At 40.2% G+C, this 121,896-nt stretch overlaps 2 protein-coding genes across 2 annotated transcripts; both read left to right on the plus strand.

The window, feature by feature from the left end:
• Nucleotides 1-47,937: 47,937 nt before the first annotated feature.
• Nucleotides 47,938-92,966, plus strand: FGF3 (fibroblast growth factor 3; the record flags this gene model as incomplete). The annotated part of the gene is made up of 5 exons (XM_081945190.1): nt 47,938-48,274; nt 54,053-54,156; nt 71,955-72,088; nt 72,173-72,283; nt 92,783-92,966. Exons 1-5 carry the CDS (start codon nt 48,007-48,009, stop codon nt 92,964-92,966), a joined length of 801 nt encoding a protein of 266 aa, XP_081801316.1. The 5' UTR covers nt 47,938-48,006.
• Nucleotides 92,967-111,047: 18,081 nt separating this feature from the next.
• Nucleotides 111,048-121,658, plus strand: FGF4 (fibroblast growth factor 4; the record flags this gene model as incomplete). The annotated part of the gene is made up of 3 exons (XM_081938455.1): nt 111,048-111,357; nt 115,149-115,252; nt 121,482-121,658. 3 exons carry the CDS (start codon nt 111,048-111,050, stop codon nt 121,656-121,658), a joined length of 591 nt encoding a protein of 196 aa, XP_081794581.1.
• Between the last annotated feature and the right edge of the window lie 238 nt (nt 121,659-121,896).

Below are 121,896 nucleotides of genomic sequence, written 5' to 3' on the forward strand. Positions count from 1 at the left end.
CCACTTTTATTGCACAAAGTCAGCAATGTTAGAGAACCACGTCAACTTGTTTCCTGGTCAGCCGTGACTCAATCAAAATGGCAACAAAACTATGGATTTCCTTTTGCAAAATTGCAAAAGGCTGACGGCAACTTCTACCTCACAATTCTTGTGTTTTGGCTGCCATAGTGAAAAATTTGTGGGCTTCGCAAGTCAAGCTTTCTGACTCAGGGGTAGGGGGAACCAAACAAATGCTTGTAATATTACTTGAGGAGAGGTCTGAACTAACCCTTCTATTTCCCTCTTTGGTCAAGTGGTAGAAAACCCTCTGTTTTATTAATAAATAAATAAATAAATAAATAAATAAATTTTTATTTGTTAGCCGCACCCTCTCCCGAAGGACTCGAGGCGGCGTACAATAAAAACACATAAAATATACAAGTGAACAATACATATACAGATAAAAATAAACACATACACATACGTACACATATACATATACATATACATGGAGGAGGTATCAAATATATAAAATAGAATTTAAAATTGACAATTTAAAACACCCTCAATTAAATTACAAGATTTAAAAAACCCGTCAGGAGCGATAAGGTAAAACTATGGTTGAGCCAGGCCAGCTAATTGGAAGAGGTGGGTCTTGAGCTTTGCACGGAAGGAGCGGAGGTCAGAGGTAGTCCTGATATCAGGGGGGAGGTCATTCCACAGGGCTGGGCCCGTCACAGAGAAGGCTCTGCTCCTAGGCGTCGCCCCCCGACACTGTTTGGTGGACAGCACCTGGAGAAGTCCCTCTCTGTGCGAGCGAATTGGTCGTAGGGATGTATGGGGCAGGATGCGATCCCGCAGGTAGCTAGGTCCTAATTTCAAGATGTGTGAAAACTGGTATAAAGCAGCCTTGTTGACATCCTATGTTCCTTGTTCTAGTATCTTGCAGTTGATGGTGATGAGGATAATTATGGATAAGTGTTTGGCTGAAGGATAAAATGGTTTCAGTGAAGAAGGGATGAGGAACAGCTGCTTCTCCCAACTATGAATATCCTATGAATAAACTATCTAACACCCAGGACCCATAAAGACAAGAGAAGTAGAGGGAGGGGACTAGATCGTTTTTATGGCCTCCTCAAACCTGATGTTTATTTAGATTTCACACTTAATAGCCTGTGTGCCTCAAAGAGGACAATTTAATCAATAAATTAAACATTAACATTCTATTAATTTAAGTTTAAATTTTTTAAAATGATAAAACATTACAAAAATCTCAAAATATGAAGCATTCCAAAATGAAGGATTAGCAGTTAATACAGGCGGTGGTGTGTGTGTGTGTCTCATGGGGTCAGCTAGTCACACAGAAGACCAAATGCCGTATTTTTTGGAGTATAAGATGCACCTTTTTCCTTCAAAAAGAGGCTGAAAATCTGGGTGCGTCTTATACACTGAATTTTTAACCTCCTGAAATGCCGAATCCTTCACCAAAATGGCCATGCAGAGCCTTTAGGGCTGATTTTGCTCAATTTTGGCCCCAGGTTCCAGGAGCACTCTATAAGCCTTCTAAAGGCTTTGCATACCATTTTTTTTTGACAAAGAACGGGCCGTTTTTGCTTGTTTTTTGGGGGGGGCACCCCGCAGCAGCACTCTACAAGCCTCCTAAAGGCTATTCATGCCCTTTTTTGAAAAGAAACAGGCCCATTTCTGTGAAAAACTGGCCGTTTTGGGGAGGTCTGTAGAGTGCAAAAACTTTTTTTAAAGATTTGCCTCTTCAAAATCTTGGTGCGTCTTATACTCCAGTGCATCTTATACTCCGAAAAATACAGTAGTCAAGTTTTGACCCCTTTGCAGAAGGCCAACAGACTGGGGACTTTCCTCAGTTCTGAGGGCAAGATATTCTACAATACAGGGGCAGCAGCAGAAAAGGCCCTCTTTCTAGACCCCACCAGTCAAAGTTCTTTGACTGACGTGGTCTGCAGCATGCCTTCCCTGCCTGAATGGAATGGTCTCATGCCATGAGGTGAACCCAGTTCTGTAGGTGTTCTGGCCCTCTGCCACGTAGGACTTTATAAGTAACAACCAACACCATGAAGTGGATCTGGAGGCAAACTGGCATCCAGGGCAGTTCATGGAGCAGAGGTGTTATATGTGCCCTTCTTTGGGCACTCATTATGGCTTGTGCAGCCACATTCTGCACCCATTGAAGCAGTTGATGTTACTTTGATTCCTTTGTGTTTTACTTTATACCTCATTCTGCAACTTGTTGTGCTTTAAAAAAATAATTTACCAAGCAAGTTTATATTGTAGCTATGTTGTACGAAACTGATAGTTGTGGCACCTTTAAAACAAAGACCTTCTGGCATTTCCATTGACTATTCCATGTCAAACACTGCCCATAATATTACCCTGAGATACAATACAGAGATGGAATATACTGTAAATCCACACACACACAAACACAGACTTGCACATGTACACAAAGTCAGTTGAGAAAGGTGGAAATAGTAAATGCAGACAGAACATATACAGGTAGTCCTTGACTTAAAGCCACTCATTTAGCAAAAGTTACAAAGGCACTGGAAAGAGTGACTTACAACAGGTTTATGACCGTCAGCATCTCCATGGTCACATGATCAAAATGCAAGCACTTGGCAACTGGCATGCACTTATGATGGTTGCAATTGGGTTCGTGTGATTCTGGGGTCAAATGATCACTACTTGTGACTTTCCCGGCAGGTTTCTGATTAGCAAAGTCAATGGGGGAAACTGGATTCGTTTAACAAGTGTGGCAAAAAAAGGTCAACTGCAATAATTCCTTTATTGAGAACACCAATCAGACAATAATTGCTACAGATTCTTGCATTAGGGAGCTAACTAATATGTGCACTGTGCTAAGAAGCCGAGTTTAATCTCTTGAACTTTTTAAAGAATATATAAAGGTATAATTCCCACACCTGGATGAATGCTTTAAAGGATCAAGCAAATAATCTAGTTGTCCACTGCGATGATACTTTGCAAAGAGATATAATTGTAATTTCTATGACTATGGTATTTATTTTGGCACATATATTGTTGTTATTCTTTGAATTTTAAACTACATTTCACAAGGTTCACATTTCTTGACTTGAAAAGGTCAATTGCAGTATAATTTTCCAGCTCAACAATAAAAAATTCTAGAATTCAAAGTAATGTAGAACATTATTGTAGAGCCTTAACTCTACAAGAATGATGAGAAATACTTGTAAGGAATAATAGTTTACAAGAGAAAACCCAGTTAAATTCCTTCAGCATTTAAAACTCAACTATCAAAGAATATCTAACTTACTTAAAGAATGTAATGAATATAAAACCCATGCATTTCACATGTATCGCAAAGATTTCTATTTGCAATATAAGAAAATCATGAAGGAACAATCATGAAAATAATATGTCTTTTCTGGATCCAGGGTCTAGGTATCTGCCAGGTACAAAAGTCGCAGCAGAGTTGTTTTTTTGCTGGCAATATCAGAGAGGGGGGTGGGATTTGAATGTATTCTTCCTTGGGAGAAGAATGGGGAACTGGATCAAAGCCTAGATTTTCATTTAGCATTTCACAAGCATCCTCCAGAAATGTTGCTATGGCAGCTCCCAGAATCTTCAGCCAAGATGGGGAGATAACACTTGAAGACAAACAAGAGACAAACAATCTTTCCCTTTACTGACCATCAAATAACTGAAAGCATTGTTACAAAGCCTGGAATAAAAAAGCAAGAAGAAATGAAAGAAGAAAAGGACGACAGTATTTGTTTCTCTAAAGAATTGATCATAGTGACTGCTGGCAACCTTCTCACATTTTTTATTTATTTATTCATTTACTCATTTTTCTAATGCTATGATCTGAAGACTCTGAGCACGAATGAGAAACCAACTAGTTCATACCGTTGCTACTCTTGCTCCCATATTAATGTTCCTCATAAATAAAACAATTTTTCAGCCAGGCTTTCAAGACTCTTTGAAAACTTTCTAGATCGGAGGACAGTCTGACTATCCAAAGGAGGCTGTTCCAGAGGAAGGGGGAAGTTCTTGAGAAGGTTCAATATTTAGGCCCCTGAAGATGATATTATCTCAGTGGCAGGACCCTTGATTCTCCCTGATCTCCCTAGATTCCACTAAACAGGGGTGGGCTTCAAAAATGCCAGCAACAGGTTCTCTGTTAGTTGCTGGGTGGCTGTGGCCTAGTCAGCCTCCTGCACCACAGCAGGGGGGTGTTTTTGCCTTCCCCAGGCTCTGGAGGCTTTCCTCGAGCTTCTGGAAGGATGAAAATATCCTCCATCAGGCTCCGGAGGCCTTCCAGGAGACCTGTTTTCCCCTTCCCGAGATTCCGCATGGACCCTGCACTTACCTTGCATCCACGTGGGGCCACGTGGAGACTCCTGAGAGGGGCGGGGAGGGGTGAGAGGGGCAGGGCAGGGTGGGTAGGGCCAGCCAGTGGTGGGGTTTGAAGGTTCTCCGAACTGGCCATAATGTTAGTTACGGGTTCTCCCAAACCCAGGTGAAACCGTAGCAGCCCACCCCTGGCTCTTTTTGTTTTGTAACCCAGGTATTATTTTTTATTTAATTATTTTACTTATTATGTAGATTCTCAGTCATCCAAGTCAGAGCTGAAGAAGCTTCTTGGATGAGAAGTGAAAGGTCTTCAAAGAAAACCCAGATAGTCCAGTTGTCTCTTGAAAAAAAGCACCTTAGGGACTATTTTATTTATTATTTATTTAAATTTATTGCAGCCACCCAATCCCAGAGGCTATGGGATTGAGCCACTATGGAAAGTGGCTCTAATAAACTTAAATAAACAATACCTTGGTTGCTGCATATAAAATCAGTTGCAGCTCCCAAGGGCAGCCCCATGTAGAGTGAGTTACAATCATTCAGGTGAAGATGTCAAGGCATGAGTGACTATAGCAAAGCCTTCTGTTCCACAAATGCTCTGCACAGGATTGAATTGTGCAAAAAGTCACTTAGCCATGGCTTTCACCTGTTATTTTAGCAGTGTTTCCAGATGGTGAGGGATTGCAACCATGCACAGAGCTAAAGAAAGACTTAGCTCTGCAGTCAGCTTTCATTATTTTCTCTTCCAGGGATATAAAGCTTGTTTTGCTTCATCCAGATCCTGGCATTGAGTTCTATATACTTCTGAGGCTAGAGATGTATAGCTGTATATTTATTTAATTTATTTATTTAGTTTGTCACTCATATACAAGGTAACAGGCATAAGAATAAACATGAATAAGAACACAGGGTACAAATAAATGGGGACAGTGGGACAGGGACGTTAGGCATGCTGGTGTGTTTATCCACGCCCCTATTGAGGAGACCTCATTGTACAACAATGGATAGTTTCTTTCTTTTGGGTGTAGAGGCTAACAGTAGAAAGGAAAAAGCCCAAACCTGCATCACTCTGCAGCCGGAGTACTCCATCTCATCTCTCCTCTCCTTGACTGTTTCTGGCCATTCTGGAAAGTGGAGACTCCCCTTCCTCAAACAGGCGAAGGTCAGCAGTATTGAAGAAATCCAACAAGGCCAGGTGTAGCAAACTTTTATCTCAATCCCACCAAAGATTATCCTATTACAAGGATGGGATATTCTGGTGTCCTTTGTTAATCCAGTTCTATCACCTGGGCATCTTTAACTTCGCCTTATGCTCAGAATGACCTCTTACCTTATCTAACCTTATATCGAGAAATGAGCCCTCGACACCCACTTTTTTTGGAAGGGAGGAGAGAGTATTGGAATCCCACACCTAATTCTCGGTTATGATACCATATACTGCATTGCTATAGGTCAAAGTCAAACATTTAATAAAATATAGTTGTCTATTACCACCATGAAGGGATGCGGTGGCTCAGTGGCTAAGATGCTGAGCTTGTGGATCTGAAAAGTCGGCAGTTCGGCAGTTCGAATTCCTAGCGCCACATAACAGAGTGAGCTCCCGTTACTTGTCCCAGCTTCTGCTAACCTAGCAGTTCGAAAGCATGTAAAAATGCAAGTAGAAAAATAGGAACCACCTATGGTGGGAACGTAACAGTGCTCTGTGCACCTTCGGCATTTAGTCATGCCAGCCACATGACCATGGAGATGTCTTTGGACAGCACTGGCTCTTAGGCTTTGAAACGGAGATGAACACCACCCCCTAGAGTCAGGAATGACTAGCACATATGTGCGAGAGGAACCTTTACCTTTTATTATCCCCATGCCTTCATTTCCCACTTCCCCGTGACTTCCTGTATTTGCTTTTGGCTATGAATTTGTGCAGGGGTGAGAATTGTCATGCCAGTTGATGAATGATGTCACATAATGAAATCACAAACTTCCCAGAGTCACTGAAGTGAGACAGGCAGTGTAGACATTGAATAAAGAAATGAAACATATTCCATTTGGAGACCAATCTCACAGAGACGATTTGATCTGTTACATGATAATTTTAGGGCATGAACAGCCCAGTCTGTTAAGAGGGGAAATTGTAACAGAATGGCAAAAGAGCTCCTGCCAAAGTACCTAATTCAAGACTAGACAGATGAAGATTTTGAGATTACAGGCAGCATCGGTGAACATGGCATTTCCACATCCGATTCATCAGCCATACGGAAGTTGCCATCAGACTAATCTTTCACTCAATTGTGAGGCTGGCTGGGAAAAAGGGGGTAAGATCACACCCTGTACTTCAGATCTTAAAACGAATACCATCTATCTTGTTATATATACACATGGATATTTAAGTGGGAAGGCTGGTTCTCTGCCTTTAATCATGTCTAAATTGCTGTTGTTGCCACCAGATTGCATATGTTCCCAAACTGGTGTTGCTGCCCGGCCATTAATTCTGGTTAAGCAAAGTTAATAAATGGCTAAATAAAGAATGTTGATTGGTCCACTCTAAGTACTAGGTTGTTCCTTATATTTCCTAAAATAAGTCATCTTATTTCCTCTATTACTTAGCTAGCATTTAAGCACTTTGAAGGATTAAAGCACATTAGAACCTACACAAGGGGTGTATTCCGATAGGAAATGTTTGTAGTGGTCATATAAATTACCCACAGTTATCCAGAATAATTAAGAACAGCTTGTGAGGTTAAGCTGAGTCTCACAATGCACAGTTTCCACAGTTAGCTCAAGTACTGGACTTGCTTGCCAATTGAACTTTCATATAATGTTTACTGAATAAATGGATCAGATTTTATTTAGTTTGTTAATAGGTGCAGCATTAATTTCATGGCAAGAAAAATGTCAGTCACGTCTTTATCCATATCTAATGTTAGCTGGTTGCATCTCTGCAGTTAATTGGAAAAAGCATCACCATACAATTAAATTCATCCACATATTGTACAAGGAGGCTATTCAGGTTCTGAGCTATAAGAAAACCATAGGGTTGGAAGGACCTTGAATCCAGGGATACTCAGACCATCCCAAACAAATGAATCTCCAACCTTTGCTTGAAAATCTCCATTGATGGATCATCCATAAATCCAGGAGATTGTTCCACTACTTAATAGAGCTCATAATCAAAAATCCTCCTTATTTTAAGTTGGATCTTTATAAAACTTCCACGCATTGGTTCATGTTATATCCTGGAGCACTACAGACAATAAATCAACGATCTCCTCCATGTGACAGATCTGTATTAAAGGTGGCTATCATGTCTCTCCTTATTGTTATCTTCTTTATCTATCTATCTATATAAAAGCCAAGTACCACTCACTCATCACAAAATCTCCAGAACCTACAAGCCTACAAACTTGAAATTCGGCACGTATGTTCCTCTTGGCTTCTAGGTGCTCTCTAAGAAAAGATTTTTTCAAAATGACCATCATATCATTAGTATTTTAATACAGTTATTAACACACTGATGCTAAGGAGTTAGACATTCTACTCTCCCTCCCCACCTAAAAAAGAACTCTGTTCCAACTGCCAGTTGCCTCACATTCCATTACCTCAGTTCAGTTCAAACTGGCAGACATTTCACTCCTTCACTCAGGAGTGCCTGGGGCTCCTTACAGTACTAAACATCGGTACCTCACCAAAATGTCTATGCCTTCCACTTATGGAACTTCTTCCGGATTCAAGTTTGCAGGAGCATATATTCCCTTATGTGTTTCAATCACTGACCACCACTGAGTCAAACAAGGGTATCCAGCTAGTGTTAAATATGTCCAGTTTCTTTAATCATTCTTCATAGAATGTAGCCTCTAGACCCCCTGAGAGTATCTATTGTTCTTATCAGGACTTTTCTCAGTTTATGAGTATTATTCCTGAATTGAGATGTCCAAAGCTGGACATGGTATAACAAGAGTCTAGTGTAGCAAAGAGTAGCACTTTCACTTCCTGTGACCTCAACCTTATACTTCAAATTAGGCTTACATTAATTACTTCAACTCTTTTGGTGGCTGCAGCATACAGCAGGATCATGTTTAATCTGTGATTTATCAAGACATTTGGATACTTCTTGAAAGTACTACTGCCAACTCACAATGTCAGCGTTGTGAGTTGGCAGTAGTAGGAAATTATAAGAAAGTGTAGCAGGCCAAAGATTCTTAAAGGAACCTCTGCAGGCCTGACACACAAATTAATTTGTACTTGGGATCTCTTTCTCCCCCACCCCCCATGCTTATGCGTGAAGCCTTGCTATTCAATAGCATTTTGTTGGATAGACCACCTTGTTTAAGTTCAGATCCATTTGAATCTTAAGCCTACTTTGGAGTTAACAATCCCCTTCAGTTTTGTATCATCCACTTGATGAGCATCTCTTCTATCTACTTGTTGAAGGTATTTATAAAAATATCAAAAAACACCAGACCCGGGAGAGATTCTGAGGTACCTCATTGCATTCTTCCCTTAGTTTATTGCAATCTATTTTCTTGAAATCAAGAATGATAATGTGAAGAAGGAGGTGATGTCGCGACGATATGGACATGTGATCTCGGAGCTCTGAGATCGCAGCCGATACTTTTACCGCTGGGTGGTCCATCTGGACCTAAACCGTCCCGAAGAGAAGGTGAAAGGGAAGAGTATGTCTTGCTTATCTCAGGGACATCGCAAAGTCCCTGGTTTATCCAAGAGAATCTCTTCTAGCCGGCGATAGAAGCACAGCCCCAAGCTGCTGAAGTCAGGACAGCTCTGCAACCAGAGGAAAGCAGAAAGAGAAAGTATGTCCATCTGGTGAGGACATTTTATTTTTACAAAAGAGACTGCCCCAAAAAAGATTAAAATCAAATTAAACTTGTAAATAAAATAAAATAAAATAAGCGGCAAATTTAAACTATTTTGGACAGTGTGTTATCCTTTTTAAAAAATGGTCTTCTATGAATGGAAGTTTTGCAAACACTTCCTACTTTTTAAAGTGAAAGTATCGGCTTTTCTTCTTCTACTTTTTTTTTAACCTATGGATTAAAGCTTTTTTTTATTTTCACAATATTGGCTTGGATGGGTTTTTTTTTCTTTTTATTTTGTTCCATTTAAGAGCCTTGTTTCTTTTAAGATTGGAATATAAAGAGGATATAAAAGGAATATAAAGAGAGCAGTAACATCAGAGGGAAAAGAAGTTACACTGCCACTTGGAGGTTATAGGCTGTGTTCTGGAAATATTTTTCTCTCTCTTTTCTTTGATCATTTTGACCTTGCACTTCAAAGGTTTTAGCTTGCAAAGAGATAGGATGGGTTGTTTATGCAGGTGTCCTTTGGATGTCTCTTTGGCAGCGAGAGAAAAGTGAAAAACAAAGCTTTGTTTTCCAACTAGAGTGGCAGTGTTTATAAATTGGAAAATGACACAATACCAAGAAGAAACTATAACATTACAACAGATTATGTTTGAAATTCAAAAATTATTAGAAACATCAGAGAGAATTGAGAAGAAATTTGAAAATATAGATGGTAATATAGCAAAATTTGATGAAATTGAAGATAGCCAGCTAATGGAAAAAGTGGAGGTTAGAGTCTCAAAACCCAAGGGAAAAATGAACAAAGAGGCAAGATAACTGTGGATATTGACAGTGATCAGAGCGTTGTTAGAAATGGAAAGAATGGAACATGGAAAGGGAAGAGAGATGGAAAGGAGCTCTATCCCAGATTTCAAGGTATAGAAGAAGAAAAAAGAGAAGAATTGATGAATTTAAGAAAAAGAACTTTGACAAAAGCACTACTAATAACCAAAGATAAGCTGATTAAAGAAGCTGATGGAGGGTTTCGAGAATTTATAAGACATGCAACAAGGTGTGAAGAGAAGTCCACACAAAGTTGATTAAGAAAATAACCAGAAGATTAATCCCACATAAGGCAAAATAAATAAGACTGTACTACTACTGGAAAGACACAGGTTGAGATATGAAAACTATTAACAAAATACTAGCTAAATAGTTAAAATTAGAGCATTATGTTAAAAATGAAGTGATAATGGATATAGCTAGATAGATTGATAATGATATAATGTATACATATGTATTGGTTTGACAAGAGAAAATTTGGTATAAATTTTTAAATGGTGACCATGAAAGGAAGTTTTGAAACTTAGTTATGTATGAAAGCCTATAATATTGAAATTGGATTGATCATGGATATAGTTAGATAAATAATTGATAATGATATAATGTATACATATATATTGGTTCAACAAGAAGAAATTTGGTATAAATTTTAAATGGTGACCATGAAAGGAAGTTTTGAAACTTAGTTATGTATGAAAGCCTATAATGTTGAAATTGGCTATAAATTGTAAACAGTGATTAAGAAAGGAGGTTTAGAAACTTTGTTATCAAACATAATTAATTTTTATTTAGAACGTTTCACAAACATAGAATGTTGTTGGATGATATTGAAAATAGACAATGGAATGCCATTATGTGGTTTTGCTTTCCTTTTTGGAATATTTGTTATAAAGGGATGTTAAAACAACTATAGTCATATGAAGGATGAGGTATGATGATAGTAATATATATAAATATATTTGATGTAAAATATATAATTTGATATGGATTATAGGTGATGACTATGGAAGGGATGCACGAAAGTTCTTTGTAACCAATTGACACACTTTTTAAAATTTGTAATGGAATATGTTTTTATGGTGTTTGTTGTGTCTTATTTGTTTGTGTCTATTCAAAAATAAAAAATCTATATAAAAAAAGAATGATAATCTGACTACCTAGAGCAGGGGTGTCAACTCTCTGTGTCACAGCGGTGTCATGCGACATATCTGAACCCCCCCTTTGCTAAACTGGGCGTGGGCATGACCAGTGCATGATGCATCTGGCCCATGGGCTGTGAGTTTGACAGCCCTGACCTCAAGTTCTTTTTGCTTGAAATATGATGAATTCTAGAATTCCATGGACATTCCCTGTCAAGATTCCTACAATTTTCACTTTTTCAACCATATTTTCTCTGTTAAATGACATCAGAATCCTTTCCAAATATGAATAATGCCGCGTATACTGCACTGAGTAACCCAAGAGCAGTCCAGATATCAGAAAACCAGTCCACTTGTCTAGGAATGAATAAATGAATTCCCAACAGATGTTTTATTATTCTTTTAAATCTAAGATTGCATTAGGGGTCTTATTATAACTTGGAAAGGATCAAAATAAACAGATCCACCTAAAGACTCTGAAGTTCAGCACCATACCATCTTGATACACTTGGCTAAATATAGGTAACTGGATACCAAGTAAATTTTATTAAAGCAAATGGATGTAAAGATGGTCTTTTAAGCAAACACTTTATCATTATTTCCTTTGTTGGCAAGACATTCATTCTACAAAAGAGAATTCTTGATCATATAGATAATAACTGGCAGTACTGAAGTCTTTATAGACATTAGCCTAGCCTAGGTATCTAACTGGAAATGGTGACATAAACACACCCAAAATATTTGTTGTGGTGGTGGTGACTGATGGTACTCCCACCCTAAAATTCTCTCAAAATCACTATTTCTTGGGCCAGTTTGGGACCATTTTGACACCTTTTCCCAGGATTTAAAGGGCAAGAATGAGAACAGGAAGACTCAACTGCACCAATGCCCATGTTGAATTCCTTAAATGAGATACTAAAAGAGGAAGATGCTTCTGCTTCCAACACACCCTTTTGCAGTCGTTGCACATAGTTCCAGCCAGACCCTCATGCAAACTATTTCCTCTAAATAATTCTAACTTGGAAGTTGGATAGAGATGACCTCAAGAGCTATTTCACATTTTCACCCTTGAGAGGTTCAGAAGTCCTTCCAACAGTCCTCTCCCACCAAACGCTAAGGAATAGGCAAGCCTTTGCGCCTGCCATTCTCCTAAGCAGGGTGATATGTCTGTATCATAAAGCATTGTTTCTGTGGTTTAATGCTCAATTTAATCTGTACTTTACAGTGGCTTGTTTATATTAAGGTGTCATGACATGATGTTGAAGTCATATGACAAACATGCATGTCTCCATATGCCTGGAAAAGTAATAGTGTATTTTGGGAATGTTTTATTACCCTTCAGGCTGTAGTGCATAAGATGGTATTTATGCATAATGAGTAGAGTAGAATAGAATAGAATAGAATAACATAGAATTATATAGAATTACATAGAATAACAGAGAAGACCTTGAAGGTCTTCTAGTCTAACACCCTGCTTAGGCAGGAAACGCTACACCATTTCAGACAAATGATGTTCCAACCTCCAATGAGTAATAGGTTCAGACATTGTGGGGGGGAAACTGGAGGAAGACCACTGTGTACACTTTCTTGGTTTTCTGAAGAAAGGCAGAATATGAATAAAGTAAATATAAATAGCATGCCATATATCTCAAAAAGAACTATTCCAAAGAGTCATGGATGGAAAAATCACTGCAACAATAGACAGTTCTTATAGACAGCTCTCTTCAAACCCTATTTGATCCTAATAGCTTGACTTACCTGTGAACAGTGGAGTTCACTTCCATGGGTCACTGCTAAAAAAAGGAAGGCTTAGTAGTGACTACTAAAAAGATCTAACTTTGGGGTTTCTCATGAAAAAAAGAGCAAATGGCAAGGTTAAGAGATTGGTTACTTGTATCTGAACAGTTTGAAGGCACTAGGTCGTGACCCAAATTGGACATTCGTTAGTTGAGCTGATAGGCGCCCTGACAAAAGTCAAATTCAGAGCAGTAAGAATTGTATAGCAAGTCTGGAAGACAGTCTGAATAGCAGTCACTACAAAGGAGGTCACTAAGATTTTTTGATTCCTGACATGCTTTGGTAGGTATATAGACTGTGCCACTTTAGTCTTCCCCTTAGAAAAGAGAGGCCTTTGAACAAGCCGAAAATGCTTGCCTTTTTTCTCTGGCTCTCTGTGAGTTCAGAACCCGAGCCCTGGCACTCACGTCACTGGTGCATGACCAAAGCAAGGGAAGCTACACTTTAGCAACACACTCGATTCTTTGCTTTCGTCTTTGTCTCAGAAGCCGGCCAGTGTTCTTGGCCATCATGGAAAAAAAAATACAATAAAGGTGTTGTTGAAGCCTGAGGATGAAGCTGGCATTACGAAATTGCAATGGTGCAGAACTAATCTGCGTCCAGACTCTTCCTGTGTGATAACCCACCCCACCCCCATCCTCAAACCAAAGTAACCTAATCTGGGATGGGAAATTTATCGCAAAGGTTACCCAGCATTTATGGATGGCCTGAATTTTTTCACAGCTATTTGAAGGTTTCCACTAGGCCATTTTTGGTCATTTGATGTGGCAATTAGCATGTGTGTGTATGTGTGTGTGTTTGTGGGGGGCAGTTACTTTTGTGCCCTGGGAGACAAAACAAGACTGTTTCAATAATGATGTGGATGCCTTGAACAGAAACAAAGTGAGACCTGCAAACATCAAATCGCTTGATGCTACTTGTCCTTTACTGTGTTTAAAGCAAAGTTGTGATTTTTCCCATGAGAAAATGAAAAGGTGCAATGCCCATTCATTGAAATCAATTAGTAAAGTACCCCTTGATTTTAAAAGAGTAGATTGAACTCCCAGGACAGTAAAGTAATATAATTCATTTTGATTTTCTTTTATCTTGCATCCCTCTTTAATGGGGAGACATATGTTGATGACTGAACTCATTACCATTATAGAATATTAACAAGTACTGACTACAAGTATCCCACAATTATATGCAGTTGCCCTTGTTCTGACATCAAAAGAAAGTTAAAAATACTGTAGCTAGAATAATTGCAAAACCCAAATATAAGAGATAATTAAGTGATGTCCTGTGTGGAAAAGATCTTTCTTTGTTTTTAAATGTGGTAATCCATTACATAACAAATCAGTAACCATAACTTCGAATGATTTCAAATATTTTAATGGTGGTTATTTACAGAAGAAAATCTCAAGGAAGGGCATTATGTAAATTTATAATGATGTTAAGTAGCATTCATATATAGGGTGCATTTAATTTTTTAAATTCAGTAATGGCCCATAGAAAGAAAGCTTTTTTCCCCTTTTAATTGTTGTCAATTCATTTTGTGAAGAAGCAAAGCATAGCTTTTATCATCTAGGAAAGGATAATGTAGGTCTTAGAAGCGATAGAAAAATATTGCGAGGAAAGCCAACAGGTTGGTGTTGCTGTTATAATCTGAGAACAAATTGTCATGTTTGAACTCCTTTATCTCAAACCCTTCGTGAATCTTGATCTGCAGGAGCTAAACTCTTCTCTGTTTCTTATCCCCTCTCTTTTATATTTCTCTGTAAAGTAGTTGTTTTGTTTCTAGCATATGAGTGTCTTCGTTTATTATTATTATTTTTCAGTACTGCTGCTCCAAATTGGGATACTATTAGAAAATATTTTTCTTATATGGAGAATCAAAGTGGCCCAGACATTGTCTTTTTCCAATGGAAATTAATAAACTTAATCACTGGGCCTTGGCTCAGATTATTTCCCCCTTGGTCTTGCCCCATTAACTTTGAGTGATGATTTTCAATCCAAATGGGAACTGACAAGGGCAACTAAAATCTCACCCATAGGCTTCTTTCCAGGTCTTCTACTCTGTATGAGTGATGGTCAGTCCACGCATTTAACTATGTGTAGTAGCCACAGAGTGTCAATGGGATCTAGCCAGGACCTCAACTTTTATTCCCAGAGAATCCAACAGGTACTCTGCCTCCCCTATGGGATACTAAACTGAACTCAAAGTATCTAAACACCAGAAGGCCTTTACTCTGGTATGACGTCATGCTCTCCTTCCAGCTCTTCTTGAAGGCCAACACAGGAAGATTCCTTACCCAGAGAGACAATGTCCCTATGACTCTGGACACTGTGCGACAACAGAACATGTGTTTCTCCAGTGCCTGTAGAGTAGAACGTCTCCAGTAGAGATATTCATTCTAGTCAGGAGTGGGTTTCAAATATTTCAGCAATGGGTTCTCTGCTGGATGGACGTGGGCATGGCCATGGTGGGCGTGGCCTAGTCGCCTTCCTGCACCATGATGGGGGCCCCATTTTCACCTTCCTCAGGCTCTGGAGGCTTTCCTTGAGCCTCTGGGAGAGTGGAAACTGCTTTCCTCAGGCTCCGGAACTTCTGGAACTACCAGGAGATCTGTTTTCCCCTCTCTGAGCCTCTGCATGGGTCCTGCACTTACCTCGCATCCAAAATGGGCTGTGTGAAAACTCCTGAGAGGGAAGGGGTGGACAAGGTGGGCGGGACCAGCCAGGGGTGGGATTTGGAATTTTCCGAACCAGCCATAACGTTAGCTACGGGTTCTCCCATACCTGAGCAAACCCGTAGCAGCCAACCCCTGGTTCTAGTCTCATCTCACCATTACTGCATAAATACCCAGGGCACACAGGACATTTCTACACTTCCGGTCAGACACCAGCCCTGTAACAATATGTAATGTTGACATGTTCTACACAGCAGCACTTAAAAATCATTGGATGAATGATCTGTGCAACAGGGAGCATCTATTCTTTGCATTCAAGTGCTTTGTAATTTGATACAGTTTTCCACATCCTAATGTTTATGCTCCCTGAAACACATCTCACCCTTCTACCGCACTTTTTAGGTCCTTTCAAATTGTTCTTTATACAAACATATTTTTTGACATTGCCTAGCTTATCATATTTTTAGTCTTTTATGCATTTTTTGTGCTTTTAAGTTGACTGTGCCCCATTCTCCTTACGCTGCTCAATGACTATAATAAAGATTTCATTTAACTCTGCAACATTCCTGCAAATAAATGTGTAAGTTAGAATGTATCTAGGAATGGAAGGAGAAAAGGTTCTTGAATAAAGTTGTGGCAAATTTACTGAAAAATACATATATGCCTAGAAATAGATCACATTATGTGCCAGCTACATGTGTAAGAAAGAGGGAAGGGGGGAGGGAGGGAGAGAGAGAGAGAGAGAAAGAGAACTCTTGAGATGATAGCAATCAAGACCAAGATTGCTGTCACTAAACAATATGTTATAAAGTAAGATGTCAAAGTCTGCATTAACTTAGCTACAAAATCCAGGCAGGCCTACTTGCCATCATAACCAAGATATCTGAGTCATGAAGGAAAGAAGGAAAGAAGGAAGGAAGGAAGGAAGGAAGGAAGGAAGGAAGGAAGGAAGGAAGGAAAAGTCTGTTTAATAAAATTTAACAATTTCTCCAGTTTACTTTAGTTAGGATGGACTTCTTTAAAAAAGGTATGTTGCAAATGTGGATGGGAGGTCGTGCATTGCACGAGAATGAAGCAGTGATATTTTGAGTTTGCCATTCCACTTCATGTAGTAATAACTACCTTGTGGGTTTTAAAACTTCTAAAGTGTTATCTTTCAGTGCAACTAAGTACGAAACTCCCTCCCCTCCTTTCTGCTTAGCTACCTTTAGATGAATGCAATTCTAATAATAAAGTATTTTCTCTGTAAACCGGGCTTTGGTTTTTATTTCATTCAAAGATGGAAGAGGGCACCCTCGCCGCCATTGGTATCTTGGTGACTTTTGCAAAAACAGGGGTTTCCTTTCAGAGATTCTAAGTGTCATCTTGTTGAATAAACATTTTGTCATGCATATTAGAGTTTCTTTTGAAAGAAACTTGGAATCAGCCAAGAGGTCACAATTTAACAATCATAACAGTTGGCAGAAATGGTAAGACTCCATTCTCATCCATCACATTGAGAATGAAGTGGCAAATTGCCTTCGTACTGGAAAGCTACAAAGGCAATTACTTCAGTGGTTGTCAGTAGAAATGTCACAGGATTTCCCCAGGGGAAAAATGTTTTTTGCTTGGTTTTGTTACTTTGAATACCAATTCTTTTATCGATCATCAAAGAATTCCACTAAGCTTCCTCTTCTTCCTTATAATCCCAAATGAAAGATTCATAAAAACAGTGCTTCCGATAAATGTTGTCCACACTTAAAATATCAAAACAAAATGCCATCAGATTGAGTAGAGATATTCCCAGCCCCTTATTGACAAAGTTCCTAGGATTTATCTCATTCTTTGATTTTTATTGATCCTGCTAAAACAGCATGAATTTAATTTGGGACAAACTATGAAAAATTGATGATTAATGCCATGAGTTGTGAGGGTGGTGGTGGAAGATAAAATTTATTAATATAAAGTTTTTAAGGATTTTTTGCTCCATTTTAGGAAGTGTTTCTCATCAATTATTACACGCATGAATATTTTTGACCATAACAAGATTTAAAATACATTTTAAAGATAGCTGGAGAGAGATAAATGGAACCAAACACTCTGTAGACTTTTTAAAATTTGTTTGAAGACTTCACATTTCAGGAAAACACAACAAAGCTCCAGAGCACAACTCCACATCAGTAGGAAGAAAGAAAATTGCCAAAATGCAATTAAATACCCACTGTCCAAAAGACCATTAGAAAGACTGCAATATGCAGAGTTTATCCATATAACTCCTTAAGCAAGAAGGGACATCTTCAGATGGAAAAGGGGCTGGAGGCAGAGATAAAAAGAAAGAAAAGGAAGAAAACACACAATATTCCAATCAGGACCTCATAGATCCTGAGCTATTGTACATATGCTTATTCAGTAGTCAGATTCTTTCTCCCTCTTGTTTTCAATTGGACTTTGCTGTAAATTAGAGTGGAAAACCTGTCCTCAGGACAGCTATTGACAAAGACACTGGGAGTTATAATCAGCAATATCTAAAGGGCAACAGGTTCTTTAATATAAATGAACCACAGAAGAAACCATACATAATTCATAGCACTTGAATGGACAGGGAGTTAATATGAATTGCTGTAATATGCATTCTATCTCCCCAGTACAGGTAGTCCTTTACTTACAACCAGGGGTGAAATGCTACTGGTTTGGACTGGTTCACCTGAACCAGTAGTAAAACAATGCTACTGGTTCGGGTAAACTTGTATTTCTGATGATCAGCTGTGACACGCGATTTATATTAGCTAGAATTGTCGGATTTCCCACTTTCTACCTAATCTAAATTGCGTGGCACAGTGGATTCCCCCCTCACTGTTCTACCTACCTTTGCAGATGTGGAAGGCTTCAAAATGTTCCTCTTTTAGCACTGCACAGGCGTGCCTCAGGGGCACATGTGTGCAAACCGTGCGCTCGGTAGTAGACTCACCGAACCGATAGCAGACTTCAGAGGATTACACTGCTGCTTACAACCATTTCGTTAGTGATTGTTTGAAGTTAAAAAGGCACTAGGAAAAGGTGACTTGTGACTGTTTCTCACCGTTATGACCGTTGCAGCCTCTGCAGAGTCATGTGATCAAAATCCAGATGCTTGACAACTGGTTCATGTTTATGATGATTGCATGTGGTCATGCGATCACTTTTTGCCCCTTTCTGACAAGCAAAATCTATGGGAAAGCGGGATTCACTTTAGAACTGTGTTATTTAAATATGAGCCAGCAGTGTGCAGCAGCTGCCAAAAAAGCCAACATAGTTCTAGGCTGCATCAACAGAGGGATAGAATCAAGATCACGTGAAGTGTTAATACCACTTTATAATGCCTTGGTAAGGCCACACTTGGAATACTGCATTCAGTTCTGGTCGCCACGATGTAAAAAAGATGTAGAGACTCTAGAAAGAGTGCAGAGAAGAGCAACAAAGATGATTAGGGGACTGGAGACTAAAACATATGAAGAACGGTTGCAGGAACTAGGTATGTCTAGCTTAAGAGAAAGAAGGACCAGGGGAGACATGATAGCAGTGTTCCAATATCTCAGGGGTTGCCACAAAGAAGAGGGAGTCAAGCTATTCTCCAAGGCACCTGTGGACAGAACAAGAAGCAATGGGTGGAAACTAATCAAGGAGAGAAGCAACTTAGAACTGAGGAGAAACTTCCTGACAGTTAGAACAATTAATCAGTGGAACAGCTTGCCTCCAGAAGTTGTGAATGCCCCAACACTGGAAGTCTTTAAGAAGATGTTGGATAGTCATTTGTCTGAAACGGTATAGGGTTTCCTGCCTAGGCAGGGGGTTGGACTAGAAGACCTCCAAGGTCCCTATCAACTCTACTATTGTATTATTGTATTATTGTATTATTGATTTAACAACCACAGTGATTCACTTAACAACCGTGGCAAGAAAGATTGTAAAATGAAGCAAAGAGTCACTTAATAACTGTCATGTTTAGCAACAGAAAGTTTGGGCTCCATTGTGGTCATAAATCAAAGACTACCTCTAACATGGAGAGGGCAAGATACAAATATAGGGTTTCTTTCCTAGTAGCAACTACAGGTGGTTCTCCCTTAACTATGAATCAATACAATACAATAGCAGAGTTGGAAGGGACCTTGGAGGTCTTCTAGTCCAACCCCCTGCCTAGGCAGGAAACCTTATACCGTTTCAGACAAATGGCTATCCAACATCTTCTTAAAGACTTCCAGTGTTGGGGCATTCACAACTTCTGGAGGCAAACTGTTCCACTGATTAATTGTTCTAACTGTCAGGAAATTTCTCCTCAGTTCTAAGTTGCTTCTCTCCTTGATTAGTTTCCACCCATTGCTTCTTGTTCTACCCTCAGATCTACCCTCAATCACTTAGCAACCATTCAAAGTTATGATGGATTTCCCCAGTGCTACTTACTTTCATGAATTTGTGACAATCACACACACAAGCATACACATCACAGTCATGTGATTGCATTTTGGATGCTTGGCAACCAGCTATTATAACAATGAGGATTGTAGACTTGGTGACACACAGTTGTTTAGAGGACAATCTTCTGCTACTCAGAACATGTGAAAAAGGATTAGCAGGTTGTATGTTGAATAACTGCTCGCTTTGCCCTATAATAAGCCAGTCTGAGAAGCAAAGATGATCAGGGCATCCTTCAGTATATTGATTCTAATATCATTCAAGTGGTTGTTTCAGAAATAATTGCATTTGTATGTATTGTTAAATGTCAACCTTATTTTTGCTAAATAGATTACAAAGCAGTGTAATCTATATAGGCTATGTCAATAAATAGACTGTGTAATTTATGCATGACACCACTCATTCCCTCACTTATTTTAGTTCAGACTATGTATTAATTGAAAGGCTTGCAATTGTGACTTTTTCCTGTTTTTTTTAATGCAAAAATTGGTGCTTTCACTGCTGTGGAAAATAGTAGGATTTGGGCTATTTGCAATGGATCATCCTTTGGCAACAAGAAGTACTGTGTGAGTGGGAGAAACTGTCGTGGGAGTAAAATGACACATTATGATGTACTAATTCTTGATATTAGTTTATTTCCTGCAGTTACTCTTGGGTTAAAAAGGACTTATTGAAAGCTATGCCTATATGATTTGAACCTAGGAATTTAAATTTTCTGAAGCAGGGCATAGGGAAACAAGTAGGAAGCTCCAGAAGCTCACAGTAGTTTAATACAGCTGAATTAAAGTTTTACCAAGCTTTTCCCCAAATAATAATAATGAACTGGGAGGCACGCAGGGGTGGAATCAATTTACCTTCGTTATCGGTTCGCAAACATGAGCGTGCGTCTCCACACATGTGCAGGACCAACGGTCAAAAATGGGACATTATGACATCCGGGTGGGTGGGCAGAGCCTCCCGCCACCGCCGGTTCACCTGGACTGGATAGAACCAGCTGAAGTGCACTACTGGAGGCACAGTATCTCAGTGGTTAAGATGCTAGGCTTGTCAGCTGGAAAGCTGGCAACCCAGGTTTGAGACTAGAGTGCCATGTGATGGGGTGAGTTCTGTCCTCACCCCAGCTTCTAACAACCTAGAAGTTCAAAGTAGATCAATAGATTTCTTTATGGTGGGAAAGTAACAACACTCCATGATGTCATGCTAGCCACATGACCATGGAAACATCTTCGGACAGTGCTGGCTCAATGGCCTTGAAACAGAACTGAGTGCTAGTCGGCAATGACAAGCAGAGTCAAATCTGCAGGGATTCTTTTACATTTTTTACAATGGGCTAAGACAAAATAATGTACCGTATTTTTCAGAGTATAAGATGCACTAGAGTATAAGACGCACAAAAGTTTTGAAGAGGCAATTTTTTTTAAAAAAATTGCACTCTACAAACCTTCCAAAAATGGCCCATTTTTCGCAAAAACGGGCCCGTTTCCCCCCCAAAAAAGGCATGAATAGCCTTTAGGGCAGTGGTTCTCAATCTGTGGGTCGAGACCCCTTTGGGGGTCGAACAACCCTTTCACAGGGGTCGCCTAAGACCATCAGAAAACACATATTTTTGATGGTCTTAGGAACCGAGAGACCAATTTTATGTTTGGGGGTCACCACAACATGAGGACCTGTATTAAAGTGTCGTGGCATTGGGAAGGTTGAGAACCACTGCTTTAGGGGGCTTGCAGAGTGCTCCTGGGGGATGCCCCCCCCCCAAATGAGCACAAAATGGCACGTTTTTTGTAAAAAAAATTCCATGCATAGCCTTTAGGAGGCTTATAGAGCACTCCTGGGGGTTGGGTGGGCAAAATTGAGAAAAAAAATGGCCTGTTTTTCACTCATTTCTGCCTTCCCCATCCCCCAGGAGCTCTCTGAAAGCCTTCTACAGCCTCTGCACGGCCATCTTTGGTGAAGGGGGCAGGGTTTCAGGAGGTCAAAATGCTGTATTTAGTGTATAAGACGCACCCAGATTTTCAGCCTCTTTCTGGAGGGAAAAAGGTGCATCTTATACTCTGAAAAATATGGTAAATATGAATAACTGGAATGTGTGAATTGGTATTAAATATGGTAACCACAGATCTAACCTAAACCTTCTTTAATAAACTTCATGTAAAAAAAACACCAGATATGAAATAGCACTAGGACATATCACCGTTGACCTGTAGATTGCTAAGCGTAGAGAAAAATCTAGCTCAACCTTTCCCAACCTGGCAGTTTCCAAATTTATTGAACTATACTTGCAATGACCCTTAGCTAGCACGTGCACTGGCGCTGCCTGGAGTCAACTGGGTCTGTGGTCCAAAACAGACAGAGGGCAGCAGATGAGGAATTATCAACTTAAATGCATCTGAGGATGTTTAATTGTTATCAATGTCTTAGCAAAGAGGAAGGCATGAACAATGTGCCATCTCAGAACTGATGGACTTTTCCCAAAGCATTGAAGATGGGGAGGAGGGGGAAATGGGGATCATTTTCTTTGGTGCACTGACGTTGCTGGAATAGCACTGTTATTCTCCCATGCAGTTTGACTAAATCAAGCATCTTGTTAGACAAGACTGATGACAAGGCAGAGCTGGACGGACAATGGTGAGGTTTTACTAATACAAAAAGGAAGAATCTGCTGATCAGTTAGGAAAAGGGAGGACATGGCTTCTCTTGTGAGCCATTTTTTGGGGTGGGGGGAGAGGACTCTTCCTTTGTTCTGTCTCTTTCATCTAGGTGAAAACAATCCTTGCTGATAACATTTCGTTTGTATCTTGAAAAGGGCCAAGAAAGTGATTGACACAACTACTGTGCAGTTTGGTTCCAGTGAATACATGGTATGTAGGCCTTTCTTTCTAGAAGGATAAGAAGGAATGAAATATTCACAATTGCCTTTGGAAATGCCATGAGCTCTTGCTCTCTAAGCAGTTTTCAAGAGCATTTCCTTGACCAGAATGATGAATGGTATCCGGTCCCTGAAGAGTTGTAGTGGGTGGGTGTTTTCAGGTGGTAGCTTTAATTTTCTGGAAAACTTGATAAACTCTGACAAACTTGTGGCAAGAAAGTGTGAGCTTCTGAATTATAAAAAAACTTTTCAATGAACAAGAAGCACAATATAGCTACACTATTTCCACATGAAAATTTCCTAATATTGCCATTCAGAAGAAGGTGTGCTGTGATTCCCTTAATGGTTTGCGTTGTATAAAGAAAAGAAGTATGGGATGGATGGAGGTTATTTTTTGTCTAGACCCTCTACATAATTCAATAAACAAAGTGGGTAAAAGTTCGATATAAAAACTAATCTGAAAGGGTCCCTGGTTCTTAGTTAGAGCTGCCTTGAGAATCCAAATACAAAAATGTCTTTTAGCAATGAATCTATTTTTATCACAAGTCTAGCCAGATCTTGACTAATGGTAAAAAAAAGCTGAGCATAACTGGACCTAAATAGTATTTTTGTAAAAAAAAACAAAAAACCTATAACTATGAGCTAAAACTGAGAAATTAAAAAGCAACCTGGGAGAGAATGGCAGACCATATAGGTATTATTGCTATGAAAACTACATGAATATATTCATCCCAATAGCAATTATACTTATTTTTTGGGGAAACACTAAGTGATCAAAGTGATCAAGTCACTAAGAAATTGTTTTTCCAGATGTAACAAAACTATATTTTTAATTCAAAAACATAACTTCTGACAACTGATTGTATGGAAATGTCAAATACCATGCAGTAACTCTATGACTTTTAAAGCACCTAAAAAGCAATTTAAATTAGAGAAATGGAAATTGTGGTGATCTTTTTTTCAAATTTATTCATTTTCTGACAACAGGAATGAAGAAAGGAGGTTTGTTCTCCTTTCCCCTCTTTGACGTCAAGGGTTGGAAAGTGACTATATCAGCTCAAGTCCCATGTACATAGTTTGAGAAAAAATTGTTTAAGGTTCTTCTGGATTCAAGAGAACTCTTGACACTTCTAGAATACCTTTTTAGGCTACTGCTATCAGAGAAAATATTAATGGCCAAAACATGTGGGGTCCTAGGTGGTCTCTGAGCTTGGTTCACATCACTGCTGGCACTGATGATGTTACCTAGTTAGGTAATGCAACACCTGCAAGAAAGCCATCATGCTCGGAGAGCACCAAGGACCTCTCATTTCAACTCTGAGCTACAAATGTTCTCTTCTATGGGCCAAATGTGCTTTGCAATGCCACACATAAGCATTTATCTAATGATCCCTCAGTTGGTTTTCAGTAGCAGTTTGGATTACCGAAGTTAAATTCGATTAAATGGCTAATTAAACACGATATTTACAACCTTCAATCAATGATTAGCACTGATTCATTATTTCATTATTAAACAGACCTAATTCAGTAACTGCAGAATGTAAATGTGCATTCTGTAATGATGTAATTAATATTGGATTTATTGTCATCATCTATCTCTGTCCTTATAAAATACTATGGAAAATAATCTCTTTCTTTTGCCTGTTCTTTTCAGTTAATGGCCTAAAAAAGTGGAAGTCATTTAAGAAGTAATCACATTCCTTGGAGTGATTTCTTTCTAGTAGTCACAAATCCCTCTCTCTAGCTTCTGACATAGTTTAGCAGGAGGTTTCTGCAACAGGTTTGTGATTTAATGGACAACAGCTGTAGCAGAAAGGATTTTGACTCTCCTTCTAGTGGCATGCACTCAGGGAGATGTTCCAAAGATGTTTTATATCATGTTACATAGCAACAAAATATAGAAAGCCCCGTCCTTCTCTTTTGGGACTTGGGCAGTTGAGAGACAATAATAATTAGAATTACTAACAAGGAACTAACAACTAAGAAGGAAGGGCAACACCTGATACTAAATGATGAAAATTATATCAATTTGATTGGAAGTGCATTAAGGATATGTTTAGTTAAAGGTAGGAAGTGGTTCAGAGCTCAATTCTCCACCTTCCATTCCCACTGAAACAGAGAAAATAGCTAACAGTTAACCTACTACTTCTAAGCAGATTCTCTTTATCAGCGCTTTTGGGACAAATCATATCCTTTGGGAGAGACAGAAATTAAGAACGTTCTACCCACCAGCATGAATTTACACCGATGTAGAGCAGAGATGGCATTCAGCCAGTTCTGACAGGTTCTGGTGAACTGGTAACGGAAATTTTGAGAAGTTTGGAGAACCAGCAAATAGGCTGCCCCCACCCCCACTGCCTCCCAGCTGATCTTCTTTTGTTGACCTCAACGGGAGAATGTAGTTGGAAAGCAGGTTAATAGGGTGGGGAGGGAATAGGGAAGTTGCAGTATCCTTCCCTGCCACGCCCACCATGCTACACCCACAGAACCGGTAGTAAAAAAAAATTGAATCCCACCACTGATGTAGAGTTATCCAACTTTTTTTTCTTTTTGAAGAAGCAGTTTCTTTCCCTGGTAGAAACATCCCTGCTGAGTTGGACAAGAGAATGGCCAGCTGGACCCCAAAGAGTTTCCCAGAGAACCATTCTCTGTCCTTTAAATCATCCTGGGCAGGATAGAACCAGTACAAGATAGCTCATCTCTTTGCTGTTCTAGGTTTCATTCCCATGGTTCAGTTGATTACCTGATTTGTAGACTCAACTAGGCAGAGTAATAAACCTTGGCTTCCTTAAAAAATATTCTCAAGTATACTAGATCAAGGATCAGTATTTCAGTCTGTTACTCAAGGGCAAGAAATCCTGGAAGTAACATAGTTTAGGCAATATAAAGCTATATTGTATTCCTAAAAGTAACATTCAAATCCAAGTACCTACGTAAGTTAATGAAAGTAGGGTCTGAGAGAGGCTGCTGTCCATCCAATTTTCAGTTAGGCTTTTACTCTGGATAACTGAAATCTTTAACTCCATTATAAACCTCTAACTTTCCATTATAGTAAGGAAATAGGTTTTGCAACTATTTCTATAATACAGTTCCAATTCTGGTTAAATCACAAAGCAGAGTAGTTAGTATGGAGACACAAGATGGCGCTCCTGTGGTAAAAAAAAAATCACAATGCTTTATTCAGTTTTCAGGTTTCTTATGATTTGAAGGGCTGAATATACTTGCACAGAGAACAAGAGTTATATGATTCAGTTTCACAATCAGGATTGTCTTAGTGTGCTGGTTCTGGGTTGTGTACTTATGATAATGTGGCAAAGAAAGAAAGTCTTTGATGTGCACACTGCATTAAAGACATGACATAATCATTTTGTTCAGAAATGAAACATAGGATTACGTCAAATTTCCACAAGTGAATGCACACAGATTTAGCGCTATACCTTTTGCTTTTTGAAGAACCAGTTTCTTACTCTAGTACTAATTTCCATAAGATAATGGCCAGCCTGAACCTATGACACGTGAACAGATGCATCTATAAAGCCAGAAGGAAGAGGGGATCCTAAATTCTGGTCGCTGGAAAAGAATAGTAAGTCCTAAAGAGAAATGTCTGCAAGTTAAGGAGGCCATATCAGGGCCAATTGTACATAACTGAATATGTGAATAAATCAATAAAACCATGTGCAATTGGTAGGTGGAGAATCATAGAAATCAAAAACAAAATTAGGTTATGCTTGAATAAATCCAGCCTACTCGTAGGCAGAATGAGATGATTGGCCAAGAAGCAACTTCGAGATTTTCTTCATTGTCGTGCAAAGGAGTAAGTCTGTTGTTATTATATTTTTATGGCTAGTATGGAAAGAAAGCACTTGTGAAATGTCAGAATTCATTTGAGTGGCTTTGGATGCTATTCGTCTTGATTGAGGGGGTGGAAATCATTGTTGCTTTGCCTCAGGCAACAAAATCTTGGATTTTGGGGGTAAAAGAAGAATAAGTAGCTTGGATGTAGTAATGACCTAAAGCTTAAATGATTTGGGATATTATAGGAAGTGTCATTAAGATATATGACTTGATGTGACCAATTGTAATTTAGAAGGCTAGTAGATAAAGTCAAATATCCCGTAGAACATAAGAGGAAATTTAAAATACATTTAAGGTCACATAGTTTTGTCCAATGACTTCTGATATTAGGATTCAGTATATTGTTTGGGATTATATGAAACACTGTACATATTTTATATATTTAGTTTGAAAGAGTGTATAATAGCAGTTACGTTTGGAACCTGTATAAATAATCCAGCCTTTTATTTCTTTGTTTTAAAAATTAAACACAAATGTAAGAATTCTGCAATCTAAGAGCTCACGTGAGCCAGTATTCTGTTTCCAAAGCAACCAAGAAGCCAGCTTGCTAGAAGTCCCTCAATATTAGACTTTCCTTTATGTTCCTCGGTAACTGCACATTGTTAGTAGCTTTTAATAACTTCCCTGAATTTCTGTAATCTCCTTTCAGTGAAGGCTTTGACCCATCATTATAGAAATGAATTTCATTATTTTTAGCTGAAGAAAATATAAGCTATTGTATGTGTGTTTTTTTAAAAAAAAGATCTTTGCAATAAGTTCAGAATGGAATGTTTGTTTCATTTGCAATTATTCATAAAGACTCATAGAACATAGAATAATAGAATTGCAAGGTACCTTGGAGGTCTTCTAGTCCAACCCTCTGCTCAAATAGGAGACCTTATGGCATTTCAGACAAATGGTGGTCCAGTTTCTTTTTGAAAGGTTCCAGTGATGGAACATCTACTACTTCGGAAGGCAAGCTATTCCATTGGTTGATTGGTTTCACTGTTAGGATTTTTTTCCTTAAATTTCAAGAGTTCCAGAGATTCAAGTGTTCTTACATTTGTGCCAAAAATTTATAATCCAAAGATCACTTCCTCTGATTTCCTAAACTTCCTCCAAATATAAAGAAGCTGAATCTTATAATAATAATAATAATAATAATAATAATAATAATAATAATAATAATAATAATAATAATAATAATAATAATAATATTTATTTCTTAGCCGCACCCTCTCCCGAAGGACTCGGGGCGGCGTACAATAAAACATTGGAAATAAATATATAGACAAACATACATATAACAAAAACATATACCAAGACATATACATATACATACATATACAAGGAGGAGGTGAGCTGATGAATAAAAACAATTAAAACACAATGTTTAAAACCCCTAAATAATTGAATACAATTAAAATACCCCAAATAAAAAACCCGTCAGGAGCGATATAGTTGGATCAAAGTTGAGCCAGGCCAGCTACTTGAAATAGGTGGGTCTTGAGCTTTACACGAACGGAGCGGAGGTCAGAGGTATTCCTAATATGTTATTTTCAAGTGACCTGCTTATAATCTTGGTGTACCTACATGCATTTGGTTTCTGGATGAAAGAATGATATTATTCCTCTACTCCTGAAGACCAAGAATGATGGCTACAGCTGATTTTATTTCAAGAAACGATTCTTTAATTGATTTAGAATAAAATGAGTCAGAGATGGTGAGCCCAATCTTCAAATTATTTCATTTATCTAAACAGCCAATACTGTACTTTAAATGGAGTGTTATTCATTGCAAGGCCATTTTTTTTTGCAGTACAAATTACTTACCTTGCATATTCCTCAAAGTAATATGTAAGAAGAGAATATTGTTTCCATTTTAATATGGTGCTGCAGATCCACTAATTAAGCCCACAATAACTTCTCAGTGCTGCCTAGTGAATTTGGTATAATGTTGCTATTTAAGCCTAGTTCTTCCAAGTCCACATTTTTTTTGGATGTATTGCTTCACCTATGCAAGAGCAATGAATAGCAAAACTTCAAGGGATTTGTTTCACTGATTGTACAATGAGCTTCTATTGATGCTGTTCATTTAATAAAGTTTTCAGAACTTTGAATAAACAACAGATATGCCCACATCAAAGAGAACAAAACCATGGTCTCTTAAAAGCAATTGACAAAGCAGGATGCTAGGCATTTGAAAACTGCATCACTTGCCTTTACATGTAGACATAAAGCCTTAACCCCGAAATGAAAATGGAAGACTTATATTGAACGTTCACCTGATAAAATGATTTGCGGGACAAAATAAATTAAAGTATTTATTTGAAAGTATATTCAGTTATTTTGTTGCTGTAACTTTTATACTGTTTTTCAATTTCTAGAATAGGCTACCCAAATAACAAAATGTTAGCACTCTCAAAGAATGTCTTCATCAAACTAAAAAATTGTCTGGGCATCAGCTGGAAGAGTAACAGAGTTAAAAGTCACCTTGAAGGTCATCTAGTCCAATCCCCTGGTAACACAGGAAACTTCTCCTGTTTTTGACAAATGGCTGTCCAGTCTCTTCTTGAAAGCCTCCAGTGATGGTGCACCCACAACCTCTGATGACAATTTGTTCCACTGGTCAATTTTTCTCACTGTTAGGAATCTTCTTCTAGATCAGGGGTGTCAAACTCGCGAACTGCATGCATCATGTGCTGGTCGTGCCCCCCACCCCCGGTTTAGCAAAGAGGAAAAAAGTCACGATATGTCACATGATGCTGTGACACAGCAAGTTTGACACCCCTGTTCTAGGTTGCTTTTTTCCTTGATTAATTTCCAACCATTGTTTCTTGTCTGCCTTCAGGTGCTTTGGTGAATAAATTGGCCTCCTCTTCTTTGTGTCAGCCCTTCAAGTATTGGAAGACTGTTGTCATGTCACTCCTGGTCCTTCTTTTCACTAGACTAGATATACCCAGTTCATGCAATTGTTCTTCATATGCTGTGGCATCTTCTCTGAACTCTTTCCAAAATCTCAGCATCTTTTTTGTATTGGGCTGACTAAAACAGGATGCAGTATCCTAAATATGGTCTTTCTAGAGAGTTTCAACCAGTCGATTCGGTTGGTAGCATCTTTTTCTCCAATAATATCATTTCCTGTCAACTGAACATTGATATCTTCCTCAAAATTGTATTTCTGTGATATTTCAGTAATCAAATGGGTTGAAACTGGGTGCCTATTCTATCCACTGCACTTAATACTATCTTAATTCACGCAAGAATCGCAGGAATAAAATGTCTGGGGAATCTTCTAGTTATCTTATAATAGTTCAGTTTATAAGGGAATTTAAAGCTGCTATTTTCAGTGGGCAAGCATTTGTAGGTATTTTAAGAACTGTAGCTTTTAAACAAGAAATCTAAACAGACTTTCGCACTGTGAGCAAAAGCCAGGGATGAGAATTATTCAGAGAGCTTTAAATTACACCAAGTTGTGACAGGCTACATCTAAGTTACATGATTCAAAATACTTTTTCTATTCTGCCTTTTGTTTGGACTCTTTGATTTATTAACATAGGCTTCTTTTTGATCTGGCCATCGCTTGTCAGTCACTGATGTCCCACCCATGGAAGTTTGATTTCTTTTTCATCTCATGACATTGGCAGAGGACTCTTTAAAAGATAGAGGGAAGGGTTGGGGCTGTCATATAAAACCGGCATTGCTCAGCTTTCAATATCTCATTGAGCCTCTCACAGCTTTGATATTTTAAGTAGGTATCAAAATAAAGGGACAACAAGTGACTGGAAAGGTAATGCAGCATATTAGGCCTGCTAATGGCTCAGAATGTCCGAGGCAAACCTGTTGAAAGCAGGGCCCCTTCCCATGAGTGCTATTTAATTTCGGTGTAAGGATTCCACCGGTGAGTTGAACCTCTTGGTGTCTCTCCTCTTGGTTTAGCTTCTTTTGTTCTTGCTCAGTAAGTAAAAATTCATTTATAACTTCAGTCACAGGCTGATTTTTTTTCTTTTTTCATTTGCATCACTAGAGGGTACTATGTATGCATATCGCCTCCCCGTACCTCAGTGCTGTGCTCCCTCCTCTGCCTTCATAAGGTGCAAGTGAAATTAAGATAAGGAAGAATGACATATTGTCTTGCACAGCTTCTGCGCCCTGATTGTAAGGCCGCTCTTCATCTGTTGTCTCTTTGGTAATGATATACTAAGCAGGGAAAATCATTTAAAAAGCTAATTTCCTCATTGTAACTTGAAACATATTCCACAGCCTGGGCTTCCTATGCAGAACAGGCAAGATCAGGCAATTGCTAGCCTCTACATTCAGCCAAGGGGCCAATTCACCACGATTGTACATTTTTCACTTTATATACAGTATCAAAAAATCTCAAAGAAAAAAAGAGAAGCTTCTCAGCTTGAATGCAGGGCTTCAAGTGCATCAACACTCACCTACTGAATATTTTTTTTTGAAAAGCTCTTCAAATCCCTGCATTCAACACTGACCACATTTTTCAACAATTTGCCTGTATCATTCAGACTCTTAAACATACCATGGTGTCCATCTCTTAATAAAATGATGTCCACCATCGATGATTACATTTTTTCCCCTCCAGGGTGATATGGGGCATTTGGAGGGGATAAGAGGAGGTAAAAGTCCCATTTGTTGGTTTGGGGAAGATGTAGCCATACTTGGGTAGTGCTGGATGTTACTCAGATTTAGGTACAAACAGCAATTGCTTTAAAAAAATCAATTCTCTTTAGTCAATCATAAACCGAATGATTAAGGCATCTGCTAAATTATTGTAAAAATCCAATAACACAGAAAAAACATCCAAAATGCACGCCTACTGTGGTTCACTTAGAATCATAGGGCTGGAGGTCTTCTACTCCAAAACTCTGCTGAAGCAGGAGCCCCTACACAATCCCAAACAAATAATTGTCCTCTCTATTTTTCAAAACCTCCAGTGATGGAGCACTCACATCTCCAAGAGGCAAGTTATTCCACGGATTAATTCTTCTCACTATCAAAAAAAAGTCTCCTTAGGTAAATGTAAAGGTTCCCCTCACACATATGTGCTAGTCATTCCTAACTCTAGGGGGCGGTGCTCATCTCTGTTTCAAAGCCAAGGAGCCAGAGCTGTCTGAAGATGTCTCCGTGGCCAGCATGACGAAATGCCGAAGGCGCAGAGAACTGTTATCTTCCCACCAAAGGTGGTCCCTCTTTTTCTACTTGCATTTTTACATGCTCTCCAACTTCTAGGTTGGCAGAAGCTGGGACAAGTAACAGGAGCTCACTCTGTTATGTGGTGCTAGGGATTCAAACCGCTGAACTGCCTTTCTGATTGACAAGCTCAGCATCTTAGCCACTGAGCCACCACATCCCTTCTCTCGTTACTTAGTAGGAGTAATTATTTTTGACTGTCCTCTGGCCACATGGGTGAAAATAGGATATCTGGTTTACTGTGGTGTGGGGAGAGTTTAGGTAGGTGGATAGTGGAGCATCCATGTAGGTTTTCACTGAGAGTGCTGAATACTAGGCAGAAAAACCCCAGCAGTTAAGACCTGACAACTTGTTCAGTATGCTGTGGTCCTTTGATTCAAGTAGGGAGGTGGGGTTGGGGACATTGTATTGGAGGGAAGGGCAAGAGGTAACGTCCTGTTGATAATAGAAAAAGAAAGAGGAAGCCAGTTCTTGTGTTTTGTACCAATGTACATTCCAGCACACTGTGCTGTATGCACCTCAGTCTTCAGAGCTCCAGAGATCCTCTTTTCCGGCTTCTGAATGTATTGTAGCTGCTAACAAAGCTTTTCTTACCCATGATTTAATTAGCCTTTAAGAAGGCTAATTTTCTTTAATGCTGAAATCTTGTTGGAATTGGAGTGGGTTACCCCTTTCAGAAATGTGGTCATCAGAGTTCAGTGTGTGGCAATAGCCACGCATCCAGTGTAGGGGTGGTGGTGTGGTCAATTGTCATTTGAGATACTCCACTGACTTCTGGTGATGCTGCTTTGCAAGTCTGCAAAGCAAAGTGAAGATAAAATAAGATCATAAGCACGATCATACCTCTCCACTTATCAACCAAATTGCCATTCCCAATTGAGGTCACTATTTTGAATCAAGAAAGTTCACAAAAACACTTTCATGTAGGTTAAATGCTTTCTGTAACATCTTCCTACACCAGTCCTAATTGAAAAAACATAGAAGAAAGTGTATGAAATTGTACAAGGGAGTGTTTTTGGGGGGCTGTTGTGAGGACTGTTCTAGGAATCTATTGTGTAAAGCCACTCAGATTTGCTTTTGAGTTTGATTCTGGATGTTGAATTCCTATGGAAGTGACTGAGTCATGGACTTGGTTGGTTATCTGGAAAAGGGTTGAACCTATTAGTCCTGATGAAGTGGACAGAATATTTGGGGTTGTGATTCTGATCGCTCACTGTTTATACACATGTCCCTCTTGGCTTATCTAGTCCTCTGTAGTGATGCATGCTTCTTTGAGGAAGAAGATGGTTTCATTGGCTTTGAAAGAGATGCATTCTGATATCTGCCCAAGAAGCCATCACTAGATGGATGAGAAGATTGTTGCAACCAGTGGTGGGATTGTTTTTTTTTTACTACTGGTTCTGGTGGGCATGGCATGGCTTGGTGGGTGTGGCTTGGTGGGCATGATAGGGAATAATATTGCAAAATTCCCATTCCCTCCCCACCCCACTAACCTGCTTTCCAGCTTTGGTCTCCTGTGCAGGGCAACAAAAGAAGACCCAGCCAATCAGCTGGGACTTGAGAGGCAGATAATAGATGTGGGCAGGGCCAGTCAGAGGTGGTATCTACCAGTTCTCCGAACTACTCAAAATTTCCGCTACCGGTTCTCCAGAACTGGTCAGAACTGGCTGAATACTACCTCTGCTTGCAACTGTACAGAGAATAGGAGGAAACAGAACATCTGTTATCCTTTTCAGACCGGATTATAGTACTGGAATAGGATACTCTTGTCAATGATTATAATGGCACAGGAGGTTTTGGGCTCACCACTGCACTTCATTGAAACATTTTTTTCTCAGTGTAATCCTTCTCAGTTAGGATTATTGTAATATGCTGTTTCCATGGTGGCTCTTATATAATAGTTTTTAAAAATAATCTGGAAATCTGCTGATGCTAGTATTAGTCTCCTTTATTGGTAAAAATGATATATATTTCAAAGGGAAACAGAAACAACTCATTGATCATTTTAAGAGATTTTAAAAAAATATTCCTTATGGTTACCAAGAAAAGTACGTAAATGCCAACTATGAGCTTACAGAAATCATCATGATTTTATCAGTAGTTATCTTCATTTCCATTTCCCATCTGTAAAAGAATATTATCACAAGAGCTTGGTAAATTTATAAACAAGTACCGTGACATGAACATTGTTTTTTTTTTACTAAAGTCAAATCGTGTACTGTCTAATTATGTCTAAGGAGTAATGGCAGTAGAGTAATATCAAAATGATGGCTAGTGATCATCATAATTAATAACTGCTAGTAAGCATGTTCTTAATTCTCTAGGAAATTTACTTGTTGAATAAGAGCAAAAATAATTAGCTGTCAGTTTTCAGATGTACAGTTTGCAAACAAAACAGTATTGCTATCTCTCTTGCTCACCACTTGGTAATTCACTTTCTTTTTATAATCTATTATAGTCTACACATTTATTTATTATCATGTATATTAACTGTATCACACTAATAAAACATTTACAGGAATTTATTCTAATTGTGCAAATCATTAGCATGTTCAGTTTTATAGAAATCCAATGGGGAAGATTCAAATGCTCTTATAAGAAATACAAAACAATTCCCAAAATATTTATTGTGTTCTTCAGCTATTATCCAAATTAAGAAGCTGGAGATAACTATAGCAACATTAAACAACCCTAAAAAAATATTCAATGTCCCGAACAATCTCTTAATAATCATGCAAAATGTAATTTGCATTTGAGAATGCTGATATTATAATCTAGTTAAATGCCAATATGATTAACTTTGGATCAAGTGTGGAAAGTTACAGACCAGATGCTTATATATTATTTTATAGTGTATTAGTTCATGATAGTCCAGAGTAGACCCTATTAAGTTTAATGAGGCATATTCACATAATACTATTGAATTATCTAAGATCTTTTTTCCCTTTTTCTTAATTCTGAATGTGGCCATACAAATAGGTTTAAAAGTCATATTCTTTTCTGCTTTAAACTTTATAAAACTATATGAAAAGAGAGGGAAAAACAGTTAGTTTTTCTCCATTAGTTGCCTCAGTGGCTAAATCAAGATTAATTCTTTGCTATATTTGCCTCTGGTTTGTGAGAGAATTCTGCAGTCTTCACAAATCAATTATCTTCAAAGCTCCAAAATGAAAAGGAATGAACAGGGCAGTCTCAAGAGCATCCTCTGCGTTCTGGAGTTAACATTAGTTAAGTACTTTAAATGATCACTAATTAGAGCCTTCAGCAGGCACTTTAAGGACCACCCGTCTAAAACATCTGATTGTGAAAATAACTTATTGGGTGAAATAGCCCAAATTAACTCTTTGATATGGAGTACTCAAATCCACATTTTTCTTTCTGCCTATGAGGCCTTTTAAAAAATCATTAATTATGGTTGTATTCTTTTGTGATATCCAAGGCAAGCGGGACTCTGAAAACAACCAATTATTGAATAGCATTTGTATTTAGAGTTCAGAAAAAAATGCATGTATAGTATTTGTTCTGTCAGGATACATTTGTGTAAACATAGGAGAATAAGTGGGTTTTTTAAGACAATATTTTCATTTTTCTTCATACATTATTTTGATAGTTCATCTCTTTATAGAAGCATTTCAATTGCAATCCAAGGCTATAGGTTATTTTTCCCCATTCATCAAGTGCATTTAAAGAATTAGTCATAGTCCCTTCCTACACTTATGTAAGATACACAAATTAGGATAAACACAGAATTCACACAACTCCTTTTTCTGTATTGTTTTTCCAGTTGATCCTTGGCCACAGATGCATAACGGTATTACTGGTTGTTTATTTTCAGTGGAAGATTCAAGTTTACTCTCCATACACAATACACATCTATTCTGTTCCCTGTAGCTACCTGTGATTATGAAAGTTGGACTTTTAAAAAGCAAGGCAGGAAGAAAATTGACTTGTGTGAGCTGTAGTGTTGGAGAAGACTCCTGCATATTCCTCGGACATATGACTAACTAGCAAGTACTGCGGGGAGCATAACGCCAGACATGTCACCGGAAGGCAAAATCATGAAACTGTGTCTTATTTATTTTGGCCATGTCCTGCAGGGAATTCACTAGAAAAAGCAATTATGTTTAGAAGTGGTAAAAGGAAAGTAGGCTGCCAAAGAATATGGTGGCTGGACACCATCAAAGCTGACACCAACCAGAACAACTCAAACAAGCAGTGCAAGATCTGAAGATGTGGAGAGACCTGGCCCATAGAATCGCCAAGAGTCGCACATGACTGAATGGATGTCATCATTATCATCATCATCATCATCGTACACATCATGCTCTGGGTCAAAAACCATGAAGGTTTAAGCCTCTGGAGAAGAGAGGAATGGATAAATGCATAAAACAGGGGTGTTCATTGCTAAAAGTAATATGAAGCAGAGCAAGAAAAGCAAGTTAAAAAGAGGTTCCACTGAACCATACATTGACCATATCTTTCTACTTTGCAAGTTGTATGTCTACTGATATTCTCAAAAGAATGTATTTATTTGTTAAATTTATTTGTTGACTATCTTGCCGTGGGGCTACTCTAGGCAGTTTACAATAATAGAAATGAAAACAAAAATTAAAGGAGTGTAAACACCCAGGGGTGTTCAAACTTGACAGCTTTAAGACTTGTGGACTTCAACTCCCAGAATTCCTCCTCTCGCTCTTCATCTTGATGATGTGCTGATGGGCGGGGGGAGGGAGCTGGAACCGGTTCTAAATGGCACTGTAGATTTGTGGAACCTCTTCTATAGAAGAGGTTAGAACTGGCAGGAACCCACCCCTGATACAGGTGGTCTTTGACTTACAACCATTCATTTAAGTGACCTTTCAAAGTTACAACAGCCCTGAAAACAGTCACTACAGCAGCATCCTCAAGGTAATGTGATCAAAATTCAGACACTGGGCAACTGGCATGTATTTATAATGGTTGCAGTGTCCTAGGGTCATGTGATCAGCTTTTGGAACTTTCTGTCAAGCAAAGTCAATGGGGAAGCCAGATTCACTAACAACCTTGTTGCTATCTTAACAACTGCAGGGATGCACTTAACAACTGTGGCAAGAAAGGTCATAAAAAGGGGCAAAATTCACGTAACAACTGCCTTGCTTAACAATGGAAATTTTGGGCTCGATTGTGGTTGTACGTTGAGGACTACCTGCATGCAAAGCAGGTCATCTAATACACACATATACAAAAAAAAGTGCTTACCTTCCCCAAGGACTTTATTTCAGTGCACAGTGATGGTTTATGATCTAAGCAGAATCTGTGTCTTTTGGGAAAGAATTAACACCTTAATCTTAAACTTATTTACAAAATACAGAAGACCAAATTCCCACTTAAGTAGCTGAAAATATCTTGGGAAGAAAATCTTCTCTCCACAAGTGAACTTTTTGTACTTTAGAACAGAAACAATTACAGTGGTATTTTACTTTTCCCAATGGGACAGAGCATCACTCACATTTCTCTCAATTAAACATAAGGAAAATTGTGGGGGGGGGAGGGAAGGAGGACAGAAGGAGAAAAACGTCAATGGTTCCATGATCAAGGTTGAATCTTGGAATGAATTCAGCTGTGATACTAAATCCACCAATGATTATTTACAATGCAATTAATTTCATTCACGTTGAAAAATACCTATTATGTTTCAGTGGTTTATGCTCAATTACCTAGTCGCCCAATTAGAAGGAATTTATTTTCTGCTGTGCTTGCAGCTCCATCAAGTGCCAAAATAGTTTTAATATTTTGCGTTTCTTTGAATTGTCTATAAGTAGATTTCACCCTTTTTCTCTGCCAAAGGAAGCCTTGATTAATGTCCTTGTTTTAGCACCCATGTTGCTTTCTGACACTCTGGGTCAAGGAAGGGGTTAACAATTTCTATCTCGATCTTGATCTTTGCTGAAATGGTGTGTATGGGAATGAAATGGTTGCCAATTTGTTTGTAATGCATTCTGACTGTACGGGAGTTCTTTTTTCTCCTGACAGGCAGGTGAGATCAAAGTGGGACAGGACAAAAGGGGCTCAGCAGTGATTTGTCAGGGGACGAAAGGCAGTCTTGTCTGGGAAAGTGGCTGTAGCCCAGAACGAACCTTCAGATCAGTAACACACCAAAGAAATCGTGGCATGAGAAAAAGTACAGCAGAAAAGGTTCAAAGGTCAGTTTTATTTGGTTTAGATGGTTGATGCCTCCTTTTAAACCACGGACCAAGAGGGGAAAAGAACAGGCTAATAATCGTTGTTATTGTCCACGGCGGAGGGTGGGGGAAAGCCCTCCCTCTCTTTTGCACATGCTGTTCAGAGATTGTCTATAATTAAAATGCTGTTGTTCAACCAGAGGTCTCCTTCTCTAAATCTTTGTTCCTTTTAATACTACACAATATTGTTAGTTCTTCAGTGGCATAGCTTACACAACTCAGAATTATTTTCAGGCCTCAGATTTGCTGCTCAGTACATGTGCATTTCATACGGAAAATTGCTCCTCTTAGTTTATAGAAATTATTAGGGAAACAACATAGTTCTTTGGGAAATATGCCTTTGAAAGGCTATTAATGAAATAACTTGGCAAAAGTGGGGAGAACTTCACTAGAAGTTCTTGTACAATCTCTACAGCAGCTTCCAAGTCCTGAGCAGCAGAAAATTAAATCAATGTGAAACCAACGGTCTCTGTTGTGAGTTCTTATCCTGATTTTTTTGCTTGTGTTCTTTCTCCCAGATGATAACCTGATTCCTTCCAAGGCAAAAATAACAGATTGTAGATCCCCGAGGTTATCTGTGGGGGAAATATTACTTCATACGACTTGAAGACTGGTTCAGTTAAGGACAGCAGAAGCCTGCCTCACTTATAGGATCATAGGATCTTCATAAGTTGATACAAACAAACAAACAAACAAACAAACAAACAAGCATGTTGCCGGGACATGTTTGTGCCCTGCTTAATGGTAATGGGGAAAGGCCCTGCATAAGGCATTTGAAGTCATAACCATCCGTTTGACTGGGCCATATTGCTAACAAGAAACCTGTTGAAACTTCTGATCCAATTTTAAAACCCAGCCAGGATGTGTTATGCCAATCTAATTGGGAAATTACCAGTGCAAGGTTTATGTCATGGGGAAAAAATCTCTGGCAAACAGTGGAAATAGTATAAGTTGCTCCTGGTTCCTGCTGAAAATTAAAACCTCCTCAATAAAAAGGAGTCCAGGAGTCACCCACATTGCAAGTATTGAAATGTGTAGCTATTCCATGAAGCACTGACTGATGAACTGACCTTTCATTTTTATACTCCATTAAGATCACAGAGTATTATCCTAGAAAAGGAAGTACCCATTCGCAAGTCACTGAAAAAGAAGGTAGAATCAGGGGTGAAATTCAGATTCTGGAGAACCAGTAGCGGAAATTTTGAGTAGTTTGGAGAACTGGCAAATGCCACCTCTGGCTGGCCCCAAAGTTGGGTAGGAATGGAGATTTTGCAATATCCTTCCTTCAGGAGTGGAGAGGGAATGGGGATTTTGCAATATCCTTCCCTCAGGAGTGGGGTAAGATTGGAGATTTTGCAGTATCCTTCCCCTGCCATATCCACCAAAGCCACGCACACAGAACTGGTAGTAAAAAAGTTTGCATTTCACCGCTGGGTAAAATGTAATGCTACCAGCATAATGACAATATGACACTCAGTACATACTCTGGCCCCAGAGTGGGGTAGGAATGGAGATTTTGCAATATCCTTCCCTCAGGAGTGGGGTAGGAATGGAGATTTTGCAATATCCTTCCCTCAGGAGTGGGAAGGGAATGGGGATTTTGCAATATCCTTCCCTCAGGAGTGGGGTAGGAATGGAGATTTTGCAGTATCCTTTCCTCAGGAGTGGAGAGGGAATGGGGATTTTGCAATATCCTTCCCTCAGGAGTGGGGTGGGAATGGAGATTTTGCAATATCCTTCCCCCAGGAGTGGGGTGGGAATGGAGATTTTGCAATATCCTTCCCTCAGGAGTGGGGTAGGAATGGAGATTTTGCAATATCCTTCCCCCAGGAGTGGGGTGGGAATGGGGATTTTGCAATATCCTTTCCTCAGGAGTGGAGAGGGAATGGGGATTTTGCAATATCCTTCCCTCAGGAGTAGGAAGGGAATGGGGATTTTGCAATATCCTTCCCTCAGGAGTGGGGAGGGAATGGAGATTTTGCAGTATCCTTTCCTCAGGAGTGGAGAGGGAATGGGGATTTTGCAATATCCTTCCCTCAGGAGTGGGGTGGGAATGGAGATTTTGCAATATCCTTCCCTCAGGAGTGGGGTGGGAATGGAGATTTTGCAATATCCTTCCCCCAGGAGTGGGGTGGGAATGGAGATTTTGCAATATCCTTCCCTCAGGAGTGGGGTAGAAATGGAGATTTTGCAATATCCTTCCCTCAGGAGTGGGGTGGGAATGGGGATTTTGCAATATTCTTCCCTCAGGAGTGGGGAGGGAATAGAGATTTTGCAATATCCTTCCCTCAGGAGTGGGGTGGGAATGGAGATCTTGCAATATTCTTCCCTCAGGAGTGGGGAGGGAATGGAGATCTTGCAATATTCTTCCCTCAGGAGTGGGGAGGGAATGGAGATTTTGCAATATCCTTCCCTCAGGAGTGGGGTAGGAATGGAGATTTTGCAGTATCCTTCCCCTGCCATACCCACCAAGCCACACCTACAGAACCGGTAGTAAAAAAGTTTGCATTTCACTGCTGGGTAAAATGTAATGCTAGCAGCATAATGACAATATGACACTCAGTACAAACTCTTTCAGATGATTGTGTAAAGTAGGGAAAACATCCAAGCATCTTTACCCCGAATAGCAGTGTGAGTGTTTGCATTTTCTTCTGTGCAAAAGTGTAATGTATGGCATCTGCATGCTGATTGTCCCTGATTTATGACCACAACTGAACCCAAAGGTTTTGTTGCTAAGTGAAATATTTAAGTGACTTTTGCTCCATTTTACGACTTTTTGTGCCGCAGTTGTTAAGTTAATGACTGTAGTTGTTAAGTTAGTAACACTGCTGTTCAATGAATCTGTCTCCCCCATTAACTTTCCTTGTAAGAAGGTTACAAAAGGTGATCATATGACCCTGGGACACTGCAACCGTCATAAATATGAGTCAGTTGCCAAGCATCATAATTTTGATCACATAACTAAGGGGATGTTGCAATGGTCATAAGTGTGAAAAATGGTCATGCCACTTTTTTCAGTGCCATTGTAACTTTGAATGGTCACCAAATAAACCATTTTAAGTTGGGGACTACCTGTATCTGCATTCCAGCCATCCCTATATTGTGTCTATATGTTCCTGGGTATGTGAGTAGCGGGAAGCATAGACATAATAGTCCTCCCAGCATACCAATAAGCTCTGTTTTGAAGAGGTTGAAGGTCCTCTGGAGGCTGAATTTGTGAAGCAAAAAATAAAAGCTTTACTGGGTGAGTGTGATTGCAATTATACCTTTACATTTCATTTAATTACCATTACAATCTGCCTTCAGTTGAAATGTGAATATTTTAAAAGAAATGTGACGAAAGAGATGATCGCAGAACTGTGCCATACAGGTACTCCCATATCTCCAGAAGGATTTGATGATCCAAATGGCATTAAAAGCCTTTGGTCTTGGGTGTCCCAAAGGTGCTTTTTCAAGAGGCAACTGGACTTTCTGGTTTTTCTTTGTAGACCTCTCACTCCTCATCCCAAAAGCTTCTTCAGCTCTGAGAGGTGAAGAAGCTTCTTGGATGACAAGCAAAACATCTTCAAAGCAGAAGGTCCAGTTGCCTCTTGAAAAAGCACCTTTGGGACAACCATGACCTGATGACTGAGAACCTCCATAGACATTTGATCTTGTTTGTATGCCAGTGGAGCAGTGTATGCAGCAGAGTCAGACAGTGAGGAGGTTGAGGAGGAACATGGGCCAGTCCTGGGGGCTGAGGAAAGCTCAGACAAGGGCTCTGTATTGGAGGCAGAGAGGGAGCTAGAAAGCAGTGATGCAGAAGAACAGCTGGAGCCTGTTCCCAGTGTGCATATGCGCAGAGCTGCCAGAAGACAAGAATAACTAAGAAAGCTGGGTCTACTTGGGAGTAAAGCCACACCTTGGAGGTGATTGGCCCCTCCCATAGGAAACAAAAGAGGAGCGAAAGGGGAGTGGGCTTTTACAGGAAACAATTTGTTCCTTCAGTCATTTCAAGAGTGGAAAGTGATGTTTGTGACTATAAGAGACTCTGTGCCACGTGTTGCCTTCCTCTGTCTTTGGAAACTAGTTATTTGGCAGCTCTCCAAGCAAGCTAAGGTTTGTGTTGATAAATATTCTTCTGAAAGACTGTTTGTCAAGCCTTGCTGACTGTGAATGAAAGGAATTCACAGTCATGTAAATAAAAGAGGTTTTGCTGGGACCAAGATTCTGCTTCATGCCTTTTAAGGAAGCCTAGGTGCCAGTTCTTTTGATCATATGAAGTGACGAATCTGTGGGATAAGAAGATTGATGGCAGAGGACCCATGGATCTGTTGGGGCCAGTGACTGGTACATTAGAAGGCATCCCCCATCAAGCTCTTCTCCTTCGCCTGGGTTCTCAGTGCAAACTGAACTATTGTTTCCAACAGCCTGGCACATTTTTATCCCGATTCCCTTATTGGATAGCAACATTTTAGTGTGACCATGCACACTCCCAAACTTGCTCCAGATAGCCCTACCCCAAACAATAGGATCTGCCCAGTTGAAATCCAACATAGGAGGGCAAGATGTTTAGTTTCCCACCCACAAATATTTTGATAATTGTGCACAATGTTCTCTAGGGCTGTGAACATTTCCAAGATGCTTTAAAATAAATTCCTCAGCCCTGGACAGAGCACATCATAGCAGCCCAACTCTCTACGACGCCATACAAGCCTATCCTAGCATTCAAACACTTGCACAGGGGAAGGATGGATAATTTTTCAAAGTCGGTTTTTATGCGATTGCCAGGAATGCAAAGCTGCCCTTTCAAGGAAGTGGGAGATGACAAAAGTCGCTGGGTGTAGTAGTTGTATCAAGAACCTCCTAACTTTTAGGAAGCAGGTGAGCCCTACTCGGCAGGAAGGGAGGTTTTAGAAGGGAGGGGCACCAGCTGTGCTCGCGAATGGGACACCTTTAAGCCATGCCTTTCTCGCGCGCTTTCTTTTCCACGAGACGTGTCGAATTAATTGCGCGCGTTAAATGGCGACTGCGGATCGGTCTATTCCCCCCCCCTCCCCCGGCTCCGGAAAACCGCGAAGGTTTTAAAGCACACCCGCTCGCCGCTGCTTCCGTTGTGCGTTCCTTGTAAAGTGTTCGTGAAGACGGTTTTTGTGGGCGCGCCGTAGCCACAGGCCGTGAACAGAGCCACGACCCACGAAACGACGAGCCCACGAAAGTCCTTTGTCAACGTCCAGGGAATCAAGAAACCGAGATCCTAGGGAGAAACAGAAATACGGGCTTGCTTGCTTCTCGCCTGGATAGTCGCGATGGGTTGGACTTTTCCAGGCAGACAGCCGGCGTGTTACTCACGTGTTAATTTATTGGAGGTGGAGGGGGGGCAGCGGTCTTGGCTGGGCATGATGGGGGCTGCAGGGAAGGCGCCGGGAGTGAGAAGCAGAATTCAAGACCGCGCCAGGAAGTCGAAGCGGTTGAATTGAAGCGTTTTAATTGAATTAGCATCACCCGGTCATCAAGGCAACCCCACGCGTCTTGCCCTGGTCCTCCGCAGCGCTATTTTCGGAGAAGCGCCTCCGATGGATTTCAGGGAGCTGTTCTCGTTCTTGGTCATTTCCTTTGCCCCTTTAGGGATCTACTAAGTTCTGACAGGTTCTGGAGAAGCGGTAGCAGAAATTTTGGGTAGTTCGGAGAACCGGCAAATACCACCTCTAGCTGGCCCCAGTGTGGGGAGGGAATGGGGATTTTGCAGGATCCTTCCCCTGCCACGCCCACCAAGCCATGCCCACAGAACCAGTAGTAAAAAAAAAATGAATGTCAACACTGGCTCTACTGTACATTGGGGTGTGCCCAACCTTGGTCACTTTACACTTGTGGACTTCAACTCCCAGAATTCCCCATGGCTGGCTGGGGAATTCTGGGAGTTGGTCCACAGCAATCTTGAAGTTGCCAAACTCGGAGACCCCAGCTGTCCATCCTCTGGCTGCCCCTACAATTCAAGGAGCATTCCCTAACCGGGAGTTCTCCGGAGGGGGAGGGATGTCGGTGCCCATAGTCCCCAGCAGGAGGGCTATTTAAGAATAAGGCAACCGAATGGCGCCAAGAGGGACCAAACTGTTCTAACTCGAGCTGTCACCCTCTGCGGAGTTATTTCTTAAGAAATTGAAGCAAATCCGGTTCGACCTCTTCGGAGAAAAGGTGTTACCTGCACTAATCACTCTTCCAGGTTAACGAAGGACATCCGTTTCATTTAATTTAAGAGTCGACTTCCAACTTCCCATATTTAGAATAAGCACAATCAGATGTGCTTGGGTATTACGAGAGAATATCACAGGGGAATCAGCAAGGCGGATCGGAAAAGTTTGCCACCAAGTTAAAAACGGGGGCTGGTGCATCAATTGATGCGATTTTGACTTTTTTTAAAACCACATCCCTGGGAGATTGGGAAGACTCTTCTTCAGGAATGGTGTGGAGCCTTCGCTGATATTGGCCCTATTGGCTGAGGTTCACGGTGATAGGAGTCCAAAAATTGTGGATGATCGCGACCCCCATCCTTGCTCTAAGTGCTTTTTTAAAATAATAAATGCGGTCTGTTCTTTGTATTAAGAAGACCAAGGACGCGTCTGAAATAAATGAATAGATCTTCGATCCAGCAGCTCAGCCTGCGGACAGCCCCAGCCTCCTCTTCCTCCGCTCCAATAAGTAATAGACTCCAAAGTGCCCTTTGATTATTACTTTGGGGGCACGATGAGAGGAGCCGTACTCCATAATCAACAATATCTCCAGAAAGGACCGCTCGACCACATCTGAGGTCCCACCCTCGGTTCGAAGGGGACCACATCAAAGTGCCCGGTGGGTGTTGTTTTAAGTCCGCCAGACAACTTACTTACCACGTGCAAAAGGGAGACTTTAAAGGTTGTGTTTATTTGTTTGTTTTTTTGAGTGGGTGTACAGAAATAAACCGCTCTAATTGGGGCAGGGGCCGTTTCAAAAATTGCGGGCTGTTCCTACCGGGTTAGCCTAGGTGACTAAGGGGGGGCCAGGACAGCAAACTCTCCACTTTTTCCTTGGAGCGGGGTAGGGAAGAGGGGGGAGCCAGGAACCGGAATGAGCCAGGAGCTACAGCCTCCCTTGTAAGGCTACCCAGCTAAAGGCTGATTGTTCTGGAAGCCCGGCTGTCTTTAAGGCTGAAGGTACAAGGATTGAAGGGCGATGTGTAAGGAAGGAAACAGAGGACAAGGCACTTGGGAGACGCGCCGTCGGAATCCCATTACATAATAGTAATGGGGAGCTTTTTCACCCACCCTCCAGGGCAGCTTTCTTCAACTCCGTTGAGAAAACCTTGGAGTACAACTCCCATCATCCTGAGTCGAGTTGCACTAAGGCTCTCTGCACATTTGAGAACCAAGAAAGCTGGCATAGAAATGGATTCGGGGCGGTGATGGAGGGGAGGAAGGGGCAAGAAACTTTTGGGAGACGAAAATGATCTGTTGGCCATTTCTCACCGGGATCCGTGCGATTGAGTTTCCACGCCACACTGGCGGGATCCCTATATTTGAAGTTGGGAGGAGGCGGAGGGGGGGAAGAGGGGAGAAGGAGGGGTGTTTAGACAATGCCTTTTGAATGCGCTTTCCCAACCTTTCAAAAACATCGTTCATGGTGCCCCTGCCAGCTCCAGTAACCAGATACGACTGCTATCCGTTTTACATCCCACTTTTTCTGAGGAAGAAAGAAGATATGTGTTGTGTTTCTCTCTCTCTCTCTCTCCCCCCTCCCTCTCTCTGTTATGTTTGTCCGAGCCAGTTTTTGAACCAATAGGAAAGACATTTTTTAAAATGTTAACTTTAGATAGAATTACACACCGATACATGCGTGTATATATATAATACTTTCCATAATAAAAATATTTGTAAAAAACGGTTACCCACGTGCTTATCAAATTGGCAACTCCCATAAGATCAACATCTTCAGTGAAATATTGTGTGTGTGTGTGTGTGTGTGTGTGTGTGTGTGTGTGTGAGAGAGAGAGAGAGAGAGAGAGAGAGAGAGAGAGAGAGGGAGAGACAGAATGGGAGACAGAATAGGAGAGGCGGAAAGTGAATATATGTATTTAAATTTTGCATTTTGATTATTTTAGCATCACCCAGGAAGCAAAGTTTTTAAGGCTCCTCCCTCAGAGCATGCACTCCCTTTATATGTATGCAGTACTTTAATATCCTGAATGTCCTTAATTTTAATAGAGGTATGCATATATTTTAAGGCATTACTAAGGGAGAAAACTAAATTGGCCGAGGAAATCATCCACTTCCTCAGGTATTTATAATAGACTTCTACTTCAAAATAAGGTCCAGTGTATTTGGTGCTTCTTCCTAGATAAATGAATATAGGATTAAGAGCACAGCCGCATCTTCGAATATGTTAGGACAAATACCGTTTGGGGATTATTTGGACAAAATTGGTTAATAATCAGTGGTTGTTGTTTTAGGTTCGGCCCATTAATGACTTAAAACCGTAATTTTCTTTCTAGATTTGTATGAGAAATTTAAGCGTTAACAAGTAAATCTTAAAGATGACTCCTGTGTACTGTGAGTTACCTAAAGGGATGAAAGATTAAATCGAATGTAACATCAACATCCATCTAATTACAGTTGTGTAACGTGTGTGTGTGTGTGTGTGTGTGTGTGTGTGTGTGTGTATCTCCCTAGCAAAATGATAAAAAGTGGGTAAAATTGTAGTGCTGGGAGTATTTTCTCCCTGCATTCAAGATAAAAGGAAACGGTTTAAATCGCCCAAAGCGATCTGTCTGTGAAGTCTTCAAATGTGGGTGTTTGGTTGTTTTGTTTTTCTATCCGCCTCCCGAGCTGACAGACAAAACCTCTTTCTTGTGCTTTCTTTTCGTTTCAAAAGTATATTTTTAAAAGCTCCTTGTGCATCACTCATCCGCATCACTCATCCCGACACACTGGGCGAGCGAGGCAACGAAAGCGGGTCACCTCCGGCCCCAGACCCAAATCTCTCCTCTCCTTGAAGGTACCTAACACATTGAAGACGCTTCTGGTCCTGGTGGGCGGCGGTCTGGTGGGGGCGTTTGTTTCGTTTGCCTTTAGAAACGGTCCAAGGCAGAGGAAACAAATCAACTCTGGGTTGCGGCGGGGTGGGAGGCTGAATGGGGCTGAATGGGCTATTACGGGTATCTGCGACAGACAGACCATCACCTGTCCCACGTGGGCGCGCGTTGCGCGTGAACCAGATGAAGTGCAAACACGTCCAGATCGACAGAGGGATTTTCTTCCCCCGCAACTCGCTTGCAGAGCTATTATTTGCTGCCGAACGCCTTTTCTCTTTACGCACCGTCGAAATCCGCTCCCCTCCCGTCTCTTTGGGGAAATTTAGGTCCCCCCCCCACTTGCCCGCCCTCGGTTTCCTCTTCTTCCCTCTCTAGTTCTTCTCTCCCCCCCCTCTCTCTCATTCATGACTTCTGGAAACCGGTACCCCGGTCGCAGCTTCTCCTCCTAATTCCAAGAGTGGAGACTTCCCCGGCGTCTTTCAGTTCACTCAGATCTAAAACAGATTTGGGTCTTTGGGTGGTGGGGGTGAGAGGAGGAGGAGGAGGAGGAGGAGGAGGAAGAGGAGGGGGACAAAATCGACGCTGACTGAAACAAATAAACAAACAAACAGCCTCCCCCGCTTGTCCCCCCGCGCTCCCAGCGAAAGCCGCAGCCACCAAGGACGACTAGCCCAGTCAGTCGTCCCCACCAGATCCGGTGCGCCTGTGCAACTTCGGCGGGCTGCCTCCTCTCCAGCTCAGACCTCTTGAATGGGTCGGGCGGGCTTGTCCTCCGCTCCGAGCTGAGCGCCGCCTCGGCCATCATGCACAATGGTGACAACCTGGCTCGTCCTGCTGAGTCTCTTGCAGGCGCCGGGCTTGCTCGCTGCCGAGCTGCCTCCGCCGGCTCCTGCCTGTGCCCGAGAAGGAGAAGCGTGCGACCCGCGCTGGCGCAGAGATGCCGGCGGGCGCGGCGGCGTTTACGAGCATCTCGGCGGAGCGCCCCGGCGGAGGAAGCTCTACTGCGCCACTAAGTACCACCTTCAGATCCATGCCAACGGCAAAATCAACGGCACCTTGGAGAAGAACAGCGTCTTCAGTGAGTACCTCGGGGTGGCTTCTCTCTTCCGCCCTGCCCTGCCCTGCCGGTCCCCCGCAGCTGGCCGCTAGTTTTAGCCCCTTTGCTCTCCTTCTTGAATCGAAGCCCCCGGTGCTTCGTTGGTCCTGATTTCCGAGGAAGCAGCATTACTGTCCTCCGAGGCCAGGGCTGAAACGCTGTTCATTTATTTCACAAGAAAGAAAGAAAGAAAGAAGGAAGGAAGGAAGGAAGGAAGGAAGGAAGGAAGGAAGGAAGGAAGGAAGGAAGGAAGGAAGGAAGGAAGGAAGGAAGGAAGGAGAGAGAGAGAGAGAGAGAGAGAGAGAAAGAAAGAAAGAAAGAAAGAAAGAAAGAAAGAAAGAAAGAAAGAAAGAAAGAAAGAAAGAGACACAAATTGTTGTCGCCTTTCTGTTCAGGGCGCTTTGTAGTCCTCCTGTAGAAAAGTTCGAGTCGCGGCAGTTGCTGGATTAGCATTGATGTGTAGAAAAGTCTGCTCAGGCCCCGAAGAAAGCAAAGCGGCTCAGGGCTGTCGGTTGAGAACTGATGAGAGATGCCAGCCATTTATCCTAAAGCCAGACCGAAGCCACAACACACGCATTCAGAGCTTGCCTGCCCCATCCCTACCAAAGTCGATCTCTGGGCAAGATCTAGAATGGGTGATTTAGCTAGAGGAGATGCCTTTGCAGCCAGGACGTTTTATTGGGGTTGGGAGAGGAAAATTCTTCCCCGTGTTTCAATTTTGCTTAAGCATGCTGGGGAGAAACAACTAGGAAAGAAATCATTGGGATAAAGGAACAAGTATAAGACCCCAAAATCCAGGAAATATATTCCCATCAGGAAATTGATAACTAATTAATAATTCAGATGTTAGCCTTCTTGATACCCAAGGCAAAAAGGTCAAGAGAATATGTGTCAGGACAGTCAGATCTCCAGATTGGCAGTGCCAGACAGTCAAGACTCTCCCAAATGTGACTGTCAAGAGATGCTTGGCCTAACAGCAGAGAAGGTTGCTGTTTCGTTTTCACCATAATAACATTGTTTCCTACTTCTGGAGCAACTAAAAAAGCTCCTAAGTTAGGAGGCTGTTTGTGAACTGGGATAATATAGATTCTCCTGTGACCTCCCCAATGAAGCAGACTTAGGTTGTTAGGAGCACAGAATACACTGGAGACTTGAAATAACACTTGGAAGTTAGTCTTGGAATTAATACTATTCCCCCCCCCCCCAAAAAAAAAAATTCAACCCTTGTAGAATACCCTGGGAAAGAGTTCGGTTCCATTTACAATTGGGTCTGAGATTGTGAGTCTTAGTAGCTTTTGAGTTATCTTCCTCTGTTTCTACTTCTCATTTGGTGTAGTGAATATTTAGTGGACACTTAGAACTTAAGGTAAAATAGTCTTTTTGGAATGTAGGTGTGGAAGAAAGAATCTGTCACCGAATCACAATTTTAACTAGCCTGGTAACACCGAACGTCTTGGACCCAAGCTCCAATCAAAATGGAAATTGTGATGTAATATTATCTGGAGGGCATTAGGCTTGGCAATTGTGTTGGGGGGATAAAAGAAGCTTCTCTCTTGCTATTGGATGATGAGAATAGAGGAATAGAAATGATTTTGTGTAACCAGTTTATGTTACACACACTGATCTCAGGCGATTGCTTTGGAGGCTTGGCTAGAATTCTTGGAATACAAAGAAAAGGATTTTCAGGTCTTCTTGAAATAGAATATTGTTCACTTTGCAGAATGGGCAAGTAGTGTCCACTGGGCTTCCTCATTAGGATAAACTCTTTTCATCTCTGCTGTTAGAAATATTTGCACTGCACCTCAACACCTCTGCTTTCCCTACTACCCTTTCCTTCTCTCTAAGGATATAGTTTTGCAGTTGGGAGCCTCAGTTAAAAAACAAAACTTGCACTCTGGAATTTGCAAAAACCAAGGATAAGTGAGTGGCTGTCACTTGGTTTCCCTGGTCAGAAGGTGTGATTTCCCATGGCTCTTTAAGGCTATAGATCCCTTCTTCCCTTCATGACACAAAGCTGGATATGTGGGGGTGGAGGGTCAGGGTGACTATTCCAAAAGATGTGTAAATAACACATCAAGATGACTTTCACACTTCAGCCTGTTCATCTCATCCTGGTGTTTGGTTTTCTGTTCTCTCCTTTCCTCCCATTAATCTTGTTTTGTTTGTCTTGGCAAAGTTTGGGTATTTAGGGCAGAGGAAATTATGCCCTGTTTAAGGAAATAGCACTTCCCAGCGACAGATCAGTTGAAGAAAACATTGTTCTCCCTTGCAAGGTAGACATGGCATTCAGAAATAGGATTGATTGCATCTTCTGATGCCTTGGCACCCAGGAATACCAGGCACGTATGTATGATAGGCACCAAGGCAGACTTTTCTATTATTTCTAGCAGAGCTCCTTATGTAGATGTTCACCTATCAATGAAGTATCATTGATGGCATGACCTAGCTAAAGTTTAAAAAAAAACAATTACTATGAATTAAAACCAATTGGAATAGAAAGTGTTGAATGTTCCCTAAATTGTTCCAAATGATGAAATATAAGAGTCTGCACATGCACCCAGCTTTTAGGTGCATTAGATGGAGGTTACCCTTAGGCTAAGCCAGTGTTTCTCAAACTTGGCGACTTTAAGTCTTGTGGACTTCAACTCCCAGAATCCCCCAGCCAGCATAGCTGGCTGGGGAATTCTGGGAGTTGAAGTCCACAGGACTTAAAGTCGCCAAGTTTGAGAAACACTGGGCTAAGCAAAGATGCCATGAGAGGAGAAAATAATATCATTTTCTGTTGTTGACCTTGTAAAAAGGACCCTTGCTGGGACAGATCTAAATAGAAATGACTTCCAATGAATGAAAGAAAGCACTTTCCCCCAAACATTCAGTAGGCCAAATCTCATGTGCAATATAGGATTCTCTATTATACCACAACTGTTGATATATGCAAGCTGCATTGCAGAAAAGGGTTAAGACTGTGCTTTGAAAGGGAACGTTAACATTTTAAAATAAGCCTTTAAGATGTAGAACAGCCAAATCTTCATCTGGACACTTCCATTTGATCTATTAAAAAAAGGATCTCCTTTGCTAAACGTTTTCAGTTACAGAGATGAAGGAGAAAGAGATTAGGAGCTATCTCTGGATCTTCTGTGGCCTTTATGGATGAATTCAACAAAGTAAGCATCAGTGACTACAGTCTTAAGTGGAGCTTACCTACCTGAAAGAACCCTGATGGCCCAAACAATAGTTCTATTAACACTTTAAACATAATAAGTTTAAATATTGGCAGTCTACATATATGGCTTAAAATGCTGGTGACCAACAGAGGGCTGGCCCAAGCTGACAGTCAGTTTCCACCATTAATATCCCCCCCCCCTTTCTGCAGTCATTTGCATTAAAATACAAAGATCTTGATTTTTATCCCACTTCGTTGTGCTTGGTAAAACTAAGATGACCTTCCTATTAAAAAGATAAATTCTTAGAGACAAAATCTTCATTTCATCTGGAGTTCTGCATAAAAATTATCACTTAGAGGACCAAATAAATAGGCACTATATGTTCATATTTAAGATGATGATGTCTGAGACAGTGATGGAGTTAGTAGTTCCCCTTTCTATGGTATGTATTCATCATTCTAAATGTTTAACAATGGAAATAGTCAAAATCCTACACTGTTCTTGTTTAACAGCGAGCAAGATGAAGTTCATGGTTTTCCATTAATTTCAATGGAACAATCTGATTTACATACCTTTGTTTCTCGGTGTAACATTGTGTGAACATAGGTGTCCACAATAATGTCTGAATTTTAGGCTCAGATAAGGCCTTTCTATCTCTGATACTACTCTATTGCCATAGCTTCTGCCAATAGAGTTATTCCAGTAGCAGAAATATGATTTATATTAAATCCTAAATCATCCCAACTGGTATAATTTGAACATTATACTCTGAGAAGAGTTGTATGGATATATGTGCTGTTGCCAAGACAATTTTAAAGTACTAACAGAATTTCAGAGCTTCAGGATTTAAAATGTTGAGTAGTTGGGATGGTATCGATAGTGAATTGATGAAATAGGTGTTGGCATAATCTGAAATGTAAATAATAAATCTCTTTGTGTATCATTTCTATGCTATTAATTTATTTTCTCAAATGTTTAATTATTCCACATACAATTAAAGATTCCCTCCCCAAGAAAATGCCTATAAATGTAATATATGCATTTTACAGGTATGTAAAAACAGGTCTCCTCTTGTGACTTTTTTGAACTGACTTTTAAAAAAATTATGCAGTGTTCTGTGGGCCTTAAACCGAGTCTTTTTTTTGGTCCCTGTCTCTCTCCATGTCACCATGTGTGATATTATTATCAACCCAAATTAATCCTCTGCATGGTATAGTCATTTTCAGGGAAAGTTATGGACCATAGTCTCCCGTGCTGGTCCAGTGCCAGATACATATTTCTCAAATTCCAAATTTAAAGCAAAGAGATAAAGAGAGAGACAATCCAACTTCCATTCCTAAGGGAAGACTGGAACCTGGATCTCCCTGTTCTAGTCCACCACCTTAACATTGGTTCCTCTGCGTACGAGTGTGATATGTATGTGTGTGGATATAGGTGTGTGTAAGCATGAGCACTAGTTAGAGAGCAAGGATTGCCTGCCCTATACCTCTGTAAATGTTGTACCTGCATTACAGAGTTGTTGTTATTCAGTATAATGTTTAGAACAGTCCTTTGATAAATAATATGTGCAATCTTTCTTGGTTCTTTCATGGATTAAAAAAGTTCCATTCTCTGAATTGGAGGTACTTTGTCCTTTCCCTAAGGATACATTTTGTCCTTTGCCCAAGGATACACTGACTTCTAACTGACTAACCCCCTTCATTGTCCATCCAAGCTCTTAGATGTGGCAGCCTCTTGTCTTCCTCCATTTTGCCCTCCAGAAACCTCCACAAGGGCATTGTTCCCAAATGGGCAGCTTTGTGGTTTGTTTCAATAAGTCAAGCACTCTTGGACCCCTAAGAAAGGCATTAAAGGGGATTTAAAGGTTTTATAAACATATAGGATTAGTTGAACCTCTAGTTCAATGTCAGAGCCTTTCTTTCTTTTTCTTTCAGTCTCAATCAAATAGCTGTGGATTTACTAGTATTTCTAACAATTCCCATCTTATCGTCTTGACTGTTGTCATTTTCAATCATCTGAAGTTGATTATGAATGTATGAGTAAATGCTGATATGTTGTGTGGTGGTGTTACTAAGCATAATGATTTCCACATGGAAGTAACATTTAAGATAGTTTAATATTACTAGTTTAAGAGTCAAGAAAAAAAAAACTGGGTCCAAATTCCTGCTTACTTCAAGTGTCAGTCAATAATACATTATTTTCATTTTTTTTTCTTGTAAAATGGGAGGATGTTTCGACTCTGTTGAAGAGACAGTTGAAATAAAAGAGACTTTGCATAAAGAAATACCAATTCTGAAGATATTGATTAGGTCAAATGTTGGTCAAATGATACTCAGAAGGCTAGGCTACCTTATCATTTGAATGGTGGGGAACCTTTCACAAAAATAAACAAAAACTTAGCATTTGTTCAATATGAAGCAAAAAATAATAATAGTCCAATGTGCTCATTTCTGAATAAGGTTTAAGGATTTCCCTCTGATTACCTTGGCAAGTAGCATTTAAAGTTTCTAAAATTTGTAAAATAACAACAATACCAATATGCAATGAAAGGATACATCTGTAAGTCATCTAAATAGCTCTTACATTTTCCTTTTAGGTATTCTGGAAATAACTGCAGTGGACATTGGGATTGTTGCTATCAAAGGCTGTTTTTCGGGCAGATACCTGGCTATGAACAAAAGAGGCCGACTTTATGCTTCAGTAAGTACTATTTAAAACAGAGGCATCTTAACTATGGCAAGCCAGCTAAAGCATCCACCAAGTAGAGTGCCCATCATTTTCAATGGGGATTTAAACTCCATTGTAGTCAAAAGGGCAGAAATACTAGGTGCCTACGGAGGGACATTTGTAAAGAACAAAAAATATGTGCTTTGGTTTTATTTGGGGGATTAAGCAGCCACTACTTAGAGTCTTTTAGCTGAAACATGACTGCAAGCATGAGGCACATTCATTCACTTTTCATGTGTGCAGCAGGATCGGAATTCAAATAATCCTACTTACACATTAAAAACAAGACATTTATGTTTTGAGGACCTCTAGTTTAGGGATTGTAAGCAACTGATTCAGGTAAGGAGATCATCAAGGAATTGTAGAACTGATGATGTGACAAGGACACTTTTCCAAAAGGGAGAGGAAACTCTGCATAGGAGACTCATTTGCAAAAACAATTTTTAGAACTCATAAAACTGGGACCTAATGGCAGAGAAGTGGATCCAGGGGCACTTACAAGTTGAATAAATGTGTCAATCATTCCGCAAATCCCTGGATAGCAAACATATTGCTGTGAAGGCACATTGGAGCAAACTGAGAATCTACTCTTTACTATTCCACAATAAGATTAATATACAACAGTGATGGCTAACCTTTTTGTCGTTGCGTGCTTAAAGTGTGCGCATGTGCGCACCCATAATGCAATGTGTACATGATCCCTTCCGCACCCTCCTCACCTGGTACATGCATACGTGACCCTACAGGTGCCCTGGCCTGTGCATGCACGTGACCTCCTGTGCTCCCCCCCCCTCGAGGCATGTGTGCACAATCCCCCCATGCTCCCCCACCCCCTGCTTACATATTAAAAACAAAACATTTATGTTTTGAGGACCTCTGGTTTAGCGATTGTAAACAACTGATTCAGATAAGGAGATCATCAAGGAACAATTCCCCCCTGTGCATGCATGTGCGACCCCCCCATGCTTCCCTGCCCCCGCACATGTGTTCACAAGCCCATGCTCCCCACATCCCTGTGCATGCAGGCATGACTCCTGCACCCCCCCATGCACATGGACGCATGACACCCACCTTCGTGCATGGGTGTGCATCTTCTGCATGCACCCCACCCCCTGTGTATGCATGGCAGAGACCCAAAAATGAGCTGGCTGGCGGGAAGCAGTGGAGCTGAGCTAGGGTGACAGCTCACGTGCCCACAGAGAGGGCACTGCGTACCACCTGTGGCATGCTTGCCATAGGCTTGCCATCACAGATGTAGAATATTATTTAACTTCATGCAAGCAGAACCGGAGCAGAAACTGTGCATAATTTGTTCCTTGGAAATTCAATTGTTTCCCCTCTTTTCATCCCCTGTTCCTATTAAGAAATATAGGAACAATAGCATCAGTTAAGATGATTGAGAGAAAGTATTATTTATTTATTCACTATGTAGACTTCTATTCTACCTTAGTGCAGCACTAGAATATTTTTATCACTCCCCTTGACCCTGGCATCAGGTCGCTTTCCTTTCCAGCTGAGATGTTAAACTTGAGAGATGAGCTACTTAAAGCCATCCTCAATTAGTTACTGGAGATCAACTCAAAGTAGTGAAATAATTGATCTATTTAAATACTGTTATGTCACAATCCCTATCATCGTATCGCAAAGTAGCTTTTGGAAGCATGTGGTGAAAAAGCAACAGGAGTTCTCTAAATAGTTAATAAGGAATAAAAGAATAGTTAAAAAGGAATGAAACAAAAGTTCCTTTTGTTTCTTTTTTTTAAAGTGGAAAGTAAGTTTTATTAACAGGTCATAATTTCTATAAAGAATATAAAGAATTCTATTCTATTCTATGAAGTATTCTATTTAAGCATTAAACATTGTAGAAAGTGAGCAATATGCCCTGTACTGAGACCCATTGCCAGACAAAAGGGGGCTATTTTATAAGCTCACAAATAGCATTTGGAAGCAACTCATGCAGAAGACTCCCTAATTCACTGATGTATAAGAAGGAAGAAGAGGTAAGTACAATCAGACTTTTAATGATTCTATTATTACAAGTAGTCCTTGCTTACTGACTGTCTTGTTTAGTGATTGTTCAAAGTTATGACTATTGGAAAAAACAGCTTTGGGACCAATCTTTGCATTTATGCCATTGATTGCACTATCTATGGTCTTGTGATTGCCACCTGGGTGTTTGGCAACCAGCATGCACTTAGGGATGCTCAGCGGCTAAGATACTGAGCTTGTCGATTAGAAAGGTTGGCAGTTCGACGGTTCAAATCACTAGTGCCGCATAATGGAGTGAGCTCCCGTTACTTGTCCCAGCTTCTGCCAACCTAGTAGTTCGAAAGCATGTAAAAATGCAAATAGAAAAATAGGAACCATCTTTGGTGGGAAGGAAACACCATTCCTTGCACCTTTGACGTTTAGTCATGCCGGTCACATGACCACAGAGATGTCTTCGGACAGCGCTGGCTCTTTGGCTTAGAAACAAAGATGAGCACCATCTCTAGAGTTGGGAACAACTAGCACATATGTGCTAAGGGAACCTTTACCTTTATCTTTACTTTATGCTTTTGTGATTGTTGCTGGAATGGCTAACTTGGTGTGGCCAGCTCAGCATGGCCATGCTTGCTACCACCAAGTTACCTCTGACAAATTACCACTGCCAAGTTGTCGCAGGACAATTCAACATAGCCAATTCACCTTAATGAGAACTTGCTGTGGGCAGCCAGAGGGAAAGTGGGCAAGCAAGTGGGTAGTCAGATCACAGCACAATTCTCTCTCTCTCTCTCTCTCTCTCTCTCTCTCTCTCTCTCTCTCTCTCTCTCTCTCTCTCTCTCTCTCACACACACACACACACACACACACACACACACACACACACCTTATTGCTGCTGCCATCTTGGGCTGTTTAGTGATGGTGATGGAGGGTCGCCATGTCTCATTTTCACATCCATCTCTGCCACTGCCATGCCAAGCTCCCATTCGCCATGGCGGTGGTGGCAGCAGAGTGTGTGATAATGGGAAGATCCCGGCTGCTGCCAGCTGCTCTGTGCTTTGCCCACCTGTTCACTTATCCACCTGCCCCACTGTCCCTCCTTGGGAAGCCCCTAGCTGCCACCTCCACTTTATGCTCTGCCTGCTCACTCACCCTCTGGCTGCCCATGCCATCTTTGTGATGAATTGGCCATGTTGAGTTGTCTTGCAACAACTTGGCAGTGGTGATTTGGCAGAGGTGACTTGGTGGTGCCAAGCTGGCCATGCCAGGTTGTCCTAGACCTGACTGTTGCAGCCTCCTGAAATCATGTGTTTGCCATTTGCAAGTTTCAAAATTGGCTTCCAACAAGCATGATTAAGGGACAATAACATGGAAGAGAACTTGCAAGTCACAGCCATATGATGTCTTCCTTAATGACTGTGGTGATGTGTTTAATGGCAGAAATAGAAGTCTCTTCATAAGTCTGGTGTAGCAATGTGACTGTGCAACCACAGTTGCACAGTGGTTGTCAGAATTGCCAGTTTCAATTGGGGTTGGTAAGTGAAGGCTACCTATATATCTCAACGTTTTAGTTTTCCTGTGGAGGTAATTTTCTGATCTGGTGACAAAATATATTACATGACACCTAAACAAAATTTCTGGTGACAAAATGACAGCTAAATGATGCTCACTGAGCATTGGCATCAGAGCAGCGATGAGGCTAGTTGTCCATTCCTGTCATTCCATATAATTTATAGTTTCCCAGATTTTGTTATGAAAGAAGAACTAGCCTTCATTAAGGTACAAGGAAAAGGATTCTATTCATCAGACAAATGATAGTAAGCAAAATCTCCCCTCCAAAAGTTACATCGTAATATTATTATTATTATTTTTTTTAAAAACGTTTTTGGCCTAAGCATCATGACTATGAACTGTAGCCAATTTCATTGTATTTATTTTGTACAATGACAATAAAGACTATACTAACTGCTTGTGTGAATTCTTCCACACAACTCTAAACACAGAAGAAAGTTTTGTACAGGTTTATATGTAGTGGATCATTGGCTAAGATGCTGAGCTTGTTGATCAGAAAAGTCGGCAGTTCGGTAGTTCAAATCCCTAGCGCCGCGTAATGGAATGAGCTCCCGTTACTTGTCCCAGCTTCTGCCAACCTAGCAGTTTGAAAGCACGTAAAAATGCAAGTAGAAAAATAGAGACCACCTTTGGTGGGAAGGTAACTGTATTCCGTGAGCCTTCAGTGTTTAGTCATGCTGGCCACATAACCACAGAGACGTCTTTGGACAATGCTGGCTCTTCGGCTTTGAAACAGAAATGAGTGCTGCCCCTAGAGCTGGGAATGACTAGCACATATGTACAAGGGGGAACCTTTACCTTAACCTTATATGTGCAAGTCTTTACAATATAGGCAATTGGCCTATACATGGGAATATTTTTCTTTGAAATACTGACACAATTGTGACTTTTAGGAACAGAGGTAAGCTCAGTGCTTCTTGACAGCAGTATAACCCAATGTTTCTCAGCCTCAGAAACTTTAAGATGTGTGGACTTCAACTCCCAGAATTCCTCAGTCAGCATTCTTGAGGATGAGAAATACTGATATAGCCATTCCTCAATACTGGAATAGGATTCTATTTCTAGATTTTATAGAACTATTGCAGAAATGATGCCTCTGACAGCAAGACCAATTTATAAATATCTGCTGCTGGGGTTTCTAGATTCTAGGCTTTTTCCTCTTGCCTTTTGAACCCATTAGAAATTTGGCTGTTATTTCAATGGCTTTAAGATTGGGAAGCATCTGCTTATTGCTTATATATAATTAGGAACTGCTTAATTCTTTATGCCATCTCCCTCCTGATTTTCTCCTTTGATTCCCCCTTTGCTTTTCAAGATATCATATGATTTGATGCTGATTCCATTCTGATTCTGCTTTGGGTGGAGAGGATTGTAATCTTTTTTTTTAATTTCAATTTCTTTTCTGAAGTTTTCCTGGTGGCTCTCTTCTAACTGAAGTATTAGGAAGGACAGTTCTCCATCTCTTCTTCAGCTGTGATAGATGAGGTCTCCCTTCCTGGTCTCTCAACCTTTTCGTCTCTTGGAAAATGCTTAATTTTCTCTTTCTTCATCAGGAACTCCTTTCACTACGAAATCTCCCTCTCTTCTTTAAATTGTGGCACTTTTTTGCATTTTCTTTCATCAGTTGTAAGAAATATCTCCCATGCTGTCTCCAATCAGCTCCCCTTTCACTTCAGAATAGAAAATCTTGGCAATATTGATTAGCTAATCGGGAAACATGAGTGTATAAAAATGAAAATCTCAAAGGAGATATGATTTGCATCTACAATGTCTTTCCAATTAATCAAATATTCCAGTCTGGTTTTCCCGTGCCATAAGCCTAAAATAGGTTCTGGCTTGAATTCTTCCTCCTTCTTGTGTCCTTGTATTAGGAGTAATGAAGTATTCCAGTACCAGGAGGGAATGGTGGAAATCATTTATTTTCAGCTGATGGAAAAAATGGAAGCTGTAGACAAAAGGCCATGGGATTGATTTGTGAAATTACAGGGAATGGTCTAACAAACCTGGCCTTCCATTACTTAGAGGGTTGTGTGGAGGGAAGAAATCTGTGAGAAAACCAGATATTGTGTCCAACAGCCATGGAGGGAACTGTTGGGTGATCAGGAGAATACTTCTGGAGACCTTGACTTGATCTGGTTGATCCTTAAAGCATTAAGTGGTTTGAAGATCCTAAGAGAATGGGTGGCACAATTTCCCAACCTTTGCAGACCCATGGGACAGAGGGAGGGATGGTTCTGCCCAGTAGCAGTCGAGCTAGCACACGCACACAGCTTCATTTGTGCCAGTGGCAGGCATGCATGCCTGTCCCACACACTTGCCTGCTGGTCGGGCAAGTGGAGAGGTGCATCCATGCGTGTACTTGCTCACCACTTCTGCAGCCCGGTTCCAAATGACACAAAGCCCAATGCTGGCCTATCACCCGGGGGTTGGGGACCCCTGGTCTATGGAATGGGGAAAGTCGTGAAGTATTTGGTAACTAATATGGATGATAGCTGTAGCTGTAACAGGTGGTCTAAATCAGCAACATTTGAGTGGATGCATGAACTGAATTATTATAAGCAAATTCAGTGTAAGTAGAAGTCAACCCAGTTGTCTCAGTGATTCACATAACAACCACAAAGATTATTATCTTGGCTTTACCACTGTGAAGGATGGAGTAATTTTATGTCCTATATACTATAGTTCAAATAATTTTTTTAAAAAATCCAGAGTGGATTCTAAGCCTTTTTCAGAAGTAATTCTCATTATTTCAGAAAACTTGAAGATATCTAAAGGATGGAACATGGACAAAGTATGGAATAAAATAAATTGTTTAGAGAAGTAATCAAGCACCACCAGATTACATAAGACCTGGTAGATTAGTTATAAAACCCAAAGAAACTTGTTTCCAGGATCCTTGAAAAGAGGAAAAGGGCAGTAACAATCCATCCAGAAGGGACAATTACTGTGGGATAGTTTTCCCTATTCCTAAGAAAAATGGAGGAAAGAGAGAAGAGGACTTCTGTTGAAGGTCATCTGAGCGTGCACATGTGGTCTTATTCTTATTGTGTATGGAGCTGATGTCAGGAAAGGAATCTCTGTTCTTATCCCAAGAGTTTTGGAAGGCACATCAAATCTATGATAAATGTTGGCAAAGAACCAAGCAGTTTAATTCTTGGATCCATCTTAATTCCTTTCAAAGAAATAGTAGCCCAAAGTGTCCAATAGAGACAATAGTAGCCCAAGAGTCCAATAAAGATAGACCAAAGAAACGCTTAACTATTTTAATATAGAGACTCTAATAAGAAAGATATTGAAGAACTGCTTGAACTTGATTCGAGGAGGAGCTTCCGGCGATGGCGGTCGCCTGTTTGAGCTCCTAGTTTACGGTGGAGCACCCAACAGGGGTAGGAGGTTGCCGCCGGCCCCCATGGCATCAGGGGGGCTGAGATTCGGATAGCCCGACCACCTTGGCATGTTTGGGGCTTGTTTTAGTCCACCAGGGGTGGTCGGAGAAGCTTGGAGGCAGGAGGAGCGGAGTGGAGCTGAGAAGCCGAGGAAGGAAGCTGTGAGGCAATGGCGGCGGTGTCGCGTCGCAGCCGTGCAGCACGGCGCAAAGTTTGAAAGAAGAAAGGGGAAAAGGCAAGACAGGCACCAGAAAAGGCAAGCCAGTGGCACCAGAGAGGACGGGGAGGCAATGGAAGTTCTGGAAGTTCTGGAGCCGCCCTACAACGCCAAAGGACACCAGAGGACACCGAGTGGTGAGCAGAATGGGGAGGCAGCAGGGAACGGCACTGGGAGACGGCTGCGGTATTGGGTGTGTGGAAAGAACCGCAGCCAGGGACTCCCCCATAACAGATGGCCGTATCCTGGCTGCTCCCATGCCCCCCAGGAACTTGCTCTGGTGTCTTGATAATCTTGGAAGCGTTTCCCCAAATTGCTGCGAATGTTAAGAGAACTGAGAACTGAGAACTGAGACGCCGGATGGGGGGTCAAGGTGAGGATGTTGGGAACCAGTAGGAAGAAGAAGACCTTAAATAATGGTTGGGGATGGCCTGGAACCTTAGAGGTCACTGGAGACCCGTGTTAGGGCCATGGATGAGCCTAACTGACTGCCCAGACTAAGACTAAGAACAGCTGGGCTTAGAAGGCCACCCCCCATTCACTAAGGAACCCACATCGGTAACTACATCTACTTTCAACCACCTTGGACTGTCCCCCATTTTTATGATATCTCCACCTGCTTCACCTTCACGTTCTGGAAATATTTGGAATATTTTCCCCTCCAGCTCCCCATTAACATCTTAGCCTCCGGCTATTAACTATGAACTATTACCATCTGCACCCTTACCCAATTGGGTTTTAATATTTTATCAATCTACTCGAGGCTAGACCTGCTCCGCCTGCGAGAGGCCCCTCTCTCGCAGGTATGGCCCTTGGCGCTTTCAAGGGCCTGTCTTGATGACGGGTTTGTGAACCCCGAGAGGTGGAAGAAACGGAAGCTGAGGGGCTTTTTATCTAAATGTTTTACACTGTTCTTAGGGGGTTCCAGGGAGGGGGGTGGGTTAACCAGGCCAGGAGGGAAGCCAGCACCAGATGAGCAGGTGAGTCAAGGAGGGGAGTGAGCGGGGTGGGGGGGAGAGGGAACAAGCCATTCCAGTAGAGGGTTGTTTTATTACATCGGTCGCGGGGAGGGGGGGATGCAAGGACAGGAGAAAATCAAGAGGTCGGTTGGGAGACCGTGGCTGTTGGCTACGCCCGGTCGTTTGTACCAACCCCCGCAGACTGGGTGGTCAGGAACTACAGGGCCAGGGCATGCGGCTGATGCTGTGCAATGCAAGGTCCGTAACCAACAAGCCCCCCCTCATTAGTGAGTTGATCTCCGAGGGGGAGCTGGACCTTGCAGGGATAACGGAGACCTGGTTGGGCCACGAGAGTGGCTTACCCCTCATGGAAATGTGCCCACCGGGTTTCCATGCATTCCATCAGCCCCTGGCCCTGGGTAAGGGTGGCGGGGTGGCGGTAGTTATTCGGGAGAGTCTAGAACCGAGAGAGTTCACTGTTCTTCAGATACCCGGTTGTGAGTCCCTAGGTGTTAAATGGGGCCCAGGGAGGCAGTTGGGCCTGCTGATTGTATACTTGGCTCCTCGCTATACATCAGCGGCCCTGCCCGAGCTCCTCGAGCTGATCTCAGAGACGGCGGTTGAGATCCCCAGGCTTATGAACATGGGGGACTTCAACCTGCCGTCGATGGGAGCAGCATCTGAGGTGGCTCGGGAGTTCATGGCTTCCATGACAGCCATGGGCCTGACCCAACTAATTCAGGGCCCCACATACGAGGGTGGTCACACACTGGACCTTATTTTTGTATCTGAACAGTGGACGAGTGATCTGGGAATAGGGGACCTAGTTATTACTCCCCTGTCATGGTCAGATCACTCATGTCTCCGGCTCGACTTCCCTGTCACTACCCCTCACCGTGAGGAGGCGGAGCCAGCTCGTCCAAGCTGGTACCGCCCCAAGCACCTGATGGAACCGGAGAGGTTCCAGACGGAGCTTGGGCCGCTACCTGTAGCCCTGACCCGCGCTCGGTCAGAGGACCTAGTGGCCGCCTGGAATATGGCGGCGGCTGGGGCCTTGGACCGGGTTGCGCCTTTGCGACCTCTCCTGCGGCAGCGATCCGCCCGAGCCCCTTGGTACACCGAGGAGCTGAGGGCGATGAAGCGCCATAGGAGACGTCTAGAGAGCAGGTGGAGGTCCTCACGCTCCGAGTCTGATCGAACACAGGTAAGATCCTATTTACGGACCTACCTTGTGGCATTGAGAGCGGCCAAACGTAGACATTGTGCCGCTCTTATTGCATCTGCGGATAACTGCCCTGCCGCCCTGTTTAGGGTGACCCGCTCCCTCCTATCACAGGGGGCGCGGGTGGCGCCCTTGCAGGGTAGAGCAGAGGAGTTTGGGGAATATCTGCAGGACAAAGTCGCTCAGATCCGGAGCGGATGGGCCCCCTCCAGTGGCACGGACGAGCCGTCAACAGTGAGTCTTGTAAGACCACTCTGGGAGGAGTTTGACTCTGTTGCCCCCGAGGATTTGGACAGGTTGCGTGGACGGCTGCGGCCCACCACATGTTTAATGGACCTGTGTCCCTCCTGGCTGGTACTGGCATCCTGGGAGGTGACACGAGGCTGGCTTCTGGGCCTGGTGAACGCTTCATTGGGTGAGGGATCCTTACCAACTGCCTTGAAAGAGGCGGTGGTGAGGCCCTTACTCAAGAGGCCTTCACTGGACCCAATGGAGCTAGCTAATTATCGTCCAGTCTCCAACCTTCCTTTTTTAGCGAAGGTTGTTGAGAATGTGGTGGCGCAGCAATTTCCACAACACCTTGACGAATCCGAATATCTAGACCCACGCCAGTCCAGCTTCCGACCCGGACACAGCACAGAGACAGCCTTGGTCGCGCTGGTTGATGATCTCTGAAGGGCCAGAGATAGAGGTTGCTCCTCTATCCTGGTCCTATTAGATCTCTCAGCGGCTTTTGATACCATCGACCATGGTATCCTATTGCGCCGGCTGGAGGGGATGGGAGTCGGAGACACCGTTTTACGGTGGTTCGGCTCCTACCTCTCCGACCGGTCGCAATGTGTGTTGACGGGGGGGCAGAGGTCGACCCTGAGGTCACTCACTTGTGGGGTGCCGCAGGGATCGGTCCTTTCACCCCTCCTGTTCAACGCATATGTGAAGCCGCTGGGGGAGATCATCCGTGGTTTTGGGGTTGAATACCATCTGTACGCTGATGATACTCAGCTGTATGTTTCAACCCCAAACCAACCCAGTGAGGCTGTCGAAGTGATGTCCCGGTGTTTGGAAGCCGTCGGGGTCTGGATGGGGGACAACAGACTCAAACTCAACCCCTCCAAGACTGAGTGGCTGTGGCTACCGGCACCTCGGTTCAGTCAGCTGATTCCAGCGTTGGCCATAGGGGGCAAACAGCTGCCCCCTGTGGAACGGGGGCGCAATTTGGGCGTCCTCCTAGATGCCCGGCTGTCAATGGATGACCATGTGGCAGCCGTGGCAAGGGGGGCATTCTACCAGGTTCGCCTGGTGCGCCAATTGCGCCCCCTCCTGGACCGAGAGGCCCTACGCACGGTCACTCATGCACTGGTGACGTCTCGCCTGGACTACTGTAATGCTCTCTACATGAGGCTTCCCTTGGGACGCGCCCGAAGACTGCAGCTAGTCCAGAACGCAGCCGCGGGGGCAGTCATGGGGAGTACCAGGTACTCCCATGTAACACCGCTCCTGCGCGAGCTGCACTGGCTGCCTGTGGTCTTTCGGGTGCGTTTCAAGGTTTTGACCACCATCTTTAAAGCGCTCCATGGCATAGGGCCCAGTTACCTGCGGGATCGCGTCCTCCCACATACATCCCAGCGGCCAATTCGCTCTCACAGGGAGGGGCTTCTCCTGGTGCCGTCCGCTAGGCAATGCCAGCGGGCGACGCCAAGGAGTAGGGCCTTCTCTGTGATGGGCCCAACCCTCTGGAATGACCTCCCCCCCGACATTAGAACCACCACCGACTTCCGCTCCTTCCGGCAGAAACTAAAGACTCACCTGTTCCGTCTGGCTGGCCTGGCATAATTTCAACGCCTATCTCCTGGCATTTATATTTTTACTGGTTTTTAAGGGGATTATTCTGTAGACTTAATTTTATTGGGTATTGGGATTTTAATGTCTGTTTATTTTAATTATTTATTAGCAATACAGTCCTGCACATCTTTTATCCTCCTCTTATCCATCTATTTAATATTTGTATATATATATATTGTCCATTTAGTAATTTTAATTGTTTTAATTTTGTTCTTTGACATGGACTGTACACCGCCCCGAGTCCCTTTCGGGAGAGGGGGCGGTCTATAAGCGCTAATAAATTGAAATTGAAATTAATTGATCAACATAGAGAGATGGATCCTGCAAGTAAATCAACAAACACTCCAGATACATACCTAGAAAAAAAACCCCATGAAAAACTGTTTGCTAAATTGCATGAGGACTGATAGGGTAGTGTCCAAATTGAAAAAAAATAGTTTTGATAATATGAATCCAAGGCAATTAAATATTTTTTCATGCAAATCACATTTGGAGTTCCCCAAGATCCAATTTGGTAATAATTAATGTCTTGAAGGGGCGTGGTAGCTCAGCAGCTAAAACACTGAGCTTGTCAATCAGAAAGATTGGCAGTTCAGCGGTTTGAATCTCTAGCACCACATAACGGAGTGAGCTCCTGTTACTTGTCCCAGCTTCTGCCAACCTAGCAGTTCAAAAGCATGTAAAACTGCAAGTAGAAAAATAGGAACCATCTTTGGTGGGAAGGTAACAGCGTTCCGTGCACCTTTGGTGCTTAGTCATGCTGGTGACATCACTACAGAGACATCTCTGGACAGCACTGGCTCTTTGGCTTTGAAACAGAGATGAGCACCACCCCCTAGGATCGGGAACAACTAGCACATATGTGCGAGGGGAACCTTTACCTTTAATAGGGATGCTAAATAAAGTTGAAATGAATCCTAATGATTCCTACAGTGATAGTGGGAGAGGGAGGCTGGCAGACATCTTTTTGATACATGCACAGGCCCACATCAGTATGCATGACAGCAATATGACAATATGACAGCAATATGCAGATACAGCAATATGGATATAAAAAACTTCCCGCTATAAAAAAAAACATCTTCTTCACTTAAACATAGGAGACTCTGCATACTGGAAGTACAGTTGGGTTCCCCTGAGGGAAAATGGTAGCAATTGGACTGCTGTTGTATCTAAATTTCAGGGGCAGGGGTGATGGTAGTGAGGTTAATATTTATACAATTTTGGGTACATTATTTATTTTGTGCTGAGAAGCCTTACTCTTTCAGTGAAGTTCATTTGGAAGACAAGTTTGAGGCTTTTCCTGCCTAGTAATACTAAAGTAGATAACTTTCCTCTTGCTATGAAGAGTTGGAACAATCAATCAAAACATTGAGCTGTCTAGGAGAAAAACTTAAATTCTCCCCAGTGTTAGCTAGATTAAAATTGTTGACAATAACTGTGTTGGGAAGGGAGAATTGGAAAAAAGGAGAACTAGGAGTTCTAGTTCTAGGAAGTAAAATACTAGGGAGAAACTAGGGGGGAGAAAAGGCCTTAGGAAGTACCCTTTTCCCCTGAAAATAAGACTTCCACGGGTAATAAACTCAATCTGGCTTTTGAGCGCATGTGCTAAAATAATCCCTCCCCGGAAAATATTGCAACACATCAGCAGCCATGAGGTGACTACGCTCGCCGCCTCCTGCACCTCAAAAATAATAAGACCTCCCTGAAAATAAGGCCAAGTACTTATTTTGGGTGTCAAAAGAAAATAAGACCCTGTCTTATTTTTGGGGAAACACAGTGTAAGTGAAGAAAGACTCTATATCTAACTCTAAACCAGTAAGAGATCCGTGACAACAGAACCACACTAAGCTCTCCATTCCGGATCAGCCTTATTCCATTTAGTGAGAGATCAAAATATGTCCAGCATAAGTTGTGGCAGTAGAAATTAATTTGTTGCACTGATTAAACAATGGACTGTCACCAGAAATGCCGGGTTCTAGTCAGCCCCCACCCCAGCCATGAAAACCCACTTTGTGACTTCGCTGCTTCCAAGTCCAATCTACCTGACAGGCATAATGGGAAGTGGCAGCAGCTGAACTCCTGAAGGAAAGTCAGGATATAAATCAAACGAATAATAAATAAATAAAGCTACCCAGAGTCACCTTTCAAGGAAGATGGGTGGCATAAAAATTTAATAAATAATAAAATAATAATTAAAAAACAAATTGCTTATGCTATATCATGGCAAACATTGTTTTAACAGAGGCCTTGGCAATGTATTGGAAGTCCTAAAACAATATATTTTGGGGGAGATTAGAGCACAAGTTTGAGGCCTACTTGGCACAATGAAGAAACTCTTGGGTAAATGTGACAGGGGGTACATCAATACATTCTTATTTTGTCTGAAATGTATAATGTAGTAATACAGTGCTCAAATCAGATTAGACTCAGGCTTAGCATCCTCATAGATTCCCTTTTCCTGATATCACATCACATCACAAATAGGAAAATAAACCATAAATGACTGTATGGGAAGTTATGTGTGATCTGCTTTTGTAAACGAATCTGTGTTAGTGGTCTGCTTATGCAGTACACTTTCAAGCATGAGGTTTGCAGCCTTGATTTCACAGGCAAATTTACTCCATCTGCTGGGCAGATTGAGAATTCCCTACAACTTAAAAAAACCCCACATCATTCCAGAATAGTAGCAATTATATTTAGAATTTGGAACTGCAAAATTCAGGAATGAAATATGTGGGGACTGGAAACTAAATGGAGAAATGCGTCCATGAAATTGGCATAAAGAGGCATTCATAGATAGCTCGCATCTAGATTTTAAGTACTTAACCTTATACTGCTACTGTCCTTGATTTTGAGAGAATTGGAAGTAAAGTTAAAAATGTGTTAGTTTGCTTACAATCTCCAGTAGTTTGTTTGTTGTTTGTTAGGTTTTTCCCCCCAATATTCAGTATTAGAACCTTATTTTACTTTTGCTAAGTAATGAAATCTTCTGCTTCATTTCTGAAATGAAGGCTGACAATTAGGATGAATGGAATTTCCAACATATCTCCAAGATATCAGTTTAAAGAAAAGCGAACTAAGTTATTAGTAGTAGAGAAAAAAAATATAGTCACAAAATGCAACAAGGAATTACCCAATCATTTTTTTTAAAAAAAATACCTTACTTAGGAAATGACAAAAGGCCCACCAATTTTTCTTGCCAACAAAACCTCCTGTTTCAACAAAGTGTAGTAATAGAATATGTAATTAATTTCTGAAAATATAGTCGTGGGCCATGCCTATCGCAGTTATAGATTGTCCTGGGAGAAAAGGATGATCTGGAACCCTTTCAATCATGGTTCAGACTTACGTGTGAGACAAAGAGTTGCTCTAAGGGATGACTATTGATGAGAGATGGATGGGACTTGTGTATTGCTCTGGTCTTATTATCCCTCTCAGCAGCCTTCAGTACCACTGACCATTGTACCGTTCTGGACTTCCTGCAAGTATTCAGTACTGGAGGCACTATTTTGCAAATGTTCTATTTCAGGGGTGCCAAACTTGTGGCGTCATGGCAACGTCAGATGACATATCGGGATTGTCCCTCCCCTTCGCTAAACCGGGCCTGCGCATGGCCAGCATGTGATGCATCTGGCCACAGGCCATGAGTTTGACAACCCTGTTCCATTCCTTCCTTAGAAGTAGGCTTCCTTGGTGCTGATGGTAGAGACTGAGGCAGTGGCCACTCCCTTGCCTCATGGCTTAGTTCTTTCTCCAAGAAGAACTACTTAATAGGCAGAACAACTGTCTGAAGTCACTGGGAGAGGTCACCAATCAGTTTGGGGTATGGTATCATTTAGTATGCTACCTTGGGCAAGCAGTGACGTGCGGTGAGGTTTATGACTGGTGAGGCACTGACACAGTGCTGGGTTTCAAATATTTTTAGACTTGTGGACTTCAACTCCCAGAATTCCACAGCCAGGCATGCTCAGTTCCAATTTAAAGCGACAGCATTTGTTTTTCTCCTTTGCTCCTTCTTTCTTTTTCTTTTTCTTCTCCTTCCCCTCCTTCCTCCCCCTCTCCCTTCCTCCCCCTCTCTCAAACACACACACACACACACACACACACACACACACACACACACACACAGAAGTTGGATTGGACTATCTCTCCTACCCCTTCCCTCTCTCTCTCACTCTCAAACAAACCCCCACACACACAAAAGTTGGATTGGATATCTTTTCCAGTGGCTTGAAAGCAGCTCCTCTGCCATCCCCCCCCATTCCCCTGCTGCCTTTCCCAAACACCTCCACCATTGCAAATGCAGCCTGCTGTCTGGGTGGGAAATGCCTGGAACACAATAAAGCCCACCCACCACCTCCTGCTGGCAGGCTGAGGTGGGAGGAGAGGCAGAGAAGCCGGAGGGGAGCCAAGCCGAGCCTTCCAAAAGAAAGAGGCTGAGGGGAAGTGTGTGTACTACAACATGGCTCTTTGCCTGGCTTCCTGCCTCCTCCTGTGGTCTCCTCAGTGCTCACTTGTGCTCTCCCTCCCCAAGTGTAGTTTGATTGCAGGTGGAGCCACGTTGCCTTTTCAAACTTGTAATCAGTGAAGCTGGGCTAGATTTTTATATAGTTTTATCCAGCTGTGTGTGTGAGAGAGAGAAATGAATGGGGGCCTGGGGAGGAAGTCACTACACTTGGGGAGGGAGAGCACCAGTGAGGTTAAGCAGAGTCATCCACGGTGAGGCAGCAACTAGCTCAGCTTTTTCCTTTTACTTTTTTTTTTCATGATGAGAATGGTGAGGCTGTGCCTCACTTGCCTCACCTGACTGCACGTCACTGCTTTCACTAAAGTGCAACAGTGAAGAGGGCTATACAATAATTCATGTCCTGTTCACCATCCACTTAGATTACTGTAATGTACTATAGCTGGGGCTGGAATGAAACAACTTGCCTTAGCCAACTCACCACAGCCAACTCGTTGTGAGACAACTCTCTGCAGGACCATATCAACAAATGACGTTAATTCATTTTGATGGGACTGTGGCCAATAGTAACACTAAAATAAAGAAATTCAATCCAGAAATACAGGAGTTACAATAACTTTGATGAAAACGTGGTCACTAATGATAAAAGCAATTGAATGGAATGATTAATACAGCATTCAATTATCCAACGGCAAGTTGTCCTTCAGCGAGTTGGCCCCAGCGAGTTGGCCTAGACCCCATTGGAACTGGCTCAAAAGATTATCTGAAAAGAACAATTAGTTCAAATATAGTGGACACTGATTAGGTAGCACACATCACAAGGAATGAATTGCACCTGTGTTTTAGGTCCTTCATAGGCTTCCAGTACCCTTTCAGGTGCATTTCAAAGTGCTAATTTTGACTTATATGATTTGGCATCAAGTTATTTTTAAGGCTGCATTCTCCAATTGTAATAGCACAGTTTACTCAGTTATCCTGGGAGAACTTATTGGTGGGCCCCCAATTCTATGAAGTAAATTGAGTGTTGGAGAGTTGAAACATGAAGAGTGTTCCTTTTCTTTGGCAGTGCCTATTTGCTAGAACAGCCTCCCAGATGAAATTAGACCACAGGTAGTCCTCAACCTATGACCAAACTTGAGCCCAAAATTTACGTTGTTCAGTAAGTAATTTGTTAAGCGAGTTTTGCCCATTTTACAACTTTTCTTGCCACATTTGTTAAGTGAATCACTACAGTTGTTAAATTAGTAACACGGTTGTTAAGTGAATCTGGTTTCACCATTGACTTTGCCTGTCGGAAAATTGCAAAAGGAAATCACATGACTCCAGAACATTGCAACCGTCATAAATGTGAGTCAGTTGTCAAGCATCCAAATGTAAATCCCATGACCATGGGGCTGTTGCAACAGTCGTAAGTGTGGTCATAAGTCACTTTTTTCAGTGCAGTTGTAACTTCAAGTGGTCACTAAGTGAACTATTGTAAGTTGAGGACTACCTGTAGTTTCTCGGTTGGTTGTTTTGGAAGAGATTGAAAACATATTTTAAAAAATATTTTGTGGGCTTAGTGGTTACCATTTGAGCTGCTGTCTACGCTCATTTGGTTTTGATATTGTTATGATATTGTTTTTATAGGTGTTTGTTTATTTATTCTGGAAATTATGCTATATATACTTGTCTGTTAACCACCAGAGGTCCTAGTAAATTATGGTTTACAAGTCAAATATGGGTTGCAGGAGTAAGAGAAATATATTCTGTCAATGTGGTATTCTCTGGTAGCATTGGGCACTAATTTTCATTCTATGTTTGGTGGGCAAAGTATGATCATGGGATTAATCAAGAATAGACTGTAATAAACTTTTTTGCTTTTATCATCTCCTAGTCACTGTTATCATTACATGAAGAAAGGCAAGAAAATAAAGACTAGTATTCTTTGCTTTGTTTGATATATACGTATAAGAACAGGATACGTTATTGGATATCAAAACTCTTTTATAAATAAATGGACATTGCTTTTATTTTCAGCCTAACTGAAAGTGTTCATAAGAACAAATGCAGTGAGCTTTGTACCTTGCAGTTGTTTGTGCTTGCTTTTTGAAAGTGATGGTGTCTGTCCTTATTTTGCAGGAAACCTACAATGCAGAATGTGAGTTTGTGGAAAGGATCCATGAGTTGGGCTATAACACCTATGCATCCCGCTTGTATCGGACTGTGCCCAATGGCACTAGCAGCAAACGCAAAGCTAGTGCAGAGAGACTCTGGTATGTCTCCATCAATGGGAAAGGACGACCCAGAAGGAGCTTCAAAACTCGTAGGACCCAGAAATCTTCTCTCTTTTTGCCCAGGGTGTTGGATAACAAAGACCATGATATGGTCCAACTATTCCATACAAATGCTAAGTACAGAGAAAGCCTACTGAAGCCACTAAATAAGAACCAGAGAAGAAGGAGAGGACAGTAGGAAGCATTCTGCAAGTGGGGAAAACATGATGGATCTGAAGACAAAAAAGAAGAAGCTACTATTCCATGGATATTGTTGGCTAAACCATATGAACCCAGTTACAAATGATTCTATGTAAACACATACACATACACACACACAAATATACTTGCTAATAGATGGTTTAGATGTGTATCCAATTGCTAAGGATATATAATAAATTAAAGCATGCTTGCATGTACGTTATCATGATGAAATAATGAGTTTGAGTATTCCTTGCCAGTTTCTGAATTATTTTATGCCCCAGGAGCATTTTGGTCTAGTCCATAATAGGCCTGTGACTTTATTCTAATAAGCATTTAATTATGTTTAGGCAAAAACTGCCTGTGAGAAAACAATTATTTTAGGGGGGAAATCCTTTCCTTTCTCCATCAAAACAGACTAGATGCTTTAATAAGATGTTTGCTCTTTGTATTTTTTTCATTTATTATAAATAATACTTTAAAGTATATATGTTGCCCAGTTAATTTGGGAATGCCTTTTAACTAAGTACTTTTTAAAGTAATTTCACATATCTTATTAATAATTAAAGGTTGCAGCCTTGGATATTAGATGAAAATATTACCTGTTCTTTTCTTTCCCAATTATAAACAATTAGAGGAAGATCTACTTTATGATGTATACTCCTTGTTTGTTTTTCATTTCTTTTTTTTCATTTGGCTGAACAGTAAAGTATCAAATACCATATACCGCTCTTTTTACTATATAAGATGTTAAGTGGAGGAACTTTTTGAAATTGCAAGAGACAGTTACCAATATTTTGAGTAATATTTTTTTTTGCTTGATCAAAATTTGTACATACATTTTCCTTACTTAAGAAAGTATAGAAAATATTTTTTTCAAAACATATTGCTTCAGCATAACAAGTAAACAAAATAATAAACACATTGAGTTGAATTTAGATTTTGTTTCTCCTGATAGGTAAGAGTCAGTTTTGCTACAACTTTCTGGAAATATGTGGAAATTATTCTGATGGAAGGAGAGAAGGTATTCATAAAAATAATCTCTATGTCCCTTTCCATAGGTGGCCCCCTCATAAATTTTCAGATTCTATTGGTGACACGTGATATTTTTAATATGGGATTGTATATGGAATGAAAGCAAATGCAACATTAGTCTCTGTGAATTTTTCTTTTGTATTATTGAATCTGCTGTAGTACCTTTTATGAAAGTTTTCTTTCCTCCATAGCACCATTTAAGCTGTTTTGGGACTTCAGATACCGAGTTAATATGTTATGATTATTTTCTCAGTAAATTAATTTATTTGATATATTAAACACATAAAAATAATGTTGAAGTCCTCTGAATGATCAACCTTTGGTTAGGTTGCTTATGCTGTCTTCACATAAAAATTGGGAAAATGATGCATGTAAATAGCATTACTAAGAAGCAGATGTGACAATATCAATGATAAATATTTTGTTTAATGCTGATAATATACTTAACAGTAACGACCTACTGGTATTATTGATGCCTCATCTATTCTCCATAGATTTTCTGCAAAGGATTTCTCGTATGAGATGGGGGGCTTAAGAAAACAGCCCTTCCCTAAAGTGAAAAAATATATAGCCCTGCTCAAGCCACAAAATACATTGATCATTTCATAAAAGGCAGATATTTTTTTCTCATGTATGGAAAGTATGAAGCAATGGCAAGAAGCAGGATTGTGACATAGAACCTTCTAAATCTAACTAGACTGCTGTTTTTCACTGTGGTAAAGCATGTTCTCTTGCCAATCTAATTGTCTTCTCTACATCTGGATGTATGTGAGAAGAATGAATTTTGCTGTTTTGCTTCAGGAACTGAAGTTTTTTCCCTAGCCCTGGGAACTTGGTGCTGATGACATATCTACATGTATTTGGCATAAAGAAGTATCTATGAAACATAGCTCTTAGATCATAGATCATCTGAATTGTCTGACCCAATACAATCTGAAGTACTATCAGGATACCACAATTGAAAAACACAATTCAGTTCAAAAACAACACTGATAAATTTTCAATTCAAAATGACAGTGATAAATTTGAGTTACAGTCCATACTCTCTGATCATTGTCCTGCTTTGAACTGAGTTGTTTCTACTAATATAATTCAAGTCCTATTAAACTATATAGTTACATATAAACTAAAAATTAAAAAAATAATCAAGTTCCTTTAAAAAGAAATCAGTAGAAAGACAGAGATTTTTTGAGTGAGATGGGCAGTTTTTATGTCTGATTAATAAAGTTTTGGGAAAAGTTTTCAATTAGCAATAATCGCGCCTTGGATAAACCTCATTGGCTACGATACTTCCATTGTGCAAAGTAATACTAAAATATAAATTAATATTTCCCCCCACTGTATTTGTGACAAGCTGCCTTTTTGGAAAGTCCAGAGAATCATTGTGGCTTTGCCTGTTCATTCAAAGCCTGATCCAGTGGTGAGATATGACTGGTACGCCCCGGTACGGGCATACCGGTGCCTACTGGGAGCATCAGGTACTGTTCTGGTACGGTGCTCCAGAGGGCTGGCCCACCCTCCCGTGCGCGCTCCTTACCTGTATTTGAGCTGTTCAGGCTTCCACAAATGGAGCGTAGGGCACCTGCGTGATGCTCCACCAAGCAGCTGGAGTGTCGTGGAAGCATGCACACGCTGCACGCATGTGCACACACATGCTGCACGCATTCATGTGGTGGATGCCTGGCCGCATTGCACTGTACCGGTTGCACTGGGATCCGGAACCCACCACTGGCCTGATCCCTGTCAAATGGATTCTGAGGTTTTTTTTTCTGTGCCTGGACAAGTAAGAAAATGTGAATTTTTGGCTTAGTAATAATTTAACCATTTATTCATATGAAGTGGACCAAACTGGGTAGATAACACCACTAGCTAAATGGCAAATGATTATGGAGTTATGCTGTCCCACTGGTTAGAATGTAGCATTGCAGGCTAACTCACTGCTGACTGCCAGGAGTTCGATCCTGAATAGCTTTCAGGGTTGACTCAGCCTTTCATCCTTCCATGGTGAATAAAATGAGGACCCAGATTGTTGGGGGCAATAGGCTGATTCTGTAAACCGCTTAGAGAGGGCTGTAAAGCACTGTGAAGCGGTATATAATTCTAAGTGCTATTATTAACATTTTCAGCATTCCTTCCCTGGGAAACTCTAGCTTCCAATGTTTCTGCTGTAATTAGATTCCAGTATAGAGTAACTCCTGCCTCAGTTTCAGCCACAATGCTTAACAGCATTCACAGTTCAATTGTAATTCCAATGCTGTCTCAAAAGATTGGTATCTGTTGGATCTAGTACAGAGTCAAAGACAGGCATTAAAGAAAGCTGATTAAACAATGAGCTTTCATTAGATCTACCAGCTTTATCAGAAGGAACTTGAAAACTGAGACTAAAATGTTACCGATCTTTACCTGAATGTCAGGTTCTCATTGCTACCTGAATTCAGAAATAGTGCAGTTGCAAAGAAATATAGCCATAACAAAACAAAATTAGATTGGGTTTTAAAAGGAAGCAATTTTATGCTTTTCATTCCACCCATTTGTTTCCTCTGTCTTTCTTTTCTCCCCCCCCCCCCCATTAGTAAAATCCTTTCTATATAGAAAGAAGTATTGGATGCTTTTTAAAAAGAAAAAAAGGAAAGGAAAAGAAAGAAAAGCTATTTTAAATAGGCCTTTGAAGATTTCAGTAAAGCTCAAGTTCAAATGTCTCCTGTTTCCTTTTGGAAGATCTGAAGGATTTGGGAAGGTGAACAAGCAAAGCTATAATTAAAGAACAGTTGATGTTAGCCATCGCCTCCTGGTAGCATTCTAAAGCTACCTCCAAATATAGATGGCAAAAGAAAACTTCATCCCATTTTAGTTTTGCAATAGTTCAGATGCCTCTACGAGAGCGCAGGAAGAAAGCTCTTCACAAACCTTGAGTGCCTGCATATACAGAAACTATTTTTTTCTATAGGTTGTTGTATTTTTTTCTTTGAGAATCCAAAGAACACACTCCAGAGTAAATTGTAAGATAACACTATTGCATAATCATTTCAGACATATCACTCTCCCAATTCTCCATTCTGACCCTTTTCCACTTTTCTCCCAAGTCTTTCCTTTCTCCTGTCTTTTATATCTCTCCCTCTCTTATATGAGAACAGCAAAAAGCCAACATTTCTACTTAAAAAACATTTCACACACAAACAAACGTGTACCACAAACATATAATGATTTCACTATATAAGTTATAAAATGCAGACATCTTCTAATAAGCCTGTTACTTCTTGTTGACATCCCCTAGGTGAAGTTCACCTCAGGACTTCAAGTTTTTTAAAATTGACCCCCAAGTCTTTCAGAGAAGAAAACTCAGCATCTTGCAAAATAGTAGCCACCGCATCACAAGTAGAAGGACCTACCACCTCACTGATATTCCATCTGAGACATGATATTTCTTCATGCTTAATATTACCAGCTCTGTTTTTCACTAATTCAAAGAAAGTCTCTAAGATTGTGCAATGTAACTGCATCATATGAGTTTTGTTAGCATAAAGCTGTTATCTCTAAATTCTGACATCTTTCTGACAACTGAGTTAATAATCTTTACTTCAGGACCAAGACTAGGAAGCTTAATATGAATGTTCTTAGAAAGATGCAACTTGAGAGGAAACTTGATTTGCTTTTATTTTTACAGAAAATGGAATCAGGGAAATAAAGAGAAAGAACAAAAGAACAAACAAACAAACAAACAAACAAACAAACAAAAGCGAGAAAAATACTTTACAACCTATGTATACTTAAACAAGAATTTTCAAATAACTTTAGATCAATATGCATAAACAGATTTTATATGTACCCATTTACAAATTTTATTAGAAGACATAGTGCAAATGGGTGAAAGTGGTTTACAACACAGTCCTTTGAGCAGTTCCAAGAAGGTTTCACACCCATTTGCACTATTCAGATGACCCTGAGGCAGTGGTGGGTTTCAGCCAGCTTGCACTTATTCAGGAGAACCGGTTGTTAGCTTTGTAAGCAGTTCAGAGAATCAGTTGTTGGAAGAAATCTTATTTTGTGTTTTCCCACTTTACAGGGCTAATCCTATAAGGAAGGCAGGAAGGAAACATTCTGGTGTTGTTTCTAGCCTAATCTTTATTGCCCTGCTTACAGAAACTACCTCTCTGGTTAACTCTTACTACATTGTAACAGCTAAGGCGAAGCGCCCATCGACCTGAGTAACATTGAGTTGGCCATGCCCACAAACATAGTCACATGACCACCAAGCCATGCCTACCCAGCTGGTCATTAGGGCAGAGAACCAGTTGTTAAATTATTTGAATCCCACCACTGCCCTGAGGCCAGAGATAAACCCCCAAGTGGCCTCAATTTCTCTCAGAGGGAGTGCTAAAGACCAGATGACTGAAAGGAATATAAATTCTTCTATTCTCCACCTCTTGATCAGAATGTAAGAAGCTTCTTGGATGAAAAGTGAAACATCTTCAAGAAAAAAACAAAGAACTCCTGTTACCTTTTGAAAAGCTTCCAGTACAAGCTTAAAATATCCTAGCAGCAGTTATCCTGCTGCTAGGATGCTGCTATATACATTTTGTATATTTTAAAGGAATGAAAGAATATAAGAAACAAATAACAACAACAAAAATCAGCTGGTTGGAGAGAAAAGTTTATAATTTGTTTCATTCTATGTTGAGTTTTATAATGTTTCACCAAATAGGGGGTCATTATTTATATAGAACAAAATGCTATTAAAATATCGGATAATTCCTTTTCTAGTTTCTCTCTTTCCAATGTCTGCAGAGCTTTTTTAAAACAGTGATGGAAAGATTTTATCTTATTTTTATTCTTGGGACTAGAGAAGAATGGATATCTTTAAAGTTACAAGACTGGAAGAAACATGAAACAAAGTAATCTATAATACCGAAGGTTGGCCATTATTGGTAATTATTTCATAGAGATACCCAAAATCAGGAAAATTTGTTTAAATATTTGCACTGTGGCAGGTATTACTTGGGGCCATTGGTTGATTCGATCATCTGTCCATATATTTTATGAGCAAAGTAGCTTGCTAAAAAGCAAGACAGTACTTTAAATAATAATACTTCAAATTCAGCATACATAAATCAACAACTAGACAAACATACATTTCCATAATGAGGTTGATCTTGAATTAGGTGACAGAACATGGGGAAGGGAATCAGTTACCTTCATCTTCCAGAAATGTGTTCAACAATCATAAGATTGCAATATTCACCTGAGATGCTGGAGGCGTAGTGATAAAATACTGGTTGAAATTTGTATGAGTGATTTGTCTATGTAAACAGTTCAGACAGATATCCCGAATGATAAACATTAAAATATTGTATAGCCCATACAAATCCCAAAGTTTCACATTCAGTCAGAATACCTGAGGAGAAGGAAATGAATGGCTGACATATTTAATAGGCTTCTTTGATCCATCTTCCTCAATCTGTAACAAAACGTCAAATCCAACAGGACTGGCATTAAACACAACAAATTTTGGTACCTTTATATTATTATAATAAGCCAAATTTTACCATTCTTAATTAATGTATCTTTTAAATGCATCGTTTTAAAGGCAATTACTGCAAATTTGGTCAAGCTATTCCTTTTTTGGATTAGTAAGCACAGGGGTTTTGAAACATCTCCATAATTAGCAATAGTAATAGCAATAGCATTTAGACTTATATACCGCTTTACAGTGCTTTACAGCGTTCTCTAAACTCTTTACAACATATGAGTCAGCATATGGCCCCCAACAATCTGAGTCCTCATTTTACTGACCTTGGAAGGATGGAAGGCAGAGTCAAGCTTGAGCCAGTGAGAATCAAACTGCTGGCATTCAGCAGAAACAGGCTGCAATACTAACATAGCAGCAGAATAGCATCTTTACATCTATATATAGCATCTTTATATCTATATCTATATCTATATCTATATCTATATCTATATCTATATCTATATCTATATCTATATCTATATCTATATCTATATCTATATCTATATCTATATATCTATATCTATATCTATATCTATCTATATCTATATCTATATCTATATCTATATCTATATCTATATCTATATCTATCTATCTATATCTATATCTATATCTATATCTATATCTATATCTATATCTATATCTATATCTCTATCTCTATCTCTATCTCTATCTCTATCTCTATATCTATATCTATATCTATATCTATATCTATATCTATATCTATATCTATATCTATATCTATATCTATATCTATATACCTATACCTATACCTATACCTATACCTACCTACCTACCTACCTACCTACCTACCTACCTACCTACCTACCTATCTATCTATCTATCTATCTATCTATCTATCTATCTATCTATCCTGTATTAAGTAAGGTGTGTTACAAAAGTCATCAAATTGTAAGATTCTGATACTAATTCTATCTGCCAAAACTCTCTGTAATATATAGGAGGTTTTAATATTATGTATGTATGTGGCATGTCCTGAGTGGACAACAAATAAAGTCAGGCTAAATCTAATCAATCTATCTATCTAATCTAGCAAACATCTACGCATCTTGCATAGGATGCTGAATATTATCTGTTTTTCATACAGGATGGTGCTCCTACACCACTCCTTTTTACTGCCCTCAGATTGATATAAAGATGGATTTAATCAGGATCTTGTTTTGGTAGATACTCAACTTGTACCTTCATTTAATTACTTCTACAGTGCTGTTCTACTATTTACACTTTCTCTAACTCAGCATTCAAAGCCTCTGTTGTGGTATATGGTATACATTTCAGCTTCTGTGCAACAGGCACAATGCCCACATCTATTGTAACTTTGTGAGAATATTCAGGAATTTGCCCAAGCTTTTTAAACAATAAGCTTTACTGTTCCATCAGTTGATCCATTTGACTCTGAGAACAAGACGTGGGGCTTGTAATATGATTCACAGAGTCTCCTTTCTGAAGAATGTAAAAGGCAAAAATAGCTTTTTGGCCATATAATAACTCTAGAATACCTTTGATAACATATCTAAAACCATCAACCACATCATTGTTCCAAACTAGTTATGCTGTGAAGTAACCCAGGCACACAGGTGGGTGAGAGTAATTAAAACCCAAAGTTATTGGATGGCAAAAAAAATGTAATAACTTGCTTAAAATACTGAATAATAATGTTTTGCTGCAAATAAAATTCTGCATACAACGAGCTTCCATCACCATCCCTAATTACTTTTCATTAACACATTTTTTTTCCAAGTCTGACAAAATAAACAAACTCTGCATCCTCATATTTACTTTCGGTTTCCTAACAAATATGGTCACTTTCTCTTTACAAGTTTTATGACCAAGTTATGAAATGCATCTCTAGCTTTTTTTTTCCAAATCCAATAACCAATTTCTCTTTCAACTTAAACAGGTTGTGTTAAGCACAACAAGCTGTTCTCTTCAACATCGCAACAATCCACAACAATAACAAGGAATTTCTGCCTGTGACATATTTTCATTCCCAGACATTGACTACAAGTTTTTCAGTCTTATCACTACTCTTTGCTGATGAATCCAATTAATGGAAATATCCACAAAGATGCTACCCATTGATGCCTTCAAACAGCTTTCATCTTGAGCATTTTCATATTATTTGACCATAGTAACCGCTTTATCAGGTGGCAAATCTTCCTGATGGAAATATTTATCACACAGCATTTTATTTTTCCACCACATGATCTCAAATTACCTCAGCTCTATTCCTATGAATCTAATTCCTTAGATCCATTAGAGGATGGTATTCTACCGTGTTTCCCTGAAAATAAGATAGTAGGTCCCAGGGGTGGGTTCCTGCCAGTTCTAACCTCTTCTATAGAAAAGGTTCCACAAATCTACCGTGCCATTTAGAACCGGTTCCAGCTCCCTCACCCAGCCCATCCGCACCATGCTTGCCCTGCCCACCGCTCACTGATTGGCTGGCTCACCAATCGTCCCGCCCGCCTCTAAGAGTCCTAGCTAAATCTTAAAGTCTTAAAGTTGTCAAGTTTGAACATCCCTGGAGGTTTTTTTTCTAAAGGATTAGGGGTGCAAGGGTCTTGTAACTTGACAGCTTTAAGACTTGCACACTTCAATGCCAGAGTTCCTGAGCCAACATGACTGGAGGAGGAATTCTGGGAGCTGAAGTCCACAAGTCTTAAAGCTGTCAAGTTTGAACACCCCTGGTTTTTTTTTCCCTAAAGGGTTAGGGGTGCAAGGGTCTTGTAACTTGACAGCTTTAAGACTTGTGTGCTTCAAATGCCAGTTTCTGAGCCAACATTTTGGTTGCTAAGCAAGAGCATTGTTAAGTGAGTTTCACCACATTTTACAAGTTGGCCACGCCCACCCAGTCTCATGACTGCCAAGCCACTCCCACTCAGTCACATGGCTGGCAAGCCACTCCCACCTGGTCACATGGCCAGCAAGCCACTCCCACAAAGCAGGCCACACCTACAGAAGAGGTTCTAAAAAAATTTGAAACCCACCACTGGTAGGTCCCCTACTGATCAAACAGTCAATCAACACCTGTTTCTTGGCTCTATATTAGCTATATGCTACATGAGGGCAGGAAGATGCAAGGAGCTTTAGCTATTCTGGGTAAGTCAAGGTACACATAATAGCATACTTTATATAGTTATTCAGTTTCTCGTCAGACCTTCCAGGGAAATCTTCCAATATCTATTCTGGGTCTTAAAAGTGGGAGCAGATCAGACAAACCCTTTTTTCCTTAAAGTGAATATTGGATTCCTGTCCATCTAGTGAAAGAGATCACATCAAATATGTTTACCCCCAAATATTATGCATATGACACTGCAATCACCAATACAAAGGAGATTTTGCACAGATTGCTGTGTACATAAAATATCCCACATAAGAAATGGTACAGATCAAACAGAATTGTTGTGGTGAGGACTCCTTTTGTGTGTATAATGTATATGCAAAGATAACTTCTACACAGAAATACACACTGCACATGGAAAGGACATCACCTGCAAATGTTTCTGAACAGATGTTGGAATACTCTCTCTCTCTCTCTCTCTCTCTCTCTCTCTCTCTCTCTCTCTCTCTCTCTCTCTCACACACACACACACACACACACACACACACACACATGCACAGGCATTAAAATGAGATGATAAAATCTAATTTTTATGGAATGATCTTAAAAGTAGTGTAAAAAAATAGGAACGTGATCACCTGGAATACTAAAAAGAATGAACTGCTGCTTAAAGATGTAATGCAATTCTAGCAGCTGAAAAACCAAGCTGACAATACAGCTAAATCACTTTGACTGCAATGAGAGGAAGGTGTAATTATGCACCACTGAATTCAAAGAAATGCTGACTCTTTCAAAGAATGGATGACTGGAAGAATAATGGATTGCTTTGATTTTCAACAGAAAACTTTGGATACCCAAACTGGTAGAGACCTTCCCCAAGATATGGGGGTTAGTCTACATCAATTACAAAAAACTCCCATCAATTATGGGAGACCAAAGCATAGGGCATAATCAACCTAATTCCATGCCAAGAATTTGCATTAATGTTTTGCATTTCACCACAATGAAGCTTTTCTTAAATGAACCCTCTTATAAGCTGATCCTACAAGTCACTCAGTATTATGTTTAAATTGAAGGTAATTAAAGCTGACTTTTCTCTCTTTTAAATCCTGCTGTCAAATGCAGTCATATTCTAGTTTGGGATGGGGGAAACTGTAAACTTTATAAAAGAGGATTTATTTTGAAGCAGTATTCAACATCTCTAGTGTAGATAAGTGGAATATAGAAAGTAGTATAGTTAAATAGCTCAGCACATGACCAGATGAAAAGTAATAGATCACCCTTAAAACTAGAGTAATATCAGAGAGCAACTAAGAAAATCCTACATTTTGGTGTGTGTGTATATTTGTGCACCTATGTCCAATTGACAATAAGATTTTCAACAATAAAACTTCTTATTAGACAGCCAATTTTTAGATATAAATATATGTAATTAAGCAAAGCAATGGCATCAGCAATAATCTTGCATCATATAATTCTATTGCATCTGTTGGCCATCTGTTAATCAGCAAACACTAAGAAGAATATTTAATGGATGGGTGAGTTATATTGGATACTCCAAAATCTCTTGCTAAGAAGCACCATCTCAGCAGGATTTAGATAAAAAGATATTGTATAACTGTGCAGATACGAGAGATATACCACACGGAGAAGTACCAATACTTTATTAGGTGTAAGGATTGGTTTTACATAAATCAATCTTCATAAATTAGTGAATTCTACCACATCATTCCACCAGTCCATTTATTCAAACTACTCAGTGACACATGGTGATCAACATTAAATCATCATACTAGTAAAAGTATTTTGCTTTAAGAAGTGTATTGATTACAAGAAGACTGCTAAAACAGCATCATCTTTATATAAAAGGTAAGTGCAAGAGAACCAACCTAACTTCTTTGAAGAGGAAAAGTAAAGGAGAAGAGATCTTGGCATTATATTGGTGACAAGCTGAACATGAGTCAGCAATATGAAATTGCTTAAAAAAGAACTAGTGTAAGTTTATACAGCTTCAATAAAACTGTATTTCCAAGACAGAATGTGTCTGAAGTGTAATAATCACTCTTGTGTCATGTACAATGTATATCAGAGGTGGAATTCAGTCAGTTCTGACAGGTTCTGGAGAACTGGTAGTGGAAATTTTGAGTAATTTGGAGAACTGGCAAATAGGCTGGCCCTATCCCCATTGCCTCCCAACCTCCCAGCTGATCTTCTTTTGTTGCCCTGAACAAGAGAATGGAGCTGGACAGCAGGTTAGTGGGGTGGAGGTGGAAAGGGATTCTGCAGTAACCTTCCCCCAGGAGTGGGGAGGAAATGGGGATTTTGCAGTATCGTTCTCCTGCCATGTCCACCAAGCCACACCCCCACCAAGCCACTCCCACCGAACCAGTAGTAAAAAAATATTGTATCCCACCACTGATGTATATGCTGTAAAATATGTATAATATGCTAAGGAACTCAGCAAAGATAAGAGTTAACTTACACTTGACTTAAAGAAAGGAAAAGGCATGAAAATGTATTTCAAGCCCAAAAGGTGTTAGACCAGGGGTGTCCAAACTTGGGAACTTTAAGACTTGTGGACTTCAACTCCCAAAATTCCCCAGGGGAATTCTGGGAGTTGAAGTCCACAAGTCTTAAAGTTCCCAAGTTTGGACACCCCTGTGTTAGACAATGCAGAAGGACAGAGGCGAGGCTTCTGCTGTTTTAGAAGGCAAATCAAAATTAAATGGGATTAAGTTACAGAGGTACAATAGATTCCATTTGAACATTATTTTAAAACAGTTTAAAACTTAAATCTTGACTTAAAAGAAGATGGGTTGTTCCTTCTGTCGACTTTGAGCCTGACAGCCATCTGCGGTGTCATCACTAGCCCTGGAATTTCCCAGCTTATTATGTTCAGATGGGTCTTACCTGTCCATTGGCCTTACCATCTGGAGATGATGGCAGCTGTAGTTCCGGCATATTTAAGAGTCACTAGGTTGGAGAATCCTAGCCTGCATGATGGGTTCTATTTTTGAATTTGGAGTCCTGCCAGTGTAATTGGCTAGGCTAGTCAGTTGGCTAAGGATTTGGCTAAAGATTTAATGAGAAAGGTTATGCAATGAGTCAATGCTGAGAGCTGTAATTATGGCATAGCCAATGGACTATAATTAGTGCATGAATACAGTTTTTCATCTTTGGTAGCCATTTTTTTGACGTAGATTTCAGGAATGAGTATAGTCTTTTACCGTATGCCTCTGCTTATGTACAAGCATTTTGCTGAGCAATTTTTCCAATTCAGGGGCTAAAAGTAAAGGGGATAGAGTTTATTTTATAATTCAGAATAAAGGTATACAATATAACAGAAGGAGTGAAAGAGCCTGACTTTTTTTACATTCCCTCACTATTCCTGTTCTCAGAAGGACAAATCATACTATCCTAATATTGGGGGTATCAGGATTGGCCTTTTCCCCGTAATTCAAGCACTGGATTTAGGATAAAATACCATTGTCAAGCCAAGCTAAGCCAAGCCAAGCCTAGCCAAGCCAAACCAAACCAAACCAAATCAGATAACAAATAACAGATAACAGATTAATAGAGTTGGAAGGGACCTTGTGCTGTAGGTCATCTAGTCCACCCACCCCCCAAAACAGGAAACCCTACACCATGTCTGACAAATGGCAGTCCAATCTATTCTTAAACCAAATCAAACCAAACCTTTAAACAAGATAAACCTTTATTGTCATTTTTTTTCCTGTGGGCACCGTGACATACATTAGAAATAACATTTTGTTGCCTGCTCTCAAAAGTGTATGCATACATAACACACGTATTGATATACTATATAGTATACATACATACATACATACATACATACATACATACATACATACATACATATATACCTACATCTCGACATGTAAATACATATAAATATTAATCACTGCCCATCTTGAAAGCGTAGTGGAAAGAGGAAGCTTGAGAGTTCACAAGGTTGATACTGTATGGAACAAAACTGTGGCTGAATTATGGACATTATTATGCACATAGACTAGCAAAGATACATTGTTGTCACATAGAACACAACATGCTCTATTAATATTAATGTATCTATAATCTTTTGCACACAGTATCTCCTCCAAGTTTCTAAGAAACTCACTGTACTTTATTTTACAGACGTTTCTGGTGGGTTGTTTATAATAAAAAATCTTATTGCCTGGACTCTAGGCATCCTCAATTTATGACCACAAAAGGGGCTACCTGTACCCAAAATTCATCGTTAAGGAGCGTGGTTGTCATCATGTGACAGCATCTGACTTTATTATCTTTCTTTGCCATGGTTGTTAAGTGAATCACATGGGCACTATGGGCAAACTCATGTGACAGCAACCTGCAATTTTCCCTGCCATGCTTCCCCATTGACTTTGCTTGTTTTAAAAGCCAGCTGAAAAACTCACAAATGGTGACCATGTTGACCATGGGATCCTGCAACTGTTATAAATGCACAATAGTTGTCAAGTGCCCGGATAATGATCATGTGACATGAGGACACTGCAACAATCGTAACGGTGATATATAAATCACCTTTTCAGTGCTGCCATAGCTTTCAATGTTTGCTAAATGAATGGTTATTCAGCAAGGACTACCTGTAATTAAAGAAGTAACTTCTGATTTTCTTTGCAGCTATTACAAATAAATTATCGTTCCTCCCTCTGAAAGATTTCATTATATATAGACATTCTTTTTATCCTATTTTCAACTCTTTTTCCATTTGGCAAATCCAGAAACCTCCATTTCACTTTTTTTCAGGTTTTTTAGTTTCAATAAAAAAAGTTTAATAAAGGTCTTTTATTATTTTATCTCTGATCAGACAAATCAATTTTGTCATTTCTGCTATTTTTTTTACAATTCATCCTTCTACTGAGGGTATTTCATTATTTCTCCATCAAGCTAGTAATGACCATCTTAATAGACTTATTCTCTATTTCTGGAATGCATATTTGATTGCATGCCACTTTTGTTGATGTCTGTGATGTATTTCTTACAGTTCTCTCCACCTATTTTGACATCACAGTTTTATTTTCAGCTTGGGGCTTGGCTTGGCTTGGCTTTGAGCAATGAAATTCTGTACACAAAGATTAATATATAGCCCTTGAGTGAAGGCAAGGCTGTGATCCAAATCAAGGGTTTTGTTGACACCATAATCCTTAGGAGTGCACAACTGGAACATTTCATTAGCAACAGGCGGATGGCTTGCTATTGATTTATGGCTATGGTAGTCAATCAAGAGCCCATGTTATATGGTACTGATGATAACTTGAAAATTTCCAAGTGATGAATTTAATTATTTTATGCAACACAGTGCTACTTTTATGGATTTTAAAACAGATGCCAGACTCTAGGTTTCTAAGAACTTTTAATTGCTCTAAATGAGACACATTCTAAAAAAAGGATTTAGCATCTCAAACCACTTAGATTACCTGCTTGCTAAATAACTGTTCCCATTACAACATAAATGTTCTAAGGATATCCAAGGAAATTTTCTGATATCCAGATAGTTAGCAGTTCATATTTTTTAACACTTGTTTATCATATCATGGCTTAATCACACATGGATAAAATGTCTGGGTTTATGTACATTTTCCCCTCCAAAAGACAAAAAGGAAGGAAGGAAAGAAAAATAATTTTCTGACTTCCTTATAACCTTGTGTCATTCTTCACTTTTCTTTCTTTGGTTTCTCTCATACAAGATTTTCAAATTCATTTCCTAGAAATAATATAGAGACTCTGCTTGAGAAGTAAACAAGTTTCTCAAGAAAACATTTCTGATAACCAGACACTATTCTGGAGAATAATATAACTGATTCCCCCCCCCCCCCTGATTTGTCATTCTGTTGATGGTTTTAGTTCATTGTTGCCTATTCTGAAAACAGGTCTCCAGCATCTTTTAACATAATATGTAGAAAACTGGTCTTGTAGCCTTCCGAATGTAAAGAAATATTTGCAGTATTTCTGCCAGTGTAAAGAAATACTTGCACTGTTTGAGAGATCTTTATTTCCATTTTGTCTGAATATGTAAATGTGAGAGAAAAGTGCAATTAGCACACATTATTTTGGTTTGCAAAATAATAATAAAAATGATTAGCTATTGCAACATGTCCAACAGCCACCAATTGTCTTAGAGCTATGTAACAATCTTCATTCTCTCTTCTTCCACAGAGCAATCTGCCATCATTCCCCTCTGACCTGAAGTTCTCTAGATTGTTTCCAATCCTGCATTGCTCAATTTGCCGAGCCAATAGTATTTACAGTATTTTGGGATGGTGACTCACCAGTCAGCTATGAAGCCTTCTTAAGGGGCTTGTGGAAGTCTTGGTGTGAGCAAGCCTCTCTCTTGGCCACAGCTGTAACTCCCAAGCCTTACATGCAATTGAAATCTTCCTGCCTCCGTTCATTTTTTACAATATTTTTTATTGAAGTTTTTCAACAGAATTAAAATAACAGTACAAATTTTGAATGAAAGGATAAAGAAAAGAATATGAAACAAAATAAAGAATAAAGTGATAAATGAAAACTACTAGAAGCAGAAGCAAGGAAAAGAAAAATGATAAAGAAGCAGTTGAGAGTGATTAAAGATACATTTGTATTTTATCTTCTTTTAAGGTTACATCATAATTTATTTCTTTTCATAAGCTACCTTGCTAATCTTTAAACCTATAAATCAGAACATCACTCTTTTCTTTTTTCAATAAAAATCCCATAAGGGGTTTCTAGTCACTAATAAATGTAGCTATTCATCCTTCTCTAATCAAACAAGTTAACTGTGCCGCCTCTACTACTGTCATCTTCTTCAACCATTCTGCCGTTGTGGGTATTTCCATTTTTGCACATAGAATGGTTTTGCAGCAGCATACCCTGCATACCTTTTGAAAGGGGGGGGGGGATGTTGCTTCTGTCATTCTTTTTTTTTTTTTTTTGCTGTTCTATGGGCTGCACTTTCATTTCTGAAGATGCCCAGTGGAAATTTGTGACTAAGGTGAAGGACGTTGTGACTACAGAAAAGTTACATACTGTACTTCCATAATATGAAGGGTCTCCAGAACCACTCCTTTCCCTTCATCTCCACCACAGGACATTCAGCATTGTTGATTTTGCCCAATTCTAAGTTAGATGAAGTTATTTGATATCATGATTTTGTCCTCCAAGATGTTGGCCAATCCCTGAAACTTTGGTATACATCCCAATTTGATACACGTCCCTAATACACCATTGTCTCAGCCATTCAGAAAATGCTAAATAGCATTGCAAAAGAAGGAGTCCTAAGGACCTTAATGATACCTTTCTTCAGATTGATGGGAACCCATTTATAAGCATCTCTCTCTCTCTTTCTCTTTCCTCCTCTCTTTCTCTCCTCCTCCCTCCCCCTCTCCCTCTCTCTCTCTCTCCCCCTCTCTTTCCCTCCATCTCTCTCTCTCTCTGTGCGTAAGGGGGAGGAATATTCTATAATCAGTTGCAATCACTTGAAAATCCACCAGATCATAGCACTCAGTCCTAATTTACTTGTTGTCCACAAGGCTATAATGAGAGAACTTGACAGATCCTTTGCTGAATTCAAGCAATCCCTTATGTCTACTAAACTTGAATAATGGACAAAATTTACTTCTATGCTCTTATGATGTAAGGTGTTTACATATTCTCCTTCTTCCCCATTTTTATTGCCATCCCCTTTACAACAGATTAACAAACTTCTTGATTCTTGCTTTGGACATACACCCTAGATACCATTTTATAACACCATTCCCTATTAGCCTTATCTTAGTCTGAGCCTTAGACCTCATTAGAGCCTCATGAACCCATCAATAGAAGCCCAAGATAGAGTTGGTGCCACTCCTTAGTGATCAGATTCTGTCCATTTCTTGCAATTCTCCTTTTTACTTGTCCCTATGCATCCATTCAGCCCTTTCAAACTGTATAAATTGATGCCAATGTATGTGGCTACCTTTCACTTGAGTTAATTAAAATATACCTTCCTGAATTTCAAGATACAATGTGTCAATTTATAGGAAGACGAATGTCCTATAGGCTACTTGCGCATTTTTAACTTTATGTGCAAAATATGCTTCTCCCCCTCCACTTTTCTATATTCAATATTTCTTCCTACGACTTCTAAATATACATGACATACAACCACAAGATGTGAAGTGTTTGTATGGGTAGGGTTTGTATGCAGGTTATAGTTGATAGATTACATCCTATGCCATGTCATGCCATGCCATGCTATCTGGGAAACATGATTGATTAAATTTTCCATGCATATGAATGATGAGAAATGCCTTCAGCTAGTGTATTATGAACATAGCCATGGGTAATATAATGTATAGGATTTTGTGGATCCTCCCCTGTGCTATTCATATTTCCTTATGATTCTACTCTATATAACTAACATAGACCAAGCGATCATCAGCTGGGTTAACCAATATACAATGTACCCAATAGGTAGGGTGCATAGAGTTCTAGACAATATGTAAAGGTACAGCAAGCACACTCAAGTTTCTGAGGAACTCCACTGTTGAACACAGATCCTGCTCCTCCCACTGCATTTACTTTCATTGGCAATCTCCAGTTCTCTAGTTAGCTAGGCATCTAGTCTCTTTGATTGGGCATTAAACTCTGGCAAAAATTGTGTTGTTCCACACTTATTTCACGAATGCCAATTTATGGTGAAGAATGCAATTAAAATGAAAATATGTTAATTTTGAAACTAGATGTTATTATAGGATAATATTATGAGATATTGGTATATGCTCCTCTAAATGAAATAATTCAGTCATGATGCAATTGCTTTGTTGCAAATTACTTATGTTGCTGAGCTATCTTTAAAACAGCAAGAAAGCTCACAACTTGTCATTTGGTGGAGCAAAGGATATTCTGTTGGGAAGCATTGCTAGTGAAGTCCAGAAAGATATGGTTACGAGGGAAGAATCCCTTGGGATTCAGTTACTTTACAGGAATTCTACATGGGAGTATTATTACTCAGGAATCTGCCATGTCCAATATTCCACAAGGGAGTAATAGAAGATTTTTAGAATGAAATTCTAGAGTATCTTGTTTTATAGGATCTGGAAGAAAAGGAAAAAGGAAAAATGTCCCCGTAATGGAAGAAAGCAGACGCTATTTTATGAAGATGGAAGGAATTCCAAATATTTAATATCAATTCTGGCAAAAAAAAAAAAACTACATATTGTTCAAAATCCATAAGTAGCACGACCAAAAATGAAGTGATCAAAAATAAAAATGTTAAGACTAACATGATCATTGTTTAATTGGATAAATATTTCCCTAGTTTTAACAACTGTAAACAAATATTTACAATCAATTGCAGCCCAAGAGAGTAAGCTGCCAGAAGTTTTTGCATATTCATATTGTATAAGGCAGCATTCCTCAATCCTGACCACTTGAAGAAGTTTGGACTTCAATTCTTAGAGTTTCTCAGTCAATCATGCTGTCAGGGTTCCAAATAGCATCCAAAAGTAAATCAGAGTCCAAGGCAAAGGATTCCTCAAAGCTCCAATTTATTAAGAGAGGCATGTTGGCACATCTGGAAAAACCCGAATCTCAAAGTTTCCCACTTTTCCCCACCCAGTTGAAAGTTCAAGATCTTGCCCCCACACCCACAAGTCCATCACATGGTCCAATCTTCCACTGGCATGTTGGCAGTTCCACCCATCCAGTCTCAGTCAGGTGCAGAGGTGCAAAGACAAAGGATGGCCGTGGCTGTCTTGCTACATAGCATCTAACTCCATACAATCCCCTGTCCCATTTTCCCACAATAGAAAATGCAGAGTAGAATAATAGAAAGTGTGGAAGGCCAAAGATCCAACAGAAAATATCGCTGCAGGCCTGACGCATGCTGGCTAGGGAATCCAGGGATTTGAAGTCAATACTTCTTCAAGTGGTTGAGGTTGGGAAACATTGGTAAGGGCCCCAAATCAAGTGCTCAACACCTATCTAATAGACATAAGGAAAGATAATGTCAGTGAGCAGACACTACATACTGATTATACCATGATGCCAAGTGAAGCAGATGATGTTGAAAGCATGCTGAGAGTTATTAATATATCTGATGGACTAAGAGCAATGGATTTGGGAAGTAATGACACAGGCTGTCAGTGCAATTTTTCCCCCTACCATGAAAACAAGAAGAAACACTGAAAAAACCCAAATCTATTTATATTGGTAATGAATGAAAATCAGAGAAAATCGGGATTGCATATAGGTGAAGATCGTTCCAAAAATATGACTAAAACATTCATATAATTAATAATCAAAATCAAAATTGATAGAGTTCCAATTGTGCCCCAAGAGATGTCACAGATGATGTCTGAATTCCCCTACAGGTCCATAATTAGATAAGACACAAAACATCCACTTTTGTTTGCATGTCTAGTTGTGTCTTGTCTGGACAATAAGATGTTTACAAGGATCTTAACTTATTTTTTTTAATTGATTTTGATTGTATATTGCATTTTTATCCTTCAGCATCCAGAGTTCCATTGGTCTGATGGGCAGCATATAATTTTGTTGATTAATTAATTAATCAATTAATTAATTAATTACACTTTTCCCTCTGAAAATGCTTCTCTGGTGTCTCAGCTGAGAAATCTCCTCTATTGGAAGAAATCTACTCTATGGGCAACTGACCTCATCTATTAGCTCAAAGAAGCTATAGTAGTAATGAATTTGAAGACAACCATCCATCTGCTCATCAGTTTCTGGAATAGAAGAAGGCCATTTATTTTCTTCACATACCAAATCCATGAACAAGTATGAGTTTAATATATTCGGGCTGATGTTTGGTTTATGAACTGCTTTCCTTGCTTTTGTTGTTCAGATTCCACAAGGCCCAAAAAGACAAAGAATCCCTTTTTTGCAAGCAGCAGCAGCAGCAGAAAAAAGAGATGATGTTTCAACAATTCACAAGTCCAGCTCCATACGTTCTCAGGAATGAGGAGAATGAAGATAGATCTCAGCACTGGAACCGGCCTGTGTTTTTTAATGAGCAACATCAAAAGTAACCGGGCAGAACAGAGGCCAGGGACATTGCTGAGGTTCGGAAGGTTGCACATGAGAGACAAAATGGCCAATCCCAGTTGCCATTTCACACAGGAAGTTTCTAAGCAACGGTATATCATCAGCCTTCAGCCTCATTCCAGGATGATTTATGGAGCTGAGCTCTGCCTTCAAGTTACACCTGTGCCATCCTGATACAATCGGCATGGGAAGAACACAGCTGACAGCAAACTTAAGTTGCAAGATGAACTCTAGGCCAATGCATTCAAACCAAATGTTACTATTAATTTCACTTGAGGCAGAACTTTATCTGTAATGGCACAAGTAGGTGAAATGAAACTTACCGGCCTTCTCCGATATGTTCCTCCCCCCCTTTATTTTCACTCAGTTTTTCCATTTCTCAAAGGAATACAGAAAATAAAATTATGGCAACATGTAAATATAGAAAAATGGTGGCAGAAAAAGACCTAGTAGTCCATCAAATATACCCTTTGAGATTTTTGGTTTTTTTTTAAATTATTTTTTTTAAAAAAATTAATAAAATAATAAATGCAGAATTGAGAAAGAAAACAAAAAAAAAACCCCTCAAAGGGTAGACAAATTATGCCTTAGTTTTAAATAAAACTTTTGAGGTAAAAATTATAAGGTATCTTTTAGAGAAGACAATTCAGTGGCCCTGTCAATTTTCCTTTAAAATCTACTAACTTTTTTTTTCCTGGACAAGACAAATGAATTGGGATTCTGTTTTGTTATTCCAAGATTTAAAAGTCAATTGCAAGAAATAGGATTTATTGAAGGACACAGCACAAATGTTTATCCAATTAAAATGATTTCAGGAAAGCTTATTAAATATTGCTCTCAATTCATAAGGCCCCCAACATTAGTTTGAGTGAGCTGGTAGCTATCAGTTTAACTTTTAATGTTCTTTCTGCTGGTTTTTAAAAATGGTTGGGATGTACTTGTCTCTTCTGCTAGACAGAGCAATTACTGAGTCAAACCACCAGGTGTTGATAAATACTCCTTTTTCTCTCAAATCCCTATATTTTAACAATAAAAGGATGTGAAATTCCAGTGTTTACCCACTTCTTCATAGACAGGTATCAGATGTAAAAATCAATTGCAGACCTATCCTTAAGGTGTTTTGGCACGTTGTACACCCCTCTCTGGCATGCATAATTAAATCCAAGAATTTCTAGGATTTCTGGAACTTCCATTCTGTGTTCTCCCAGTTATAAAAGAACAGGTTCCTATTCTGTGTTCTTCTATCAGCAACTGCTTTATGCAAAGCAAAATCAAAGCTCTATGCTGAGGCATCTCCTCAGCTGTTTCGCATTACATCTTCCCTATTTTCCTGTACATAGTGAGGGTCATCTGCAGCTACTGTGCACTGAACAAAAAGCAAACGGAAGCACAACATGGTTAGATAGCCCTGTCTGAATGCAACTTGTTTTCTGACCTATTTTTCCTATGGAGTATCTATTGCAATAATTAAGAACCAAGCAAGCCATGCTCTAGACCCATAAGGCATGGGTGTCACAGGTGGCACGCAGAGCCCTCTCTGTGGGTATGCAAGCCGTCGTCCCAGCTCAGCTTCACCGTACATGCGCACGCGGCTCCTGCCGGCCAGCTGATTTTCAGGTCTCTGCCACACATGGTGGGGGGATTGCGAGTCATGGGAGTTGCGCACACATGCGTAGGGGTGGGGAGTGGGAGGAACACAGGGGCTGCAGCCCCCCACCGCACCCCATTTTTGGTCCCAGGAGGCTTCAGGGAGGCCTGCTAGGCCCAAAATAGGGCGTGTGGGGGCCGTGCGCAGGAGGAGTACAGAGGGAGTGAGGGGGGAGTCGTGTGCACATGCACAGAGGGGTGGGGTCACAGGGTGTGCCACTCGTGCATTGCATTATGGAAATGTGGGCGCACACTCATGCATTGTCACATGCACACACATGCTTTCAGCACCCAAGGACAAAAATGTTATCTATCACTGTTCTAGAGCCTGAGTGTCAAAGTTATGTCATCACAGTGGTGTCACGTGATGTATCGGGACTCCCCCCCCCTTTGGTAAACCAGGCATGGACATGGCTAGCACATGACACATCCGGCACAGGGGTCACAAGTTTAACAGACCTGTTCTGGAGTTTTGCTATCTGTTTTGTCTCTAATGTACATTGTCTGGTGAAATCAATAATGCAATCCAATCCAATATACATTTGAGCAGGAATGCAAACAATGCAATTTATCAATAACCCTTTTGTGGCTTCCAATGTCTATGGTCCCAAAATTTGGGTTTAGGAAGCAAAATACCTTCAACCTCTCTCAGTCACCCATTTCATCTCTTAAAACTGTTGAACATACTGCCAACAGCACTCCTGGGTCAGCCCTTCACTCAATAGTCCATCCAAAGCTTGATCTGATGCTTTAGTTGTCAATAGTTGTACGCTACTGTCTTGCCATATTGTCAGAAAGTATAGTTGGACCTATGACCTTTCTGCCTATTCATTTTGCCCCTACCTTCTCCTCACTATTTGCCATTATGGGTAGAAGATGAGAAATGAGTTGAGACTGGTGTTACTAGCTAAGCCTCACTGTTTTGACTTAGAAAGGTGGAAATATCTGTGCAGTTTAAACTACCATGTTTTTATGTTACCATTCCTTTACCATCTGCCACTGTGGTCCAAAGTGTGTATTGGCATGCAGCAAATTTCTTTTTCTTTGCTTTTTCTTACTTAGAGATATGCTGAAAAAAATTGTTGTCTCAATTATAAGAGAATAAAAGTAGCTTTTTCCTCTGAATTGTATTTGAGGTACAAATTGTCCATTTATAAAATTCTGCATAACTCTGTGGCTAAATAAGGAAGTTTCCAATGGCATCAATTTTTACTAAGGGCTGCGGTGGCTCTGAAAATGAATTTGTGGTGGGGAGAAGCTCATATACTAGAAAGGTTAAATCTAAACTAAGGGCCAAGCTCTGAGATTCAAAGATAAAATAATTAGAGTGCAGAGTGCAGAATTAATAAATGATACTGAGTACAAACTGAATACCTACTAGGTGAAGCCAAGAAAACCCATCCTATAACCCAAGGGTTTTTTTAAAAAAAGAAAAGGACTTATTGAACACTATAATATATGTTTTCATTTTCTTAGATCTCATGGGTAATCTATTTAGATCAGGGGTGTCCAAACTTGGGAACTTTAAGAGTTGTGGACTTCAACTCCCAGAATTCCCCAGCCAGCTATGCTAGTTGTGGACTTCAACTCCCAGAATTCCCCAGCCAGCTATGCTAGTTGTGGACTTCAACTCCCAGAATTCCCCAGCCAGCTATGCTGGCTGGGGAATTCTGGGAGTTGAAGTCCACAAGTCTTAAAGTTCCCAAGTTTGGACACCCCTGATTTAGATAATGTATCCTATGAAATGATGTGGCGGTCTCAATGGTAACATTCTGTCTGCTGAATAAATTTTGTTGAAAATTTTCTTGTATGCCTTCTGCTCTTTTCAACTGCTCCAGAAGAAAATCTTCTGTCCTGATCAAAGCTGAGGAGAGAAGGACTTCAAAAAATCCATTCACCTCAACCTGCTAGTGTGCTAACTGTTATCCCCTTTTTAATTTTTTTTCTATTAATTTCATTAAGGATGAAGCATATTGGAATTTATTCTTATCGGCAGTGATGGTGGTGGCAAGACCTACAGTTAGTCGGGCTTTCTCTGATGTTGCTCTTTTAACTTCTCTCCCACCTTCCTCTATAAACATAAATTCACTTCAATATATAGAGAATAAGAAAAAAATTATAACAGGCCACATTTTCATTAGGAGCTTGAATCATTCAATCCTGGACACCTGCTGCCTAACTCCATGAGATTATAAGAACAATGTTCTTCCCAAATAAGAATATCTTCTTTCAAAACAAAATGGCAACATTTCTCCATTCCCAATAAGGCTCCTTTGTGGAGGGAGGGGAGACAGTGGGTAATCTGTTCATTTTGAATGTTTTCCATTAGATATTGTTTTTCCTCTGGGAAGTAATGGTTCAAGTTATTTACATCTGTGATGAGTCTTCAGAGCTTGAAGGGCTTTTTCTGGCCAGGTCTCTTTGAGGAATATTTTGTTCCTCTACATAATGTGGGCAGATAGCACACTGTCTGAAATATCCAGGAAGATAAAACAAAATCAAAACATTTGCAATAGCATTCAAACAATGAAAATGATATGTTAAACCAGCTGATAAAGAAATTCAAACATTGTATAAATCACCTGATAGTGATGCAATTTTTTAAAAATATACTCCAAATGTATTAGTCACATAACTTTTAATAGTGATAACTCTGTTGAATCATGGACTGATGCAGAAAGTGTAGCATTTTCCCAGCATTCTACCAACTGTAGTAAATGTCTAGACTCTAGGCATTGAACTATGAGTACTCCCCCCCAAACTTATACAGATCGCCTGGGAGCACTTATGCACATGAAGAATACTTTGCTGTCATTATCAGTGATGAGAAATGTGCTAGAAAATATTGTAATGAAAACTCTTTTAATGCCCCTCTCCCAATGACTGTATCTAGCATCCTACCTTCTATATAATGACCACTTCTTTTTCTAACCTACAGTAACATCTCACCATGAAGGTCTTTCTTGAATCCCCAAGAAAAGATTATGCATTTCTGTTAATATTCAGCTGGGTTCAAAAGGAAGAAGCATCAATGTTTTTACCAATGATGGAACTCCCTCGCTGCCTTTCTCTCTCTTGATCTATCATTAAGTGGAGATGCAGTGGCAACTTTTTGCCAAGCTCTTTGTTGAAAGATATGCAGTTTTGTATTCCAGACAGTTCAATTAACATCTACATCTGGGTTACCTGACCTTCGCTTTGACTCTGGATGCAAAATGCCTTGTGATTAGAAATGGAATAGTTCTCCCATGGTGAGAAGCTGCACACGAGAGGAGGGAAACAAGGAAGAAGAGAGGAAGATCAATGTCCCTACTTGAGATCCACCTTCCAGATCTTGCATTCTCCCCAAAATGGCTGGATCATATAAGATAACAATAGTAGCAATAGACTTGAATTTGCACTCAGTCACTTGCTTTGTCTACGTGTCTCTTTTGTACAGATTACTGTGAGCTCATGTGAAATTTTGGAAATTCAGGCCACCATCAAGCTAAAATTGCTGATGTATAGATCATCCACCCCATTAACTGAACTGCAGGGATTACAATAAAAAACAAGAACATGATTAAAAACAAAAAGTGAAAAACTCTTAGCATTATACCTCCAGCAGACTTGGGCAAATAAGTTATATTTTAAATCCTTTCCAAGTAAAAAATGTGGTTCAATTTAAATGCCGGTCCATACCTTTTGTACCATAGCCTGACCCTGCCAAGGAAAACAAAATTAAGTACTGATGTTAGACACATCCATGATGAGACATAGAACAGGTGCCCCTTGGTGACCTAAGAGCATGGGGCAGACAGGAATAGGCAGATCTTTAACTGGCTTGGGCCTAAGTCATTAATCAATTCTCTGCTTGCCTCGCTTGGACATACGGTAGCTTCATCTCCCAGATTTATTGCAGCATGGGTGGCCTGATTTCTACCAGGCCTTCCGGCACAATGATGTGAGAAGATGAATTTGTGTTAGAACTACTAGAATCTAGGCTACAAAGCCTTGAATATCTGCTAGATGGCAGCAAAGGATCAGTATGATCTGTGTCTCTTTGATGCCATCCAGTGGCCATCTAAATATTTTCAGATTTTATGTGGCAGTTCTAGTTCATATGAAATAACAGAAGAACCTTGAGGATAAAATGCTTCTCAGGCTAATTAGAAAATGGCTTTATATTGGGTCAGATCATTGGTCTACTTTCTAGGAATTTAAAATAGTTTTTCCCAGTCATTCTTAAAATGCCAAGAATTTATTGCCTATTGGACCTTCTACAATTAAGCTGCATTTTGTTCCTCACAGTTTGGAGCCAATAACAAGAAAAATAATGCAATACATTGCTTTTAAATTCATTTTTGTTTCATTTGCTTAATAAAATAAAATGAAGTGGGCAAACTGTGTCATGTTTGAAATAGCTTTTTCATGTTTGAAATCGGCTGTTCATTTGAAGCCTTCTTATAATAGATCCATAATGTTGCACTTTTTAAAAAATGCTTCAAGAAGAACATATCACAGAAATCTTGAGGTGCAGAAATTATCTTTTCCACTAGGTTTTAAGATACATTTTGTTTTTTAAATAAGTTTAAGACAAAATCCACTGCTGACTTTTCCTTCAATTTTCTTTCTATTCCAACAAAACGGAACTGAAAAGAATGCTTTGAAATTTCCAAGAGAGTTGTGATAAAGGAAGGAAGGAAGGATGGAAGGAAGGAAGGAAGGAAGGAAGGAAGGAAGGAAGGAAGGAAGGAAGGAAGGAAGGAAGCAAGCTCATTTATAAAGTAGGGGTGCCTTTTAAATCTAAAAGGGCGTCTTCAAGCATTAGAAGCATCTACTTCGCAAATATTAGAAACATTAGTGGTAAAAATATCCTCAATAGACACAAACCAAATGTTAGTATTACATTAACTTACAACAATGCAGAGAAAACCCTTTTGATTAGAAGGTCTACCCAACAGACCAGATGTAACAATGATGCAATGGCTTGTCAGTCTATTATTTCTTTTTATTGTATGGTCTGCCGGAGAAATTGTTTGACTAGGAGCTCTAAATCTGTGTCCCTTAATCCTACCTAACAATGGTACTGCTTCTTCTTTCAAGAATAATAACTCCCTCTTCCTGCTCCTCTTCCTCCTCAAGCTTATTGTATTTTATACAATATAATATACCATGATGTAGCTTGTGTTTTATTATACATCCCAAATGTCTTTTAAAATGTATTTAAACAAGAATAATTATAGTGAAATAGTCTCCAAAATAGTGTTCATAAATAATTGTTATGACTAGTTTCATATTGTGTTGGTATGCTTTCTGTAATAAAACCAGCCCATATCTTTACAAAAATTGTCACTCTGGGGTATATTATACTGTAACCAGTATAATGGTTTGGTCAGATGGAACAAATGGTTATGCAAACATCTTCCACTTACATGTAATATATGTAAGTCAATGCTTGCATGAATAGCTGGTTTAAAGAGATAATGTGGTTTTTAAAAAAATCCAAATCAAAGTCTCTTGAGTTACTCTGAAAGATATTTCGTTAAGGAATAGATTATCTCTCCATCTAATTTTCTTGACATAGGACCTGCCAGGACTAATTTCTAAAGAAAGCATAAAGTTTGCCCTTGTTCTTGTACTTCCAGCCTGTGGAGATTGGCTGAGTCTTAGCAGGTGTTTAACCTCCTTTAGCATCTTTGATCATATTTAAAATGGCTTGAAAGTTACCACCCAACCCTCTGATGGAAGAGCGTTAGAGATGTCTTCTCCCTAATGAGACTATAAATGTCATTTAGAAGAACTACTAGCCTTTGAAATCCATAGAGACACAACATTGTTAACTGATGTCTTTTAAAGAGGCATTTCTCAGAACAAGCAGAGCATGAGGTAATAGTTACTGTCAATATGCAAGTGTGCTGGATGACAGAGGGAGATCCTCCCATTAAAGCTTTGTGCATCTGTAAGCATCTTTTTCATCCATCCTATTGCTGTTGGCTTCCTCAATGCCCCATTGTGGCTGGCCCCTGCTATCCTCCACTGCCCCTGTCCAGCATATTACAGCACCCGTGTTGTCTGAAGTAATACATTTTTGATCAGGGCAAGGCGCTAACAACAGCCGGCAACAAAGGAAGCCAGAGATCAAATAAGGCCGCAGCGTGAACAAGAGGAAGAAAGGAGTTTGTGTGCCTATCTAGCCGGATTGTCAGCGGGCGCATGAATGGGTGTGTAGGCATCACAGCCTCCAGAGGCCTAACTGGTAAGGGTCTCCCAGTGACTCTTCCCGAGCCATTCCAGGCTTGGGCCCCAGTGTTGGTCTACATTCCAGCTGGTTCCCTTCTCTCAACTACTTTGACATAGAGAATCAGCCAGACGTGAACGTGAGAAAGCTTTTGCAGACAAGGCTCTTCAACTGATTGCTGCTGCTCGGTGTCTTCTGAAATGATCATCATCAAAAGAAGGATGTCTGACAAGAGGCCTACAAGACACAAGAGGAGGTACCGACAGCCTTGTTTGTATTGACCTACTTACATACAAATATGGGAGGGGAGAGATCTGTCCAGCAATATAATTAATGAAAGATTGATACTTGTGGCCTCCTTACTCCACCACTTACAAAGCCAGATCAAACACGATGGGACAATTCTGCCCCCCCCCCGCCCCCCCACTCTTGGAATTTTACAAGATGTCAGTTTCGCATCCATTTAGCAGAGCTAAGAAAGTTAACTGCAAAACATTGTCATTATATAAGTGCAGGTGTCTATCTACATTTGCATTGTATAATGCATGGGCATCTCTGCATGATGCGACATAGGAATGGATGGATTAGATAGACAAATATAGCTTTTCAATTCATTGCAGCATTATTTAGATCATGGATATGTAACCTGAGCTTCTGAGACTAAGTACAGTCCTACCACCAAGCATGTGCATTTGGGTGAAGCTCTCATTCTTCTTTCCAAGATCACCACCAAATTATAGGTTGCATGAAGCAACAGGAAGAACACGTTAAATGTCAATGGAGTGGAATTGATGCAACTCTCACTAGATTTATACTAAATAAAAATCATTTTTATTTTATATTGTCTTAACTTGCTTGGGAAAGTGCTTTCTTTCTAGTGGAGGATCAAGAGATGCTTCAATTACCTGATCTTTTTAGGTGGAGCAGAGCAAGGAAAAGGTAACTTTGAAGAAAGATTTGGAACTTTTATAAGTTTGCACTTTATATGTGATCCTGGCCTCTCCAAGTAAAATTTAGAAGTGGATTGGGGCAACTCTGTAAACATTAAGACATTTGTGGGTGTCCAGTGATCTAAATATGAATAAGGAAAATTCACTTTAAATATTTTAATTGCTGTCAATATTATTATAGTAAGGGTTTCCAAATTTTGGGGCTACCAGGCACATCTGAAGTATGGACAGCATCAGTGGTGGGATTCAAATAATTTAACAACTAGTTCTCTGCCCAAATGACTGGCTGGGTAGGCAAGGCTTGGTAGTCATGTGACTGAGTGGGCGTGGCCAACTCAACATCACCCATGTCGATGGGCACTTTGCCTTAGCTGTTACAATGTAATAAAGGTTAACTAGAGAGGCCGTTTTGTAAGCAGTGCAATAAAGATTAGGGTAGAAACAACACCAAAATGTTTCCTTCATGCCTTCTTTGCAGGATTAGCCCTGTAAAGTGGAAAAAAACAAAATGAGATTTCTTCCAACAACCGGTTCTCCGAACTGCTTAGAAAGTTAACAACCGTTTCTTCCAAATAGGTGCGAAGTGGCTTAATCCCACCACTGGACATCATATTCTGCTTGTTCTAATAAACTATGTAGAGGAAAGTGGAACAAACACCACATTCCTCAGAAGCTTAATCCTGAAGATAAACTGAAGCTAGAATAAAAACAATAGGCCTAAAAACCTAAGGCAGACATGGACTCTGAGTTTTAGTGTAAATACATTATTGTTGAACTACCATATTTTTCGGAGTATAAGGTGCACCTTTTTCCCTCAAAAAAGACTTTGAAAATCTGGGTGCATCTTATAGACTGAATACAGCATTTTTTGCCTCCCGAAACCCGGGCCCCTCCACCAAAATGGCCATGCATAAACTTTAGGAGGCTTTCAGAGTGCTCCTGGGGGCTGGGGAGGGCAGAAATGAGCGAAAAACAGGCTGTATTTGGGAGGTCTGCAAAGTGCAAAAGCTTTTTTTTTAAAAATTGCCTCTTCAACATCTTGGTGCATCTTATACTCTGGTGCGTCTTATATTCTGAAAAATACGGTAACTTTTCTTTTCCAGTTCTATTACAAAAAAGGTAAACTACTGATAATACTCACAGACTACTTACTTTTCAAAAAAAAATCCTAAATATCTATTCTATCAAAGGCTAAATATCCATTCCACTAAAAGCCAAGGGATGATGCTCAACTATAAGGCAAACATACAAGCCGAAGGGCACATACCTGCCTGCATACTATCAATAGAGATCCTTAGTTGGATGTTTACTTAGGCCAAATTAACAGATCAACAGAGGTGGAAGGGATCTTGTAGGTCATGTAGTCCAACCCCCCACCCCCGACCAAGCAGGGGACCCTACACCATTTCTGGCAGATGTCAGTCCTGTCTCTTTTTGAAAGCTTCTAATGATGAAGCTCCCACATCTGAAGGCAAGCTGTTCCATTGGTTGATTGTTCTCACTGCCAGAAAATCTCTCCTTATTTCTAGCTTGAATCTCTCCTTGATCAGTTTCTAGGCCAGGAGAGAAGCACTTTTGAATAGTGTACAGGTGACTTAAAGAAATGTAAAACCATTACAAATCATTTTTGTAAGTTGTGCCTATATGATGAACTCTCATTTACATGAAGAGGTCCTCTGTCTCAATGACCTTTTATTGTAGGAAGACCACTGACTCTTAGAAACTGGATAGATCTCATGACTTTTATGGAGTAGCTGTCTAACCTCCCTAGGGCAGGAGTTTATAGGAGTGAGGCAATGGTGGGTTCCTACTGGTTCGAACCGGATTGGCTGAACCGGTAGTGGTATGGCGGCCTAGGTTGCTGGAACTGGCAGCAACCCAGGCCTGCCATGCCTCCAAACTGATTCCCCAGTTGCCGCCACTGCCACCATCTTGTTTTTTAGTTCAGCGCATGCACAGAACAATTTTAATTGAACTGTGCATGCGCAAACAGCGCCCATCCAGCATGCATGTGTGCGTGAGTGAGCTGGCAGTAAAGCCAGGCAGAACCCACCCCTGGAGTGAGGTAGAGCTTTTCATTGGTTTTGCTTTGCTTTCTTAACATTATCATCTTTGAAAAGTTCAATATGGTAAATAACAAAGGATCTAAATAATACATAATTAATAGGGCTGGGCAAATAATAATGAGAGCAAGCTTAATGTTGCTTGATCTTAGAAGAAGCCTAGTAGGTTGAGAACAGCAATGGTTCCAAATTTCTGCCCAAAACTTAAAGTACCACATCTTTTAAATAGCTTAGCATGGTTATTTTAGTTACACTCCAGAATGCACAGTCATAAGAAGGAACCACCCAATAATTCCAGAGGTTGTTTTGGTTTTGATGAGGAATCTGGAGGTAAGATGGAAACCAATGCAAACTCTCTGGATTAGTTCATGCTTGTATTGATCTGGTTAAGATTGGCACCCTAGAAGTCCCAGCTTCAATCTTTTGAAAGAAATAATCTGCTTTGTGACAAGGATATAGTTCTCGAAGCTACAGGCCTTCCTGTGGCCCCTGAATGTCTCCCAAAATATTGGAGCAATTTGTAACTTGACATAAAGGGGCAATGATTGATGGAAGAGTTTTCCACTAATACTTTTAATTATATGTAAATGAAATATAATACACTTTAGTTTTTATCCTGACCTACCCAATGATTTGTAGAGTTAGTCCCTGAGAGTTGTACCTCCCAGCCAGGAAAAAGTTAAGTAAGTGATGCAAAATGCACCTTCTGTCTCTCTCTCAAGTGCTTAAGACCCTGGGAAGCTTAGATTAATAGATAAAGCTGGTTAAGCTGGATAAATAGGCTGACCTATCGAAAGCCAACTTTCTGTATTCTACAGTAAGATATGCCTCCCCCCCCCCCCCATGTAATCTTGTTTGGTCCTAGTTAGAACACATACATTTCATTAGAGGATTCTAGGAGATCACATTTATAAGAATGTGATAGATAATATATAACTGTAATGTCTCTCTTGGGGTCCCAAGAAAGCTTTTTGTTGTTAATACATACCGTAAATACATAAATAGAAACCCAGCTATTTACCTGCAGCTATTCCAGTTGTGTGGGATAACTGCAGTTGAATAACTAGCTTTCTTATTTATCATAAGACACTGCCAGTATTAGCAGTAGCAGATATACAGTACATTATTCATATAGATGAAAAAAATTCTAAATGTAAACTGAATTTGATCTAAGAGTGGCTGGTTATGAAAATGGTTTCTTGATTGTATCCCCATTTGCTCAACCCATATTTGGTTTCACAGAGACCATCATATATATGAAGTCGTAAACCCTCCTTATAAACAAGACTTTGTTTAATTTGGTCTACAATGTATGATCATAGTTGGGACAAAAATATGGGGTTCCTAAAGCATGAAATAGAAGTAGAATAAAAGAAAAAATGCCTTGCAACAGTTGTAAAACTCTCCCACTGATGATGTCATCCACTCTGCACGAAGATCATAGGAAGCCATTTCTACTCTAGCAGTAGATAACTGGAATACAGTAGATATGGAACTAGATAACAGACAATTTGCTCTAAAATACACAAGCACAATCAAATGTTTGTTGTTCATGTTAACTTAGCCAGAAAAACAAAGCATCGTTATAGATAATCCTTGACTTACTACAGTTCATTTAGTGACTGTTCACAATTACAATGGCACTGAAAAAAGTGAATTATGACCATTTTTTTCACACTTACTTCCATTGCAGCATCCCCATGGTCAAGTGATCAAAATTCAGATGATGGGAACTGACTCATATTTATGACGGTTGCAGTGTCCCAGGGTCATGTGATCACCTTTTGCAACCTTCTGACAAGCAAAGTCAATGGGGAGGCCAGATTCACTTAACAACCGAGTTACTAACTGAACAACTGCAGTCATTCATTTAACAATCATGGCAAGAAAAAAAATGGGGCAAAGCTCACTTAATAAATTTTTCATTTAGCCACAGGAATTTTGGGCTCAATTATGATCATAAGTCAAGGACTAATTGTACTAGTTCTAGATCCACAGCCATGTAGATAAGAACATGGGTCAACCCTCCAATTTCTAGTCTAGCACTCTGTCTTCAGGAAGAACTAGCATGAAGCCTTGGGATCCTCACCGTGATAGGAAAAGATGAGAAGAACCATCACCAATTATCTGTGTCTAGCAATAATCTGATCAGTAAGAATATTTTGTCTCTTGAATGGCTGCAAAAGTTGATAGGCGTTAGCAGAGATGGCTAAATTGACTGCTTTGATTAAAGAAAAGAACACAATTTTGTTTCTATTTGGAAACCACTTTTTGACTTTATGCTTGAGATGGGAAAAAAGAAATTATGAGTTAATAGGTATATTAGATAGGCTTGTTGTTACAGAAATGACTAGTATATATTATTACATAAAAGTAAGAGTTGAGGTGTCATGTTATTACCTTATTCTATTGCACCGAAAGGAGTCATGAATTTTTTTCTTTGTTTTTCTACACTTTCCTCTCTTCCCCCTTTCCTCCCTGATTTTACCACTATGTTCATTCTTTCCTTGTATTTCTGTATTTTATGTTTTGATAAACTAATAATAATTTTTTGGGAGGGAAAGAATATTTTGTCTCTTATTACGGTAGCAATCCGTGGCTAATAATCACGGGTAAACATTTCTCCTTCAAATCTTCCCAGTATTTTTAACCAAACAGCTAAACTGCTGCCCATCATCACAACATAAGTTAAAGATGGTGCTAGATGCAAGAAAGAAATTGAAAATGGCCGAGGGGTTCGACACGGCTTGGATAACAATTCCATACACTTTGGTTGTTGCACAGGTTTTTCTCAGTTAATTTTTAAAAGTGATGTTGTGGATTCACAACAGGGTAATCCCATTTATGACATGGTTGTTGAAAAGTCTTCTATGAAAAGATAAGAGTATTGTCCAGGTTCCTTAAACATACTTGAAGAAAGGGAAAGTTTCTAACACTTTGGGGGCGAAAGTGAAGGGAGACACAATAGTGGGTACATGAAATCATGTAAAGACAATACTTGTTCTGTATTTCAAAAGACTAGGATCTACAAAGATCTGACGATGCAGAACAAGCAAAGGATTCAGGAGAGACAAGAAGCAGCCTCTTCCCAACCTGCACGGTGAAAAGATAAAATTTGCTATTTCAGGATGTAATAGTGGCCACCAGTTAAGACGCTTTAGAGTGGGATTAGACAAGTACCTGAAGGATGAGATTCCCAGTCCAGATGACTGTACAGTCCTTCCAGTAGCTGATTGGCTACCGTGGGAGCGAGATTCTGGACCAGATAAGCCCTTCATACAGCTCAGCTCTCTTTTTTAAAAAAAGAAAGGAAAGCTGATGTGAATACGAGAGTACGCAAGATGCTGGGATTTTAACAAAAGTCAGAGATTTTCACACTTAGGTGAGGTGGCATCTGACTCAGGGCAATTCCCTTATTCCTTCTCGCCTCAGTGCTGGAGCAGCAGGGAACCTCGTTCCCCTGAAAGGATGAAACCTAAAAGGTTGTGTGCTTTCCTCTCACATGGGTGTTTGGGACCATACTTCAGCAGGTGGACCTCCTGAGCTTTATGTAATAAAGTCAATGAGTGCGTACATCAACACCTGGGCTTGGAAGCAGATCAACTCCTGGTGACTTCATAGGCAGGCATGTCCGTTTCTGTACTTTTTCTGGCAAGAGCCTAGAAATGATTGGTTGCTTTTCTCCTGGGATGTTTGTTAAACTCCCTACAGTCTAGTCTACAGCACTTGGTTTGATTCTATTAGCTTCTTTTGAGACTTACAAGGTTGGTCAAGAGTTGCTGATGGTGATGAAGATTTTTATAACTGGCTCTGAGACTGCCGGGGACAACTCAATACAGGTAGTCCTGTATCTTTTTGCAGTAACAAATTGTATTAATTACAGCTAGTCCTTGACTTATGATCCTAATTGAGTCCAAAATTTATGTTGCTAAGCAAAACATTTGCTAAGTGAGCTTTGCTCCATTTTACAACTTTTCTAGGCACAGTGGCTAAGTGAACCATTGGGTAACAAGTCGGTAACATGGTGGTTAAGTGAATTTGGATTCCCCATCGACTTTGCTGGTCAGAAGGTCGCAAAAATGGATCACGTGACACCACCACCCCAGGACACTGCAACCGTCATAAATATGAACTAGTTGCCAAGGTTCTGAATCTGGATCATGTGACCATGGGGCTGCTGCAATGGTCATAAGTTTAAAAAATGGTCATAAGTTGCTTCTTCCAGTGCCACTGAAGCTTTGAACCAGGGGTGGAATTCAGCAGGTTCTGACAGGTTCTGGAGAACCAGTAGCGGAAATTTTGAGTAGTTTGGAGAACCTGCAAATACCACCTCTGGCTGGCCCCAGAGTGGGGTGGGAATGGAGATTTTGCAATATCCTTCACCCAGGAATTGGGTGGGAATGGAGATTTTACAATATCCTTCCCCTGCCACGCCCACTAAGCCACGCCCACAGAACTGGTATTTAAAAAATTGAATTTCACCACTGCCTTGAACAGTCACTAAATGAACTGTTGTAAGTCGAGGACTACCTGTAATCACATTATGAGATGGGGATAAGCCTAATGATTTCCCTGTGGATTTAAAGTTACAGTTACATATGCTCTGGGACAGTGCAGTTGCATTTATAAACTCATTTACATTTGGGCATCCTGATGCTTAATTTCAGCTTTGCTAGAGAGAAAACCCCATCAAATGCTTCAGGCGCTTCTTCCTGAGTCTGACTTTGCCTTTGCAACTTTGAAAGCTTGAAAGATCCAACCTTTTCTGCTGCCAAGTGGATATGAACCAATTTACAGAATGAGCCCAACAGGGCAAATTTCTATCCACCGCTTATTTCTGGGTGGACTTCAATATATTGGGAAAACAAATCCATTGTCACAGAAAGGAGATTTGGGAGGTGGTTTCACACAGAGACTCAATCAGTTGTCTTTACAATAGTCCTGTTAGATGGCCCTGGAATTATTTTCCTTCTTTTCTTTCCACCAGGGTTAATTGCGGGGGTGGGGGGGCAGGTCTTGTGTTTTGTAAGCTATTAAAAAAAAAAACCAGGGCTTTACTTTCAAGTAAACCTACAGAGTTATTTACATGTCTTCCTCTGCTTTGTTTCAAGGAGTGACAATTAAAAATGCTGAAGGATTGATCCATTGATTGGTTCCTAATGGACATTTTTCCTAATCTAGGGATGAATTCCATGGGAGCAGAATGAGCTGTGAGGTATATGTATAAATTCTTCATTTTCACATAAAGGAAAAACTCCCAAAGAGAAGAGAAAAGAGGCGTGGGCTCCTGCAGCAGGAATAGTATATATATATACTATAGAATAGAATAGAATAGAATAGAATAGAATAGAATAGAATAGAATTCTTTATTGGCTAAGTGTGATTGGACATACAAAGAATTTTTCTGGTGTATATGCTCTCAGTGTACATAAAAAAATACATTCATCAAGAATCATAAGGTACAACACTTAATGTCACAGGGTACAAATAAGCAATCAGGAAACAATCAATATAAATTCTAAGGCTACTAGCAACAAAATTACAGTCATGCAGTCATAAGTGGGAGAAGATGGGTGATAGGAATGATGAGAAGACTAATGCAGCCTTAGTAAATTGTGAAAAAATGAGAGAGAGAGAGAGAGAGAGAGAGAGAGAGAGAGAGAGAGAGAGAGAGAGAGAGAGAGAGAGAGAGAGAGAGAGAGAGAGAGAGAGAGAGAGAGAGAGAGAGAGAGAGAGAGAGAGAGAGAGAGAGAGAGAGAGAGAGAGAGAGAGAGAGAGAGAGAGGGAGGACTCAGTGGAGCATATATGTAACCAGAGAAGAGCTTCTCCATAGGCTGTCAGTATGATACTCTTAGAAACGCTGGGGTAACTTAAAACTATCAGATACCCAAAGTATCTTTAAGACCCCATTCCAATGAATCGCTGGAGAATTCGGCACTCCTTATCACTCTTAACAACTCCTTAGTGCATTTTTTTGGGCTTGTTTCATTTTGATTGAAAGACAGATTCTCCTCTTTCCTATCTTTCCAATTGGTTAAAGCTCCTGTTGAGATGTACCTTTTATTTTGTCTGAGCACAGAGCGCGTTAGAAATTTTGCTTTTTACATTTTTGACCTGGCCCTTTTTTAAAAAAAACTTTTTACTTTTTTTTGCATTTTTAAATTTTTTTTTAAAAAAATGCCTTCACTCTCTCGTGCATTAGCTATGTTGGCCTATCGCAAAGGATTTCACCCCCTTTCTTTGCAAACTCTAAAGCATGTTCCTTGGAAACAGCCAAATCTTAAATTCCTGCGTTTTCCACAAAGCGAGACATTGTTGAGGGGAGGAGGAGGAGGATAGAGGGGGAGAAGCGTGTTGGGCATTCTTTGATATGTCTGTTTGTGAGTATGTTAAATTGGTAGCATTTGCACACCCTTGCAAAACCGAAAGGGGGGGGAATACCCCAGTTAAGGGTCGCATGTCCTGAGCACGAAAGGTGAACGTTTCTCGATTATCCCTAACGGAAGACTCATGCATTTTTTCTCTTTTTCTTTTTAAAGTTGACATATATTCCCTCCTCCTTTCTCTCCCTCCCCCCCCACCCAACCACTTCTAAGACCCAATTGGTTGTGATGGACCATCTCGGGGTGATCATTTCGCGTCCAGTTCCCCTCGCTTGTAGGCAGCCATAGGTGGTGATGTAATAGGTATCAAGGCCGGATGGATATATAAGTGTCGTGGTTTCGGGGGGGGGGAGAAGGGCCATGAGTGAGCGCGCAGAGAAGGTCCCCACTTGACAGAAGCGGAGATCAAGTTCAGAAGAAGCTGCTGCGGAGACGATCTTTGCTGCTTGCCCGCCCCACCGGTTGCGCACCGGATTCCTCTTCCATGCGATCTAAGCAGCGGCTCTCCAGTTCCACGGGGTGCTGAGTTACTTGCTCGCCCCCTTCCCACCTACGAAATATATACATATATATATATTTCGTGTATAATCAATATAGTATATGTATATATGTATATATAACGTATATATACATACATATATACATACATATATTTGTTGGTTTGCCTTCCCTGCACCATCCCCCACCCCCATCCCACCCCGCTCTTGGGATCTAAGCCTGGGGCAGGAGTTTCGCACGGAGAGGTGTATTTTTAGCCGCTTGCCTCCCCTGGAACCACGTGTGCCGCCCGCGTTCGCTGAGGATGACTGGTCCCTGTCCGGCCTGCTGGCCAGCCTTGCTCCTGGGACTGCTGTCGCCCTGGCTGGCCGGCCGCTGCATGCCCGTCTTCGCTCAGCAGCACAACGAGACCCTGGAGTGGCGTTGGGAGACTCTCTTCTCGCGCTCCATGGCCAGGCTGCCCGCCGGGGAGAGGAATTTGCTCAGCCGGGACGGGGACTATCTGCTGGGCATCAAGAGGCTGCGGCGCCTCTATTGCAACGTCGGCATCGGCTTTCACATCCAGGTCCTGCCGGACAGCCGGATCAACGGGATCCACGACGAGAACCGATACAGTAAGTAGTGGTTGCGCCCCGCCGCCTCTGCCCCACCTGGATCCGCTCGGCTGAGACACCCCAGAAGGGGAACAGCCAGTCAGTCAGCCAGCCAGCGAGCGCCCACCCCCCAGAAGTGCGTGGGATCCTAAGGCGGGAGAAAGGGGGCGCGTGTGAACGGCCCGAGGCTTTAGGTTGCTCCTGTACTCCCCGGGAAGGTGAACTCCTGGCCGCGACGGACAGGAGGCTGTCGAGGAGCGGAACGATCGAGCCCGTCCGTCCTCTGGGGCAACGCCTCGCGGAGGAGGAAAGCTCCCCGCGCCCCCTTTTCAGGGCAAGGCGCCAAACCTCTCCCCTTCCCCGCTTCAGGCAATCAGCGTCGAGGGTCAAAGCCAAAGAAGCTTCGAAGTCAGAGGGGTTTAGGGACCTTGTAGAAAAGCAGCCTCGGCTGGGGGCAAGGGAACGAAAGGGTTAAACTGGGCAGCCCCCAGGTAGACGAAATGGGAAGGCGCCCCTCGGAGAAAGCCGAAAAGGCCAGGTGCGTTTTCTCTTCGCCCATTATTGGCTCGTGTTGAGCTCCCCAGGTAAGCCGGCGGAAGTCAGACAGACGAGGATCAAGCCGAGGGTCTTGCGTGATGTTTTCCCCCGCTATTTTCCTAGGGTGGGAAGGGATGGGATTCGATCTGAAAGGAGTGAAGGGGTTTATCTCGCGGTCTCACCGGAATAAATAAGAGACGCGACCCATTTCATGTCTAAAAAAAGTATTGGTCCTCCTGACTGCCCAGGGAAAACTGGAATACAGTAGCAACTTACTACAGTAGAGTGAGCTGTGAGTGTTGTGCAAGGAATGTGGCATAAACTTTGAAAGTGAAATTCCCCCGTTTTATATTGGGTGATTTGACTGCACTGGCTTGCGCCTTGTGCAATTCAGTCCAGGAACAGAAGCAGAGTTACTTAGCTGCTCCCTCTGTAATTAAAAATTGCCCCCCAGAAATTCCCTCTGACCTGAGCTTAGTCAATTTAAAGCAGGATTTACTTACTTATTTGTTTGTTTGTTTGTTTACTTAGTTTGTCAAACATGTAGGAGATAACAGGTATAAGTATAAACATGGACATGAACACAGGAAATGGGTACGAATAAATGGGGACAGTAGGACAGGGGCGGTTGGCATGCTGGTGCGCTTATGCATACCCCCTTACAGACCTCTTAGGAAAAGGATGAGGTCCACGCTCAACAGTTTAAGGTTAAAGTTATGGGGGTTTGAGTCAAACCCTTTAGAAAGTCAAACTTCTTTTGACTTTCTAAACAAAATTAGACATTTTTCCTTAACAGCCTAGCTTAGGTTAGAGTTATGGGGAGCAGCTACTCTTAAGTCCCACCCTGCTTTTGCCACAGGCTGACAGAGTAGTTAATTTGGGATTCAAGATCCCATCCCGCTTCTGCCGAGGAGCTGGGATAGTCTAAAAGCATCTGTTCATGACTTAACCCCATGGCCCCATAGCTCTAATTCTAACTAACACCCAACTGAAACAATAGGACCGGGAGGAGGGGTTAAAGACTGCACCATGACAAACGTTTCATGTGTCCTAAAACATGTCAGATACTTATTTTAAGCTGGGTGAGGTGGGGCGGGGGAATCTCTGCTAGATCTTCAATCACAGCAGAAGGAAGACCTGAAGCCTTTTGCAAGCTGTCAAGCCTCCAGCATCCCTTGCTACTAGTCAAGGCCAGCACAAGTCATTTGCAGTTGCTCCTATGTGGCTGCTTTTAAGCAGCTTCTAAAAAAGAAATAATAGCAGGTAGTCCATTGGCTGAGTTGGGCTGGAAGCGTTATTAATGAACACGCTAAGGAGTTAAACTAGATGTTATTTATTTATTTATCACATTTCTGAGCCCACCCATCTCCCTCAAAGAGGGATTCTGGATGGTGTACAATAAAGCATCGTAATATTAAACAATCTACAGAAATTAAAATGTCAACACTAAAAAAAATTAACTAAAAGTTTCTTTAAAATTATTTTTAAAAATTAAGGTGGCAGGAATAATTAAATCCCATTGAAAGCTAGTTGGCAAAGGCAAAGGGGAGGCTTTCATGGTAACAGCCAACCTCATGACTGTGCACTCTGTAACTTTAATGAGCCAAGGGCCTGTAGAGCAATGGGTTGGGCATATCCTGAGCAGGGCCAGCTGCTGTTCTGTATAGAGATGGGTTATCATATGGGAATATTGTCTATGGAAAGTAGCTTGTTCAAGTCAAAGTTGGCTTTTCCAGCAAGCCGGCCTGGCCTGTTAATTTTATTTAATTTTTAAAATGTGAGTGTTATATAAATTGGATTTGTTTTTTGGACTGTTTCTAATTTCCTTTTAACTTTTGTACTATGTGTTTTTTAATGCTGTACGCCGCCCTGAGTCCTTGGGAGAAGGGCGGCATATAAATCTAATAAATCCAATCCAATCCAATGCAAATCACTGGTATTTTTGGGAAGTGGGGGGAGGGAATCAGTGATAACATTTGCAGTGGGTATGTTCGTAGGTCTTCATTCTCTACGGAACTATGAGTTGGCCAAATTCATTCATTTTGTTAGGCGGGGTATGTTATGTCTCAATGCAATGTGTATACCCACTTAGTGGTGGTTTGCAAATCATGGTTTAAAGTCAGCATGCTTGAACCAGCCAGTTGTGGTTCACTAAATAAAGCCTGATTAGGCAATTCTGACAGGAATGTATAACAGTGTTTTTCCAGCCTCCAGATTGCTTCTTTGAACACATATCTACTACATATCAAAAATCATGACAGGGTTTCTCATTGCTGTGAAGTGGGAAAGCACATGTAGTAGTAAGGAAACATAAAATATGTGGAACGTAGTTAATAATAAAAGAATAACTGGAAATTCTTCCCCTCAGAATTGCAATATTATGGAAATAGCAAAATGTGGATTCCAGCTAAACGAGTAGCTCAGTTCTGTACATCTTTATCCCACCCATTACACCCATACCAAAATGGGCTTGCCCCTGTTAGTACAATCTAAGAATCAGGTCAGTGAGAAGAGCTTCCCAAGACAAGAGGGTAGGAGATGGTTGACAATTGCAAAGAAAATGGAAGGTTTGATTATTCAGAAGTGGTCATTGCTTCCATTGTGTTAATTTCACTAGAACTGAGCCAATATCATGGAAAGTCCTTGCTCTTATCATCACAAGTGACATTTAGTCTCAAGTTTCAGTGTTAGGTGTATATCAGTTACATATTCTTCAACATCCAATACCCACAGTATTGGGGGGATAAAAGAGACTTTCTACAGATGGCAAGATGGCAAGATAGCAACTTGGGTAGCAACTGCAAGAAGTCTTAAGCTGACGGGAAACAAGGCTTTCAATACTTCAACCATTTATTCTAAGTTTGACTGAACCAATCCTCTTCTGCAGGGAAGTTTTGAAAAGATTGGTGAAAAAGAACAATTTATGCGACTGGCAACAATTTTGGAGCAGATGGTTCAACCCAAAAAGTAGAGATTGCCCTTTTCTGTTCTAGAGTAACCTGAAGCTCAGTGGAACTTTTCCGAATCTTAATAATTTGATGTTTACTTCCTAATATAGCTGTCTACAAGCCATAATACAAGATACACATAAATATTCCTGAACTTTTGAGTAGCTGTTGCATGCCACAAGAGTAGCCCTACTGGTATGGTTCTACTGACATATCTTAAAGAGTAATAGAATTAGTAGGATATTCTTTATTCAAATGATTTATGATTGCATGTAATCCTATATCCATATCCTGGTTTGTTTCTAATGCATTCTTCTTCTCTTAAAGGTTTGCTGGAAATCTCTCCAGTGGAACGAGGAGTGGTTAGCCTTTTTGGTGTTAAAAGTGGACTTTTTGTAGCAATGAACAGCAAAGGCAAACTCTATGGATCCGTAAGTAGCAGTTATAAAGATTTTCAGCTAAAGATTTTTAATCACCTTTAAAATATCAATTGAACTTTTGAGGAACACAGCTGGCACTACTAGAAAGACAAGTGTTTTAATACTACAGGCTTTTAGTAGATAGATTAAATAGATGTGCTTGTTAAGCACATTAAGAGGACAATTCTCTGATTGTCCCAGATGTGGACATTACAAACAGCTGTAGGAAGTAAAAGGTAGTTTATGATTAAAACATTTTTGGATTTGTAGCAGAAAATTCAGATTATCTAATAATCCAGAAAATGCTGTTTAATATACACATATATTTCCATATACTGCAATCACCTAATTTGGGAAATCAAAGGCTTGCAGATTGGGGACATATAGGCTTGCAAAGTGTAAGATAGCCTATTGCTCTGAGACATTCAACTCTTGTAATTTTCTGCAATCTTCCAATGTACCTAGACTTTGCCACTGGCTGTACTGGTTCAGAAGTTTGAGAGCTGTATTCCTAAAACAAATGGAATGGTTATTTTGTGTGTTTTATAACAGAATACTTCCCGCCCCCTTTATTCAATTTAAAGTTACAACTTTATGACAAAGTTTTGAGGGACTAGAAATAAAGTGGTAAACTAATAAAATTAGTTTTTTACTAGAAGGGGCAGGGATACCCTTCGACGTCTGGATGGACCACAAAAATTTGGAGGCCCTCCAGACCCCACGAAGATTGTTGCCAAAACAAGTTAGATGGGCCTTGTATTTTCGGCGATTCAACTTTTTTTTTTTTTTTGCTACATAAAGCTTTATAAGACATACTTTCTGGAATTTAGCAAATTGTCACTGTGACAAAAAAGCAAAGCAGTTTAATTTATAACAAAACTCAAGGACTAATTACATATGGATATATTCATGCACTGTCTAGTGGAAGAAAAGGACAGTTTAGCTGTGAGCGTCTTATTTTAGTTTTTTTTTAATTCTCTACTGAATTTGTCTGAATCTGTAAATCTGGAGAAAAAATGTTGGAGAGCCATTTCAATTATTGTAGCCTATTTAGTTCCTAAAAATAACACAAGTCCTTTTTTTCCCCCTTTGGTCATTTCCAGCTGCCTTTCTATTATAGTCCTTCTGTTGATATGAGCTAGTGTAGGCAGAGATTTTTGCCAAAGAAAGAGTGTTTTCTTATTCACTTGCCTAAAAGGAAGCGAGGCTAAATCTTAAGGGTGTAAAAGGCATTATACATTCCAATAATTTAAGACTTTGGACACAATAGCCTTTCCTTTATTTATATCAGTTTGCCACCAATGATCATTTTCCTTCTGCATTTTCGATATACCTATCATTTCTTAAATATCGAAAAAGACATCCTTTGTCCAATGTCATTTATGTAGATAACTTTCATTTAGGGGTCAGTATAAATAGTCATTGGACTGCATTCCAAGCAAACTAACAATCTGAAATAAAGGCGATTAAAAAAATGAGATTAAGGAATGTTTCCAATGGTGGTAGACTGTAATGGTTTGCCTTATTTTCTTACACTGTCTCCCTCAAACCAAAGTCTTGTCTATCTCAAGTCTTTTGGTTGTAGTATTTTGGATTGTAACACATTAATTAAATAATGGCAAATACCTGCTACTCAATGAGTTAAGTTTCCTTTATACAGGGAGCAAAAGAAAGCAGCATAGCAGACCCATAATACTATTCCTTCTTGTAGCTCTGCTAATTGTCCTTGGAGAAGCTTATTTGACCCTTGATAATTTTCAAAATAATATAAGAATAATCAGATTCTTTCAGAGTGAGTGGTTATGACTGATTTGCCATGCCTGATCCTTAAACAACATTGCTGTTTTCTTTGCTTGAGTCTGCTTTCTTCTGTAAATGGGGAAAGAACATTCAGCAGTATGCAATTCAGTTACGATAAATGTAATTTGTGTACTAAGAAAAACCAGATGGCACAGGTAAAAAAAAAAAAAAAACCCTGGTGGTACTTGGCTTGGTAGGATGAATCTGATCATCCTGGTAGACCACAAGTTAAACATCAGCCAGCAGTATGTTACAACTGCCAAAAGAGCCAATGCAATGCAGCAGAAGTGTAGTACTGAGATAACGAGAAATGATATTTATGCTCCCTGCTGCACAAGACAACCCACCCCTGAGATATTGTGCTCAGATGTAGTCACTACAACACAAGAAAAATACCAAGAAATTGGAGAAAATGCAGAGAGGAGCAACAAAGTGGCTAAAACCTATGAAAAACAGTTAAAGGAAATGGATACAGTTAACTGGAGAAGAGAAAAATATAGGGAGAAATGATAGCAGTATTTTAATACTTGTCAGGCAAGGTATAGGAGAAATGGATTTATTCTCCATAGAATCCAAGCTTTACAAAAAGATAGCCAAACATTGAATATGGAGGAATTTCTTGGTGGCAAGTGCTATTAAACAATGGAACAGCATGCCTCATGAAGTCATAGGTGATGTACCATTACAAGTTTTCAAGGCAAAGGTTCAAGGCCATTTGTCTGGGATAATATGAAGATCGCTGCCATGGGCAGCGGCTGGACCAAGAAACTTTCCAATTGTCCCCATCAACCATTTGAGTTTATAGTGGTACATCCATATCCAAAAGCTTACTTATGGAATATAGAATCATGGATAGTTACTTTATATTGCCTGAGTTTCCGGCCAGAATAAGCAAATTTCTGTACTGTATAAAAAGATTGTCTTTTATTATTCATGTATATAAGGCAGCATTGACATATAAGAAAAGTACTGGTAACATAACCATTGTTCTTCTGGCAGCAAGCAATCACTTTATAAATCCCTTTTTTTGTCCATTTTATTTGAGTCTTGTAAGATTTGGTTCTTTCCTCCTGAAGTGCTAGAGCATAGCTCCACTGATACTTATTTCTTACAAACAATTTTTTTTTCATTTTTTCAAAATTTAAATGTTCTGCAGAGGAGGCAAGGCTATTGGGGGAAAAAAAGAAAAGAAGGGAGGAAGAGTGAGGATAAAAATGGGAGAAAGAGAAAAGGCAGAAAAAGAAAGCGAGATGAGGCACGTTGAGAATTATTTAGAAAAATGAATCTTATGGAAATGTTTGGTAATACAACCATATTAGGAATAGTTGGTGAAGCTGAAAGAATTTGCTAAAATGGCAAAATTGACCAATTTGAAGGCAATATCTATGTTCTTTGGTACCTGGAAACTCCTTATAGATTTTACAATAAAACAAAAAAAATGAATTTACAATCTATGATTTTGATAATTAACTAGATTAGATTATAGAAAGTAAAACATCATGCTGTAATTTTAGACAAAGAGGTAACTCTAGATTACAGAAAGTAAAGTGTCATGGTGTAACTTTAGAGAAAGAGGTAAATGTAGAATTGTAGTTACAGCTCTTATAAAGATGGGAAATGACTTTTTAAATATTTTTTTTTGTTTCCTTTCCATTTTTCTTCCTCTTTTTTGCACTTTCTTTTTTCTTTCGTTTTTTTCCTTCTTACTTAATTTTAGTTCCTATTGAAGTTTAGTCCTGTTTTATAAATTTGTTTAATAAAATCATATTTTTAAAAGAGAGAAAAATGAACTTCTTGTTCCAGCAAGTAGCTCCCCATAATATTCTTGGAGAAAATGTAGCACTCGGGGGGGGGGGGTCTCTTGTCTTCTTCAAATCATCCTTAATATAACATAAAGTTGTGTCCCTCCCCCTTCATTTTTAAGGCAGCTGCCTGAAGATTTTCCATGCTTGGAAATATCTGAGGGCTTTACTGCTCTGTGTAAGAGGAGACTTTCCCCTGTATAGAAAAGTATATGCATCTACACTCTTAAAACAGTCAATTCTCTGAGTTTAGTTTTAAAAGAGGGGAGGGAAATCCTACTTCTAAAAGAGGGATGGGTTCTACCCTAAAAGATGTGTCTCCCTACCCTGATCCTTGTAGAGTAGATTCCATAGACATTCTGTATTTTAAAATTTTTAATTGAATATATGTAATCTCAATTAATAAAAAGCATTTTCAATGTATTTATCTTTCAGCTTTAATTTTCATTCTACATTGCATCTTAACATAGTGCTGGGAGCTTCAGGCACATGCCAGCTTTAAAAGTCAGGAAGCCACTAAAAACAGTAGAATTGCCACGAATTTTTAAAGCAAATCAAATTGATAGAAGGAGAAATGAAGGGGTAAAAGAGAAAGAAGCTATAAGGTGTGAACAGATTAGGTTGCCTTGAGCACTAATTAGAATGGAAATCAGGTAATAAAGGTATACTGTACATGTTTTGGGATTCACCATATTTAGGCCCTGAAACCTGGGAAATCCATTCATTATTCAGAATATGATGTGAACAATTTATCCACAATCAGAAATAAAAGAGGAGATAATAATGGTTTGGGGTGTGTGTATTGCAGTGTGTTATTGGGCTGCTTCAAGATTTTAGGAGAGTCTCTCAATCTAAGGTCTTGCCATGTGTGAAATGTCTAGACAAGCATAAAATTTGGCTGGGAAATTCTGCTTCAAAAAATAATGCTGCTTGGGATAATAATCCCAAGAGGAAGACATAGTGCTGAACTTGGCTTAAGTAAACAGTTTTGGACTTCTCTTATTATTATTATTCCAGATCAAGGAACAGGCAGAAAGATAAGTACATATAGTCCTCGACTTACGACCACAGTGGAGCCCAAAATTTCTGTTGCTACATGGAACAGTTTTTAAGTGTATTTTGCCCCATTTTACAATCCTGCCACAGTTGTTAAATGAATCTCTAACAATTGTTAAGTTAGGTAACATGGTTGTTAAGTGAATCTGGCTTCTTCATTGACTTTGCTTGTCAGAAGGTTTCAAAAACTGACCACATGACCCCAGGACACTGCAATTGTCATAAATATGAGTCAGTTGCCAAGGGTCTGAATTTTGAACACATGATCATGGGGACACTGCAACAGCTGTTAAGTGTGAAAAATGGTCACAAGTCACTTTTTTTCAGTGCCGTTGTAACTTTGAATGGTCATTAAATGTACTGTTGTAGGTTGAGGACTACCTGTATGTTTGAGCAATTGATATTTGTCAATTTTGATGAGAATTGACATAATCTGTGCCTGCTGCTCTTGTGTGATTTGAAATATACAGTAATTGTTTCTCTGAAATCATTTTTTCCCTAAATACTAAAATGCAGGTCTTGGTTGAAACAAAATGTAAGAAGGATGCATTTAAAAAGGAAAGTTCAAATTTATACCAATATGCATTTTTGTGTATATGCTTGGGCAATATATACATTTTAAAAAAATGAAATCTGTATAGGAATGAACAAAAATGAAACCTTCATTGATCCAGCTAATCATAATTTGAGTAAAACAGACAACCATTTATGTTGGAGACTGACCTGCATAATTAGAAAAGTATATTTCTGAGAAAAAGATAAAATCTTGTATGATAAATACCCAGGTGTATTTAGAAAGATAAAAGTGAGATACGTGTGAAAATTGTGAACAGTGAGAATTTTAGAGGAACAATGGAATGGAACCAATGTATGTTGTGTATGTATATGTGTATATGTATATGTACACACATATATGTTGCATTTGCGCTGATAAATAAAGGGAGACTAGTATAGATCTATTTCAAGCTATTTAGCTCTCATCAGCTAGCAATACCCTTACCGGGAATTGAACCTGAGCTGTATTACATATTAGGCAATTGTATTAGCCACTAAGCCACAGGCTCTACTCCTTTATCAGCTAAGCCAGGAAATAGGCACATATTGTGTCACAACCCCTGGTATGTCCAAATATGGAAGGGAGCATACTGCTTGCCTTTTCTGTCTATGGTCTATCCTTAACTTATTGATGAAAGCAAGATTTCACTATGGTCTTTTTGGCAAATATTCTATCAATGAAATTCAATTTTTCCATTTAACAAAGTCCTCAGATCGACTGGTAAATGTTGATGATAGTTTTTGTCTACCTCCACCTTCTCCAATTCAATGTCTTCCATAAGTGTTGGATTACATTTTCTGACAAGATGAAAATTATAGACTGTAAACTGGAAGGAACTAGAATGGGGTAAGATCATCTGAAAGACTTTATGAAGTTTGAGTTGCATGATAAAGTTGAAAAAAGAACAAAAAAGAAGGCAAGTGCTCAGGTATATTTTCCGTGTATAGGTACACAGAGACATTTTTTATATCTAACTTTTCCCTTACTCTCACTATCCTCTTCCCTTCCTTCTCCACTCTCATTTCAGAGCCATTTTGGTGATGAGTGTAAATTCAAAGAGATTCTGCTGCCAAACAACTACAACGCCTATGAGTCCCAGATCTATCCTGGGATGTACATGGCCCTGAGCAAAAATGGAAGAACCAAGAAAGGCAACAAAGTGTCTCCCACCATGACAGTGACACATTTTCTTCCCAGGATTTGAGAACTATCACTTCAGAGCTACCTCAGGGCAGAAGGAAAAGGCAAGGCCCAGTTGGGAGAATGGAAGAGGGAGGGGGTGAAATCTACGGTGCACTTTTTCTTTGAGAGTTTTATGCAAGAGTAGATGTAACATATTTAAATTATTGATGTCTGTATATATTGCCAGAAAGTTATTTATAGTTCTGATCATTTTTTTAAAAAATTCCTAAAAGAAAAGAAATGAAAGAAAGAATAACCTT

This window comes from Natrix helvetica, assembly GCF_964273705.1.
Source record: "Natrix helvetica genome assembly, chromosome: 1".
NCBI lineage: Eukaryota > Metazoa > Chordata > Lepidosauria > Squamata > Natricidae > Natrix > Natrix helvetica.